The following is a 144,179-nucleotide window of genomic DNA, read 5'->3' as shown; positions in this document are numbered from 1 at the left end:
AACCACCAGAAATAAAATGGTCTTAAGTCAAATTCTTATGAGAGTGGCCTTTCACATTTCTGTGTCTCCATCAGTTAAAGAACAGGCATGAGAAAACAGTGATATAACTTAAAGACAAAGTAATTGAGGCCTAGATGTTTCCTCCCTTATCTGTTAAACGTAAAGCCATAGTTTTAGCTTAAATGACATAAGTCATTTGATTAAGGTTGCAGTTTTAACAATAAATTGCTGCATATCAAACTAGCTCCAAACATTGTGGCTTAAAACAACAATTATTTATTAATGATGGTACTTCTGCGGATTGAGAAAGGCTCAGCTACATAGCTCTGCCGCTCTTGCTTGGGGTTTCAGGGGGTTGCAGTCAGGTGTCTTCTGGAGGTGACATGCACATGGTTTCCCCGTATGACTGTATTTGGGCTTCTTTGCAGCTTGACTGGGTGTTCAAAGAGGACAAGTTCCAATGTTCAAGTGCTTATGAAGACTCTGTTTGTGTCACACTTCCTAATATCCCAGCGGCCAGCACAAGACCAGAGTAATATAATTAGGAACTACATAAAGATATGAATATCAGAATGCGTGTTCAATTGGGGACCTCAAGGAAACATTACACCACACTTATACAGAAAGTCACAGAAAGAGCTCAAGGTAATCTCAGGTCTGACTCTGTGGTTATCATGTCGCCACAGGCTGATGGCTTCTCAGTCACTATGTGGTGCTTTTTCCATTGTACTTGAAAATCTAGTAATAGTAAGAGGTAAGAGAAAAATGAAAACAAAAACAAAGTTCCCTAACTACCAGTTTCTTTGTTCCCTACAATTCTGCTTTCTTGACTAGTGTCTTGAATATACTATGTGTACCAAATCTGGCCACACCATCCACAGGGTCATTGTTCCTTGAAATTCCAGTGGTTGTACTCTCTTTTCCAGTGTTTTTCTTGCCTCTCTTTCTCTTACACTAAAGTTTGATGATAAAACAAATGAGGGGTAATATTTCTCTTGGGGCAAGCCCTTTCTCATTCACATCCCCTATGTAACAGAAACTTGTGCATACATACACACATGCAAACCCACACACGTTAAGGTGTTTGGTACCCAAAGAAGCATCTTACTTGATAATTTATATTTCCTGACTATACTACATTATTATAACATTTCCACTCTATAGAGACCTTAGAAATGTTAAACTTAATGCTTATACTATCACTACATACTACTTCTAGGACTAGACTTAGATTATAATAATTACATAGTTCATATTTGAATCTGTGACCCTTGCACATTAAAGATCATTCAATATCCTTCTTGAAATTATTACATAACATTGAAATCTAATACAATGCATTTAGATTGTATGATAGTTGTTGTTTCTAATAAAGTAATTAACGTTACAGTTCCTCCCTCACTATATAACACCGAGTTAACAAAGCAGTTTACCTAGTCTTCAGCATTGCAGATATAAAATTTAGATTTGTAAACAGAATCTCTGCTAGGCAAGGATAATATATTAGTTTCGCTATATGCTCAGCTCTGAACATGCTCCTGGCACTTGTTAGGAAGTTAACAAAATTAGCTGATCTATTTTTTCTTGTTGTTGAAGAGTTTAATATCCCTGGAAATAATCAGTTCAATACTAAGAAATAGGCGAAGGATCTACTTCACAGTCCAGTTACATTCTTTATGACAAAGAGAATGCCAATATTTAATCAGGAAATAACCTTCGTGGCCTTTCTTGATTATAAACAACTTAGTTTTGGAGAAGCTAGAAAATAAAACAAGCTTTTGTTTATCCTTGAAGGCATTTTGTGGCTATCGAGGTAGCTCATTTGACATAAGATTTATTGATTATAATGGCGCTGCCTAAGCTGGAATTTTGCTAGGGGTTTTTACCATCTTCCTTCTGCTTGGAACATGTGGCAAACATATATACCAACTACTTAAGTTCTCAAGAAAAAACAGACTTAACTGAGAAACTAATTATAGGCAGAAGGCTACAATTGCCTGTTTATAGAGACAATGGAATATTTTTCATTGAGACTAAAAAACTTCAGGTCAATTTTAAAGAATGTATACATGTTAGTAGCAGTCACAAGGGATCATAAATAAAGGCCAGTTGAACCTGTCTATCAGAGTTTACTTATGTTCACAGGAATCCATTAAAATGTCCTCTACCTGATGGACTAACAGTTACCAAAGGGAAAGGGACTGGGAAGGGTGGGTGGGAAGGGAGTGATAAGGGTATTAAGGGGCATTATGATTAGCACACATAATGTAGGGGGGCACGGGGAAGGAAGTATAGCACAGAGAAGACAAGTAGTGACTCTATGGCATCTTACTACGCTGATGGACAGTGATTGTAATGGGGTATGTGGTGGGGAATTGATAATGGGGGGAATCTAGTAACCACAATGTTGCTCATGTGATTGTATATCAATGATACCTTAATAAAAAAAAAATGTCCTCTACCTGGAACATACAGCATAAGAAAACTGAGAATTTCCCTGGACCTATATAAATGTCTGAGAATTTATAAAAATATTCAAAGGCTCCTATCTTTGAATAGAAAGATATTCTATTTTGATATTCAAAGATTTGTATTTTTACTTAAAGATTTTAAAATCACGTTCTGACCTAAACAGAAAAGAATTATTTTTTCCATTACTTTAGATTTTCCTACTAAGATTAGTTATAAGTGAACTGGTTTTACAAATTTCTAGTAAGCGTGTCCTTCTACTTTAAATCTGGTTATCTAGAAAAGTATTTCCTGAATGACTGCTTTACAGAAAAATCCCTAACCTCTTAAATCTCCCACAACAAACTAGATTTTAACATAGTTTTAAAGATACATTTCACTTTTACAAACTTCTTCATTTTTTTGATTTCTCACTTGGGTGAAGTTTTATAAAATGTATAATTTCTCCCTCTAAATTTATGCTGTACGGCTACTGTCACTAAAGACATGTTAGCATAGTATTTTACCATATTTCATTCAAGATCTGTTCACATGGCATTGAGACACACTGAGTTCAGAATCAACATGGGTGATGAGTACATGGATTTTTCCACAAACACATTTGTAAAGCTCAGTGCAGAGCCCTTTGCCTACCTCGTCTTCTGACTACATTCCCCCTTCCTTCTCTTTCACCTCCAGAAGTGATTATCTCTAGTTGTCCTCACCCTCCAATCTGTGCTTCTTTAGCAAACTTGGCCCCTCCTGTTTGGATTTCACCAGACCTATTTCAAGTCTGTATCTGCTGATTGACTATAGCTTCCACATAAGCAGGGAAAGTCACATATTTGTCAGCTGCTTGGGGAAGGGAATTTTTTTTTTTTCAATTTGTTTATTATCTGTGACCAACACTGGGGAGGATAGGATCAAAGAGCAGTTTTTCTTCAAGAAACTCATCTTCGGGTGCTCTCCTTCCTTCGCATCCCTCTTAGACTATGCAAAATGCAAATTAATAGGGCAGATGTGACATCATCCTGTTGTTTCTCTCTTCATTAGAAGTGCAGGTCTCCCGAAGGAAGATGGCTGATTAATGAATTTTGCCACTTGACAGGTTAAGATTAATTACACAAAATGCAAAGCTGTTTGTTACCAGGCAAACAGCCTTCCTCAGGCAACAATTTATTTCATATTAAGCTAGAAAAAACCTGGTTGTTTGGACTTTTTAAAATAGATGGTGAACAAAGGGATAATAATTTACTATACTAAGTCAAGGGGAAAACTTCCCTGAAAATACTTTCCTAATCATCTGTGTTCTATGAAGTAGCCTTTCTCTAATTAATATGCTGTTGTTTTTAAACTCTATGTTTATTATTTATTTTTTAATAATAGGTAATCATTTACCATCTCAATAGTAATATGATTACAATACTTTGAGGAAACCTCTGTACACTTCATTATTATTGCGATTTTTTAAAATATATTTTTTAAAGGGATAGTGGCTTAAATAACTTTACCCTTTACTTGGGAGTAATCAATCTAACAAGATGGGTCATTCTCTCAACATGCAAACGTGATTATCTGTTTATGCATTTACAGACTTCTTTTCAAATGACAGAATTGTTCTCTGAACCAATTAATTATTATATTTCAGTGTTAAGGGGATATTGTCTGTTTTTTATTCCCATCAGTACAAAGTTGTTGAACACAGTTGTGGAAAATAACGAGGTTTCTCATTTGCCATCTGAATGCACTGGAGAATGCACCAGAGTAAATATTAGGAAGAATATCATCTTCCCAGCCTCTTTCCATTTTACTCCCTTCTGGGAGAAAAGACTCGAGATAGACAGCCAGTGGACTTATGATCTGTCATTTGCTTTCAGAGCTCCCCAAAGATTCACAGGTTATTTTTGCCCAGTGGGAGAGACCTCAGCTTTCCCTTATTTCATTTTGGCCACTTAAAAAAACAAAAGAAATACATCTATATCAAAATAATTGATCATTGCTCTTCAAAACTGTCAAGGTCATTAAAAACATGGGGGCCCAAGGAACAACACAGATTGGAGGGGATTAAATGCAAGATGGGATCCTGGAACGGAAAGTAAGACTCTTGGTAGATATTTTTCACTAAAAAAACAAGTGTAATTGGACTAAATTCTGTAGGTAAGAGCATTATACAGATAATTTCATGTTTTGGTAATTGCATGATAGCTGTATAAGATCTTACAGGAATAACTGGGTGAGGGAATATATAACTGTGTATGATTTCATCACTTTGGTATAAGTCTAAATTTTAAAATTAAAATTAAAGTGCATAATTTCTTTTCCTCAAATGGGCATTTCTCAATCTCTAATGACATTCCAAAACAAAACTCTTTAAGCCAGTCTATATTATTTTCTAAAACACCAAAAATCACAATACATATTTTTATTTCACTCTACATAACAAATGCTTTATTTAAAAAATGCATTATTTCAGGGAGTTTGGTTTTCAACAATGCAACATAAAATGATTAGTGACACTATTCTGTTTTTATTTAAACAGTATTGAAAATATGGTCCCAAACATTTTAAAAAACATGGGATCACCACGTTGAAGTTAGTTTATTCAATATAGAATATACTAGAAACTGAGAAAGAAAAACAGTAACAGTGACTCCCAGGCCTCTGACTTGCTCTTCAAACTTGCCTTTGTAAGGCTGAGGAGAGTAGTAATAGGCCAATTGGCTGAGCAACACTTCCTCAAGGAAGAAAGCTGGAGGGCATTTCCTGCTGTTGGTAACTCTTGCTGGGGATGAGCTGATAAGAATTCTTTCTTCCTCAACATATAGCAGTAAGAAATTACCTAATGAATGCCCTAGACTCAAAAATCACCAATGATCTAAAGTCCTGCATTTGAGAACCACTAAAAACTTAGAAGTAAAATCCCCTATTCAGGGGTTGGCAACATTTTTTTGTAAAGGCACAGACAGTATATATTTTGGGTTTACAGGTTATAGGGACTCTGTCACAACTACTCATCTCCACCATTGTCTACTAAAGCAGCCATAGACAATAAGAAAGCAAATAGGCATGGTTGTATTCCAATGAAACTCTATTTAAACAAAAGTATGTAATAGAATGGATTTGGCCCATTGGCTATAGTTAGCTGATCCCTGCTCTATTTCACTTTCACACAGCTAACCCCCCTTTCATACTCTCATTCATAAAAAGAGTGACTCACTACCTTAAACTTCTAATCTGTAAACCCAACATACTTCTTGGGTCACCATAGCCATGGAGGTAGTCTAGAGAATCCTCTGAGACATACTTAGGCCAAAGGTCATGCAAATAGAATTTGAGCACTTGCTCATACATCTCCCATTATATTGTACCTCTGTTAAATCATAAATAAGGTTTAAGAAGAGTTTGGTGTAAGAATAAGAATTTTGATTTTTGAAACAGGCCAACTTGGACTCCAGTCCTGATTGTCACATATTAATTGGGCAGTATCTTAAAATACTTAATCTTTAGTTACCTCATCTATAAATAAATAATAAAAATTATTCATTAAAGGGTAAGAATGATAGCAATGTGTAAGTAGCTTATATGTCAACTAAGGCTCTATATTTTTCTAAAATCAACACAAAAAAACTTGAAGTTTATTCCAACATTTCAAAGGTGATACAATAATTGCAATTTATATTTGAATCTCAGAGAAAATTTAAGCCAATCAGATTTATAATATCCAGCAACACTTTTTAAAATCTTAACTCTATTTTTAAGCTCATCCAAACTAGTGTAGTTACTGTAAACATAGAAAGATGGTACAAATTATTGATTATATTCTCTATGCTGTACTTTCATCCCTCTAATATATATTATGATTGAGATTTTTCACCTCTTTATCCCCTTCACTATTTCACACACTCACCCCACCTCCTCTCCTGTTACTTCTCATTGGCTATGAATCTATTGCTGTTTCATTATTATTTCCAAAAAATAAGTGAAGTCACATGGTATTTGTATTTCTCCACATAGCTTATTTCACTTAGTATAATACCCTCTAAATTCATCCATGTTTTCACAAATGGCAAGATATATTTCTTTTTTTATGGCTGAATAATATTCCATTGTGTGTGTGTGTGTGTGTGTGTGTGTGTACATATATATATATATATTTCTCCCCTTCTATATCAGGTCATCTATTGATGGACACTTTGGCTGTTTCCATATCTTGGCTATTATAAATAATGCAGCAATAAACATAGGAGTGCATATATCTTTTTGAGTTATAGATTTTGTTTTCTTCAGGTAAATTCCTAGAATTGTATTACTAGGTTGTATGGTATTTCTACTTTTTTTTGAGGGACCTCCATATTGCTTTCCATAGTGGCTGTGCCAACTTACATTCCCACCAAAAGTGTAAGAGGGTTCCCTTTTCTCCACCTCCTTGACAACACTTCCAATTTCTTGTCTTTTGGATTGTGGCCATTCCAGCTGGTATGAGGTGATATCTTATTGTGGTTTTGATTTGCATTTCCCTGATGACTAGTGATGTGGAACATTTTTTCATGTGCCTGTTGGCCATCTGTATTCCTCCATTGGAATAATGTCTATTTGGGTCCTCTGCCCATTTTTTAATTGGGTTATTTGCTTTTTGGTGTTGAGTTGTATGAGTCCTTAATATATTTTGGATGTTAGCTCATTATTGGATACATAATTTGAGAATATATTTTCTGATACCATAGCTTTTTGTTTTGTTGATGGTGTCCTTTGCTGTACAGAAGCTTTTCAGTTTGATGTAGTCCCACTTGTTCATTTTTGTTTTTGTTTTCCTTGTCAAGAAGATGTGTCCAAAAAAAATTACTCAGCTTATGTTTAAGGTATTTTTGCCTGTTTTCTTCTAAGAGTTTTATGGCTTCATGTCTTATATTTAGGTCTTTAATCCATTTCAAGTCTACTTTTGTGTATAGTGTTAGAAAGTAATCCAGTTTCATTATCTTGCATGTAGCTGTTCCATTGATCTGTGGGTCTGTTTTCATGCCAGTACCACATGGTTTTGATTACTGTAGTTTTGCAGTAGAGCTTGAAGTCAGGGAGCATGATACCCCCAGCTTTGTTCTTCTTTCTCAAGATTACTTTGGCTATTCAGTGTCTTTTGTGGTTCCTTATAAGTTTTAGAATTATTTGCTCTAGTTCATTGAAAAATGCCATTGGTATTTTGATAAGGATTGCCTGAATATGTAAATTGCTTTGGGCTGGATGGCCATTATGACAATATTAATTCTTTCTATCCACAAATATGGGATAGATTTCCAATTATTTATGTCTACTTCAATTTCTTTCATCAGTGTCTTATAGTTTTCAGAGTATAGGTCTTCTACCTCCTTGGTTAGGTTTATTCCTAGGTAGTTTACTCTTTTTGATGTAATTATAAATGGAATTATTTTCCTGATTTCTCTTTCTGTTGTTAGTATATAGGAATGCAACAGATTTCTGAATATTGATTTGTATTCTGCAACTTTGCTGAATCTAGTTATTATTTCTAATAGTTTTCTGGTAGAGTCTTTAAGGTTTTCTACACATAATACCATTTCATCTACAAATAGTGACAGTTTTACTTTTTCCTTACCAATGTGGATGCCTTTTATCTCCTTCTCCTGTCTGAGTGTTGTAGCTAGGACTTACAGTACTATGCTGAATATAAGTGGTGATAGTGGTTATTTTTGTCTTGCTTTTGATCTTAGAAGAAAAGCTGAAAGCTTTTCACCCTTGAGTATGATGCAAGCTGTGGATTTGCCATATATAGACTTTATTATGTTGAGGTATGTTCCCTCTAAACCCAGTTTGTTGAGAGTTTTTATCACAAATGGATGCTGAATTTTGTCAAATGTTTTTTTCAGCATCTATTGAGATTATCATATGGTTTTTATCCTTGCTTTTGTTATTGTGGTGTATCACATTGATTGATTTATGAATATTATACCATGCTTGCATCTCTCGAATAAATTCCACTTGGTCATGATGGATGATCCATTTGATAAATTTTTAATATGGTTTGCTAACATTTTGTTGAGGATTTTGCATCTATGTTATCACTGATACAGGTCTTTTTTTTTTGTATTGTCTTTGTCTGGTTTCATTATTAATGTGATGCTGGCCTCATACAGTTTGGAAGGATTTCTTCCTCTTTTATTTTTTGGAATACTTTAGGAAGGATGGATATTAACTCTCTAAATGTTTGGGGTATTTGAGCTGTGAAGCCCTCTGGTCCTAGAATTTTGTTTGTTGGGAGTTTTTTGATGACCAATTAGATTTTGTTACTGGTAATCACTTGTTCAGATTTTCCATTTCTTCCTGGGTCAGTCTTAAAAGTTTTACAGTATTAGGAGTTTGTCAATTTATTCTAGGTTGTCCAAGGTATTGGAATGTAATTTTTCATATAATTCTCTTATAATTCTTTGTATTTCTGTAGTGTCAGTTGTAATTCCTCCTTTTTCATTTCTGATTTTGTTTATCTGTGCCCTCTTTTTTCTTGATAAATCTGGCTAGAAGTTTGTCTACTTTGTTTATATTCTTGAAGAATCAGCTCTTGGTTTTGTTGATTCATTCTATTGTCTTACTCTCTACTTTACTTATTTCTGCTCTGATCGTTATTATGCCCCTCCTTCTAACTTTGGGCTCTGTTTGTTCCTCTTTTTCTAGTTCCTTTTAATTATGAGGTTAGATCGTTTATTTGGGATTGCTCTTATTTCTTGAAGTAGGCCTTAATGTTATGTATTTCCCTCTTAGAACTGCTTTTGCTGCATCCTACATGTTTTGAACCATTGTGCTTCTGTTTTCATTTGTATTCATGTATTGTTTGATTGTCTCTTTGATTTGTTCATTGGTCCATTAGATGTTTAGAGGCATATTGTTTAGCTTCCAGTTATTTGTGTTTTTCTTTAGTTTTTTTTTTTTTTTTTCTTCATGTAATTAATTTCTAGTTTCATACCATTGTGGTCTGAACAGATGCTTGATTCAATTTCATTATTTTTTAATTTATTGAGGCTTTTCTGTGTCCGAATACATGATTTCTTCTGGAGAACATTCCAAGTGTACTTGAGTAGAATGTGTTTTCTGCTGCTTTTGGGTGAATTGTTCTGTATATATCTGTTAAGTCCATCTGATATAATATGTCATTCAATGCCATCATTTCCTTACTTATTTTCTGTCTGTGTGATCTACCCATTGATGTTAAGGAGGTGTTAAAATCACCTAATATTATTGTGGTGCTATCTATTTCAACTTTAAGTTCTGCTAATTTTTGCTTCATATATTTAGGTGCTTCTATATTGGATGCACAGATTTCCTTTTTTTAATTGAAGTATAATTGGCACACATTAGTTTCAGTATACAGCATAATTATTCGATAATTTCATATATTGCAAAATGATCACAATACATCAATCATCATATAGGACATAGAAATTTTTTGCAGTGAGAAATTTGAGGATTACTCATTTAGCAACTTTCAACTGTTCAACACAGTCATATTAAATATAGTTGCCATATTGTATATTACATCCCCATGACTTATTTATTTTATAACTGGAGGCTTATACTTTTCCTCTATGTTATCACGTTACCCACCCCACACACCCCACCTCTGGCAACTACCAATTAATTCTCTGTATCTATGATCTTGATTTTTTATTTTTATTTTTTTTAGTTTCTGGGATTTCTTCTTTAGATTCCATATATAATAAGTTAGATCATACGGTATTTGCCTTTTCTCTGTCTGACTTAGTTGACTTAATGTCCTCAAGGTCTATTCATGGTGCAAATAACAATAATTCACTCATTTTTCAGCTGAATAATATTCATCTGTGTGTGCATTTGTGATATATAATAACATTTTCTTTACCCATTCATCCATCAGTGGGTATTTAGGTTGTTTGTATATCTTGGCTATTGTAAGTAATGCTGCAATGATTATGGGGGTGCATCTATCTTTTCAAGTTAATTTAGTTTTCTTCAGATAAATACCCAGAATTAAAATTGCTGGTAGTTATATTTTAACTTATGAGACACCTACATCCTGTTTTCCACAGTGGCTGAACCAATTTACATTCCTACTAGAGTGTACAAGGGTTCCCTTTTCTCCACACCCTCCCCAAAATTTGTTATTTCTTGTCCTTTAAATAAGAAGCCATTCTAGCAGATCTGAAGCAATATCTCTTTGTAGTTTGTATTTTCATTTCATTGATGATTAATGATGTTGAACATCTTTTCATGTAACTGTTAGCCATCTATATATCTTCTTTGGAAAAATGTGTGTTCAGATATTTTGCCCATTTTTTAATCAGATTGCTTGGATTTTTGTTATTGAGCTGTAGTTAACTTCTCTGGCTTGTTTATTTTTTCTCTGATCTACATGTTTCCATCCACCATAATATACAATTTACTTATTTTCTATGTTAATTGTTAGTTTCCTTTTGTTGAATAAAACTTGACTGATGATAGGACTGTTTTCTCTTTTGTTCCACTTGATGTAGCTCATATGCCCAGAACAGTGCTTAGGAAAGAACAGGCACATTATAAATACTGGCTGATTAAATGAATTATTCTAATTTTATATTACAGAAATCCTGGAACCAGGCTGTCACAGACCAAATTCTTCCTTTGCTGTTGCGGAATAGGAAAGAAGAGAAACTGTGACAGAAAATTCAAATTTATTTTGAGGACAGAGGTCACCGAACAGCATGCATGTTAGGATATGCTGATCTCAGTATTAACATACATTACTTGACAGACAGAAGCTTCATAACAAATAGGGTTTTTTGTACATAGTGTATATTGTATTATACAGATTTATTTCATTTTTAATCTTTTCAAAAAATTTTTGTTTAGCTAACAAAAATTTCTGAATCTGGCTAAGATGAAATCAAGGATCTGATTTACCCATATATCAGAAACAACTATAAAGAAAAGACAAAATATATGAAACAATGGATTTTAAGATATTGGATACAAGTAAGAAAAGAGAATGATCCCTGAAAGACAGCAGACATGTAAGGTAAGCCCTACAATTGCCCTAACTTATTACCTAAAGATTCCGAGGAATGACACAGAAAAGGAGAACCCAGTTGGAGCCAATCAGTCAGTCTGCCTGAGCTTAGGAGACTGAGTCCCAGGAGACCAAACATGCTAGAGTTGAGGGCAGAGTAACAGAGACGAGACAGCAGTACAGAGCAAGAACTCTGGAGATCTGCAGAGGATCCCATTTGGGTCTTTATCTGAGGATTGGTCAGTGCATTCATGTGAGGAATCCACCCAAGAAAGAACCCCTTAAAAGGATTTCTAGCACTCACAGATGACTGGCAACACTGCCTGTTCACACTAGCTTTAGTGGAAAATCACATAATTGATGAGGCATTTCATATAGTACTCCAAAACTTGCTGTCTTAGTAGTGAGGCAAAATCAGCCCTAACTAGACATTCCCCTGGTTATCTCTAAAAATCTCAAAAGCAAAACCAAAGAAGGTCAAGTGGGTTCCAAGAAACTGAACTATATCCCCGAAAAAAGTTCAAAAATATTTATAGGAATACAAAACTATCTAGCACCCAAAAAATTAAAATTTACAGTATTTAGCATCAATTAAAAATTACTAGGTATGCAAGGAAGCATGAAAATACAACATATAATTAGGAGAAAAACCAGTCAATCAAAACCTACACACAAATGACAGAGATGATAGGATAAGTAGACAAGTGCATTAAGACAGTGATTGTGACTACATTCCATTTGTTCAAGAAGCTAAGTGAAAGATTGAAACACAGAAGATGCTAAAAAAAGATCCAAATTGAACTTGAAGAAATGTAAATTAAAATGTCTGAGATGAAAACTGCATTAAACAGGATTAACAGAAGATTAAATATCACAAAAGGAGAAGTTAGTGAACAAAAAGATACAGTGGTGGCAAAAATTATCTAAGATTTTTAAAAAATTTAAAAATGAACATGGCAGCAGTTAGCTATGGTATAACTTCAAGCCTCCTGTCATGTGTATGAGTAGAGTCTGATAGAGAGGAGCAGGAAAAAAAGGATGGAAAATATGAAAAGCAATAATAGCCGAAAAAAATTAATCACAGGCAGACTTACTTTACAATATAAATATTGAAGGAAGCTACCCATGCAGAAAGGAAGCTAAACCAGGTAGCAATCTGAATCTACACAAAAGAATCCGAGTGGCAGAAATGGTAACTACTGGGTAAATATAAAAGACTTTTCTAACTTAAACCTCTTCAAACAAAATCTTATGAATGCCTTGTTAACTTGAATTCTGTTTTCTAATGCTTCTTTATGCTCTTTTCTACCTATCTTTCGAACTCTGAGCTATTCAGAAAGAGTTCAATAGTAAGACTGTTCCATCCCATACAACTAAAAAGTGTCTGGAAAAATGCTTTGTGGATGCAACACGAAAGCAGTTTGATAACTTGGATGGAAGTGAGGCACAGCCCTACCCCTTAGTTCACCCTGGTAGTTATCCAGCTTGGCTGTCTTCTTTCCAATAAGCACACTTAGCCCATGTTTGCATTATTAGATCACTTAAATTTCATGAGTTTCTTCAGAAAACAGCTTCATCTCTACTGGTGCTGATTACAAATCCTAAATTATAGAAACTGTGGAGCTAATCAATACTCATCTCCCTCATCCTGTTGATAACTGGTGGTCAGCCTGAACCAGACAACACACTGACATCTGCAGTTCTTCCTCTGGACCCCAGCTGCACAGTCTCTCCATTGTTCATTGTCATTTTTTAAATTCTGACAGGTTATCTCTGACAGGTTCCATGGAAAGTCAGTTTACATTTTATTTTTTTAGCATTCTGTTTTGATAAATCAGAAAAAAAAGAAGTCTGGTATGGAAATAAAACCTAAAAGCATAGATGGGAGCTGATTTTTAATAGGGCAGCAAGATATTAAGGTCAAGGAAATATTTAGACTTCCAGCCTCTGAATGATATAGTGTCTTTTTTCATATTGCCTAAGGCTTTGAAATTCTGGGTACTATAAAATCTGCAGCAACTAGCAAAAATCATTGAGCAGAGCATTAGCCAAGACCCATGTAAAACATTCTTCTAGAGGTACTTTTATAGAAAATACTTTTGCATGATTTGTTATCACTCATTTAACAAAGCATTCTGAGCACCAACTATGTGTTGGTGTTTGTGCTAAGCACTATTGAATGAATGAGATACGAATTTTGCTCTAAAGGATCTCATAGTCTTTTGTGAAAAACATTTGAGTTGGATATTTAAAGCAAATTGAGTAAGTTGTGTTAAGTGTTACTCATTCATGCACTCACTGTTTGACAAATATCTATTAGGGTGTTACTGGTTTATTTGTATAAGACCAAATTTCGTATGTCAAGTCCCAGTCCCTGTACCTGCAAATGTGACCTTATTTGGAGGCAAGGTGATTACAGAAATCAAATTGAAGTGAGGTCTTTAGGGTTGATCTCATTCATCCAACATGACTGATGTCTTTATAAAATAGAGCTATCTGGACACAGAGATATGCTCAGAAGGAAGATGATGAGAAGATAAAGAAGAACACTATGTAAAAATAAAGATGGCCATTTATAAGCCAGTTAGATAGACTTGGAAGAGATCATTCCTCAGATTTCCTCAGAAGGAACCAAACCTGCCAAGTCCTTGATCTCAGATTTCTAGACTCCAGAACTGTTAGACAATAAAGTTATGTCATTTAAGTCAGTCAGTTTATGGTACGTTGTTATGATAGCCCTAGCAAATAATACATATTATTTAGGTGCTATGTGCTAGAGATACCAGAATCAGAAGTATGAGGATAAGACAGCTTATCTTTAGGAGCTTCAATCCTCATGGATGAACCGATAAAAGGCAATCAAAATACAGAATAATAACTGTTACAATAAATCAACAGGGAGGGCTATTGGAGCACAAGGTAAGCTAAATCATGCTAACGCCCAGGGTACCAAGAATTAATTGGAGTCAACAAGGAAAGGACAGAAAGCATGGTCTAAATAAGGATACTGTATGTTCAAAGGTACAGAGGCATGAGAAAGACGGATCTTCATTTTAACTGAAAAGCCCTAGATACCTCATCTGGCTGTTGGGTCTGTTCTCTTTCTTGCTACAGAAATTTTTTTAAACTTTGTGTAATATAAGTCATCTTAGAACTTGGTTGTCAATGAGTTACATGTGAATATTTGTGCAGTACCAACCTATCAGATTGTATTATTGATCTACATTATGGTATCTTATTTCTACTCAAAATCCAGTTGCAACCAGCTGTAATGTACTCACTCTCAATACTCTTTCAAAGAACTCCATTTCTATAGAACCACTTTGCTTTTCCTATACATCTCTATATATTTATAGCATTATTCCTCTCTGCTATTCTAGCTGAGTTAAATTCCTTCTTCAGTTGAATCTCATTTCTGACTTCTCCAACAACATATATCTACTGTTATTATCATAATGATAATTCCCTCCAATGGATCCCTGAAGAACTTAAAGTGATACAGAACTTACAATGAATCTGTACACTTCATTTGGTACTTAGTTGTTACCTTAGATATAGGGCAGTAGATAAAGCAATAGACATATCAATATAGACACAGAAATAGACATAGAAATAAAGGTACAGATATAGATATATCTATAGATATGTCATTTTGTCTAATTAGATTTCAAATTTCCTTTAAGTTATATCTGATTATCCTTCTCAAGCCAATTTACTTACAGCATCTTTTTTTGATGATAATTTTCTATTGCCTTAAGGTCAACATTAGGTTGACATTCTATACACACATACACACATATATATACACAACAAATTTATGTATTTTTAAATTTAAAAATAAATGAAATTAATTTTATTTAAACTGGTAAACATTTTGTTGGTCATTCACCCACATTTGTTACCAGAAGTAACACAAAGCTATTTGTTGATGATATTCAAAGCTATTTCATTTTTCTTTTAATGACTCATGAAACATCTGAATCATTTAATTGGCAAGTGATTTCTCATAGGCAAAGGTTATCTGCCCATCTCAGAAACAAAATACAAATAATATATATAACATCATGAGCTAAATTCAATCTGCATGAACTATAATAACTAAGAAGTAGACCTCTTATATTCTTGAGACCAGTCTTCTAGGAAAGAACTTCATGGATTTGATTTTATGACATAAGATGTTATGCCTAAAAACATAAAAAAGAATCCTAATATTACTGGATCAGTCTCCAGAAGAGATCTTTCTATATATATATGTATATATATATCAGACCTCTTCTGCAAATATTTTTTTGCAGATATGTTTTTTAATGATTTTTATTATTGATATTTGTTTACTGTAAAATAAATGTCAAAGCTACTTGAAGATAATCAAAAATTAATAAATGTAATCTTTATAAGATGTTTACTGAATATATTTGGCATCTATAACTGAGAAAAAAATAAAAAATCAGACTTCATTTAATAAAGAGACTGAAGTAAATTGACCTAACTGTAACTGAACAAGAAAATCACTATAAATAGTTGAAACGAACAAGGAAAATTTCAGTTTAGGCTTGATATATGTATATTATCATAACAATTTTCTACTTTTACTTTACTATTTCCAGTATGATGGATGACATAGAAAGCAGACCATTCTCTCACATATTTTCTTTGAATTTACTTGAGGGGAACAAAAAGAATTGTGGAACAAAGAAATGGACAGACATTTCTGTCAATCAGAACTTGTCTAGTCAGGATTAACACCAGGCATCATTCATAGTAGGGACTTTAGCATTCTTGCTTTAATTTAAACATTTCTACCTGATTTTCCTGGGCATTCTCTTCTGAAATTTAAGATGACTGCCCTCTGAGAGATGCAAACCTCTCTCTAACAAGGGTCTGTTAAGATGGCCCTGAACAGTCTATATTCATGCTAGGCAGATGCAAAACCAATTTCACTTCCTCAGAAGAATAGGCATATGCATTTCTTAGATAACAGAACCAAGTAAATTTCTATGTGACTTCCAGGAATTCTCAGATGGCCAAATAAACCTTCAGCAGGTACATTCTGTGTGAGCCACTGAGTTAGATTCTAGGGTTACTAAAGGTCAGTAAACATCCTTCTGGACTCATAGAGTCAATTATCTGGTAAGGAAACAAACAAACTAATATAAAACCATAATAGTGGGTTTTAAAGTCAATAGTGCTTTACTTCATCTGCTTTCTAGTTCTTACTTGTACTAGTGAGTAAGAAGAGCAAAATAAATTTAAGCCTGAGAGTAAGAAAAAAAAAATTAAGCAGGAACTATACAGAAGTTGAGAAATACATTGAAGAGTTTCCACTATTTGATTATCCAAAATATTCTCCAGAGAGCTCTGTTCATTTAGAGGGCTGAGAGTGGAAATGACTGAATCCCAAGCAGATGAACTAAGGGAGGTATAATTTAGTTTTGCCTTTCCCTTTCTCTCATATTCTTGTATGGATTTTCACACACGATTAGTCCTACTACTATAATTCATGTTAGAGAACTCATTATGATCCCTTTATCATTTTGTAAAAAAAAAACTGGGCCATGTAATTTAAATAGTATTGCTATCTAAGTCACCAAAAGGATTTTGACTTGAATTTTAGAACAATTATTGCATATCCTTCCACTGGTGAATCTACTGATCATTTTCACTGCAGTGATGAGAGTGCCCTACTGCCTCTTAATATTGAGAAAGAAGTGATGAGGCTTTCTGCAAACATAGCCAATGTAGTGACAGTTTGCATTTAAACAGAAGTCTGCTTGATTCGAAACCTGCATTTTCACTGACTGGCTATATCAGCTTGTACTGTGCTATACTGTCTCTAGCTCAATCATATCAAGAAAAATTATGAAAAACCCAAGTTTCTCATCCCATGTATACAGACATCATAGTGTATACTGTGCTATTATTACTATCAGGAGGCTTAATTTTTATAGTTGCAATCATTATGCATGCTTTCTTCCAAGTTCTATGTTTTTTCAATTTTATCATTCATCCTCAGTTCATGCAGTTTTTGTATTTGCCTTTCTGATGGTAGTATAATATTCCTTTAAAAACATAGCACTACCCACTTAGCAATTTTCTCATAATTGGTCATTTGGACATTTTCTCAACTTTCAGTTATATAATGTAGCTATAAGCATTTTTGCACATATAGAGTAGGGTTTTATCCATTCTTGTGTTATTCCCAGCAAATAGTGCTTGTTTAGTAGAATTGTTATGGGAATTACAGGAGATGGCTCATACAATGTACTCTGCATAGTGAGTATAAGAGTTCAGCAAGTGCTGGCGGCTCTCCTCGCTTTAGCACTGTCAGATATGACCCCAATGAAGTGCAATAAAGCATTACCTTTTTAATGTATTTTTAAAATATATTTCTATTATATTGTATATGTTTTAACACAATATGGAGTATTCCGTATGACTAATGTTGATTAATTTTTAAATTTCTTTTTCAATTTCATATGGACATTTCATATCACTATTTTTAAAAAATCATATTCATACCTTTGTAATAAATGATTATCTAGTTGCCCAATATTTTGTTTAAGTGCTACTCTGCTGTTGAACACTTAAGTTGTCCAATTTTTCACCTGTTAAGAGTAAATTTTTAGTGATAGTCCTTGAATATAGACTTTTGTCTGTATCTCGTAATATTCCCTTTGGATAAATTGCTGCAGGAGAGTTACTGAGTTAGATTTCCATACACATACTACAGTCTTTTCCAGAAAAATTGATCTTATTTGTGATCTTAATTATACTCTCGCTATAACCTTGCCAACATTAAGTATATTTTAAAAATCTTTGCCAGCATGACGATATAAAAATGTATCTCATTGATATTTTCATTTTAATTTGATTTCTAATATCAGCAGTTTTATATGCTTATTAGCCATTTAAGGTTCCTCTTTTGCAAAGAGTTCATGTAAGCAGCTAGGGGCTATTTGTGTATTTATCCATGTGGGGACATATGTTTTCTTTATTCTTTCATGATAGCTTTTTAAATATAAAAAAATTCTGATTTTACTTTCTGTTAATTTTATGTTCTTCATTAAGAAATGTAATATACTGAATATGTTTTCATATGTAATATACCGAATATATAAATATATTCTTGGGATTTTTCACCAATTCATTCATGAATTTAACATTCCCTTATATCAGGAGGTCTTTCAATTGAGTCTTCAGTTACTTGCTACATTCAATTCTCTACATTTAAAACTATTTTCAGAGGGCAATTTATTTTTGTGTATTATTTAACGTGAGGATTGACTTAAATTTTCCCTTTAGCCAACAAATTGCTCCACACATTATTAACTGAATGCTTCTTTTTCTATCTTGTTATTTATGATCCTTTCATAATTCAGGTTTACTTTTATAACTATTTCCTCAATAAAAATATAATATACATTAATCATAAAAATACTGGCAAACACAGGAAAAAAGAAAATCAAATTATCAGTAAATTTATAAAATCCAGAGACAATCTTACAATGTTGATATATATTTTCCTAAAGATATAAATTTAATCATAGGCCTATTTTGTTTAGAAGTACAATAAAATGCCAAACATTTTTAAGCCTTTATTTCTTATTGGATAAATACTTATTTTCTTCCTAATCTGTTTCAGGCATTGTTGCTAAGGGTTAGGCATACAATGGTGGAGCTAAAAGAAAGTACTCTCATGCAGCCTATTGGTAGAAGTTATTTAGTGAAAATGTAAAATCACCAGTTCCTTATTACATTTATTGTATGTGTGACCAAGGAGGAAAAGAGATTTCCTCAAGAGGATGGAACAGAAGGACCTTAGATTTTCCAGCTATTCAGGGAAGGTGTCTCCTGTGTTGAAGGCCTAAGGATGACCAGAGTTAGATAAACCCTTCTATGCTCTGGTGCCTTCTCCAAAGCTATCAGAACAAAACAAAACAAAACAAAAAAACCTCAATTTGAACTTCTGTCAGGCCCCTTGGTGGGGTGAGTTGATCCACTGATTGAGACTGAAGGTGCCAGTTGTAATTATTAGATTTATTTGGGGACGTTTTCAAAAAACCTGATTTCTAAACTATTACACTTTAACAAACTACTTGGAAAGATGTATACTGCAGTATTTAACTTAAAATGTGGAAAAAGACTACTTTACAAAAACATTTTAAGACAGATTTCCTAGAGAGTAGTTTTATAATCTCTTGAAACATTTAAAGTAGAATTTGATATACAAAAACATAGCTCATTTGCAGCTCCCTAAAGCCATATTTCTAATGTAAAATACAATAAATCAGTGTCAAAGAGTTGCAAAAATGTTTAATTTTTTCCACTGGTTTTATGACATTCCATTCTGTTTGACATTCTAAGTTTTGTTGATGTCTTAAGGAACACTAAGACCAGCAATGAAACCTATTGAGCTGGAACACTGACTTATCAGTAAAAATAAAAATATGCAACAATATGTGGCCATAATTTATGTACTAGTGGAAAAAGCCATTTTCTTGTAATTACAGGAACCAGGTTTGAATTTCTGTCATGCTACCTACTAGCTAAGTGACCATAAGGAAGTCATTTTACTATTCTGAATGGATTCATCGTCCATACATTAGGGTACTGACCTAATCCACAGCACACCACTGCGTGTCTTACATGAGATTTGTGAGAGCCTTTTGAAAAACATTCAGCTCTTTGAACACTTCTGCTTCTCATGGCTTATGAATAATTATAATAGCCATACAGTTTATAGCAAAATTTGCCTTTTGCCAATTATCAGGCAAGTTGATCATTGAGAGTTTTATCTTAAGTGAGTTAGACAGCTACAAACTGAAAACTCAAGGCTCATCTTTATGTCCTATAAGTAAAATCCAAGTCACCCTTGGTGAACTAAATGTCATTGGCAACTATGTACACAAGCTTGGTTCTACGTCAGTACAAAGTAGAAAAGACAACAGGCATTTCCCTGATGGTTCACATCTATACAAACACCTGAGCCAACAACAACAACAAAAAAAACAGCTTTCTGTTGATTCACTATGATAATTCATGAGACTCAAGGGCCCTCCACATATTTCAGTCCTTACCAGAAAGTAGGAAAACGGTGTTCAAGTGACTGCTGAGTGAAGCAAGAATGAGCTCACTCAAAAAATACCTCTTAGACTGATTGTTTAGCAAGAAACACTGCTAGTAGCAAACACCTGTACCACTTGACTTTATAATTTTATGTGCCCCATTAAAACAGTTTCTTTAGGAGGTGCAAGGTGGAGCTCTGGACATGCTAGGAAACTAAGGGCAGCTTCTGCTAGACTGATGTGTTTTTCTATGGTTCTAGGAAGTCATTTTCTTTATAAGGCTAAATATTTTTTTCCATATCACACATTGCAATAAAAGTCCATGCTGAGCTTTGTACACTGTTGTTATTTAAAATAATCTGATTACACAAGCAGATAATCAAAGTCTCATATGTTTAACAAAATCCCAAATATGTTAAACCCCATAAATAATGTGTCATTAATCTTTGCTTATGTATATTAAGTTACTGGACGGTAAGACTTCTTATCTTCATATAGTACCTTGAAGGACGTACACTCTTCAAGATGTAGAAAAGAATCCATTATTGTTAGCTATCTCTCTGTTTGGCATTCTTTAACATTGGGTAGAGAACCAACCTCTGAAGAACACTCTTTAGGTCCAATATTTCCAATTCTACTTAAATGTTAATTATAATTCTTCTTCTTATTTGTTTCAGTTTTAGTCTTTGTCAGACATTGTTCTGAATGCTTTCATTTATCATCTCAATCACTGTCACTACCAGGTGCCATTAAAATATTCCTTTCATAAATGAAGCATTAAGTTTTATAGAAGTGAAAGAACTTACTTAAACCATAAAAATAGGATTCATACCCAGACTTGACTCAGAGTCTAAGCTCTTCTGTCTAGATTTGAGGTTCCAGGAGAGAAATTGGAAGTAAGTAATTTTACTGGTAAGTAACTAGAGTTTCTCAAAAGGCAGAAGAATCCTTACAAGCCTGATTCGTTTTGTTGTGCTTCATAAGTACTATGTGCATGTGTGTGTTTTTAAAACTAATTGAAGGTCTGTGGTAACCTGGTGCCAAGCTAGTCTATCAGCATCTGTTTTCCAAGAGCATTTGCTCACTTTGTGTCTCTGTGTCACATTTTGGTAATTCTGGCAATATTTAATTTTTTTATTGTTATTACATTTATTATGGTGACCTGTGATCAGTGATCTTTGATATTACTATTGTCATTGTTTCAAGATGCTGCAAACTACACCCATTTAAGACAGTGAACCTAACTGATATAAGTGTGTGTGTTGTGACTGTTTCACCAACCAGCCATTCCCTCATCTCTCTCCCTCTCCTGGGTTCTCCGTCTTCCCAGAGACACAGCAATACTGAAATTTGGCCAATTAAAATCCTGACAAGGGTCTCTAAGTGCTCAAGTGAAAGAAAGAGTCACACATCTCTCACTTTAAATGGAAAGCTAGAGATGATTACGCTTAGTGAGGAAGGCACATGAAAAGCTGAGACAGGCTGGAAGCTGGGCCTCTTGTGCCCATCTGCCACGTTGTGAATGCAAAGGAGAAGTTCTTGCAGGAAATTGAAAGTGCTATGCCAGTAAACACACAAACAAACAACCTTTCTGCTTTTGTGGAAAGAGTGTTAGTGGTCTGGATAGATCAAACCAGCCACAACAGTCCCTTATCCAGAGCAAGTCCTAATCCAGAGCAAGGCCCTAAGTCTCTTCAGTTCTAGGAAGGTTGACAGAGGTGAGGGAGGTGAAGAAAAGATTGAAGGTAGCAGAGGTTGGTTCAGGAGGCTGAAGGAGAGAAGCTGTCTTCATAACGTAAAAGTGCAGGTAAAGGAGCAAATGCTGCTGTAGAAGCTGCAACAAGTTACCAAGAAGATCGAGCTGAGATCATTAATATGGGGGCTACACTAACTAATAGATTTTCAGTGTAGACAAAACAGCCTTCTGTTGGAAGAAGATGCATCTGTGACTTTCATAGCTGGAGAGAAGTCAATCTATCTTCAAAGTTTCAAAGGACAGACTGACTCTCTTGTTAGGGGCTAATGCTAGTTACTCTAAGTTGAAACCAATGCTCATGTGCCATTCTGAAAATCCTAGGGACCTTGAGAATTAAGCTAAATATATTCTACCTATGTTCTCTATTGAACAACAAAGCCTAGATAACAGTCCATCTCTTTATAAATGGTTTACTGAATATTTTAAGACCACTGTTGAGACTTGTTCTTCAGAAAAAAAAAAAAAAGATTCCTTTCAAAATATTACTTCTCACTAACAATGTACCTGGTCACCCAAGAGCAAATAATGGAGATTAGTATTGTTTCCACACCTTGCTAACACATCTTCCATTCTGTAGCACATGGATCAAGGAGTAATTTTGACTTTAAAGTCTTATTAAGAAATACATTTCATAGGCTCCAGCTGCCACAGATAGTGATTCCACGATGGACCTGGGAAAAATACATGGAAAACTTTCTAGAAAGGATTCACGATTCTACTTGCCATTCAGACTGGTTCATGGAAAAATGTCAAAATATCAACATGAACAAGAGCTTATAAGGGGTTGCTTCCACCTCTCAAGAGGAAGTCACCACAGATGTGGTGGAAATAGCAAGAGAACCAGCATTAGAAGTGGTGCCGGAAAATGAGGCTGAATTGCTATAATCTCATGATGAAAATTTAACAGATGAGGAGCTGCTTCTCACGGGTGAGCCAAAAGAGTGGTTTCTTGAGATGGAACCTACTCCTAGTTAAGTGAAGATGCTGTGAAGTTTGTTGAAATGAAACAAAGAATTTAGAATATTATATAAACTTAGTTGATAAAGCAATAGCAGGGTTTGAGAGGATTGACTCCAATTTTGAAAGAAGTCTGCTGTGGGTAGAATGCTATCAAACAGCTTCACATATTACAGAGAAATCATTCATGGAAGGAAGACAGTCCACATGGCAAACTTCATTGTTGTCTTAAGAAATTGCCACAGCCACCCCAATCTTAGCAACCACCACCCTGAACCTTCAGAAGCCATCAACACTGAGGCAAGACTCTCCAGCAGCTGAAAGGTTATAACTCACTGAAAGCTCAGGTGATGATCAGCTCTTTCTTTTGCAACGAAGTATATTTTAATTAAGGTATGCACATTGCATTTGTAGACATAATGTTATTTTGCATAATTCATAGACTAGAGTGCAGTGTAAACCTAACTTGTATATGCACTGGGAAACAAAAAAGTTCATTTGACTTGCTTTATTATGATATTCATTTTATTGCAGTGGTCTGGAATTGGTCCCACAATATCTCTGAAGTGTGCTTGTAATACTTTTTATTGATCTCTTCTTTCCCAAGTATAAATATGACCATGCCATGTTTATTTTTATCACATGAATTTGCATATATTTTTCCATCCTTTAAATTCCAGGTTTTTCTGTCTTTAAATTTAAAGTGTTTCTCTTATTGTAACATACACTGAGCCTTATTTTTGTCTGATAATATGTGCTCTTTAATTGGAATGTTTAATTGTCTGTAATTACTGATATAGTTGGATTTAAATCTACCAGCTTGTAAGCTGTTTTCTATTTTGTTGCTCAAAAATTATTTTCACTGTTTTACTCTAGGATCAAAGTATTGATTCTGAACCTAATAACATTTATTTGAAATCAGAACTTTACCATGTCACTTTACTGACTTCATGTCTCACACTTTATACATTCTACTTCTCACTTCACACCTGATACAATAGAGTTCTCAATCCAACTTCCGACTTCTAAAATATAATATACTTACAGGGTACATTTCCATTTTGGTGTCCCCCCCATCTGAAAGTAGAGTTTTCCTATGAAACCTTTTATAAATTGAAATGATGTGAAGCAAAAAAGCAATTACCATTCATTTGTATGAAATAAGTTCTGAGCATTCCCAGACTCAAAACATAACCTCTCATAGACTTTCTGAAACCTCAGCACACATTTTGCTAATGGAGGCACAGGATCTAGGACACACAGTTCAAAGCTATGGTGGCTTGATGCTGAAATGCTGTGCATAGCTCTTGGGGAAAGAGCTTGGAGTGCCACTTTCACCACTTGGGGTGTGTGCTGCCATTCTCTACAGCTCACTATAAAACAAACACTGAATGCTACTTTCTCTTTTTTCTTATGTGAAAATCCTCTTTGGATTTCTTTTGATTAGTGAACACAGGTATTAAAGTAAGTCTTTCTCAAAAGTGAAATGGTTCTATTGTGAACTCCTGAGAAACGGGGGATACCATCACCATCACCACCCATTGCTCACTAGTGTCCTGTTTCATATTCTACATATGTTAAAAACAGTAGTTTACAAAGATACTGTTTTTGTTTTAAATAGTGTGCTATCTTTTAAGAAAAAAAATGACAAGAAAAATAGTCTCCCAAAACTGCCTGATTTTCCTGTACACTGAGATTGAGTGCGAGTTCCATCCATTTTTGGTTTGCATTATTGTTGAGTTTTCACCCAGTTCATTTCACTCATTTTCCTCTACCTGACTGTACTCTTGGGCCATTGAATTTGGGTCATTGAATTTTTAAACCTTATCAAAATGCAAAGACTGCCTGTTTGGTAATCTCATTTTTGTGATTCCTATGTCAATAGATTTTTCCATTATATTATCTCTCCTCATCTGAGTCTTACCCCACATGAAGCCAGACAGCACCTCATGGTGCTTTTCCATTAGAAAGATATTGCTCCTAAGCAAACACTACCAGTATAATCTGCCAAACTACTTTTGTTTCAATTATACATAAATGTGCTACATTTTAAGCATTTTTGAGCTTTGGGCTGTTGTACCATGCTATATAAAATTCTGTTGCTTTTCTAATTCCGAGGTTAAAAAAGAAAATTGGTAGATGTGTTAAACAATGTGAAGAAAACCAGTAGACAATAAAGATTAGAAGATATTTTATTTCCTAGCTAAAAAATGAGGACAAATACATCTTACTATGCTACAACTCTGATAAGACCTAAATTAAAATAAGTATTTAATAATCTCACACTGAATATGTACAATTTTAGGGGTTTTGAAGGACTTACTGGATTGGTGATGACTCTTCTTTCACTTCTGATGCCAATCTTAAATTTTAACATAAAAAAGAGTGATATTCCTATGTATAAAATACTTAATCACTGAGTCTTGAATAATACATATATATATAGGGAATATATATAAATATATATACACAGAGAGAGAGAACAAGAGCACATGTGTGCCATGTTCCTCACTGTGGGAGAAATAAGGTACAAATAAGCAGAGAGAAAGATTAGAATGAATCCTGAGGTTATATTAGAGTTAGTTTTTAACATATAACCTATATTTAACATGAGTAAGAAATATATAATAATATTATATATATATATACTATCTATATCTATACTGTAGAAGTAATATAAATTGCATATAACATAAACAGAGTATCTAGAGTATATATACTCAATCTGTATACTCAAGATACTACATATGGAGAGATACTATAGATAGCATATATATATATGTGTGTGTGTGTACACATATATGTAGTATATAGTATATGTATGTGTATTATGTAGGTAGAAAAAAAGGGATATGTATGAAGATATGAGTTAGTGTACATAAATGAAATCCTATCTGAGTCAGCTGAGAATGCTCAGGAGCAGTGACACCCCATGGAGCAATAAGAACACCCACAGCTCAGATCTTGGTTTCTAAATATCATTCCCCTGTAAAAGTAGCTACAACTCCTTCAAAAAGAGGCTGGTTCTAGAGTTAGGGCAAGCAAAATACAATATTTTCCTGGAGAATCTTTTAATGCCAGAAAAATCATACCAAAAGGACAATGGAACAAATCTAAACAAGCTCACAATAGCCAAAGCTGAAGCAATTTCAGGGAGAAAAAAAAAGATTGATAGAATTATAATCCAGAGAATAAAATAAATTTATGAGTAAATGCTGATGTAAACAAATAAATTGAGTAAGTAATAAATAAGTGGGGAGGAAGGAACAAACCTTCCCAAAGAATATTTCCAAATAATACATGTAGATACTTCCTCTTCCCATGATGAGCTTAATTACTCTCCTCATTAGTATAGACTAGGCTTAGTTACTTATCTCCCAAAAATAGTCCTAGACTAGATCCTGTACTGGAGGGAAAAAAATGTCTTAAGGAACATTACTGGAATGTGAGTAGTGGACTTAATAAAAGTATTGTATCGATGTTAAATTTACAGCATCAGTGTTCTGTGATTTCATAAGACAATATTCCTCTTCTTAGGAAATACAGTCTGAAGTATTTAGAGGCATAAGGTCTTTGTGCAATCAATGTACTCCCACATGGTTCAAAAAAAGTATGTGTGAAAAAATATGAACAGTTGAATTTGCATAAAGAATATATAACTAATCTTTTCTTTATACAACTATTCTTTATATGATTCTACTCTTGCAAATTTTCCATAAATTATAATTATTCCAAAAAAATGATAAATATTTTGGCTCCTGATTAAGAGGACTGGAACATAACTGCCTTATTTTCAGTCTATATATTTTAAAGGGAAGTTGATGTTACTGAAATGGATCCAGGGGGATTAGGATTTAGTAAAGGAGATGTCAGACATAGAAGGAATGATCTAGAAAAGAAGTTACACACTTGCCCCACACAGAAGAGACTGAGGGGCTGACCTATAAAGGCATTGGTTATAAAGTGATGGATGAAGCTCAAGTAATTATGCTTAAAGATTTCTTATTGAGAAGGATAGATGAATAAAGTGTTTGAAATTCTACTGAAACCAGAATGCTTCCTTAGATTTCTATTTTGAATTCACAATAATGTCCATTATTCTTACTACTATACAACAAAACCAGAATTTACTAGTGCTCTCAATTCAAAACACCATTTCACTGGAAAACTAGAAATTATGCAGGGCAGGCTATGTAAACAGAAAATAATGTGAGCACTGTAATATAGAAAGGTGATATTAAACTGTATGAAATGTCTATAGAAAAACACACTGAAAGAAACATCACATATCTGAAGTATTGTCATCTGAAAACAGAAAGAAAGCAAAAGACATACCTCTTCCAGAGAGTACAATATTTCTGTTAATTATCACAACTCTTAAGATTTTAATACTATCCCTGGTTTACATAGGAGACAGACTAAGACCTAGAAAAAATAAGTCACGTGCATAGCAAATAATAGAATCCAAACTTACACATATATCAAAAAGTACAACTGAGATTTCAACATTGACTTTAAAATCTGTCTTATGAAATAAAACATTAATTGTATATTCAAAGGTTAGTAAGAAATAAGAGTTGCAAGAAGGTAAATTTCAAATCGGCTTCAACAAGACTTTCCTTTAAATTAGAGAGAACTAGTAATAGACTACATAATTCTGTGATCTGATTTCTGATGGTACGTAGAAGAGAGGCTCCACCCAGCGATGTTCATGCTATGGCTTCCTTTGCTTATAGGATCCCACGCATACCACATAGAACCTCATATCTGGTGTAGAAATACCTGCTACATGATTGACAGGTGTTCACTCAGCCTTCTTTGGGAACATCCAATGACAGGTCACTCTTTTCCAAAAAAAATCTTTTCCAGGGTTTTAGCATGTCAGTCTTAAACATATTATCAGTTTGGCATTTTTCAGTAGCTAGTTTCACACACACACACACACACACACACACACACACACACACACACACACATACACACACACACCATCTAAAAAGATTTAAGCAAAATGGAAAATTGATAGACTAAAAGAATAAATATTCTGAGGTAGGCCTCGCTTAATTTGGGCTCAAATAAAGTCACTGGCTTCATATTAAACTCTTCTTCCTCTGAGAGTATCTCTATTCAAGTTCCTCAGGGCAGCCCCAGCACCTTTTGCTTCCCATCATCACCACAGCTCCTCCATCAGAAAAGACACTGTTCTCATGTAAGTCAAAGAAAAGTCCAGAACTGAATGTCCAAGGCCTCGTTAACTGACTATAGTCATGTGTCCATTTATGAATCAAGGAGCTGATAGCATTCAGACAGCCTCCCTAGAGGCAGTTGGACTGAGCATTTCCTTTAACCCTAAACTTTTTCTCATATCCCTTTGTAATCCTTTTCTACCTGCACTCCTGCCTTGAGGCAACCACTGATCTTCTTGTGACTATAGATTTGTTTGAATTCTCTAGAATTTTTATAAATTCAATCATACATATGTGTTTTTCTGACATGTCACTCAGCATATGATTCATATTCATTTATAGTGTTACATACATTAATAGTCTATTACATTTAGTACTTAATATCATTCCAAAATATGTGGATATACTATCGTTTGTTTATCCACTCATTTGTTGATGGACACATGGATTGTCTCCAGTTTGGGACTGTTACAAATAAAATTCATGTGAAAGTCTGGGTATGGACATCTCTTCTCATTCCCCTGGGTAGATAAGCAGGGAATGGAATGATTGGGTCATTTGGAAAGTTTATGTTTAAATGTTTTAGGGATTGTCAAACTCTTTTTCAAAGAGGTTGTATCATTTCACATTCCTACCACCAAGTATATGAAAATTCCACATCTTTGCCAACAATTTCTATGGTCCACTCTAATAAGTAGCATAGTAGTACCCCAATGTGGTTTAATTTTCATGTACATGATTACTAATAATGTTAAGCATCTTTCCATGTACTACTGGTCAATACATCATCTTGTAAAGTGTCTATCCAAAGCTTTTACCAATTTCTTAATTGGGTTGCATTCTTATTATTGACCTATAAATGTCATAATTCTGACTCCAAATTTTTGGCCTCATACCTATATTGTGAATATTTCTTACAATCTCTGACATGTCTCTTCATTTCCTTAATGGAATCTTTTGAGGAATAAATGTTATCAATATATACATACATTTGTGTAAAAATTACACAAATTTATAAATTCATATATATTCAGATTTTTATTTTCTAAGAAAAATTTCTCATTTTTATGGTAGAAATTTTATAGTCTTAAAGTTTACTTTTCTGTCTGTGATTCAAGGTACTTTTGTCTGTATGGTATAAATTAGGATTGATGTCCAAATTTCTCTACACAGATATCCTTTTAATCCAGCACCATTTGTTGCAAAGATGTTCTTTTCTCCAATTAAATTATCTTGACATCTTCATTGAAAAATAATTGACTACATGTATGGCTCTATTTCTTGACAAGTTAAACTATTCCTTTGATGGTAATGTCTGTATTTCTACCCATACTAATAGGTCTTAATTTCTCTATATATTATCTTAAAGTTAGATAGAATTCCTCAAACTTTTATCTTCTTTTTAAAAATTGTTCTGAATAAAATATGTGTATTTTTATATAAATTTTAGAATAAACTTGTCAATGTGTACAAAAAGTCAATGCATACATATGATGGAATATTGATGGAAATTGCTTTGAATGTTTGATTCTACAGATTCAATTGGGATAGCTGTCATCTTAATAATAAATATATCTCTTCATTTATTTAGTATTGTTAACTGTTTTCAAGTTTCCAAAGTTTTACTGTTTTCAATATAGAAGCCTTGAACACATGCCTGATTAGAGTCCTAGGGTTTTGGGTATCATTTATGGACTGGACACTACTATAAATTAAATTTTTAAGTTTCATTTTTCAATTATTACATGCTAGTGTACAAGAATATAATCAATGTTTTTATTAACCTTTATCTTATGGCTTCAATTTTAGTTCCAATCATTTTAATATTCCCAGGAATTTCCTAAGTAAGGAATCATATCTTCAAATAGGGTATGTTTTACATTTTTCCCTCCAAATTTTATAACTTTATTCTTTTTCTTGCATTCATTGTAACACCTACATCCTCCAGCATAATGTTGAATAGAAATGGTGGAAGCAGTTATGCTTTCTTTGTTCCCAATCTTAGGGATAAACAATCTTCAGAATTAAATGAGATGTTGACTATAGATTTTTCATAGATAGCTCTGTTTTATGAATAAGTTTGTTATTACTCCTAGCTTACTGAGAATCTTCTCATGCATGAGCATGGAATTTCATCAACTGATTTATCTATATCTATTGAAATAGAAATCTATGGAAATCATGTGGATTTCCTCCTTTGCTCTATTAATAGGGGAATCACATTTTTTACGATCCATTGTTAAACCAATATTGAATTCCTGCAGTATACCCACTTACTCATTATTTATTATCCCTTATATATTTTTATTCAATTTACACTTTTGGGAATGGAAATGTTTATTTCAGACCATCTGTTATTATGCTGAGGATATTTGTGTCTGTATTCATGAGGAATATTGATCTTTTTTATATTTTAAATGTATTTCTGTAATATCTTTGTCAGGTTTTGGTGTTACTGCTCTGCTGGTGTTTTTAGACCAATGAGACAATGAACCCTCCTTTTTTTATGAAAACATCTGCACAGGATTGAATGGTATATCTTACATGATTGACAGAACTCATCAGGGAAAATACTCCAGGCTAGTTTTATATTGTGGAATGCTCCAGTTAAAAAATTCAATGTCTTAAAGACAAAGTATTAAAGGCAGCCAGAGAGAAAAAAAGGTCACCTACAAAGGAAAACCCATCAGGCTATCATCAGACTTCTCAACAGAAACCCTACAGGCCAGAAGAGAATGGCATGATATAATTAATGCAATGAAACAGAAGGGCATCAAACCCAGAATACTGTATCCAGCACGAATATCATTTAAATATGAAAGAGGGATTAAGCAATTCCCAGACAAGCTAAAGTTGAGGGAATTTGCCTCCCACAAACCACCTCTTCAGGGCATCCTACAGGGACTGCTCTAGATGGGAGCACTCCTAAAAAGAGCACAGAACAAAACACCCAACATATGAAGAAGGGAGGAGGAGGAATAAGAAGGGAGAGAAATAAAGAATCATCAGACCGTGTTTGTAATAGCTCAATAAGCGAGTTAAGTTAGACAGTAAGATAGTAAAGAAGCTAACCCTGAACCTTTGGTAACCACAAACTTAAAACCTGCAATGGCAATAAGTACATACCTTTCAATAATCACAATAAATGTAAATGGACTGAATGCACCAATCAAAAGACACAGAGTAATAGAATGGATAAAAAAGCAAGACCCATCTATATGCTGCCTACAAGAGACTAACCTCAAACCCAAAGACATGCACAGACTTAAAGTCAAGGGATGGAAAAAGATATTTCATGCAAACAACAGAGAGAAAAAAGCAGGTGTTGCAATACTAGTATCAGACAAAATAGACGTCAAAATAAAGAAAGTAACAAAAGACAAAGAAGGACATTACATAATGATAAAGGGCTCAGTCAAACAAGAGGATATAACCATTATAAATATATATGCACCCAATACAGGAGCACTAACATATGTGAAACAAATACTAACAGAATTGAAGGAGGAAATAGAATGCAATGCATTCATTCTGGGAGAATTCAACACACCACTCACTCCAAAGGATAGATCCACCAGACAGAAAATAAGTAAGGACACAGAGGCTCTGAACAACACACTAGAACAGATGGACCTAATAGACATCTACAGAACTCTACATCCAAAAGCAACAGGATACACATTCTTCTCAAGTGCACATGGAACATTCTCCAGAATAGACCACATACTAGGCCACAAAATGAGCCTCAGTAAATGCCAAAAGATTGAAATCCTACCAACCAACTTTTCAGACCACAAAGGCATAAAACTAGAAATAAATTGTACAAAGAAAGCAAAAAGGCTCACAAACACATGGATGCTTAACAACACACTCCTAAATAATCAATGGATCAATGACCAAATCAAAATGGAGATCCAGCAATATATGGAAACAAACGACAACAACAACACTAAGCCCCAACTTCTGTGGGACACAGCAAAAGCAGTCTTAAGAGGAAAGTATATAGCAATCCAGGCATATTTAAAGAAGGAAGAATAATCCCAAATGAATGGTCTAATGTCACAATTATCGAAATTGGAAAAAGAAGAACAAATGAGGCCTAGGGTCAGCAGAAGGAGGGACATAATAAAGATCAGAGAAGAAATAAATAAAATTGAGAAGAATAAAACAATAGCAAAAATCAATGAAACCAAGAGCTGGTTCTTCGAGAAAATAAACAAAATAGATAAGCCTCCAGCCAGACTTACTAAGAGGAAAAGAGAGTCAACACAAATCAAAAGAATCAGAAATAAGAAAGGAAAAATCACGTTGGTACCCACAGAAATACAAATAATTATTAGAGAGTACTATGAAAACCTATATGCTAACAAGCTGGGAAACCTAGGAGAAATGGACAACTTCCTAGACAAATACAACCTTCCAAGACTGACCCAGAAAGAAACAGAAAATCTAAACAGACCAATTACCAGCAACAAAATTGAAGCAGTAATCAAAAAACTACCCAAGAACAAAACCCCAGGGCCAGATGGATTTACCTCGGAATTTTGTCAGACATACAGAGAAGACATAATACCCATTCTCCTTAAAGTTTTCCAAAAAATAGAAGAGGAGGGAATACTCCCAAACTCATTCTATGAAGCCAACATCACCCTAATACCAAAACCAGGCAAAGACCCCACCAAAAAAAGAAAACTACAGACCAATATCCCTGATGAACGTAGATGCAAAAATACTCAACAAAATATTAGCAAACCGAATTCAAAAATACATCAAGAGGTTCATACACCATGACCAAGTGGGATTCATCCCAGGGATGCAAGGATGGTACATTTGAAAATCCATCAACATCTTCCACCACATCAAGAAAAAGAAAGACAAAAACCACATGATCATCTCCATAGATGCTGAAAAAGCATTCGATAAAATTCAACATCCATTCATGATAAAAACTCTCAACAAAATTGGTATAGAGGCAAGTACATCAACATAATAAAGGCCATATATGACAAACCCACAGCCAACATCATACTGAACAGCGAGAAGCTGAAAGCTTTTCCTCTGAGATCGGGAACAAGACAGGGATGTCTACTCTCCCCACTGTTATTCAACATAGTACTGGAGGTCCTAGCCATGGCAATTAGACAAAACAAAGAAATACAAGGAATCCAGATTGGTAAAGAAGAAGTTAAACTGTCACTATTTGCAGATGACATGATATTGTACATAAAAAACCCTAAAGACTCTGCTCCGAAACTACTAGAGCTAATATCGGAATTCAGCAAAGTTGCAGGATACAAAATCAACACACAGAAATCTGTGACTTTCCCATACACTAACAATAAATTAATAGAAAGTGAAGTCAGGAAGACAATTCCATTCACAATAGCATCAAAAAGAATAAAATACCTAGGAATAAACCTAACCAAGGAAGTGAAAGACCTATACCCTGAAAACTATAAGACACTCTTAAGAGAAATTAAAGAGGTCACTAACAAATGGAAACTCATCCCATGCTCATGGCTAGGAAGAATTAATATCGTCAAAATGGCCATCCTGCCCAAAGCAATATACAGATTCGATGCAATCCCCATCAAACTACCAACAGCATTCTTCAATCAACTGGAACAAATAGTTCAAAAATTCATATGGAAACACCAAAGACCCCAAATAGCTAAAGCAATCCTGAGAAGAAAGAATAAAGTGGGGGGGATCTCACTCCCCAACTTCAAGCTCTACTACAAAGCCACAGTAATCAAGAAAATTTGGTACTGGCACAAGAACAGAGCCACAGACCAATGGAACAGAATAGAGACTCCAAACATTAACCCAAACATATATGGTCAACTAATATTCGATAAAGGGGCTGTGGACATACAGTGGGGAAATGACAGTCTCTTCAACAGATGGTGCTGGCAAAACTGCACACCTACATGTAAGAGAATGAAACTGGATCACTGTCTAACCCCATACACAAAAGTAAATTCGAAATGGATCAAAGACCTGAATGTAAGTCATGAAACCATAAAACTCTTAGAAAAAAACATAGGCAAAAATCTCTTAGACACAAACATGAGTGACCTCTTCTTGAACATATCTCCCTGGGCAAGGGAAGCAAATGCAAAAATGAACAAATGGGGCTATATCAAGCTGAAAAGCTTCTGTACAGCAAAGGACACCATCAATAGAACAAAAAGGTATCCTACAGTATGGGAGAATATATTTGTAAATGACAGATCCAATAAAGGGTTGACATCCAAAATATATATAGAGCTCATACACCTCAACAAAACAAAAAGCAAATAATCCAATTAAAAAATGGGCAGAGGAGCTGAATAGACAGTTCTCTAAAGAAGAAATTCAGATGGCCAACAGACACATGAAAAGATGCTCCACATCGCTTGTCATCGGAGAAATGCAAATTAAAACCACAATGAGATATCACCTCACACCAGTAAGGATGGCCACTATCCAAAAGACAAACAACAAATTTTGGTGACGTTGTGGAGAAAGGGGAACCCTCCTACACTGCTGGTGGGAATGTAAATTAGTTCAACCATTGTGGAAAGCAGTATGGAGGTTCCTCAAAATGCTCAAAATAGAAATACCATTTGACCCAGGAATTCCACTACTAGGAATTTACCCCAAGAATGCAGCACTCCAGTTTGAAAAAGACAGATGCACCCCTATGTTTATCGCTGCACTATTTACAATAGCCAAGATATGGAAGCAACCTAAGTGTCCATCAGTGGATGAATGGATAAAGAAGATGTGGTACATATACACAACGGAATATTACTCAGCCATAAGAAAAAAACAAATCCTACCATTTGCAACAACATGGATGGAGCTAGAGGGTATTATGCTCAGTGAAACAAGCCAGGCGGAGAAAGACAAGTACCAAATGATTTCACTCATATATGGAGTATAAGAACAAAAGAAAACTGATGGAACAAAACAGCAGCAGAAGCACAGAACCCAAGAATGGACCAATAGTTACCAAAGGGAAAGGGACGGCGGAGGATGGGTGGGAAGGGAGGGGTAAGGGTTGGGAAAAAAAGAAAGGGGGCATTATGATTAGCATGTATAGTGTGTGGGGGGCACTGGGAAGGCTGTGCAACACAGAGAAGACAAGTAGTGATTTTATAGCATCTTACTATGTTGATGGACAATGTCTGTGAACGGGGGATGTGGGGGGGACTTGGTGAAGGGGAGAGCCTAGTAAACATAATGTCCTTCATGTAATTGTAGATTAATGATACCAAAATAAAATTATAAAAAAAAATTCAATGTCTTTAATCAATAAAAGAATATTCTGGTTTTCTATGTCTTCTTATGTCAGTTTTAGTATGCTGTATTTTCAAAAAAGATGTCTTTTTCACATAACTTACCAAATTTGTTAGTATTAAGTCTTTCACAGTAATTGCTAACCATTCTTTTAATATTGGTATGCTCTTTCCTGATATTGGTGATTTATGTTTTTTTTTTCTTGATCTGCCTGGAGGACTGTCAGTTTTGTTACTGACAAACATTTTATTATTTTTCCGTATTTTTTTTTTTTTGTATTTCACTGCTCTACTCTTATTTTTATTATTTCTTTCCCTTCTACCTACTTTGGGTATCCTTTTCTTATTCCAGCTTCTTAAATGGAACCATACACTATTGATTTCAGATATTCTTCTTTTCTAATATTAGCCTTAAAATATATCTTATTTGTAAGTGGTGCTTTATGGCATCACACAAATTTTGATGTGTTTAATCACTTGTCATTCAGTTCAAGATATTTTCTATTTTATGATTTTGAAAAATGTAATACTTCTAGATATTTGGAGTTTTCCTACATATCTAATAATTATTGGTTCCTAATTTTGATTCCTTTACTGGCATTTGACATACGGTTAGGATATGGTCTTTCTTAGTGAATATACTATATGTGCATATGAAAAGAGTGCATTCTGCAATTGTTGTATGTAGAGTTCTATAAATACCAATTCAAGAAATTTACTGTGCTGTTCACATATTTTGGTTTTACGAATTATTTTTGTCTCATTATATCAATCAATTGCTGTAAGAGGAATATTAAAAGCCTTTAAGATTTTGGAATTATATATTTCTGCCTTTAATCTATTTTTTTGCTTCATGTACTTTTAATCTCTATTAATGAGTTAATAAATTAAGTTAATAAATGAAGATAATTTTATCTTCCTGATGAAATTTCCCTTTTATCATTATGGAATGTCTCTATCTCTAGTAACATTCTGACATGAAATCAATTTTACCAGCTATTCAAATAACATCACCCTTGTCATGCTTACTGTTTACTTGCTACTGTCTCTCCATAGTAAGTTAAACTGTGTCTCCCTAAAAAATCCATGTTGAAATCCTAACTCCTCAGAACCTTAAAATGTGACCTTACTTAAGAAAATGATCATTGAAGATTTAATTAAATTGAGGTCATACTGGAGTCGTGTGTTCCCCTAATGCAATAAGACTGGTAACCTTATAAAGGGGAAAAATCTGGACACAGGCATGCATGCAGGGAGAATATGAACATGTGAACATCAAGATGGCCATCTACAAGCCACGGGAGGAGCAAGTGTAACCGGTATTTCCCTCATGGCTCTTGGAAGGAGGCAACACTGGCAACACCTTGATTTTGGATGTCTTGTCTCTAGAACTATGAGATAATAAATTTCTGTGTTTTTGACCTACCCAGTTACAGCAGCGCTAAGAACCTAATACATCTCTTTTCTCTCTCTCAAATTATCTGTGTTTTTATAGTTAAAGTAGGTCTCATTTATTTTTGTATCCACTCTCTTAATCTCCTCCCTTTTTTAAAATTTGTATATTTGAACATTTAAACATGCATTATTTCACTGTTGACATAGTTGGAGTAAGTCTAACAGATATTTTTTCTATTTGTCCTCTGAGTTCTGTTTCTCTTGTTCTCCAACCCATCTTATTTTATATTATTTGGAAACTTTGAATATTCCCTTTCATCTTTTGGTTTTTGGGTTACATTTATACTATTTAATTGATGGTTGCTCTATGGATTTCAATAGGTATTGCTAATCACCCACAGTCCAGACTTAATATTGTACCACTTCCTACAAAATTAAGAAATCTTGCAAACATATAGGTTCCTTTACACTGCCTGCTGAAATTACTGCCATTGTATGTGTCACATCTATATTCACTGACAACGCCACCAGAAAAATAATTTCATTTTTGCTCAAATAATCACACATATGCTAGCATTAAGAAGACAAATAGTCTTTTGTATTAACCCAGTTATTGTAATTTCTGCTGTTCTTTCTTAACTGAAGAAGAGCCAAGTCTTCTGCTATCACTTCCCTTCAGCCTGAATGACTTCTTGTAGTGTTTCTTATAGATCAGGTCTGCTAGCAACATTTTCTCTTGATTTCCCTTTATCTGAGAATGTCTTTATATTTATGTCAAGCCTGAAGAATACCTTCCCTTGTTTAGAATTTCAGATTGACAGTTATTTTCTTCTAGCATTTTAAAGATATCCTCTATAATTGCTCCCTTGTGTACAGATTGTTTTTCTGTAGGTCTTTTCAATATTGCTTCTTAATTGTGATTTTCAGTAGTTTGCTTATAATGTATCTAGGCATACTTTTCTTTACATTTATCCTGTCTGGTGTTTTCTGAGATGTTTGAACTGTGAATGTATGTTTTTCACTCAATTTGAGATTTTTTTTTCTCATTATTCTTTTAAATACTTTTTGGCCCAATTTACCCCCTTCTCTCATGACTCCCAATATCCATACTTAAAATATTTGATATTCCACAGGCTCAGGATGATTCCTTAATTTTCACAATCTTTTTTTACTCTGTATATCAGAATGAATAACTTCTGTTTTTCTATCTTTAAGTTCACTGATTTTTCCCTCTGTCATTTCCACCGTCTTATTGATTCCATTAATGGAGTTATTAATCTCATATGTAGTATATTTTTAGTTCTAACGCTTTAGTTTCTTTATGTAAATGATATGCAATATGGGTGCTGGGTACTGTCATGATTCTCTGAAGAATGTGGGGGTTACTGTTTTTACAGAAAATCAACTCAATTCAATTTAGACTGCAAGTTCTGTTTCAGTTCATAAATTAGTCTAATCAAGCTGCCATATAAATTCCATGGACTGGGAGGCTGGGAGGCTGGGAAGTCAAGATCAAGGTGCCAGCTCATTTGGTTTCCGAGGGCATCCGTTTCCTGGCTTGTAGATGGCTGCTCCTGCCATGTCCTCTTCGTGTGGCCTTCCCTCAGCGCAAGCACATGGACAGTGAGAATGAGAACAAGCTCTCTGATGTCTGCTGCTAATACAGCAAGGATTCCTCTGGGGGGCCCAACCTCCATAACCTCTTCTAACCCTAATTATCTCCCAATAATCCCATCTCTAAGTACTGTCACACTGAAGGTTAGGGCTTCAATATGCGAATTTAGGGGTACACATTCAGTCCATAAGATTCCACTCTTAGTCCCCCCAAATTCATGTGCTTCTCACATGTAACATACATTTATTATATCCCAACAACCCCAAAGGTCTTAACTCATTGCAACATTGACTCTAATGTCCAGGGTCTCATTGAAATACCATGTAAATCAGGTATGGGTGGAACTTGAGTTATGATTCATCGAGGCCCACAGTAAACAAGTGGAATATTTTCCCATTAATTCTTCGTAAGTATTGATTTCATCAAGAAAAAATGTAAATGTGTTAGATAAAACACTGCCCTATGGATTCCTTTCATTATTAAAAAAATATAATTCAAACTACTATTTGAATGAGATAACACAGGCACTCTTAATTTAATCATGATATATAACAGAACAAATGTTTTGTAAAACTTTTGAGTGCATAGCTAAATATATATTTGTAATGTGAGTATGTACATATGTGCATATGAATTTATCAATGGGTAGCTAAATACATATGTCAATAATATATAATAACTATATGTAGCAAATAGTATAAATTATATAGATGTATATAAATAATATGGAATAAAAAAGATCAGTAAAGCCCCGGCAAACAACTTGAACTGAAACTTCATGCAAATCCTTGACCAACAACCACCCAGTTAAGCTGATTCCAAATTTCTAAACCACAGAAACTGTGAGATTTTATATTTTTGTTGTTTTAAGACAAGAAGACTTCTGTTATTTGTTACACAGGACTAGGTAACTAGAATTTCATCTACCTAATAAAAGGCATCTATGGAAAGCATACAAGTAACAGAAGACTTACTGGTGAAATACTGAATGCTTTCTTCCTACATGGGGAATAAAGCAAGTTTGATTGCTGTAACGATTTCTATGCACTAGAGTTTATAATCAGTGCAATAAGATATGAATAAGAAAAAACATCCAGATTATAAAGGAATAAATGGGGTTAGAATTAGTGGACATTCATATGCAAAAAAGAAACCTAAATTCATACCTCACATGATATACAAAATTAACTCCAAATGTGTTAAAGACCTATGTATGTAAGTCCTAAAGCTGGAAAACTTCTAAAGAAAAACATAGGAGAAAAATTTTATGGCCATAATTGGGGAATGATTCCTTAGATAAGCCCCTATTACCATAATCTACATAAGAGAAATTACAAATTAAACTTCATCAAAATCATCAGGAACTTCTGCTCTTCAGCAGATACAGTTAAAAGAATAAAAAGACAAGGTACAAACAAGGAGGCAAATATTGAAAATCTTCTATTTGATAAAATTCTTGTATCTTGAATATTTACAGAACTGTTGAAACTTACAAGAAAATAAATAACCCTGTAAAAGATAGCCAAAGAAGATTTGGAACACCTTACTGAAGAAATTATACAGATGGTCAATATGCACATGAAAATATCCTCAATATCTTTAATCACTGGAGAAATTAAAAGTGAAAAACATAATGAAAGACTACTAAAAACCTATCAGAATATCTAAAATTAAAAAGACTGACTAGACAAAGTATTGGTGGAGAAATAGAGGACCTCAAAAAATCTTAGACACTCTTGATGGGAATAAAAATGGTACAGACACTTTGGAAAGCAGTTTAGCAGTTTCCCAAATATTGACGTATACACGTACTATATGATACACATGCTACCACTAACCAATGCCACTTGTATATATATGTGTACAATAGAAAAACATGCAAAGGCAATTGTAATGTTCATAGTAGCATGATTCATAGGAACCAAGAAACTGAGCCAACTCAAATGTCAAATTGCAGGACAAATGATATGTAAATGTTTATTAATATAATCAAATAAAATAGAACTAGGAGATTGGACAGATATAACACACAGATGACTCTCACCACCATGTTGAGCAGATTAATCATACAAAAATGTATATGTTGTATAATTCCATTTATATAAAGTTCACAAATAGACATAACTAATCTACAGAGTTAAAAATCCAGATATGGTTACCCTTGATAACATGGGGGAAGATGGTGGCTAGGAGGAGACATGAGGGAGACTTCTGTGGTATAGACAACATTCTGTTTCTTCATCTGGATGTGCATTATACATATCTTATACATTTTATAAGAAAATAACTTTATTGAAGTGTAGTTGGTACACAATGAATGCAAATATTTAAATTTTGCAATTAGATAAGTTTTGATCTGTGCAAGTTAGAGAACATACTCTTCCCTCCTGTCCTTCCCTTCTACTTACCAGATCATCTGGTAAGTAGAAATTAATTTGCATTTTCTCAAGTTTTATATAAATATAACCATTCAGTATCTCTCTTTTTTGTCTATCTTCTCATAGTCATTGTAAGTATTTAGAGATTCATTGATGTAGAGATTCAATGTTGCATGTATCAGTAGTCCATTGTTTTTATCTATGAGTAGTATTCCTTTATATGAATATATTACTTTGTTTATAATTTCACCTGTTGATTCTCTGGCTAGTTCCCAGTTTGTGGCTATTACAAATAAAGCCGCAATGAACCTTTGTGTGCATATGTTTTAATGGATATATGTTTCCTGTTCTCTTGGGTAATTCACATTTTGAAAAGTCACCTTGCATTGTGCTTATAATTGTGCTATCCTATGTATATTTTAACTAAAGTTGCAAAGAAAGAGACTTTATAAGAAAGAAATAAGAATATTTAGCACAAAAGCAGTAATGCAGATATCCTTTATGAACACTTCTAGATTTTGGAAGAAAATAAAACAAGAATATCTCAGTATAAAAATGGATGCTATCAATTTCAATAGAAGTATTACATGCAAAACAAAAATTACATTGTTTTTAAAAATGGCAAAATATATTAATTGCTTAGTAAAGAACATTTAAATCATGTGGTATTTGTCTTTCTCTTCCTGGATTATTTCACTTAGCATAATACCCTCGAGGTCCATCCATGTTGTCACAAATGCCAGGATTTCTTTTCTATGGCTGAATGATTTTCCATTGTGTATATATATGTCACACCTTCTTTATCCACTCATTTATTGTGGACACTTTGGTTGCTTCCATACTTGGCTACTATGAATAATATGGCAATAACCTTATGAATGCATATATATTTTTGAATCAGAGATTTTGTTTTCTTCAGGTGAATTCCCAGAAGTGCAGTTATTAGTTCGTATGGTATTTCTATTTTTAGTTTTTGAGGAACCTTAATACTGCTTTCCATAGTGGCTGTACCAATTTACATTCCCACCAACAGTGTAGGGGGTTCCCTTTGCTCCACATCATCACCAACACTTGTTATTTATTGTCTTTTATATAATGGCCATTCTGACTGGCGTGAGGTGATATATCATTGTAGTTTTAATTTGCATTTCCCTGATGATTAGTAATGTGGAGCATTTTTTCATGTGCCTGTTGGCCATCTGTATTTCTTCTTTGGAAAAATTTCTATTCAGGTCCTCCACCCATTTTTTAATTGGGTTATTTGGTTTTTTGGTGGTGAGGCATGTGAATTTTTTACATAGTTTGGATGGTAACCCCTTATCAGATACATTATTTATGAAAATACTTGATAATCAGAGACTATTATATCAGTTAAAACCAAAACTAATCTCTTAAAATGTTTCTGTTAAAAAACAAGGATTTCATAATAACTAATTAAAAGCAAAATACAAAGGAATACCCAGTGCCTATTTTCCCAGGCAAATAGAGATAATTAGAAACAAAGTCAGTATTGATTTTTAAAAATATAAAAAATTCAATAGCAAAAGGATTATTTATAAGAAATACAAGTAAAAAGATAACAGTGAAATTTGAAACAAAAAAAGCAGGCCTCATTTCAATTCTTCCAAGTCACACAGAAGTTTAGATCTAGGGAAAGCCACTGACAAGCGATAACAGTGAAATATAACAAAAAAATAAGAAGAAACTTGAATACATCTTTGATTTTGCCCTAATAGGTAGACAAATGCTAAATAAGAATGAAGAATTTGAATATTAGGGTTGGTAAGTTTAAATTAATAGATAATACATCAAATTTCATGTCCAGTTTGCCCTTATAAGCATCAAGCCAGATACAGTGAAGTCATCTTTGAAAGAACTTATACCCCACATCCTATCAACCACCCAGTACAGTGAATTAACCCCTCAAGCGTCTTTCACAGGTATCTGCTTCTATCCACTTCAGTTATGCATCACTGGTCCCCACCCCACAATCAGCTCTCAAGTGAACTACTTGCTGCCTTTGTCTTGTTTCTGAGCCCTCCACATTGTGACGTGCCCCTTGCTAAAATATTCTCCACATTGAAGCCAAAGTGTTTTAAAAACCCAAGTCCTATGCTATCACTTCACTGCTACTTTCCTGTGAGGCAGTAAGAGACAGAAACATGCTGATATATGAAATATTTTATCTGTGTTTTGCCTTCAAGTGAAAAAAACTGGCTAGATGGATTTTCACCCAATTTTCAAAAAAATATTTGTTGCTCTAACTTGAAAAACAGGCTCCAGGAGAAACACAAAAATCACTGTTTGGGAAGGCCCTGAGGGTATCTCAAAGAAACAGGCAGTCTTTTTCCACAGTGCTTGGAGCACCAACTTGGTACAGAGCCGAGACTGCAGTTTGTCTTGCGGTTACACAACCTAGGGTCTGAGGCAGCAGGCTAATGATTCTATCCAACAGCATTACGTGTCTGTAAAATATAAGTTATATGATTGGAATGGTATCTGCTATCAAAAAAGTGAATAAACACTGCTGTTTGAGCTTGAGTATTCATTCATATTAATGTACATATGCATATACACATAATAAATGCATTTAATGTTCCAAAGCCATGCTGAGGTGAACCAGGCAGATTTATTCTCGCCCTCATGGGATATGAAATCTAGGGTTGGAGGTTAATGATATATAAATAATTGTACATATGCTTAATTAAATTACAACTGCTAGGAAAGCTCTTCATTTAAATCTTGATTCTCAAGCTACCTCTTCTTCAAATGAAACTGCTTCATGAGACATCTTTGCTAGACTACTATTATAGTTGCTGATGATGGTTAGGTGGGGCCAAAGGATTCCAGACTTTCAGAGAAAGATGATATAATTGTTCCTTCCCCAGACTTATTATAATTGGCTATTTATCTACATTTGATCCCACAATCATGTGTCTCACCAGTATAATGAAAAGGATAGTTACGAGTAAAATTACAAAAAAAAAAAAAAAAAAGCAAGCCTTATATTGCAATTCTTCCAAGTCACACAGAAGTTTAGAACTAGACAAGGCATTGACAGATTATCACCGAAAAATGCCATGGGTATTGCACTGAATCTGTACATTGCTTTGGGCTGGATGGCCATTTCGACAGCATTAATTCTTCCTATCCAAGAGTATGGGATAGATTTATATTTATTTGTGTCTTAATTTCTCTCATGAGTGTCTTATAGTTGCATTCCTACGTACTAACATTGACAAATTATCTTTCTTCCTCTCATGAAGCAACTGAACTCCAAAGAAGTGAAACAGCACACCCAAGCTCACTCAGCTATCGGTAGCCATCTCGAGCCCTTTACATCAAAACTAAAATCATGGGACATTACTTTCAGAGGACATGAGTTTGGAAATCAAATAACTACTTCTGAGGATCTCTAAATTAATCTTAACTCTTTAATCTATTCATTTAATTAATAAATATTTACTGAGCACTTTCCAAGCGAGGTTCTATGAAAACTACAAGTTGAATGAGCCCTGTTCTGCACCTTTAAGGAAATTACAGTGTAGCTGGAAGGATAAATCAAATAAACAAAGCATTTTAACAAACTGGGGACTGAATGATAAACACACAGTATATTGCCACTATGATAAACACACAGTATATTGCCACTGTCAACTTATGCTGTCTTTTATATTCAGTGGGGTATAAGAATTAAAGAAGATAAAATACACAAAAGTGCCTGATATAGTAGGTGATTGTAGGTAATCATCAAATGCTTTTCTTCAGTCATTAATTGCCATAAAATCATTTAAAGATAAAAAACAACAACAAGAAAGTCTTGGGAAAAGATAGTATATCAATGAAGTAGGTACTTATATATTTTACATGAAAGGCAGAGATGAGTTTATTCTCCAGATACTTAAACAGGGCAACATATAAATCTGCGTGATCTGGTATTTCTCCTGGCCTTTGAGACTGCAGTTTCCTCTCAGAATAGAGTCTCAAGGCCCCTGCTTTCATTGTTTACTGATTCAGCTGATGGACAGGGTCTGAGTTCCCACAGTAATGCACTGATTGCTATTTGCTTCCAGAAATAAATGTGGCTAAACGGTGCTTTATTTATTGATTAGTTGGAATGAGCCCAGACTGTCAATGAAGTCTGTCGGAGGAAACGAAAGAGGTCTGTTTCAGAAAAGGAACATTTTTAAATGCCCTTCTAGCTGTTTTGGTGCTGAAACAAATATTCACATGCCAGGAATGCCCCTTTCATTTTTATTTAAACCAGTCTACAGGGCCGTGATGAGAAGACAGCTAATTGTACTTGATGCCACACAATGCATTCGGCCAACTCTCCCATAACTTTGGACGCAGGGTGGAGGGGATGATGTTGTGATGGTAAATTGCCTGGCATGTATACAGGCTGGCAGGGGTTCCAACCTCCAGTGATTAGACAGAATCATTTTCTCTTTAATGTAGGATTCCCACCCCAGAACTTCATTTTATACAATTATTTGCTATAGGGGTACTGTCAGCTTCAGGGTAGCACTGCTTCTAAGCCTGCAGTGAGCACTTAGCCACAGCTGCTTTCAAAACCAGAAGATAAGATAAGAGTGAGGAATAACTCCACTTGTTTGGGGAAGAGCTGTGGGTTAGCACAAGAGAATGACCAACCAATGGCAGGAAACATCAGAGCTGTCTCTCCATACTGAACTACTGTGTGTGAACAGCAGACAAAACAGTAACACAAGTCATGTTAGTATTTGCTGCATATTGAGTTTTCTAAGGTTGGAAAGCTTTCCTTCAATGTTTCTCATCTTTACTTAACTCTGTGAGATAGGTGGGATTATCCCCACTTCATATAGGAGGGAACTGAGGCTCAGAGAAGTTAAGCATTTCATCTCCTGCTAAAAAGTAGTTGGTCCTGGAAATAACCCAAACCTGCTTCATTCTAAAGCTAATGCTTCTTTTGAAACATCTTATTATCATAAACATTTATCCTGTCTCAGTGCATACCAAATTCAGGGGAGTGGTTACCTCTGGGTAAGAAGACAGAAGGATAGGTGAAACTTTAACTACAATCTAGAATGTTCCTTAAACTGTAATGATATAAAAAAGATAAATGGCATAATATTTTAAATGGACTGGAGTTGTATGGTTTTCTATAGTTTTCTGTGGGCTTGAAGTATTTCATTAAAAAAAGTGTTCCTACTCATAAGTGGCAAAGCTGCAGTCTCTACTTTGCTAATAGAATTATGTCAGGAATCCAAAACATTACTCATAAAATGAATGTAGAATGGCTCTGGTAAGAAATTAAACCCCTTCTATCCTCTTTCCACCCATAGAGATTAATGGTTGTCATGAATACAATCAGCCCCTTCACTAAGGATAAAAACTTTCCTTGATAACAATTATTTAATGTGAGGCAGTTCTCACATTGTACAGTAATGCAAGACCATAAAAATGACCATGTGAGCTGAAACCATGCAAAAGTCTTAATAATCAATGGGAAAAATCACCATTGTTCCCTGACCTTAAAATTTATCAAAACATCTAAAACTTTTCTGTTGTAGATTATAAGTATACAGAAAATTTTTAAATAAAATCTTATTTTATTTCAAAAATAAAACATTGAGAATTAATGTTCATTTCTCTGTTAAAAAAAAGTTTATCAAAAGTAGTTTGAATAGTGCTTGCCTTCTTCTCATTCTGTAACTTATGATTTGGGGTAAACATCTCTTCTATGCCTTTGTCAATTGTCATAATTCCTTCTAAGTTTGAATCAGTTTACAATATTTGACCTATTGCATTTTCAGTGTCATGAAATATTTCATATTTCCTTTAGTGTGAAGTTTTTGGCCCATGCATCTTTCCTGGGATTGCTCCATCTTTTTTCATCACTGTTTTATTTCTTTTCATTTCTGCTGATAAATTCACTTCACTCAGTTCCTCTTGCTGCATATAACAGAATGGTGGCAATGTGAACATTTCCATATTCAGCTGTCTCTTCTGTAACTCCATTGATATTGGACTTGAACTTCACACCCAGCAGTACCTTATTTTATTTCTTTGTTGCATTTTGTTGGCCAGGTTCAACTTTCAGTCATCCAGTTCTGTAAAGTTTCATATATGTTTATCACCGGGAGATGAGATGGCAGAACAGGTATATGCTTTGCTGTCTGTGCAAGAACCGAGTAACAGATGTGCTGTGACCAATCACGGACAGACCTTAAGTGTTGTGAACTGGTCACTGAGTAGGTGTGCATTTGTTATTTACATAGAGATTTGTGGGCCCAGGAGCTAGCAATTATGCAATCATTCACAGTTAATTTACTGTGGTAACTGAAATTTGAACCATGTTGTTAGGGGGCTGGTGTTTTTTTTAACTAATAGTGGTAACTGAAATGGGTATATTTTAGAACCATACAAAGTGAAACTTCCTTATATTCTTATTGGCTCCTGTTATAGAGAGTATTTCTTATGAAATAGAGCAGTGGCACATGTGATGTGGAAATGATACGATCATTCCACTTTGGCAGGGGGGGTATTTTACAGTGCCATTGCATAGAATTTCCAACAAGTGGTGATAGTAGAAATCAGAAGAGTTAAAAGTTGTTTTAAAATTATTTTAAGACAATATAATTCTTTTACCACATGTGAGTCACTTCCACTGCCCTCTACTTTGGTATGTCACCGAAACATGGTAGCCCAAAATGTCCTAACAGTGAAAGCCAAGGCTTGGAGCTGTTTGTGCTTGGCCAAGATTGTTACCTGAATGTGCATCAATTTCTTCAACCATAAAATGGAGAAATTAATATCTGTCCATTCTATTTCATAAGACTGCAGGAAGTATAAAATACAATAACGTACATGAAAGCACTTATTTTAGCACATTAAATGAAAGAATCTAGATGCAAGTCTCAAGCTCCAGCTTATTTACTATGCAACTTTGGAGAATCCACTCGACTTTTTTGAGCTCCAACTTACTGTTGTGAAAAGATGGTTATATTATTAGTATCTAATTCACATGAATATGTGTCAAAATATATACCCAATGTGAAAGTGCTTTGTAAAAAGCAAAGCACCAAAGGTGATTATCATCAGAGGCTCTCTATCATGAACTTTTGCTTTGCTGGTACTTTCTTTCGTGTTCTCTCATGGAGCAGTAGTACCACACTAGTACCAGGTTAAGATTCGTTGGGACCTATGTTCTAAAGCATGTTTCCCAGACCAGCAGCATTGGCAGCACCTGGGGACTTGTTAGAAATGAAAATAGTTAGATTTCACACACCTAGATTTCTACCAAGTCTGAAATTCTGGAATGGACTCAGCAATCTGTTTCACTGAGCCCTCCAGATGATTCCCACACATGCTGAAGTCTAAGAACCACTGCTTTAGAACAAATTTGGTTCTAAGACTTGGTTGCATATTGTTATTAACTCGAGTGCTTCAAGCAATACTGATGCCTGAGTCACACCCTCAGATTTTTAATTTGTCAAGTGCAGACTTGATGGAGGGCAACACTTAACACATAAATCAACAACACAGCACTAGACTTCGGTATTTGGCAAGATGTGTAATGATAAAAATATCAAGGGTGCAGAGATCATGGAAACCAGGAAAAGTTCTTCAGAGAAGTGAAGATTCGACATAACATAGAAAGGAGGGTAAATTCCCTAAGTGCAGAGGGATAACTTTGTATGAGCAAAGGAAACTCTGATGTCATGCTGATAATGAAATGACTTTAGAAAGAAAGCTACAAGGATGTAAAATATATAAAGATAAGCCCATTAACTCATCAGCAATACAATTATTAATTTTACTCTCTACTGATAAAGAAAGATATTTAAAAATTTTTTAATTGCTTATAAGGCAACATGCTAGAAAATATAGTAAAGTCCTTTTTTTTCCAACAGAGATCTTGGACCCTCTGGGATTATTTCAGGTATGTAAGCCTGCCTTAATATTTAAAAATCTATCGGTGTAATCCATATTAACAGGATAAAAGAAAAATCACATGAACAGAGGGAGGGGCGGAAGATGGCGGCGTGAGTAGAGCAGCGGAAATCTCCTCCCAAAACCACATATATCTATGAAAATATAACAAAGACAACCCTTCCTAGAATAAAGACCAGAGGACACAGGACAATATCCAGACCACATCCGCACCTGAGAGAACCCAGCGCCTCGCGAAGGGGGTAAGATACAAGACCCAGCCCCGCGGGAGCCGAACGCCCCTCCCCCCAGCTCCCGGCGGGAGAAGAGCAGGCAGAGCGGGAGGGAGACGGAGCCCAGGACTGCCAAACACCCAGCCCCAGCCATCCGGGCCAGAGTGCAGGGCGCTCGATACTAGGAAAACAGGGCAGCAAGAACAGTGAGCGGGCACTGGAGGCTGGGCGACAGAGGGCATAAAAAAAGCGCGCGACCATTTTTTTTTTGCTTTTTTGCTGTTTTGTTTTGGCGAGCGCTTTTTGGAAGTCTTAAAGGGATAGGGACCCCAATACTAGGGAAACAAGGCAGCAAGAACAGTGAGCAGTGGTGGTCGTTGTTTTGTTTTGGCGGGTGCTTTTTGGAAGTCTCAAAGGGGCAGGGCGGGTCACTTAATCCAGAGGTAGGGAATCCGGGATCTCTGGGCACCCTAACCCCTGGGCTGCAGGGAGCAGGCAGGCCCCTTACGGAGATAAATAGCCTCCCAGCAGCTCCTGCTCCAACGCGAATCCACCATTTTGGAGTAGCTGCCCGAGCCAGGCCACGCCCACAGCAACAGCGGAGATTAACTCCATAGCAGCCGGGCAGGAAGCAGAAACCCTGTCTGCACGCAGCTGCGCAGCACAAGCCACTAGAGGTCGCTGTTCTCCCAGGAGAGGAGGGCCACAAACCAACAAGAAAGGAAGTCCTTCCAGCCGTCACTCGTCCCAGTTCTGCAGACTATTCCTATCACCATGAAAAGGCAAAGCTACAGGCAGACAAAGATCACAGAGACAACACCAGAGAAGGAGACAGACCTAACCAGTCTTCCTGACAAAGAATTCAAAATAAGAATCATAAACATGCTGACAGAGATGCAGAGAAATACGCAAGAGAAATGGGATGAAGTCCGGAAGGAGATCACAGATGCCAGAAAGGAGATCGCAGAAATGAAACAAACTCTGGAAGGGTTTATAAGCAGAATGGATAGAATGCAAGAGGCCATTGATGGAATTGAAATCAGAGAACAGGAACGCATACAAGCTGACATAGAGAGAGACAAAAGGATCTCCAGGAATGAAACAATATTAAGAGAACTGTGTGACCAATCCAAAAGGAACAATATCCGTATTATAGGGGTCCCAGAAGAAGAAGAGAGAGGAAAAGAGATGGAAAGTATCTTAGAAGAAATAATTGCTGAAAACTTCCCCACACTGGGGGAGGAAGTAATCGAACAGACCACGGAAATACACAGAACCCCCAACAGAAAGGATCCAAGAAGGACAACACCAAAACACATAATAATTAAAATGGCAAAGATCAAGGACAAGGAAAGAGTGTTAAAGGCAGCTAGAGAGAAAAAGGTCACCTATAAAGGGAAACCCATCAGGCTAACGTCAGATTTCTCAACAGAAACCCTACAGGCCAGAAGAGAATGGCATGATATATTTAATACAATGAAACAGAAGGGCCTTGAACCAAGGATACTGTATCCAGCACGACTATCATTCAAATATGACGGTGGGATTAAACAATTCCCAGACAAACAAAAGCTGAGGGAATTTGCTTTCCACAAACCACCACTACAGAACATCTTACAGGGACTGCTCTAGATGGGAGTACTCCTAGAAAGAGCACAGCACAAAACACCCAACATATGAAGAATTGAGGAGGAGGAACAAGAAGGGAGAGAAGAAAAGAATCTCCAGACAGTGAATATAACAGCTCAATAAGCGAGCTAAGTTAGGCAGTAAGATACTAAAGAGGCTAACCTTGAACCTTTGGTAACCACGAATTTAAAGCCTGCAATGGCAATAAGTACATATCTTTCAATAGTCACCCTAAATGTTAATGGGTTGAATGCACCAATCAAAAGACACAGAGTAAAAGAATGGATAAAAAAGCAAGACCCATCTATATGCTGCTTACAAGAAACTCACCTCAAACCCAAAGACATGTACAGACTAAAAGTCAAGGGATGGAAAAACATATTTCAAGCAAACAACAGTGAGAAGAAAGCAGGGGTTGCAGTACTAATATCAGACAAAATAGACTTCAAAACAAAGAAAGTAACAAGAGATAAAGAAGGACACTACATAATGATAAAGGGCTCAGTCAAACAAGAGGATATAACCATTCTAAATATATATGCACCCAACACAGGAGCACCAGCATATGTGAAACAAATACTAACAGAACTAAAGGGGGATATAGACTGCAATGCATTCATTCTAGGAGACTTCAACACACCACTCACCCCAAAGGATAGATCCACTGGGCAGAAAATAAGTGAGGACACGGAAGCACTGAACAACACAGTAGAGCAGATGGACCTAATAGACATCTATAGAACTCTACATCCAAAAGCAGCGGGATATACATTCTTCTCAAGTGCACATGGAACATTCTCCAGAATAGACCACATACTAGGCCACAAAAAGAGCCTCAGAAAATTCCAAAAGATTGAAATCCTACCAACCAACTTTTCAGACCACAAAGGCATAAAACTAGAAATAAACTGTACAAAGAAAGCAAAGAGGCTCACAAACACATGGAGGCTTAACAACACGCTCCTAAATAATCAATGGATCAATGACCAAATCAAAATGGAGATCCAGCAATATATGGAAACAAATGACAACAACAACACTAAGCCCCAACTTCTGTGGGACGCAGCAAAAGCAGTCTTAAGAGGAAAGTATATAGCAATCCAAGCATATTTAAAAAAGGAAGAGCAATCCCAAATGAATGGTCTAATGTCACAATTATCGAAATTGGAAAAAGAAGAACAGATGAGGCCTAAGGTCAGCAGAAGGAGGGACATAATAAAGATCAGAGAAGAAATAAATAAAATTGAGAAGAATAAAACAATAGCAAAAATCAATGAAACCAAGAGCTGGTTCTTTGAGAAAATAAACAAAATAGATAAGCCTCTAGCCAGACTTATTAAGAAGAAAAGAGAGTCAACACAAATCAACAGTATCAGAAACGAGAAAGGAAAAATCACGACGGACCCCACAGAAATGCAAAGAATTATTGGAGAATACTATGAAAACCTATATGCTAACAAGCTGGGAAACCTAGGAGAAATGGACAACTTCCTAGAAAAATATAACCTTCCAAGATTGACCCAGGAAGAAACAGAAAATCTAAACAGACCAATTACCAGCAACGAAATTGAAGCGGTAATCAAAAAACTACCAAAGAACAAAACTCCCGGGCCAGATGGATTTACCTCGGAATTTTATCAGACATACAGGGAAGACATAATACCCATTCTCCTTAGAGTTTTCCAAAAAATAGAGGAGGAGAGGATACTCCCAAACTCATTCTATGAAGCTAACATCACCCTAATACCAAAACCAGGCAAAGACCCCACCAAAAAAGAAAACTACACACCAATATCCCTGATGAACGTAGATGCAAAAATACTCAACAAAATATTAGCAAACCGAATTCAAAAATACATCAAAAGGCTCATACACCATGAGCAAGTGGGATTCATCCCAGGGATGCAAGGATGGTACAACATTCGAAAGTCCATCAACATCATCCACCACATCAACAAAAAGAAAGACAAAAACCACATGATCATCTCCATAGATGCTGAAAAAGCATTTGACAAACTTCAACATCCATTCATGTTAAAAACTCTCAGCAAAATGGGAATAGAGGGCAAGTACCTCAACATAATAAAGGCCATCTATGATAAACCCACAGCCAACATTATATTGAACAGCGAGAAGCTGAAAGCATTTCCTCTGAGATCAGGAACTAGACAGGGATGCCCACTCTCTCCACTGTTATTTAACATAGTACTGGAGGTCCTAGCCACGGCAATCAGACAAAATAAGGAAATACAGGGAATCCAGATTGGTAAGGAAGAAGTTAGGCTGTCACTGTTTGCAGATGACATGATACTGTACATGGAAAACCCTAAAGACTCCACCCCAAAACTACTAGAACTGATATCGGAATACAGCAAAGTTGCAGGATACAAAATCAACACACAGAAATCTGTGGCTTTCCTGTATACTAACAATGAACCAACAGAAAGAGAAATCAGGAAAACAACTCCATTCACAATTGCATCAAAAAAAATAAAATACCTAGGAATAAACCTAACCAAAGAAGTGAAAGACTTATACTCTGAAAACTACAAGTCACTCTTAAGAGAAATTAAAGGGGACACTAACAGATGGAAACTCATCCCATGCTCGTGGCTAGGAAGAATTAATATCGTCAAAATGGCCATCCTGCCCAAAGCAATATACAGATTTGATGCAATCCCTATGAAACTACCAGCAACATTCTTCAATGAACTGGAACAAATAATTCAAAAATTCATATGGAAACACCAAAGACCCCAAATAGCCAAAGCAATCCTGAGAAAGAAGAATAAAGTAGGGGGGATCTCACTCCCCAACTTCAAGCTCTACTATAAAGCCATAGTAATCAAGACAATTTGGTACTGGCACAAGAGCAGAGTCACAGACCAATGTAACAGACTAGAGAATCCAGACATTAACCCAGACATATATGGTCAATTAATATTTGATAAAGGAGCCATGGACATACAATGGCGAAATGACAGTCTCTTCAACAGGTGGTGCTGGCAAAACTGGACAGCTACATGTAGGAGAATGAAACTGGACCATTGTCTAACCCCATATACAAAAGTAAACTCAAAATGGATCAAAGACCTGAATGTAAGCCATGAAACCATTAAACTCTTGGAAGAAAACATAGGCAAAAACCTCTTAGACATAAACATGAGTGACCTCTTCTTGAACATATCTCCCCGGGCAAGGAAAACAACAGCAAAAATGAGTAAGTGGGACTATATTAAGCTGAAAAGCTTCTGTACAGCAAAAGACACCATCAATAGAACAAAAAGGAACCCTACAGTATGGGAGAATATATTTGAAAATGACACATCCGATAAAGGCTTGACGTCCAGAATATATAAAGAGCTCACACGCCTCAACAAACAAAAAACAAATAACCCAATTAAAAAATGGGCAAAGGAACTGAACAGACGGTTCTCCAAAAAAGAAATACAGATGGCCAACAGACACATGAAAAGATGCTCCACATCGCTAATTATCAGAGAAATGCAAATTAAAACTACAATGAGGTATCACCTCACACCAGTAAGGATGGCTGCCATCCAAAAGACAAACAGCAAATGTTGGCGAGGCTGTGGAGAAAGGGGAACCCTCCTACACTGCTGGTGGGAATGTAAACTTGTTCAACCATTGTGGAAAGCAGTATGGAGGTACATCAAAATGCTCAAAACAGACTTACCATTTGACTCAGGAATTGCACTCCTAGGAATTTACCCTAAGAACGCAGCAATCAAGTATGAGAAAGACCAGTGTACCCCTATGTTTATCGCAGCACTACTTACAATAGCCAAGAATTGGAAGCAACCTAAATGTCCATCGATAGATGAATGGATAAAGAAGATGTGGTACATATACACAATGGAATACTACTCAGCCATAAGAAAAGGGCAAATCCAACCATTTGCAGCAACATGGATGGAGCTGGAGGGTATTATACTCAGTGAAACAAGCCAAGCGGAGAAAGAGAAATACCAAATGATTTCACTTATCTGTGGAATATAAGAACAAAGGAAAAACTGAAGGAACAAAACAGCAGCAGAATCACAGAACTCAAGAATGGACTAACAGGTACCAAAGGGAAAGGGACTGGGGAGGATGGGTGGGTAGGGAGGGATAAGGGGGGGAGAAGTAGGGGGGTAATTAAGATTAACATGCAAGGGGGGGTAGGAGAAAAGGGAGGGCTGTACAACACAGAGAAGGCAAGTAGTGATTCTACAACATTTTGCTATGCTGATGGACAATGACTGTAAAGGGGTTTATAGGGGAGACCTGGTATAGGGGAGAGCCTAGTAAGCATAATATTCGTCATGTAAGTGTAGATTAGTGATACCAAAAACAAAGAAAAAAAAAATAATAAGGGCAGTTCCTGTGTGGTAACCTCCAACGAGTTCTACACAAGGGTATAAAGGGCATATAAAAGTGTAGGCAAAGGGTCTGTTTGTGTTTATACAGAGGATCAAAGCCTAATTGGGCTACCCCAAAAATGAACTAAGATACGATATGAAAAAGAACTTCCAACATCAGCACTCTCTGGAAGACTCATGCCAGAAGATGATCATCAAAAAACCCCAACAAAGATCCACGCACTGCTACAGCTGTAGATGCACTCATCCCACCAGCTCCTGGACTTGCCATGGGAATGAAGGAGATATTTAAGCTGGCCTGTGCATACAGTAAAACAACAAATTTGACTGGATCTATACTGTTGGAACTCAACCAAAAATTAGAAGAAGTGCAAATTGTAGCCCTCCAAAATCTTACAACTACAGACTATTTACTGTTAAAAGAACATAAGGGATGTGAACAGTCCCCAGGAATGGGTTGTTTTAATTTGTCTGATTTCTCTCAGACTGTTCAAGTTCAGTTGGACAATATCCACCATATCATAGATAAGTTTTCACAAATGCCTAAGGTGCGTAACTGGTTTTCTTGGTTTCACTGGAGATGGCTGGTAATTACAGGTATGCTTTGGTTATGTAACTATACTCCTATTATGTTAATGTGTGTGCGCAATTTAAGTAGTAGCTTAAAACCTTTACATGCTGAAGTTACTCTACAAGAAGATATGTCAAAGAAATAATCAATCTTCCCATGTTTTCTTCCGCCTGCTACTTCTATAGCTTTTCTTCTTCCTTCCTAATTACAACTCTTAAATAGAATTCATGCCTCATATCAAATTTACCGAGTATCATAATTCTTCCAAGTGGTAGAGATACCTCAAGACAAATGCTGGGCATAGAAGCTACAGGGCATAAATATGCAAAGAAGTAAAAAGCTAACCATTTCAAACAATAAGGCTTCTCTCTCACTTACCAACTTTACATTTCCCTGTATGGCCCCGGAAGATGACTGGTTAGCCAGAGACGGGTAAGATTCCTCAAGGGAGGAACAACCTAAGACAGGCACAGTCGCAGGGGGCCATCAGGTGAGAAATTGGGGATCAGCAGAGGTGAGGCTTAGAACCTCACCCCCCCTGTTCTGAGAGAAATCTTCTGCATACGTGGACGTTTTATTGCCCTGGTCTAGCTTGGATTAACACATAGTCTACAGGCACACACCTCATCATCTACATTTGCTCTCTTACAACACTAAACTATGTTTTCTACCTTTATCTTGTATCTACCTACCACTTCAGCATTTTATTAAAAATAATAATAATAAAGAGAGAAATGTAGTATCCACACATAAATCAAGTATAAAAACCAAATGAGTATTCATATTTGAACTGACTGTTTAGAGTTCATAATGCATGAGCAAAACTGAAAGTTTCTGTGATGACTGCCCTTGTACTGTTCACCATGTAACTTATTCATTATGTAAGAATTTGTTCTCCATGTAAGAACTTGTTTGTTATGCCTCAGAAGATTGGAGACTGACGAAAATTAGGCTTGGGGTGGATTAATGATTGTGCATTGAGCATTGACTCCCCTATACAGAATTTTATTGTCGTTAACAATCATTTGATCAATAAATATGAGAGATGCCCTCACAAAAAAAAAAAAAAAAAAAAAAAAGGACAGACTTCCAATGGTAAAATAAATAAGTAACCGGGATGTAATGTATAGCATAAGGAATATAGTCAAGATAATGTAACAGCTTGGTAGGGTGATAGCTGGAACCTCGAATTATGTATATAAATGTTCTACCACTGTGTTGTACACTTGAAACTAATGTAATGTAATACTGTGCGTCAACTACCCTTCAATAAAAATATAATTATTAAAAAAAAAAAAAAATCACATGAACAAGTCACTTGATGCAAAAAAAGTATTTGATGAAATTCGATGCCCATTTATAATATAAAAACTCTAAGAAAACTGGGAATATAGGGAATTCCTCAGGTAGATAAAAAGCATTTTCAAAAATACTCAAGCTAGCATCATACACATTTGTGAAAGTCTGAATGCTTATTCCAAATATTAGGAATAAGGCAAAGATGTCTATTCAACAATATAATGTAGGTACTAGCCAGCATAATAAGGCAAAAAACTAAAATAAAAGGCATACAGAGCAGAAAGGGAGAAAGAAAGTAGAGTCCCTATCTGCAGGCAAATGGAAAACCCCAAGTAATCTACAATAAAATCATAAAATGTTACCAGAAATCCTAGCCAGAGCCAGAAGACAAAGAAAAACAAGAAATTTAATAATTGGAAATGTTTAAAGTGGTAACTACTTGTATAAAATATAATTTCTATGAAAAAAATGGCAAGATAAAAGAGTAAAATTTAGAGCATTCTCTAGTCCTTTGGGTAAAAGTTCCTTCTTAAATAATGATAACATTCTTATTAGTAATAGTCAATGCAATAATAATAATAATTCCTATTTATCAAGTAACATGACTATGAGATGCCTTGTATATACCTATCAAAATACATGAGGATTTTATTCAAGACCATAAAAAGAGGTGAATAAAATGGATATACTTACCATGTTCATAGAAGAGAGGATTTAATGTCACAAATATGTAAATGCACCAAATCAACCTAGAAAATACAATTTTAATTAATGGTTCAGTGGTTTTTCTAGTTTGGGTATAACCCCAATCATAAATTCTTATGAAAAATGGAAAGAAAACATGTAATTTTGTAGAAGAATTAGGTAGTAGGATTAACCTTACTAAATATCTGATTTAGGACAGTAGCAGTACTAGAAGTCAGTATAATTTGGTTTACTGACTTTGATTTATAGAAGTTTACTATATACATTTCAAATAATTTGAAAAATCATAGTGGCTTTCCTTGTGGAAAAATAATCATACATTTAAAATAAAGTATTCCAGATGGTTTTAAATATTTGACATTCAAATGTTCATACTTAAGAATTTACCAAGTAAATAAAGATAGCATTTTTATGACCTTAGATGGCATAATATTTCTTAAACCTTTATGAATAGCAGGTCATATAAAGGAAGATACCAATAAATTAAAATTTCTGTGAATGAAAGAAGACAGTAAAAAGTTTAAAAGTCAAGTGATAAAAGAAAATTACTAATGAAGGGCATTAGTCATTTTTAAATACTTTACAAATTTTAATGAAAAGGACAGATAATTCAGTGGAAAATTGGCAAGAACTATAAAAAGGCAATTTATAGAAAAGGAGACCAAAATAGCTAATAAAGCCATAAAAATATTTTAATTCCACTGATATTCAAGAAATGCAAATTAGGTAAGGTGAAATATTTTTTAATATCCAGCATATTAACAAAATGTAAAAGTCTGAACTTTTCAATTAATGAAGATATGAAGAAGTAGGATATCATATGAATTACTGGTGGGGTTGTATGTTAATACAATTTCTTTGGGAAGCACTTGACAGTAAAAGGTAAAATGGAAGAGTATGCATCCTTAGACCAGCCTCTGTACCTGCAGAGATAGAGGAAAACCCCAGCATACCTCTCCATGGAGGTACAAACAAGAATATTCATGTGGTTATTAATATAAAATAGAAACAATTTAAATGCTCATTAAAAAGAATGAATAAATGGTGGCATATTCACAATGGAATAAGACAAAGCTAATATGTATCTGTACAGATAATTCCCATAGACTTTATTGAAGATGAAAAACTGGTATCAGTTATATAAATTTTGCATTCATTCAAAAAACTTATGAATATACAACATGAAATATCATATTGTATATTTTTATGAATATACATTTAGAAGTTAAATGTGGCCATAAACATTGTCTTTCCCTTTGATGATGAACAAAATAAACTCAATATATTTAAGATCTTAAATTTCTGCAAGAAAAACTGAAAATAGGATCAAGGAGGGTATCTTGGGGGTTTGACTGCAATCAGAGGTACTTTGAAGAGACAAATGAATCTGAAGTACACGTGGTAAATATTGTTTCAGAAAACTAGATGACAGATGTCTTGCCGATGGGTTTCAGCCCCGGGCAAGTTCCCTATGGATTCGATGTCACCAAAGAAATTGACAACAAAATGTTCTTGGGGTGGAAGGGATACACTCAACTTTATTTCCAGGTGGCAGGTCAATCACTAGAATCCTGTTCACTCAGAGCGAATCTGCAAGCAGCAAGCCGGTCTCTGCCTCTCGGGCCCTCTGTCCGCACAGCCATCCTCTGGGCCTCTGTCCTCGGCGCTGCCACCACTCCAGCCTCTGCTCTCCTGCAGCCTTGCAGCCCTACCACCGTGTCGCACCCAGAGCACTGGGTGGAGCTCTTTTTATAGAGTCAACAGCCATGTATTGCCCACAGGTGTGCAGTGAGCTAGTCAACCAGGGCCAGGTGAGAATCCTGGCCACAGGAACTCTCATTTTATCCACAATAGAAATGTGGCTTTTGGGTGTATTACTATTTTGAATGTTTAATATATTTTATAATAAAAATCTATTCATATAGAAAACAATAATTTAAATCTCTACTATAAACAAGTATTTCTTTAAAATAGAAGTTTTGCCATGTTCACCATCCCCTTTCTTCCTCCTGTAAAAGTCCACCATGGTTGGAAAGGGTGAGACTAATGCTGAAAAGCAAAATTTTTTTTTCTAAGGGCAATTACATTTAACACCTGGCTGTCTGTTAATCAAAGCAGTGAGCTTATTCTTCTGGCAGATTTTCCTTATTCTCCAGGTTTCCCATTTCAGCCAGCAGGGAATCAGGGTTGCTGGAATCCACAACTAATTTCCAGAGGATAACAGAGCTGCTTTATCAAAAATAACACATAACCACTTTTTTTTAACCCATAAATTTTTTTAAAAAAAACAACCTAACTTTTCACTCCACTTCACTGCAAAGATAACATAAATGACATATATATGAAAACTATGATAAACAATTACCTTTCTTAAACAAACCAGACATGTATCTCAGCTCAACGCTTAAAATTTTTAGTACTGCCCTTACCCCAACACAACCTAGTTTTTTATATAAAAAGCTTATGTTCTAAATTCATAAAATTAGGCTAGAAACATTGGTGTGAGTTCTGATTGCTCTGTCTCCTTTACTCTTACTCATTCTGCCACAAAGAATGATAGTAAGGACTTCCTTCGACATGTATCACTGACTTTACAAGTCTCAAGCTAAATGGAAGCAGAAAATATTGTAATACTGACAGGTGAGTATGAAACCTCGGGATTTCCCAAAATGAAACCTGAAAATGGCCCTATACAGGGAGGGAAAGGACAGACCAAGAAAGAGGCGAGCCACTCCTGACTGACAGTAGCCGGTTGCATAAAACTTACTTGCAAGGCTTGTCCTGGGCAGCCTGACAAGTCGACGTCTGCGCCCACCCCACAGAATCTTAAGGGTTCATAAAGAAGCCTTAACTGGCTTCAGTCACATGTACCATCCAGGTGGTCTCAATGCCACATGCTCTCTCAACGTTGCTGTGGGAACAGTGGGCAGACCCACACTCCAAGGGCAGGTGAGGGCTGAGAAGCCTCTGATTGCCAGGATCTGGTTTGAGGGTCAACTGGTGGTCACGTCCTTTTGATGACCTCCTCCAGCAAGACATAACTTGGAAGATGAGCCAGAGAAAAGAAATGGTTTGCTCTAGGACACACAACCAGAGCTGAGCAGAGCCAGGGCTAGATCCCAAATAAATCTTCTGCTCCCATGATTTATTCATTTTATAATATCTTATACACTCAAGTTTTTTCCGTACTCACAGCTATCACCTTAAACCAAAATGAATGCTTTAATCTCACTTTAAAATTTCCAGATGGTCTGCCTAATTGCTGGCTATCCTTCCCTTATATTTATTTTTCCCTTTTTATTCTAATACTTCCTCACTATAGAATAGGCTACTCTATGAATACTACCCTAATCTTATTTTCCTGAATTCCCTAGTATGTTCCAACTTGTACTAAATGATCTCTTCAGAAAGGATGATATCATGCGGGACTTTATATTGAATCTCCTTTCTCCTAAATTCTGGAAGTCTTACCCATCATTGTAGGCACATATTAATTCCTAGCCACTCTATGAAATCTCAGTCTATTTTCACCCATAATTCTATTATTTAACTATCATACTTACATCTATGCTGCAGAAATGAGTAGTTTATTTATTGATCATCTCAAATGCATTTCTGGTTTCGTGCCCAACTATTCTAAACTCTGTTATCCTGGTAATGTATCTTTTGATTATTTGTAATCTCTCCAGAGTCCAAGACAGTGGTGATCCATAACAAGTGCTCAAAACTACTTGTCAAGTGATTCACTAAATTTAATTTAGAAAGTAAAATTACAGAAGATGATTGCTAAATGAAGTGAACAGTAGATGCCTACATCATTCAGATTAGCTATCTATATAACATACCACAACATGAGAGTCGATTTGCTTACCCCACACAGCTCCAGAGAGCAGCGCAAGTGAGCACCCATCTCCATGCAGCAGTTGGTAATACCTACATTGCTCCAAGGCTAGACAATCCACTGGAACAGGGAATCTTCTGACTAGAAGTCAGAGAGGTCATCTGCATGGCAGCGTGTTGCTCATAGATCAAAATTCATGTCGTATTGAAGCCAAAATTTACCACAAGATAAATCATAGCCATATTCAAGCTATTGCTATGTGGAAAATGACACAGAGTCAACAGAAATGCTGGTTTCCAGAGAGGAGAATGCAAAAAATAAGCTGATGCTGAAGGAAAGAGGGAAAGAAGGAATGAATGGAGGGAGGGAGGAAGGGAGGAAGGGAGGAAGGGAGGAAGGAAGGAAGGAAGGGAGGGAAGGAGGGAAGAATTTCCTATATGTCACAAAAGGAATGGAAACAATGGTGCATTTGTGTGTGTGTGTGTGTGTGTGTGTGTGTGTGTGTGTGTGTGATGTAAGAAACAGTGATTAATTCCTGACAATCTAATTCCACTCCTATGATGCCCAGCAGTACTCTGTTCCTTGTTATTAATGTCAATGAAATTGTTTGTCATGTTTATATAATCAAAATCTATGCCCATCCATATTTGAGTAAATTTTACTGGATTTATTTTCCTTATATTAATTTCCAAATTCCCTCATCTGTATGCCTCTCTATGCAATGAAAACAAAGTCTGAGACCTAAGATTATCTGTCTTATTTTCCTAGCTAATTCTGATATTAAGGTAGATGTCCAGTCCAATGATCCACAGAAAAGAAAAAAGTTATGCAGCTTGCTATCCACTTAAATTTCTGAGGAAAATATTTGATATTAGCCCAAATAATTTAAATTCCACTCATTGAAATCATTTTATTACAACGATTGAGGGGCATTATTTCTAATTTGGGTCCTTTGTCAAAGCATCCAAAATGGCAGGTTTAATTAGTGTGGACTCATGCATTTAGAAGCAGCATCTACTACATTAGATGTTAGTCATCTGTGATGTTTTATTTATGAACAGTGTCAGTAATGGAATGGAATCAGTTTCCAGAGTGATGCTAATACACCTTGGCTCAAATAAATATGTCTGTGTCATTTGAAAAGAAAAAAAATCACAGAATGGAAGATTGTATGAGAAACCCTTGCAAATAACACAAGTCTGTGTGTGTGTGTGTTGATAGATGCATATATATTTGCATATGTCTGTGTGTGTAAGAATGCATATATGTGCATTCACACTTGTACACACACTTACATGCATTCACACAACATCATTGGCTTTTATAACTCCTCTTTCCTATTATTTCAAAAAGGCCATTCTCCATTCACAACTAAGGACACAGAAGAATCTCAAAATATACCATCTTTTTTTGTGGTATTTTCTATTGAAGTATAGTTGATATACAATATTACATTGGTTTCAAGTATACAACATAGAGATTCAGCAGTTATATACATTATTAAAACATCACCCCACTGGTGTACTTACTCTCTATCAACACAGAAGGATGTTACAGAATCATTGGCTATTTTCTCCTTGCTGTACTTTATCCCCATGATGAATTTATATTATTGGAATTGTGTGCCTTTTTATCCCCTTCACCTATTTCACCCATCCTCCCCCTCCCACAAGGTGACCACCAGTCACTTCTCAGGGCCTGTGAGTCCACTGCTGTTCTGTTCATCTTTTGATTTGTTTTGCTGGAAGAAATGGAGTTATTAGTGAAACAGTCCCTCTTCTTCTAGCTCTCAGATACCAATAGAAGTCATCTATCTGCTTTTCAGTTCACATTGATATGTCAAGACCATATCAAATCATTTTCTTTTGACAGCTGCTCTGTTCAGGACTTTAGCTCAGAGAGAAGCAGACTTTAGCTACCAATAAAACAATCACATGCAAGAGGATTTTCTTCTGTCATGAGCCCAAGCAAATATTCTTTATTTCCTTCATCATGAACATCATCATCACTTTATCACCATCATCATCCTTGTCATAATTACATGCATGCATATAGGTCTTTATTCTCTATGAAGTGTTTTCCCTACTTTTTTTGGAGAAGCAATATAACAATGCACTTACATGAAGCAAAAATAACTAAGTCATTTTTTCTCATAATATCCTGGACCACAATTCAAATTTTGGTATGGACAGACCTACAACTGTACTTTGAACTATTCTGGGACTTTGAGATCCATCACATTTCCAAGAAAAGGAAGACATGCAAAGGAAGCATAAGATAAATATTGATAGTCAACAATGTAAGCCTCATAAAAAAAGGAATTTAATAGAGATCTTGCTTTCTCCATGCCCTTGCCATTGAGTATGCTATTTCTTGCTCCTTGTTAGTCTGGAAACTTTGTTTAGTCACAATCATCATTTACTCTAGAAAGCCTTCACTGAGTCCCTCCATTCACTGATCACAGTACATGGTGAAGATGCATTTTCTATAGTACATATGACATTGTCTTCTATCCATTTATTTATTTAATTGTCTCACATGTTAGTCAACAGGCTTCCTGACGGAAGGGAACATATCTTCTTAATCCCTGAATCTTCAGGTATGAAACCTTGAACATGGCACATGGTAAGCATGTATTAATGTTAATTTTCCTTCTTATTATTTTACTGTTTAATTCTTAAAGGATACACCAATGATCCTGAAACCATTCTATCCACTGGAAGCCTCTAGGAAGCCCAACTAGGGGATGTTACCTGGATGTAGAAGCAAAAATTGTGATGTAACACTACTCTCAGCTGGTACATAGCATCCATCTACCTTAGCAGTGCTCCTCCGTCTCTTGTGATCAGACATCCTAACCTGGTAAATCTCACAGGATAGGAACAGTGCAAGAGTAGATATGCATGCACATCTATGTCATGAGTCCCTAGGGCTTTTGGACCTGCCTGTTGATTATTCCAACTTGCTGTTGAAGTATTCTTATTTGGTTACAAGGACAGCCCACTAACCAAGACATATAAAGTGAATGTAGCCCTGAAGTGGGTATCAGTTCTGGGGCCACTATTAACTAGCTTCATGACCCAATCAGTCTCTCTGAGGCATCATTTTCCTTGTCAGAATTATAAAGTCATAACCAAGTCATCTCTGAAGATAGTTTCAGCTCTAACATTCTTCAAAGATCTACAAAGCCAGTGAGGATGGTCAGACTAAAAGAAGTCTGAGCAAGAGCTTGTACTGATATAAATAATAGAAAAACAAGAGCCCTCAGGTAGATAGATGCACTCTAGACATAGTTCAGGACTTAATCTGGCTTCTACAACTGCAAGCTTTGCAAAACTTCACAGTGGTAATCCTGTTACTAGTACTTGTAAGCTTTATAAAACTTTGGTGTTTGGATTGAAGATATCTTCACCCTAGTCTTAATTTTTTTTTTTCACTGTGTTAAGCCCAGTCTTCCTGACCAAGATTTTGCCTCTTGCTTTTAGGTTTTAACTCTTCTTTACTCGGATCTTTAAGGTTGTTTGAGATTGTTACATACATACAAATATATAATATGAAACAAACCATTTTATTTCTCACTTGCAACTACTGTCATAATTATGCAAATCAGACTAGGAAAAAATATTTAACCTTGCTTTCTCTTCATTATTTTATGTTTGTATGTCTGTATGTATAGGTAATATATGCACATAATGCAAAACTTGAAAGTGAGTGAGTCTACTTCCCATTGAGCCTTTCAAACTACCCATCATGTCCTCCTCCCCAAAACAACATTGTTATCCATTTTTTATATGTCATTCCAAAGATCTTTTATATATATAGTGTTGCTCAAATTATAGCATACTCCATATTGTTATGTATTTTGCATTGTTTTACTGGACAATATATTTTGGAAACCAGTAAATACAGATCTACCTTTGCAACAGCTGCATTGTATTGCTCCAAGCAGCACTGCGGATTAGGTTGTTTCTAACCTTTGCCACTAAAAACATGTAACGATTACTCTTCATCATACATCAGTTTGGATATGAGCAAGTCTATCTGTCGAATGCTACTAGAGTAAGATTTGCTGGATAAAGTATATGGGAATATTAAATTTTGATACAGTTAGTAAAGTGGCCCATAAAAGTCATATTAATCTACACTTCCACAAAAAATACGTAAGTGCAGCCCATCTCATACCAATGCAGTGTGCTAGCAAACTCTTCAATCTATGTGATTTAATCTGAAGTTCCCATATTATTAATAAAGCTGAATGTTTTTTACATGTTCAAGAAATCCATTTGTATTCCATTTGGGGGAATTATTTTTATGTATCATTTGTTAATTTTTAAATTGAGCAATTCATTTTTCTATACTGATATGGAGAAGTTCTTCACAGATTTAGAGGAAATTAATGTGATAAAAATGTAATGCTATATTTTCTTAACTGTTTTCTTAAGCTGTAAATCCATGTGCTAGTAACACACTGTTTTAATTATTATGGTTTTATGGTCTGTTTAAATTTCTAGAAAGGTCAGTCTCTCTTATAACTATGCTTTTATGGAATAATCACCTTGTTTATCCTTAATTACTTATTAATATGAATTAGAGAATTAAATTGTTTTGTTCCAAAATATATTTCTGCTTATAGAATTAATAGTCATATTAAATATATATTATATACCTACATATATTATATATAAATAGCATATTATATGCATATTACCTATGTATATTCTATATCTATTTATATATGTACATACATTTTTGTGGAAAAGCAGCCTTAATGATGTGAGTATTCTTATGTAAGAACATAAGATTCTCCATTTATTTAAGTCTTCTTTAATTTCACTCAGGAGTATCCAACTGTAGGTAAATTGTACACTGTATTTCTTCTTGAAATATTTTTTTTGGAATAAAATGATTCTTACAAGAATATATCAAAGCATATCTGTACTTTTTTATAAACTTGCTGTTGATACATGACTATTACCTAAAGTCTGCACTTTATTCAGATTTTCTTAATTCCAACCTGTGTTTTTGCAGAGCCCATGCAGGATTCCATACACATTACCTGTCATGTCTCCCTGTGCTCCTCTGGCTGTAACAGTTCCTCAGCCTTCCCTTGTTTTTATGACCTTGATATTTCCAGGACTACTGACCAAGTTTGCTGTAAGATTTTGGAAATTGCTTCATTTTTTTTTTCTCATGATTAGAACAGGGTTATGGGTTTTGGGAGGAAGATCACAGAACTAAATTGACATTTCCAACACATTATATCAAGTGCACATAATATCAACACGATTTATCATCTTGGCATTGACCTTAATCACCTGGTTGAAGTACTGTTTGTCAGATTTCTCTGATATCAAGTTACTCTTTGTTTTAAAAAAAATCACTTTCTGTATTATCTTCTATGGAAGAGAGGCACTATGGCCAGGTCACACGATGTGAGAAATTATGCTCCACCTCCTTGAGGTTGGAATGTTGAAATAAATTGTTTGGAGTCTCCAGCATGGAGATTTGTCTCCTCTTCGTTATTTATTTATTCAATAATCTATTTATGGAGGTTATGAACCCACTGGTCTTTCATACTTTGAGTTATATTACTCTTTATTCTATTGCTAAATTGTTCAGGGCTCTTTCAGTTGGCTCCTCTGTCCCTCTGACGTATCTCCATCGTTGTTTCTTGCCCCCAGTACTCTTGTTTTCATCCATGACTTTTCATGTCTTGAGAGTTCATTTAATTCTATCCCTGAATACTGTTTCATTGCATGGATATACCACACTTCGTTTATCTATTCTCTTTCTGAAGGACAACTTGGCTGCTTCCAGTTTTTGGTGATTATGAATAAAATGCTATAAGCAGTTATTTGCATATAGATTTAAGTTTTCAAATCAGTTGGGTAAATAACTTGCAACATTATTCCTGGACCATACAACTCTTTCATTTTAATTTTTAATGTTATTTCAAAAGTAAGATTATTATAAAATTCACAAGAATAGAAAAATTGCTTAAAGACGTAGGAAGCTGTACTTCTACCTTCCCAAACCATAATACCCACGATGAAACTGCTGCTATCAATTTGTTTGCATTTTCATACAAAATGTGGTTCATCATACATATTATTCTGCAACTTGCTTTTTGTTTTTTCACTTATCAACAAGCCATAGATTTCTCTCCAAGTCAGTTTACATAGCTTCATTTCTTTCTTTCCAAAGGCTGGAAAGTATTCAATTAATAGCTGACTCACAAATTGCCAAGTTTCTCCCACGATGAATCCTGTTTAGGTTTGGCCCTTCATATTTTCTATTTTAAACAATTCTGCAATTTTAAACATACGGCTCTATGCTTATAGGAGTCCATATATGCTAAATTCTTCAAATTAGAAACCCTGGGTAATGAAATACACATTCACAAAGTTGATATACATTGTTCAATTAATTCTCCCTCAAAAGTGTATATCTACATTGAGAATTTTAAGGACAAAAAGTTAATATTTTTTTAAAAAACTGTATATTCTAAAGCATACCCTGGATCTTAAGAGGGTAACAATAATAATAATAAATTGAGATTATATTTTACTTATATATAGATCTTAAGATGGAACTTTTGTTTAGAGAAACATTTATAAGAAAAAGCAAATTTTGCTGTCTGTGACTATGAAGCTGTTTAAAACTTGACAGAATTTGTTGTTCTGGATGTGGGTACCCCTGGGAGAGATGTGGGAAGTCATTAGACAGGGGAGAGGGGGCTTCTGGGATGCTGGCAAAGCTGTTTCTTCACTTGGTGAAATGGATTTGGTTATTTTGTGAAAATTTATGGAACTGTACTCTGATGATTTATGATATTTTTTCTTTATGTGTTATACCAATAGTTTGCTTGATGACTTAAGTGAATTTTGAATAATGGTAACAAACTTGTTGCAGAGAACCCAGAGAAAAAGTACAGTCAGGTAAGACCATGGAAGAAAAGGCTATAATGATATATCAGGTAGATTTTATAATATAAAAGTTTTCACATGTGTCCACTGTAGTAGATGCAAGTCAGAGTGTTCAGGCAAAATGAAACATGGCCATTAGCTACAGCAATCGGGTTTCTGCAGGACACTGCAACAATCTGCCTAAGAACTTAAAAAAATATTGACACATCATCAGCACTCCGAGAAGGCTCAAACCTGTGCTGGGAACACTGCGTCCAGACTGCCTCAAGCAGGCTTAGTCCCCTCTAGTCTTTGACACTGAACAGAGCTGGTCTGGTAGTACTTGGATGAGACACTTAAATCAGAGGAATGAAGCAGTTAACTTTTCAAGATCCCTTCGAGCCTGAGATGTCCACTTCTGTGGTAGGGGATTCCCTGCATAATCAGAAAAGGGTAGCTACCTTCTCTCAAATTGAGTTCTAAATCATACAATTAAAGTAAAAGAAAGTGACTGATAAAACTTTGCAAATTATACAGATTAATAAAGCTGTAAAATAAATAAGAAAACTGAACTGGACCATGTGTAGTGGTCTGTATCTCTCAGAATGTGGGTCTGCTGCCTCTGGGAAAACCTGGAGCCTCAAACTATTTGCACTCATTGCATACATTTCCAGACCTTTGATAGGAAAATAGATAATCCCTGAAAAAATTCAGCATTGTAGCAAAGAGGCCCACAATTTCATTTTAATTTACCCTTCAAGGATGCTTCTTTCTCTTGATTCCTCCAGACCTCTGTAATTTCAGGAAGCAGTACAAGATGAGAAAATAAATATTGGTGAGGTATACTTCTCAAAGGGCAAGGGATGGAAAATTTGCTATGTGCCTGGGCTGTACTCAGAAGCATATTATTTAATCCTCAAACTAAATAATTTAATGTGGAGGTGGAGTGGGAGTGAGAGAGTCTTTGTGACTTCACCAAAGTCACACCAACAAAATGAGGAACAATGTTAAGAGTCTTGTTCCCAGAATTGTAAAAAATAAAACAAAAAAGGCCCTCCTATTTTCATTACTCCACACTGTGGGCCACAGGAAGTTCCATCATGGTATGGCACTGACTCATGTTCCCAGGAAAACAAAATGAAATTAGAACCCACCTAAAACAGCCGAGAGGAGAGCAATAAATCTTCCACTTAGTTAAAAGGCACTTGAGCCTCTTAATCAAAAAGAAACAGATACTTACGATGGAATATCAATACTCACAAAATATGTACCTGTCATTTTCTGATTCAGAAATTCATTTGAATATGAGCTATGTCAATGTGCCATAGCATTCTTCTGAATGATTAAATCTATCTTTCATGAGATCAAATTCTTTGTTCTTTATAATGATTTGACTTAAAGGATGCATATACGAGTTTCACTCCTATGTATTTTTGGAAGATAAATGGGTTCTCTTCTGCAAACCAGGCTAAACAGAGCTCTATTAATACCTCAATTTTAGGAAGTCACTCCCAAGTCGCTGGATGCAGTAGGTGCCCAAGTGGAGGCTGAGGTCTCACCTCTGACACAACTGTCATTTAACGATCCTGTATGATTCAGCCTCCAGAATTTAGATCAGCACTGCTATTCTCTAGCGTTCTCCTACAGCTTGACCTATATAGTATTGAAAACAGGTCTGTCTTTTTACGTAGACCTAAAAAGAGTAAGTATGTGGCAAAAAATCAGGGTCTGAGAAGAAAAGTGATACAAAATCATTGTATCATCAAGAATACAAGAAAGCATGGGTATGAAGAATATGTCATCCATAGCCTTTTTTCAGATATGTTGCCAAGATAACATGAAATAATGTTTGTAAATGCTTATCAGGTTTGGCACATGATAGGCCCTTAATAAATGGGTGAACTTTTGTCCTTCTGTTGAGAAGGCTGCATGATCATCTCCACATAGGTGTCTTTACTTATACTCTCCGTGTGAAATTAACACCATTCCCTCTTTTTAAAGTAGACCTTATTCCAACCTTTCAAAGAGGCTTTGTGATAAGCTGCCTTTTTTTTTCGTCTAAAATCCGTGCCACTTTTCTTCAGTGTATGGGGCTGAGGCATATCCATGGCCAAATCCAAACCTTTCTGTCTGTGACTTGGGACAAGTTTCTCTGTCTCCCTGTACCATAATCAGGTCCCGTTTGCCTTCCAAGAGAATCTAAAATTGTACAAGTCTTATGGTGCTTGTGTTATTCATCACTGTTTCATACATGTTAATTTTGTTTCTTGATTATCTGCTTCTCAAATGCCAGTCTCTGGGTCATATTTACTTGGATGTGTCCTTCACAATGCCAAGCTCATTGATATTTAAAAAGTACTTGCTGACTGATTCAAATGGGAAAAAAGAGAAGATGTAACAAATTTGGCTTTATGGGGGAATGCCACACCCCCGCTGGTGGCCTTGTCATCAGAGATGTCGGTTCTAACATTGGAAAAACAAAGAAACAAAAGCCATCAGAATGGGGACTGCAGAGTCAAAATGGAAGCTCAGGTATGGAGAGTGGAGGGTAGCCCTCCTCTGTGGCTTCCGGAGAAAACAGAAATGTAAGAAGTCTTCCAAAGCCCCTGCAAACTGGACTCCAAGGACAAGCTTTGGCCTCTGCATTTCACTAGCTTCATGACCTTGATCAAGTCATCATTTCCCTGAAGCCCAGTTTCCACACACATAAAATGGCATAATTATATGTGTTTTTGTCTGGCAATAAGCAAAAAGAAAATGCACAGAAAACAAATCCTAGTAATATAAATCACAATATAAATGTAAGGTGTTATAGGATTTCTCAGCCAAAGTTTAGCACCTATATAGAATGTAGGTACTGAAAATACCACTAGGTTAAAAAATTGTAACTTCAGTAATAACGTAGATGTTAATGTTCCAAGATAAAAAAAAAAATTAGCTTTGCAGCAAAAGCACTTAATAAAACATGTATATTATATCATAAATATTTTAGGGTGAAAATAATTTACCACACTATTTTAAAGCAAAAACACAGTAACATGCTTAATAGTTTGCAGCTGACATTGTCAAATTGGAATTCAGGGTTAGCTAGTGGTAATTATGGGAAAAACAACCACATTAATTGTGTTATACATTTCCATGCTTGAGAGAAAGTCACAAGGACATTATTTATTAGGAAAAGTAAAGGTTTCCTGGGACCAAAATGATCACACTCCTATGCCTATGCACACACACACACACACACACACACACACACAGAAAACTAAAGCAGACAACTTCAGGAACTAGTGGTGTTCTAATTTTATAATACGAATGCAGTCAAAGTTGAAAGCCCAGGTTTTGAACAAAATCATTGTAATTAAAGAGGAACATCGGCATGAAGTGGGGTCTGCATTAGCAATTCACTGAAGGGTGGAGATGTGGGCCAGGATGAAGTGGAAATCTGAATAAAATTTAGCAACCAGAAACTAACTTGTTGGGCATCACTTCCTGAGTGACAAACCCAAGCAGAGTGCTAGGTACTGTCACTCTTGGGGGCAGGAAGTGCAATCCAGTAAACAGAAGTAGCAGAATCTTCTAGGCCCAAATCCAGCCAGAATGACAGTTCCAGGTGGTCAATCTGTTTGCAGTTATTCCATTCAGCAAATGTTTATCAACTGCCTACATTGGGTAAAATGGTTTGGACCCAAAAGCATAATAGCCTGATGTTCATGGAGACTACAGTCCAGTAGGAAAAATGAGCATCAATCACATAATCACACAAATAAGTGTATAAGCACAAAATGGAATAATTATTATGAAAGGGAGTTAAACGTTTCCATGACAATGGTGGCCAGTGGGTGGGGTGGGGGGTGGTCAGGTAAGATTTATTTTAGGAAGGGATTGTTAAGCTAAGTTCCTCAATTAGTGAAGGGTGAGGAAAGGACCAGTGTTATTCCAAATGACCTCAGATATCAGTGGCTAAACTTACACAACGTCAGTATGGATATTCCTGGTTGAGAAAACTTATTCCCATGGATCAGTCCTGCAAACAACAGCGCAGGCACCCAGGTTTCTTGTATATAACAGTTATGCTGCCTTCAACATGTGACGCCCATGACAAGGAAATAGACTGACAACAGCACACACACTCTGACTTGCCTCAGCCTGGAGTAACACTAACTTCACACATATTCTCTCTGGGAGAATGAATTACATGGTCCCACCCTAAATGTAGAGTGAAGGGGGAATGAGTTTTAGCTATGTGACCTGGAAGAAGAAATGGATTTAATGGGCACCTTTCCAATTCTGTGCCACCTATTTGAAGAAGTGGGAGTTTGTTCATTAATCGGTTGTTTGGGGGAAGGGAGGCTGAGGAAAGTGGTCAGAATACAGGACACAGCATATGCAAAGGTCCTATGGCCAAAGAGAATAGGTAATGTTTAAGTAAAAGAAAAAAGGTTACTGTGGCTAAAACACAAAGGGTATTAGTTGTAAGACTTGAATTAAGCCTAGAGAGGGAGATAGTGTCCAAATCATTCAAAGCCTCTTTGATACTCTGATTTATGACAAATGTATGTTTGACCTTCATCTCCATTTCTGGTGCAGAGCTCCTAAAATCCTTGGAATGTCCCACATGATGAGAGTTATAAAGGGTTTCTTTATGCTAATGAAGTGACAATTGGAAAGCACCTGAGGATGAGGGCTGTCACTCTTGGGACCAACTTGGGAACCAGAGGGGCTGGAGGTTAAATCAATGGCCAGTGATTTACTCAAACATGACTATGTAATGAAGCCCTCACAAAACTAGAAAGAATGGGGTTCTGAGCCCCCAGGTTGGTGAACACGTGGGCATTTGGAGAGAGTGGTACACTTGGAGAGGTCATTGAAGTCCCATGCCCTTTCCTTATACCTTGCCCTATACATCTCTTCCAGCTGGCTGTTCTTGAGTTATATCCTCTTATAAAAAACTGGTGAATGAGTCCTGAGTTCTGTGAGCTACTTTAGCAAATTAATCAAACCCAGGAAAGGGTTGTGGGAACCTCTAATCTGTAGCCAGTTGGTCAGAGCACAGTCAGTGACCCAGGAATGCCACTGGCATCTGAAGTGGTAGAGGGAAGTCTGGGAGGACTGAACCCTTAGCCTGTGGAATCTGACACTATATCTGGGTAGATAGTGTCAGAATTGAGTTGAGCTACAGGATGCCTGGTTGTTTCAGAGAACTGCTTATTGGTGTGGAACCAGCCCCCACACACTGGAATTAAGTATAGAACTTTGAGCCTCAGAGGCCATGATAAGGGTTTTGTATATTACTCTAACTGAAAGATCTTAAGTAAGAGAATGAGAGATGTATTGACAGATTTGTGTTCATTATTCAGGATGCACTGTAGAAACTGACTGGAGGGGTATAAGATCTGAAGTGGGAAGTCCAACGGATAGACGACTGCATTGGTGTGGGAGAGAGGGTGGTGCAGTGAAGTTGGAGAGAAGTGGTTAGAGTCAATAGGAATTCATACTTGGCCACCAGTAAATGGTTATTGCCTATGAAGAAGAGGCTCTAGTTCCCAGTGAGGGAACATGCAAAGGGGTAAGTGAAGATCATGGTCCAAGTCCATCAAATCGAAGCTCCAGGATTAACAGCCATCCTACAGGAAAAGTTAAGTTAAGACAGAGAAACCTAAACAGAAGCCAGTAGAGTAGGCCAACCTGCTGAAGAGAAAGAATAGGTCTGCAAAAACTGTGAGGTTACAAGGAGTCACAAGGGACATGTCTGGCTCACATGATATCTTAATTTTTGGCAGGAAGACCTACCTAATTGCTATCTTTTTAAAACTACATACAGGCTGTCAATAAACAATGTATGAGCTCTTCCAGGGCATCATTTCATCTTCAGACACTACTACACTTCCTAACATGTAATATACTCTCGTTACAGGTCTACAAAATGACACGCTCCATATTCTTATCCTTATTCAATAAAAGCTATGCAAGGACATTGGAGAATTCAGATATAACTCTGATCATGTTCAAGTGTGTTTTAATCATATTACATTGGGTAAGTTATGGTGAGGCCAGACTCAGATCAAGAGAGGGAAATAAGAAAGAGTTTACAGTTTTGTTACTCACAGCTCTTTGGGGAGAAACAGCACAGGATTCAGGCTACCCAAGGGAGAAGCAGGATGGTTGGCCACCTGCAGAGAAAGTGGAAATGTGAGCAAGCTCCTTTATTGCGCTTTCCACGGGAAGGAATGGGCACAGTAGGCTGCGTGAACTTAGGACTGGCTACCTGTGTTTGTGAGTGGTGCCCCACAAAGTTCAGGTTCATTATTACATGTGGTTATATGTTAGCACATGTGGTTTGGGGTTATCAGAAGTCTCCAGATATTTCTGGGTGGGCTGTGCTAAAGTATCACAGAAACTAAAAGTATGTTTAATTATAACATGATAACTCTGAGAGTCATATGTCCAACACTAAATGCTTCATTTAGCTTCAGATTCATGTACACACATTTTTTCTTAGACACATAATTAGCATTGAAAAAATTTAAATGTCCAAAATAACTCTTAGTTCCTATCCACTTAGCCCTGTCTATTTTTTTCCTGTTCTATCCCACTGCAGTGTATGGTATATATGCTGTCCTCATACAACTCTTGTTAAAACCTAAAACCTAAGTATCATGATTTCTCTCTTTTTATCACCCACCATAGGAAATTCATCAGCAAGTGGTATCAATTCTACTCCAAATATATCTTGAGCCCATGTACCCCTTTCTATGCCCAGTTTCTTCAGAGCTACCACTCTAGTTCATACCCCTGGAACAAGCCACATCACCCCTTTGCTGCAGACTACACCTGAAACTGAATTCAGACTCCTTACTGGGGTGTGTAAAGGCCTACACACGCTGGCCCTTGCCTATTTCTCCTGAATGCATTCAGGAGATGCATCTCACTCATTCAGGATGCGCCAGCCTCTCTAGCCTTTTTGGTTTTTCTTGTCTCCTCCTGTGCTTTAAACATTCCAATTCTCTCCCGCTTCAGGGCTCTTGACTTCGCTGTGCTCTTTGACAGGAATGCTCCTTTCCTGCTCACCCTATGATCTGATATTCCCATTGTTTGGGCACAACTTGTGTGTAACTCCCTCAGAGAGGCTCCCTGTCATTAACCAGCCATCATCACTATATAGCCTCTCTGTCCTAGTTTGAGTGCCCCCTAAGGAGAGTCCAAGACAGTGATTAACATGCAGGTAGTTTATTAGGGAGTTATACATATTTTAAAAATGGAGTAAGGGAACAGAAGAAGGAGACAGGGAAGAAGAAAAGCGAATAATAGGCATTTTGCTGAGCTGCTAACATCTGGGGACATGGAGCTCAATCCCTTTGGAGACCATCAGAGAAACAATGTCCAAAGAGCCTTAGAATTTTCCCCCAAAGGAAAGAGGCTTGGAATTTATCACAAATGCTCACCCACCCCAATGGTTGAGGGCTTTCCTACGGGTGTTATTTCCCTGTTTTTCCTGGCTCCTAGGAAGAGATCTCCGAGATTTTAAATAAAACCCTGAGAAAGGAAGGCAAAGAGACAAGGAGGGGATGATAGATGACAACGGCCCATTAAACCTGAGGTAGAATTCAGAAGTAAGCAGACGGAATATGATGCAAAGCACCGAAAACCTTGGATACAATACCAGAAACTATGTTTAGTTTTTTTTCTTTTTTTAGGAAGTCCAGAAAATTTAAAGGAGATGAGTGACATCATCTGATTTTTTTAAGTGATAATTGGACCTCGAAGACATTGATTTGGCTTAATCATATTTTTAGTTTGTAACATGCCCTCATACTCTCATTTCTAACTTCCTTACATTTATCTGTTGGGTGGGAGACTATTCCTTTATATTCTCTCATAAAGTGTCTTCAAAAATCTAAATCAATATCTATGTTATTTAATTTTAATAAGCTCAGGGGATAGAACTGGAGGGTCATTAGTGAGTTTTGGAGAGTAGAGACCCAGAGACCAGAAAACCACAGTCAAATCAACCACTTTTCACCTCTTAAAACACTTCCTTAGGTCAAACTGTCACTCTTTCCCCTCTAGTAAGAAATAATAAGAAGAGGTGCTATTTGAACTGCAATTCTCCAGGTTTGAAAATTTGGAAAGGTAGAATTAGAGAAGAAATTGCCCAGATCCATTATTTGCCAGGAGTTTTCTCAACTCCTCACAAAGACAGCAGGCCGAGCTTCCCAAATTTTACTCGTGGGGACAGTTGGACAAGAGGCCTGAATCAGCAGGTGTGGAGGCAGGCGTTGTTTATTATGAGGGAAAACAGTGAGCGGGGGAAGTATATGGAGAAGCAAAAGCGGAATTCCAACATTACCCCTTCCAAAGCTCGCTGATGACCCTCCAGGTATTGTCGCCCCATCACCTCTCCCACCACAGACACACACCAGGTCAGAATAGCATCTCTCCTCATCTCACAAATTTTTTTTTTCATTGAAACAGTGTTTTCTATTTTCTGTTTCCAGTTCTTCTAGAGTTGATGTGAACTCAGCATCTGATTATACCCAGAATCAAGTGATCTGATTTGATATTTTAAATGCCTACCCTGGCTCCTATGTGGAGAATTTACTGTGGCCTGGCAACTGAGAGTAGATGGCAACTGGGGCTAGGATGGTAGCAATGGAGATAGAAGTGGGTGATACGTTTTGGAAGTTATTCTATTAATCCAAGCAAAAGTAACAATGAGAAACAGTAAACTAAATACTGTACATTATATGTTCGCAAATGCTAGGTTAGGGTGGTTTTTCAAAAAGGATGACAAGGAATGCATTTCTGAAGAAGTGACACATGAGCTGAGACCTCGCTGAGGAGGTATCAGCCACACAGTTTTGTGGAGAAAGCAAATTCCAAGAAGAGCGAAATAGCAAATGCAAATAACCTGGAGGTAGAAAGAGCTTGAGGGTATCTTTAATTAGGGTAATCATTATGAAGTTGTAGAACTATGTATATTCAAGATGTATTTAGAAAAGAGCACCAATATGACTTAGTAATGGACCTAAACTGGGGAAAACGGGAAAAGGGAGAATCATGGACAACTATAGATTTTTATTATAAGTAACACTTATATATTTGAAATTATCTATTTCATTTATTTACTTATACATTTATGATCTATTTTTTATTTACTCATTTTTTTTTAAAGAATGAAAACCCTTCAAGAACAAGGTCATTGATGTGATTTTCACTATTACACTCTCAGCACCTAAATAAAGTACTGAAACACAGAAAGAGCTTAACCAAATTTTTTGAATGAATGAATGAGTGAAGCAACCACCCCTTGGAAGTCATCCCAGATAACACCAATCAGTCTATATCAGTCCTCACAGCATACTTTCTATTTAATTATCTAACATGTTATTTGCTAAATTATATTATCTGTTGCTGTCAATTGTAAGTTTATTGATGATAGGGTCAAGTTTTAGTCACCCTTACTCCATTCAATCATTCATTCATTCATTTAATAAATATTTCATAGTCATCTATTGTATGCCAGGCAATTATCGTGGCCATGGGATGCAACTGAAAAGAAGCCTAATCATAACCCATTTCCCTATTGGGGAAGACAGACAAAAAGCAGGAATTTAAGCGTTACAATAAGGATGCATGTCTCACCTAATCCATGCTACTAACAGACCACTGACAAGTTTGTCAAACTGTTTAATCTTGAAGGAAGTGAGCAATTGATGGAAATAGGAAGAATATTAAATGAAACTTGCTCCACTATTTATGAAAGTCACCAACTGACCAGTTAAAGACAAAGGGAGGTGAGATAGTTAAGGACTAAGCATGAAATTTTCTAAAAAGCTAAAGAAAAAAATAAAAGACAAATGAAAAGCTGAACAAAAATGCATATCAGAATGCTATCCTTTCAAGACACCTGGCAAAGATCAGAGTGTAAAGTTAGGTTAGGAAAACAACCTGGCTTTAAAGCAGAGGCTCAGCCATTAAAATTAGATCAAGGAGTAAGTCAAATAATAAAGTCTAGACAGAAGACAAGGTTGGATGCCCTGAACCTAGGGGAGAGAACTCTAGGAGACAGGGTAAATAAATATTTAGAACATAAAGGCTGATAAAACAAAATATATGGAAGGCTAGGCACAGTGTTAGTAGGCAACATAAATCTATCATTTTGAGAATTCTGGTGGGGACTGAAGCGAAGGATAAATGTGGTTTCAGTGTCTTTTCTGAGGATGGCCTGTTGGAAATATTGCCACAGGACAAGGAGAAAGCAAGTAATACATGGTTAACTGGCATAAAACAACATTGCAGGGTAAATTTCCAATCTGTCACTGATTTTTTCACAGGAGTATGATAATCAAGATCTTGCCAACTCAGAAATCTTACCACCAAAATCCAACAATCATTATTACCATTATACATTGGAAGACATGTAGTTCCATCTGTAAATCTTTTTTGTCACTTCTGAACATTCCAGAATGGTTGTTAATGTACTGGAAATTATTTCTGTACCATCACTGTCCATTTCCAAAACTGTATCATGGTTTTATATTAAATGTAATTTATAACACAATCAAATACTTTTAAAAAAACAACTCAAAATGAAGTAATCAGAGGGAATAAAAGGGAAAAATATTAGATCAGAAATCCTAGATTAAGGGAAAGATTGTGGAATTGGGGACATCCATATTAATGTTGCCACTACCATTGGCCACTGCACATGAACTGACCATGTCCCTCCCTATCTGAGCTCTCCACCTCTTGCATCTCTTAGACATCCTCTCTCTTTCACCTTTTATCAGACAGACAATTCACAAAATTGACAAGCTGCACAAATTTCATCAGACGCAAAAATGGGAAGGGAAGGTAGAGATATAATGAAGCAGCATTTAAATTAAGGAAACAGTAGGAAAATGCACAGGAGCATGAGGTCTATGGCACATTAAGGAAATTATTGGCACAGTGATATTAGTGGCCACATCAGCTCCTTTATGCAGACATTCACTTCTCTAATTCTATTGCAAGTTAATGTTAAATCACAGATTCTTATCCTGTAAGACAGACTTTAGAACTTATTATAATGAGTGAACCTCATCTTTACACAATACCAGGAGAGCAATTAAAATATGTGCCAACCCAACAATGCATCCTATTAAATGACAAAATGTCTGCCTGGCCCTTAATACATCCTTATGATTCAAGGAAAAGAGAATCATGAAAAGAAGGAGTTGGAGAATAATATGAGTGATAAAAATTATTACTGTGAATTCCTCAACTATCATTCACCTACAGTGCTATTCAGTTCTTTTCAGATCAAATCATAAATTGGCAAAATCAAAGTTCTGTTTAATTAGGTTTTTTTCCCCCCTCTGGCTTTAATTTTAGCTAGGAATTGAACATTTCATTACTTATTATACGCAGCCACTGAATTCTCAGTGAATCACCAAAGCTAGTGTAGAAGTATGAAAACATAGCCCAAAGAACTATGAATAGCTTGGTGCTTCTCCGTCTCGGAGATGAATTTGGAATCTACAAACCAGAAATTGACTCACAAATTGATTACATTTTAAGTGTGCTCTGCTAGCACTACTCAAGAAAGACTGTAACTCTTTCCACAGTTACTTAAACATCATTCACCGGGAAAGTAAACCAACTCATTTCTTCCATAAAGATCCTTTTGGTAAAGACAAAACAGTAAACTACAAGCTGTTCATCTTCCTAATTAATTATGATCTATTCTTGCATTTTCTCCTTAAGTCATGTGCTTGCTATCACTTGCCAGTATCTTTGCCAGTGAAACATTCCTACCAGCTCCCACCTTTATTTCAGAAATCCCTCCTCCTAATCTGCATCATAGTGACTGCTTTCTTGGGGCTCTATTCTCTGGATCTTCTGATTTTCTAGCTCACTTTTTGGTGGATGGCTACCTCTAACAGCTGTCTTTTCATCGATCATGTTTAAACCACATGCTCTCATTTTTATTCAGGTGCCATTCTTTTAAATCCTTATGTTTTAGGTTTCAACTGTTACAAATTCCTAATAGAAGTAAATTAAAACAACCGAAAAGGAACATAATCAACCTTCTGTACTACTCCTTCCCCCAATACAGCTAATACAGGATTTTGATGGTCCTTAAAGAAATGTTCCTGAATTTAAAATTCAACAGCAACAACAAAATTTCAAATGATTTAAAATTCTATGAGAATGGGTACACATATATTTTTTAAACGAGTGTAGCTTTCTTGATATGGATAACCAAAATCTTAGTAAGTTGATTCAAATTATTTTGGAGTCATACTGGTCACTTTTTAGATGGAATACAGAATTTTACTAACAGAATATATCAGAGTGAACTTAAACTGCAAATAGTCTATGTTGTCAATGCCAACGTACTTTGTACAATCTTAACATTGTCTTTTGGCCTGATGAAATGTATAAGTTCTCTCTGCTTTCTATATATGTGTCACCTAGAGACATATTTTGTTGGATCAGCTTAGTGTTTTGCTTGAGTAAGTGACAAGCAATTCTCTATCAAGACATTTTGCAAAGATATCTGGGTTTTAAGTATCTTTTGAAAAATAGAAAATTTGACCACCTGGGTTCTGCATTTCTATGTGGCAATAATGTCAGGCTCTGAGGGGCAGGTGCTCCCTTTAGAAGCATCAGAGGAATGTCCAGAACCATCCGCCCACATACCTGACACATTCACTTACTCGACGTGGCACCATAGGCATTTGCCTGGTGACCCTGTAATAAGACTTTTAGTCCATAGACACTTGCTGCTTTTCTTTCTGTCTTCAGGATGGCAGTGAGATGATTTTGGGGGTAACTGCCTGCCTTAGAGAGAACTGAGATGGGTGGATTAGGTATAACTTCTAATAGATCCTACGGATATTGTATCAGTCTCTCTCTCTCTCTCTCCATACATTTCAAACATTTTATGGGATTTGCCTTTAGTTGTCACTAGAATCAGAAACAGTAGACTCAGGAGAAAAGAAGTCTAGGTACAAGGTGTCTTCAATCTGGTTTAGTGTAACTTATAATAGGTTTTGGGGAAAAATCTTCAAGTTATAGGAAGTGTGCTTTTTTCTGGCCTTGATCTCCATATACGTATATCTTACAGGATGGTACATAGATGGTGGCAGAACAAGATTCAGATTCTGTCCAAGTCAAATAGCATCCCTCCAATGCAATCTAAAGGGGTCAATTTATATAAACATATGCATGTAATAATTATACATGTGGTCTATGATGATACTTAAGAATTGTTCATTATTCATATCCACTATTTCCTCAGAATTATGAATCCCTGTATTTAGAACACTGAAGAAGAGACCCTGTTCTAGCAACCTTTTTGAAAAGTATAGCAAGTTGGTGTGCAAATATTCTAGTGCTGAGTAGAGTGGAGCAGCATTTTCATCTGAGACAATGAATAAGTAACCAAGATTTATACTAAAAAGAAAGAAAGAATAAGAAATTCCTGGGGCAGAAAATATGAGAAAGAGATGATGAGAGAAAGAGCTAACTTCAAAAGAGGAAGAGAACTGGCATAGTATGTGCTAAACACCCTACATGGGTCATTATCATTAACCACTTCATCACCCCTAAGAGGAAAGTATGGTCACCACTGTAGAGGGGCATAGAAAGATTAAGTGATTGATCCATAGTCATACAGCCAGGAAGCGGAAAAATAGAATGCAAACATGACTACCTGACTCCTGACTGTGTTCGTTCCCCATTATACTATGATAGAGTATTTCACAAGCATTATCAAGAGACAGATTTCCTGTGAAATTACTGACCTTAGGACTTGCTGCAGGTGAATGACTTACTTTGTTGGCCCAGTTTTTCTCTAATTTATGTGACAATGGACATTATTTTTAGTTAAATTCGGTTAAAAATTCACTGAATAAACTTGATAAAATGCTTATATACTCTAATATCCCTCGATTTACAGATGAGGTCATTGGTTCCTCCCTGCTTACCAGACATTCAGAAAAAAGACCAGTACACTGTTAGGATTAGAACAGAAATGGGAATTTAAGTTCTCAGATTTGCTTGAAAAGTACTTTCCATTAAACTGTTATCTTCAAAATCATGGGCACATTTCATAACTTGATCAGAAATTATTTATTATTAATATACTGTGGCATTAATCCTGGACATCAGTCCTCTCATCTGTCAGGTGGGAATTCCTAAGACTGAAGTGAGAATTAAATGGAATAACTCATGGAAAGGGCATGGAAGTCCCTGGTATGATTTGAGAACTCAATTCAGGCCGGCTGTCACTAGCATCGCCCTAGAATGAGCCCAAGGGAGGTGAGAAAAGAAACTACCAGAATGACTAGACAAGATACAGTTAAAATTAAAGATTGTCCAGAAAAAATGATTTTTACAAAGACTCAAAACTTAATATATAAATATTATTACTTAACAACATATAACTATTATAACAACTTATTAATTTGCTTAGTTTCATATTAGAAGTCTGAAGACCCTTACCCCTGAAGAGGAACTTGTTTGAAATTCAGATTTTTGTTTACAGAAGAAAAAAAGTGTAATTTTGTTTGTGGCAAAAAATGATTAACCGAGACCTCTATTATTGATCTATGTTGTAGGTGGACTTCACTAGAATCAAACAAAATATTTTTAAGATGGGAAAGAAAAATATTAAATAATGGAATAAATGTGTATGTAGGGAAGGGCAGGATGGGAAGGATTATGGAGAGGCTCACGGATATTGTCTCCAGGCTCTAGAAGACAAAGGGAAGATAAATTTAACTCATCAGTATACCTTAGTCCTTTACTTTTTTACTCACAGAATTTACCCACAGCATCTTTTAATGTCTGTCCCTCCTTTAATTTGTATCCTTCTTTCTATGTCAGGGACAATTATGAGTGTGAATGGGAAAATGTGGCCTTATATGTTCCAGTGTTAAACTAAAGGAAGTAGGTTTTGCAATGTCACCTCAAATTGGGAAGGGGGTCAGAATTATGCTATCACAGAGGATATTACTATTATGATGTAGGCAAGAGGGAAACAAATGGCCAAAAGGTAAATTCCATAATGTCAAATCTGTCTTATTTTTTAAAAGATACAGTAGAAATCAAAGAAGAAAGTTGCCACCCAAAAGTAAAAGCCCCTCGATGTTTTTCCTCTTTCTATTGTTAAGACAATGAGTTTTCTCTTTTCTCAAAGCAGCAATGAAAACAGTTGGAGGCTAGTATAGCTATGCCATTTAAAAAATCATCCAAAACTTGGAAATAGGGCAAAACATTAAGTGCCCTTCCAATGTCATACTGGAACATTGTCTAAAAAAAATCTACCTAAGAAAAAAAGTAACTTTACTTGACTTACTATTTACTAATTATTAAGGCCCAGATTCTATAGAATAAGATGTTCATAGGAGGTTAATAAAATTGCAGGTAATTTTTATCTGATATAGACATAAGTGATTTACATCCAGCATATAACAAGATAACCCCCAATTTTTAATTTATTGCCCTGAGAGATATTGACAAGACTTAGATTTAATGCTCTCATATTGGGAGTATCCTCAACTTTCTCAGGTCCTGTCTTCTGGATACTATGTGAAAAGAATTCAAAACCCTAACTTATTTCAGCCAAAGTGCTTTGAATTGGATCATTATTCAGAAACCCAATCTCCAACTTATAGAGTAAGCATGTATTGGATTCGTACAGATGTTGGACTCGGTGCAAGATGATAGGATTATGACGACAAGCTGAGCTTTCACATGTCGAGAATTTCTCAATCAAATGAAGAAGACAGACAAAGAAGAGAAACTATGAAGCAAGCACCGAAAAGGGCAGATAAGTGTATATCAAGGTAGCATTTCCCAAAGTGGTGAAATTTAACATACCTATTGAAGTAGGGGGTAGGACTTACCTAAGCAATGAGAATCCCAGAGCTGTGGAAAGTGTGTGAAGACATATAGTACCAGAACTATTTATCTGTTGAGAGAACTGAAGGTAGATGAGAACGTCATGAAAGTATGTGGAGTAGCTAAGGTCAGAAAGACAACCCAGAATCAGGTCCTAAAGGCTTTATGTTAAGGACTTTGAACTATGAGAACTTACAAAGGATTTTATGCAGTAACATGCTGTGAACAGATCTTTATTTCAGAATGTTCACTCCGACAGGCCAGATGTAAGGATAAAGTATTAAGAGTAAAGTAAGCCTGGAGGTAGGGAGACCAAGTAGGAGATGACCATAGTAATTCAAGAGACAAAAAGCATCCAATCTGGAAGATTGTACATAGTTAGTTGCTTTACAGATAGTTAGGAATTAAAAATAACAGTTCTCACTGTTAGAAAAATAAATAAAGGGAACCAAGAGCTGACCCACGGTCTTATGTGGATAGATGAACCTTATCAAGTTAGAGCAGAGGGTGGAGAATGTTTGGTGTACTAGTTGTCTATTGCTATGTAACAAATTAGCACCATTTAGCACCTTAACACCCATGTATCATCTTACTTTTTTGATGAGACATGAGTCTGGCCTGTTTCAGCCAGGTCCTCTGCTCAGGATGTCACAATGCTGAAATTAAAATGCCTGTTTGTTAGCTGTATCCTTGTCATGAGGCTTGACTAGGTAAAATCCACTTACAAGATCCCTCAGGTTGTTGGCAGAATTCGTTTTCTTGTGGTCATACGACTGAGGGCTCCATCTTCCTGCTCTCAGTCAGCCGGAAGGCGCTCTCAGCTCTATAGTTCATTCCTCCGAAGCCAGCAGGAGGGCGTCAGCTGCAGCTTCAAATCTCCCTTCTTTTAACATACAATTATGTCAGGCTCATCCAGAATAAGAGCCTTTTGATTAACGCAGCTGATTAGGGAATTTAATCATATCAGCAAAACCCCTTCTGCTATACTAGTTAACATGAGTAAAGGCTTAATATTCCATAATATTCGCATGTCATTCTCACCCTAAAAGGGGTGAAGTCGTACAGGGTGCACCAGACACAGGAAGCTAGGAGGACATCTCAGAATTACACCTGTCACATTACGCAGATTCTCTAGTGGGAATCAAAGCCTTATTAGGAGCTGTGATTGCCCAGAAAGAAAGAAAATGAGAAAAGAGTCAAAGACAGGATTGAACACAGAGATAGGAAAAAAAGACACATTTTAATCAATCCTAAGGTACTCCAGGTTTGAGTATTTGTTGTCTAAAATTGACATCCATAGGAACTTCTAAATTTTAAATTCTATACAAGTTAAAAAAAAACTGTAAGTAGCAAGGAAGATGTCTAACAAAGGCAATATAAGAAAATCAAGTGATTTGTTCCTTTCAAATTGCATTGCTCCCTTTCTTTTCACTTTTAAAACTCTTTGCGAACACTCTCATCATTGTTTCTGCATTCTGCTGGAGCTGCTCCAAGCTTCCCACGGTTAGCGGAAGCTGTGAGACCCTCAACTGTCATAACAGTACAAGAAAAGCTTGATGGCTGCTAAGTATAGAGAATTGTCTCACAGTCTCTACAGACAATTCTCCTATTTATACAGCCTGGAATCTCAACCTCATTTTCAACAACAGTACCAAACTGCATTTGTTAACCTGCGCCCATTTGCTTTTATAAACCTTCCTTCACTGTTATTTGTATATTAATGTCGTCTTTACTTCCATCAGCATTTCCATCACTGAAAGCATACTGAAGCAGTGGTTCTCCGACGCTACACATCATTCAGTATGGGATCACCGGACTAAAAGAGATCTCAGAGAAGTCATTTGGATCATCCTCTTTTTTCCAAGCAATATAAAAAAAGGTAACCTTGCTATTCCAGAAATCTCTCCCAAAAAGGAAATTCCATGGTCATTCCTTCATCTGCTTAATCCTGTGCCTAATTATGCTGGCAGGTAGGGACTTGTGTTTTACTCTCTCTGGGTATGTAAAACAGCTGGTGATCACACTCCTTATAATGGCTGTTCCTAAATCTTCAAACTTCATCTAAGTTATCTTCACTACCTCTTCCAGACCACCTTCATTCTACATTTAACAATCAGCTTCATTTATTTTTAGCATTCAAGGACCACGCTTTAGGCAAATTCATAAATGATGCCAAATTTCTGAACCTCTTGAACATTTAAAAGAAAGAAATACAAATTTGAGACAAAGATGGCGCTAGTACCATGCAAACCAATTGTTTGCCTAATCATCTGTCTTTCTATGAGCTCAAGTACACAAGGTCATATTCACAAACAAAATGAAAGGAAAACAATAATGATATTATTACTGTTCCCATCATCTCCTCATCCTAGAGTATAGCTATATTCATTTCTTTTTTAGAGTCATCCCCTTCTTCTGCAAAGGATTGAGTTGCAGACAAATATGGTCAAACCTGGATTTAGTCATCCTCCTCTGCTCCCTCCAGTCCTCTGATTGAAGTAAAAAAAAAAAAAAGTAACCAAAAAGTTGAAAAGTAGTTCCTTCATTCCAATATTATCTCAAGCTGGACTTGAAAATGTATGTAAGAACCATTCTACTTTCATATCACTTTTCTGTATGTCAATTTCTATAATTGGTTTTGCTATTTCTTTCAAATTTACAACTTCTTCCACACAATATCCATTATATAATCTATTACACCTGGTCTCCATAGGGACTGTTGAATTGACAGCCACATCTAAGTCTGAACTTCTTAAATGCTATTTTCGGGTTTGGTATCAACACTATCCAATTGATTTTTTTTCTATTAATTCTGAACAAGATAGGGAACTACCCAAACTCAATTTTCTTATTTATGTAATCAGAGAGTGACTATTCTCATCAATATGGAGAGAGGAAATAAACTTACTGAAATAATACTGTGTTTGGATACAGGTAATGGATTGAGTTCATGATTCTAAATTTCAAATCCTCTTTTAAAAATAGAAAGTTGCATATTTTGAAAAAATCCATATATAGTACATAAATATTATTTTTAGCTGTCCTTTTATTTTTTGCATTAATTTGCATGTTTCTAAATAAATATTAGTGCATGTGAACAGTAAATATATACATATATGTACATATAATATATGTATAATTTTACTCTCTAATTTTAGTCTTCTTGAGAATCTATTAAAATCTTCATCCATTCTCTTGTGTTTATCTTACTAGTCTGTTAGTTTTATTTATGTGCCATCTATGTTCCACATATGTTTTCCAAACTCTCTCAGTTGTCTAATGGTTTTCTTTATAGTATGTTTTTCATGCAAACTTTTAATTTTATACTATCAAATTATCAAATTATATCCCTTATTACAGATTTTCTCTATAGTATGTCTTGCCATGCAAACTTCTAATTTTATACTATCAAATTATCAAATTATATCCCTTATTACAGATTTTGAATGTCTTAGCTGGCCAAGAAAGTCATTTTCTTTATAGATGACATGTGTGAAATCGCTTAGATTTTCTTCTAACACAGTCATTCCATAGATGATCACTGGGTTCCTGACTATGACTATGCTGGAAGGAAATGCATCATCCACTTAGAACTTACGTTTGTGCATGGCATGAAGTATGGAAAATCAATTCTTAAATGAGCCACCATTTTCCCATTGAGTTGAACTATCTCAGTCATACACTAAACACTTAGATATATCACACATATTTCTGGAGGCTCTATTGTGTTGCACTATTTTGTATTTTTTTGTCATTGTTTTGTTGCTTTGTTGCTTGGCTGATTCTCATGCCAAGATATTGTTAATTTGACTATAGTGTGTTTATAAAATTTTCCTGTGTTGGGTGAAACAAATCCCCTCCCTTTTCTGTTTTTTGCTTTTTTGTAGTTTACTTGGTTGTTCTTGAGCATTTATTCCTCCACATGAATTTTTAATCTTTTCATCCATTTCAGTGGAAATGCATCTCCCCCACCAAACTACTGTTACTAACTGGCAGATAACTAAATTCATATATTAATTTTTGAGATAATTGGCTTTTAAACATTCCCATTCAAAATCATAAGGCATTGCTTTGTTTTTTTAATGAAATTATTTCATTTCCTTTCTGTATCTTTCTCATTGTATTTATTTTTAAATTGTAGTTTTATTACTATTGTGAATACATTTTTTTTCTATGGCTGTTCTTGGCTTTGCTTAATTGAAAAACAGCTTTGATTTTTATATATTCTTCTTGTGCCCAGTCACACTGGAACTGTCTTTATTAACTTAAGTAACTTAAAAATCCCTTGAATTTTCTAGGTAAAATATATCACTGAAGATAATTCACTTTGCTTTGTCTCAGTGTTTTCATCCTTAAGATGGTCACAATTATGGTATTCATTTTATAAGGTTTCCATGAGGAATAACTGAATTAAAATACAAAGAAACAGTATGAAAGGTGCTTATAGTCCTTAATAAATGTTGGCAATTAATGTCAATACTAGGTATTTCTTCCTGGTTCATCATTTTACTTAAACTGGCTTAAGTGTATATGCATATTGAAGGATATTCCTAAGCCTCGCTGTTTTTCTCTTTCTTGGACAAATGCAGAAAACCTACACTCTTTGTTTCTAAGTTTGTTTTGAATGCCAGTGTCCTAAAACAAAAAGAAAAGAGGTTGCAGAGTCAACTAGACATAGCTTGAAATCATAATTTAATACCCATTCAGTATTGGACAAGTTACTGAAGCTTCAAACTTAAAGCTTTTATATATACAAACAGGGGCTAACTGCACCTCCTAGTCCTGAATCTTGTGAAGAGTAATTAAAAGAGATCATGATCACAAAACGCTAAGTATCATTCCTGGTAGAAAGCAGTTGTTCAGTGAGTGTCAATACTTCCTTTCTCCCTCATTTCCATATTCCTACCAACTCAAGAGGCCTTTTATATATGACCTTCAAATGATCAAGTGAAATACCATATTGTCTTTTATTAGCAGCATTTAACTATCAGTCTTTACCTGACTGATTAAAAAAAAAAACAGGGCCCTTGTGTTTTATTTCCTAAAAGCATCCCTATAGATACTGTCAGCAATAAAGTAATTAGATCCACTATTTTTAATAAGACCCTGTGCTTAATGGCAGGCCACAGAAATAGTAACAGGGCTTTTGACAGGTCACTTAGAATGAACAATATCCACTGAAAAATATATTACAGTCTACCATTGATGGTGGTACCAATTTCTTAGTAATCAAACAATTCTAGCATTAAATAATTTGATTTCCTAGAATTCCATGTTTGCACATATAGGATGAATGCTTCCATAACTTATTATTTAAAAATTATGGATATACACACAAAAGTGTTTACTAACCACATACAGAAAAACAACTCAAAACCAGAGTGCAAGAGTTAGCATTTTTTTAAAAGCACCTCTACCCTATATACAAAGACTACAAAGACTAGGATTACAATCACTAAATCATTCTGTCTCTGGGAACACATATGAACTACAAACTAATGAGGTAAGCAGTTTTGGTTAACTAGAATCAATAGTATCATCCTTTAATTAAACAATATTGATTGTGTTACAGAGGGCAGCCTTTTGAAATAATATGCTCTTATGCAATAAGTCTTTGCCTTGCAAGAGTGTGTCGGGGGCAATTATACTTTGACATGGGTTACCCTCCTTTCTACTCCTGTCAATAGAATAGCATTTTACATTTAGCAAGGCATAAATGGAGAAATATCCAAGCACTAATTATGACTTTGATACAACAATGTATGTGGTTGTAGTTCCTTTTGAACTGACACTAGAGCCTTATGGAAATGTATTATTTCCACGTGAAAGTGCTGTTATTCTATTGTAAACTTCATGAGGGCAGGAACTGTGTCTATCTCACTCACCATGGTTTGCCTTTTCCTGAAGATATGCTTTATGCAAAGTAGGCATGCAACAAATATTAGTGAGTTATCAAGTTATTTTCTTCCGTATCCCATCTGACAATGTCCCATCTCCCAAGGGAGCCAAGAACCATGAGGCCAACACAAATGCTTAATATCATGTTGCCCATGCCCACACTTTACTTAACTGTTGGGACCTTTTGCCTCTTTTAGGCCTGAGACTGCCGCAGACTGGAGGTTTCCATCCTTCCTCGTTACTTCGCGTTCGTGGCCTAACTAGCTTCCCGCGCGCGCTCTTGGCCCTAACTCCGCCTCCCCACCTAACCAGAAACCTGCCTAAAGACCCTAGTGACAGATGAGATAATCAATTCCCATTGGTTTCTGTTACTTCCTTATCTTCCCCTATATAACTAAGCCTCTGATGGAATAAAGCTGAGTTTTGCTGCGCCGTTGAGTCTGACACATCTCCCGGCTTGGTGTGGTTTTGTTTTTCCCCGGATCTCAGGGGAGGGTGTCCAAGCCGCCGACACTTGCCCTCTCGCTCAGCCCCGGGGATAACAGGCTGGGCCTGCTTGTCCCCCCCCCGCCCCCACCCCCACCCGCCTTCTTGTTGCTGAAGAGCAACACTTGACCACATGGAATTTATAAGGATCATCAAGTCATTAAATACCTACAGCATTGCCACCCTCAGTCTAACCACTCTACTTTTTCACCATTCTTATTTTCAGGAAATGTCATACGCAATCTAAATGTCTCCAAGTATAGTCTAAGTCTATTTGCTTTTGTTCTGTTAGCAAAGGAAATGGAGTTTAGCTGAGCATTTCCTTTGCTAACAGAACAAAAGCAAATTTAACCTGTATCTATTTGAAGACCATTAACAAAAAATCATCTAGGGAAAGGAAGAGGATACTAAAATGTCTTAATATGTCATAGTTCTTTGAAGTAAATGAGAAATTATGGGCGTACAAAAAGAACACAACAAATCTGAGAACATTTTAAGAGCATGCATTCTTTTCAGTCTTTTCAGTGGATGAAATTATTCCAGATCCTTTATCATTTCCCCATAAGCTTTATGTTTGCAATTGCTTGAAATGAGTCTATGATAAATGCAATTCAATTTATTGTAATTGGATGCCAAATCTAAATTTTCTGTGGGTCATGTACTATGAAAAAATTCAAAGAAATAGAATATGGAGGGAAGTCCAGCAGTTACAGGCAAAGGGATTGCAGAGTCAGGGACCAAGACTATAGCCCTACCAAGTTTTGCTACTTGCAAAGCATATGACTTTAGTCAAGATACTAGACTTCACTAAGGTTCATATTGTTTGTTTATAAAATGAGGGTAATAACAGCATATACCTTATTAGTCTATTGTAAGGATTAATGGGAAAACTACTAAAAGTGCTTAGCCCAATGCCTGGTATGTTATAAATCCTAGCTACCTTTTATTAGTCATGCTTCTTCTTGAAAAGTTTATTTGAAAACAAAAGCCTGTCTCCTCAGATCATTGATATTTCTATGACACCACTCAGGGTGTCATGTAGCCACCCATCCCATTCCATGATGGCAGCAATTCTTTTGGATGACAGCTTACTATGCATTATCAAGGACACATCTGAACACAATTTGTGTCACAGTAAGATAAAGTGAGCAGTTCACTACCAAAGTAACATGTAACAGGGCATTTCGGATCATCAAGGCCTGGAGCTCTGATATTGTAGGTAAGTGACTGGTTAATGGCTGCAGCAAAGCAAAACTCTTACCTAGGTGATTTAGACCCCCAGCTGGGTTCAGAGGGCAAGGGGTACAGGTGGCAATAGCATGAGATCTCCTTTAGTCTCAAATTTCACAAAGGATGCAACAATGCTTATCAATAATCCTTTGACACTGAGGTGATCTGATAAGAAAGCATGACAAGGTATGGAAAGTACAAGTGTTATTTCTACTTCCAATTTATTACCAGGTACTCTGCTAGGATCTTTGCTGGAACTGGGCCTATTAGCAAAGTATTTCACTTGAGCCACGGACCCAAGTCCCCAAATTCCCAGACCTAACAGTTCCATTAATCCCATCTGCATTCAGGATGAAAGAGATTGTTCTGGTTACTCTCCAGATAGGGGTTACTCCAGATGTTGCTCAGCATCATCAGGAGCTGAGAAGAAATATTCAAAAAGCCAGAAGGTACAGGTCATGTTACCACGCCCCTGCCACAGAGAAGACAAGGGATGAGGTAGGATTTGATATAGAAATTGCAACTGAAACCAGGGCTCCTTGAGATCACTCCTGGGAAACTGAATTTTTTATCAAAGAGAGACAGGCCTGCCATTTTATGTGGAAGAAGAAAAGATGAAATCTCACCCTCCGTCACAATTTCAAGCTTATTATGAAATCATGTTTTTCTTGCCCAAAAAGAAAATCATATCTAACACTGCAATATGCAAAAGCCAATTCACACCTCAGCTTAATAAACTGAGATTTCAGGATCCTGGATTTCATCTCTGAGAGCTTCCCACTAGTAAGGTTCTGTATCTCCTCTCAAGTCCCTAAATAACAATTGTTCTAGTAAGCCAAACTTTACAGTTACAAACAGCAAATTAAAATCCTAATGACAAAAATTCTGATTTTGATAGGTGTTGATATATCCTTTGAAAATACATTCTTCAGAAAGTATTGAATGACCTGCAGCATCAGATGTTTATTGGGACCTGTCCTAGGATAGGCAAAGCTCTTAGTGAGTTCGAGCTCATGTAACACTGATCTCACATAATACGTCGACAGCAAACTCCACTTTTCACACAACCCATGAAAGCGAGTCAGTGTAAGCGGTCAGAAAGCAGCCTTCCCCCCACCACGGGCGGTTCTGGCTTCATACCTACCAGCGGCAGGTTCTCACAGTTACAGAGAACACAGCAGGAGCAAAACATCTGTGTCCAAAAGTTCATACCCCTCTCAACACGGAAAGACTTATACTATTTCAGATGTGAAAAGAGAAAAATCTCTGAATTCCTGTTATTATGGAAGAGAACAAGGGAGCTACTGGAAAATAATATTCAGTTAAACTGTTTTCTGAAATTTTTAAGGATCACAAGTCTTTCTAAAGAGCAGATCTATAGAGCAATCAACAGTAAGTATCCTAGGAAAAATAAAGAGAAAACATGATTAGCAGTAACCTCTACTTTGATGACAATGGCCCATTCTGCATCTGGTTGAAGGCCTAGTACCCTGGAGATCAAGGTTTTTGCTTTCATTTTCTAGGGAAGTGAGATATTATTCCAGAAATGTTTCCTGTCTACTGCTCTATGTAAAACAGCTTCCAGGTGCTGTGGGGGCTATGGAGGAGGCCTTCTAAATACAATCTCTGAATAATTAGACTGAGGCTGTTACAAATTAGAGGTCAATTTAGATAGAAAGCATTTCTTGAACTGGGCTCAGTATATTCACATATGTGATCAACAGATAAATATTAAAGATAACACTTTAGCACAGTGAGTTGACAGAGGTCCTGGGAATATTTCCATTTCATGGAACCAGAGACTTGTAAACAAACACCTCTTTCTAATGGTAATTTCTTCCTTTGGTCAACAATTACCCAAAATTTCTTAATATGTTGCATTTCTTCAGAAGTAAATGGGAAATTATGGATATACAATGAGGACAAATGATATGAAAATATTTTAAGAGCAAGACTTCTTTTAGTAGACTAAATTTTCCCAAGTACTGTATTATTTTCTGATAGGCCTTGTTTGGCAGCTGTGTGAAGAGAGTCTTCAATAAATACAGTTCAACTAATAGTAACTGGCTACAGCTTCCAATTGTTTGCAGGTCAGGCACTGTCAGGACATCCAAAGATATGGAAGGAAAGCATCAAAGCCCAGCAGTTTCGGGCAAAGGGATTCGTCCCCTGGTTAGATGAACCCTATTAGACCTTTGTGAATGATCAAGATTATTAACCTTAATTAATACAGTACCTTTGTTACTGTGCAGTCATTGGAATGTAGGTGCAACTTCTATATTTTAAATTTGGGGGCAGTGATTGGCTCTAAGGAACATCTCTTTGAAAGACTGATGGGTTACATGTGCCTAGGGAAGAGGAGCAATCCAAAACTGACGTTTCTGAGGAGTTACGACTACATTAAAAATTTGTTTTCTTTGGTCCCTTGGACGTTTTGAAATTACCAGTCATGCTCTTTGGTTTTTGCTGCTATTATGCTAGAAACTCTGAAAAAGTCTTCTCTTTCCATTGAATAGACAATGTGGCAGATCTCACCGCAGGATCATGGCAAACCCCTCTCCGGGCACCTCACTTCACCAAGAACAGTAACATCTGTAACTTAAACTCTGCCTGGCGTAGGTGCTATCCTCCTCACTGTCTGGCAGGAGGTATAGATTTTTTTCATTTTTACTTATATCTACTCATGGGAGTAGAGATGGGGCTGTTTTCTTCCAAATTTAATTCTAGAACCCTAGTGATCATTTTGTTATTTGGGTGAATTAAATGATCAATTAATAGTAAACTATTTAGAATAGGAAATGAAAAAAAAGAAAGAGTGATTCTATAAGGCTGTTTTAGCTCTCAAGTGAAAAAAACCACCGTAAGTGCACTTCTGTAAGTGTGGTACATTGTCTTTTCTAATTCACTGCAATAGCTGCAATGTCAGATGTGGATAAAGGAATGATGAAATAAGTACATTATTTCTATGGTTAGATTGTAAGTATTCTGGAAATGTACGGATACTTGTATATGTGCAGTGATAGGAAGCCTAACTATGTAATTTGCATAGTTTACACACACACCATAGTTGGCACACTTTACACACCATTGAACACCCATTTGCTTTTGTATCGTATAATTTTTCTAGAGAGACCTCAAACCAGGAGAACAGAAGGAAGGTAGGTATCAGAGAGCCAGCCCTTATGGGAAGGCTGGCCCTTGAATAAAACACACCATTTGTTCACTGGCCATCTTCTCTGAGCTCCATTCCTTTTCTCTTTATAGCTCACTAGAGGATCTCTGCAAAAATGCTACTTATCTCTCTGAATTCAAACCAGTTTGACTCACACTACAAATTGATCTTAATAGAAAATTGAATTTCAATATCATTCATTGTTTTTTGAGCATCAACAAACATTAGCAACAACGTAGGCTGACCACAATATGCATATCATTCAATCTTTAAGGTTTTGAAAATTGCATAATAATATTAAGAACACATACAAAAGAAGCAGGAGGTTTAATGAGGATTTCACACTCATTTTTTTTTATGATTATACTGCAATTTTCACATTGTTTTGTTGTTCCCATATTCCAAACTACAAGGCTTTTCAAAGCAGGGATTCCTTCTTGTGGACTGTGAAAGGCCCAGCATATAGTGTACAGCATGTCATATATAGAAGGTGCTTTGACATGGATCTGATAAAGAATTGTTTATTCTTTGGAGAGTGTTGATGTTAGTTTTAGATAATAAGAACTTAGATTTCAAATTAATTAATACTAAAATAAATATCATAAAGACAGATATGAACCCTTCATATTATGTATGTATTTAAATTGTGAGTCAATTCTAAAGTCTAATATTCTGGGCAAGTAAGAACCATTCACAATTCTGTTCCCATTAATTGCATAGGTATCTTTATTTTCATTAAGAGTTCATGCACTGATTAAATCTGCTGGTATCCAACAGCAAATTAAATTAAAATGTTTGGATTACTACAAGTTTATTTGAATTTCATTTGGCACAAACCCAACCATGTAGCCTACTCTTTTTTTTTTTTCTTTTGTCCGGTCATATAGCTGAAGCACAAGATGCTTCATGATAAGTATATAATCAGAATCATGCTTAAACTATTAATTATCCTTTCCTGAAACAAACAACAAGAATTCAGTATTCATCTGGACTAGACTCATTTACATGTGTAATTATTGAGAGCCCATGGTGGGCAAATCACTGTTACAGAGTTGTGGGAGATTGAAGTTAGTGAGACCTATGTTGTCTCAAAGTTTTATTGTCCTGCCCCATTCTGCCAACCTGTTTTCTCTAGCTTCCTAAAGCAAAGTCACTGAAAGCTCCCACCTTCAAGGTCAAGGCCACCATACTGCTACTTCAATGCTGACAAATGCAAGAGGTACATTAAGAACCTCTCCTTTGCCATTCAGATGATCTCGGAATTGTTACCTCTAAGCCCAGAAAACAGATGCAACTATTCCCAGTCCTTCTCTTACACTGTGCCCTATTCTTTGGCAATAGCACTGAACTGATGCTATTTCTTCTTATACCTTTGCACATGTTATATCCTCTACTTGGAATTCTTTGCTATTGTCCATTCTTTGCTATTAATTCTCTCTTTTACCCATTTGAAAATCTTAATAATTCTTTATGTTAGCTTTGCCCACATCCCTAGGCCAGTGGTCAGATTCTATCCCAAACGAATAGGTCTTTGCTCATATACTTCTCAAATACTATACCATCATACACTGTATTTTATAGACAGAGTAATATTTCAAAGTCATGTCATATTACTGCTCAAAACCTTTCAATAATGTCCCATTACCATTAAGGAAAAATCTAAAATGCTTTGTACAATTTACAGTGCTCTTCATGATCCAATCCATGACGACTTCACCAATGTAAAGTTTTGCTACCCTCCCCTTTGTCATCTCTACTCTAGCTATACTTGGCTTCTTTTTGTTCTTTCAACATCCAAATGTACACTCACTTCCTGATCGTTGAACATGTACTTACTTATGTCGGGAATGTTCTCCCAAACCAACCTGAGCCCATTGAAGTCATTTCCTTCTGAAATCTTCCCATGGCCACTCCAGCCTCCTCCTCCCACATTATAACAGACCATGCGTCATACCTTCCCACAATACCCTGTGCTTCCACTTCGACCACACACCTTAATTTTGTCAATAGTTATTAAGTATGGTCCCTGAATCTCTGAGCCTCATTAAGTTATGCTAGTAATATCCTTATTAATAAAGTAATGTCATGATTATAACGAAATAATATATGTTAAAAATGACCTGTAATCTGTAAAAGTTGTTCTATGAATGGTAAGAATATTCTCTATTGGTAGCTGCATCGAGTTTTCAAGATAAAGAATATCTCATGCCTTCATTTTATTCCTCTCAGTGCTTAACCATAGTAGATACTAAGAAATTGTCTATGGACCGACTGATTTTTTCAGATGGCAATTTTAAAAGACTGAACTGTCTGGAAAGTCTCAAAGTGGAGTAAACATCCTCCATTCTATTCCATACTATCCGTGAAAAGGAAGGAAGAAGAGAAAGAAGAAGGAAGAAAAGAAACACTGAGACTACAGACTGCTAGGGTTTTCAGGTACATGTTGCAGATAACACAGGAGCCAGGTAAAAACAGAAAACAACATTCTGAAAAAGTATGCTCTCTGTTTTCTAGTTAACAACCATTAAAATAGATGGCCTGGTCTTAATACACCTGCGCCTCTACCGACACTCAGGAAATCAGGGTATTTCAGCGAGACATGAGAGAGAGCTTGGCTCTCACCCAGTCCAGAAAGGAGAGTCTCCAGGCCAGAACTTACATAGGCAGGAACGTGGCTCTTTTTTCAGATTTGAAAGCAGATTCTCCATCACCATGTAACTACCTTTCCCTTCAGTTTTATCTAAATACGAATCACAATAAACAATCTTACTGAAATGTGACATTCAGGAAGCCATTTCTTGCATATGATCTCTGAGCACCGCAATAACCAGGGAGGAGGTAAAGTGTTATTATCTCCATCTTACAAGGACAGAGACCCAAGAAAGTTGTTAAACAGCCCAGAACACGTAGCTAATAGATGACAAGATAATCTTGACTGATTTTAAATCCACTCTTTGCTGCACAAAATCATGATCATAATTTTGGGCTTCTACTGTTGTAACTATCCACTTATTTGTCATTAATATTGGTCAATTCTTTCTACAAAAGCATGAAAACTAGTCTTAAATTCAACGGATTATACCAAAAGCTTAGAAAATAAGTTCAAACAAGTGGGATTACATCAAATTAAAAAACTTCTCCTGTACAGCAAAGGAACCATCAGCAGACCAAAAAGGCAACTTACAGCATGGGAGAATATATGCATAAATGATTTATCTGATGAGATATTAATATTCAAAATATATAAATAACTCATATGACTCAACACCAGAAAACAAATAACCCAATTAAAAAATGGGCAGAGGACCTGAATAGACATTTTTCCAAGGGAGAAAAGACGGTCGCATGAAAAGATGCCCCACATTGCTAATCCATTAGGGAAATGCAAATCAAAGCCACAGTGAGACATCACCTCGTACCAGTTAGAATGGCAACTATCCAAAAGACAAGAAATTTAACAAGTGCTGGTGAGGATGTGGAGGAAAGGTAACCCTCCTACACTGTTGGTAGGAATGGAAATTGGTGCAGGCACAATGCAAAGCAGTATGAATGTTCCTCAAAAAACTAAAAATAGAACTACAATATGACCCAGTAATTCCAGTTCTAGGAATTTACCCAAAGAAAACAAAATCCCTGGTTCAAAAAGAGACATGCACCCCTATGTTTACTGCCTCATTATTTACAGTAGCCAAGTTATGGAAACAACCTAAGTATCCATCAATAGATGAATGGATAAAGAAAATGCAAAATATACATATAAACATAGAATGGAATATTATTCAGCCATAAAGAAAAAAGAAATCCTGCCACTTGCAACAACATGGATGGACCTAGAGGGTATTAAGCTAAGCAAAATAATCCAGTTGGAGAAGGACAAATACCATATGATTTCACTTATTTGTGGAATCTGAAAACAAGGCAGAATAAACAAAATAGCAGTAGACTCATAGACTGAGAAGTGACTGGTGGTTACCACAGAGGTGGGAGTGGGAGGGGGTTAAAGGGGCACAAAAATTCTCAATCATAATATAAGTTGGTCACAAAGATGGTAGTACAGCATGGAGAACATAGCCAATGATTCTGTAACATCTTCCTATGTTGACAAATAGTAACTGCACTAGTGGAGGTGAAGATTTAATAATATGGTCAACTGTTGAACCACTGCATTATATACTTGAAACTATAATGAGACCCTATATCAACAATAGTTCAATAAAAAAAATTGCAAGGAATACATTTAAAAAAGAAATAAGTAAGTATTTTCCAAGCTCTCAGAAGGAAGCAAAGCTTGGTAATAATATAGCTAATGCTTAAGGGTTATCTAGTTAATGTTCTAAGTACCTGAGATGCATTATCTCTTGCAATCTTCTTAACCCTGTAACAGGTATTATTTACAAACCCCACTTGGCAGACGAGGAAACTCAGGGACAAAGATTCAACATGTTCACCCAAGTCACGTGGTGCATAAGTAATGGAGCCAGAATAGAGGCCCAGGCCAGAGTACTAACGTCTTGCCCTGGGATGCCCACTACAATGGAGACAGAACTCTCATCTGGCTCCAGACATATGACCAGCACAGAGTTCACAGTCATGGGGAGGCATTTCAAGAGACTTCGTAAGTCGTGACATTTCCAAGGCCTGCAAGACTTTGCCTCATAGAGTTTCAGCCTGAAGTCAGCCCTTTGTCAGTGTGACTTTATCAGAATTATTATCCATGATTCTTTTTTCTCCCAAGCTCACAGTATCTCCTAATAAGATAGACAAGAAAATCAAAAAATCAAATTCTTCATACCAGAAGCAAAAATGTTTTGGAATAAGTAAGTTTTAAGAGGTCTCTTTGGTTCATTTTAGCCCCTACAAAAGCACATCAGGGCCAATAATACCTACACCCTAGGGTAATGAGGATTTATGTTCAGCCCTCAAAATAAAGTAAGACATGTAGACCACTAGCAGCAGACAACAACACAGAGGGCTGGAACACGCACTGGGCATTGATGAAAATGGCCCCAGTTAGAGTCATCTCAAGTCCCCATGGTGAAGAATGGAGAGAAAGTCTAAACTATTTGCCTTCCCCAGCTGTTGTGAGGATCAAGTTCACTGAAGTACTATATAAAGTAGAGAGTAGTAGTAATCCAAGGATCAAAACTATAGGCAAATGAAAATGGAACTCAGGTTCATCTGAAACAAATATGGACCAAAATAAGATCATAATTTATTTAGATTGTTAATGTAAACTAAGCCAACTGACTGACAGCTCATCTCAGCTCTCATAGGTGTTTCCAATAGCTGTGTTGAGTGGGACCAGATGTACCTCTGATTTCAACCAGCCTCTCTCTCTCTCTCTCTCTTTCAATTCATTTATTTCTCCTTAGCAGTTAGGGCTGAACAGGACCAGAAATGGAGATAAAGACAGCTGCCAACAGAAGTCAGGCATTAACACTGCAGAAGTAAAAATTAAATGTGTCCTGGAAGAGGAACAAGAAAGATGCTAGAAACCAGAAGATTTCATTCCAAATGAATTGCGAACTGATCTGTGTGCATGGGGTCACCCTTCCCACAAAGGCTGACTCTCTGATATCTACTTTTCCTCTATTCTCCTGCTTTGAGGTCTCTCTGGAAAATCAAGCTGCCCCAGGGGCAATGTTCAGGTTCCAGCGGGTCAGGACGATGGTGGTGGTAATGGTGGCAGCCGCAGCCCAAGAATATAACTCACACTGGATCCAGGAGGGAGAGCGTCCCAAACCCATGTTTTAATCCCCGTAGTCTGCTGGCTCCCAATTAATTTCCTTGCCTAAGGAAACATTAGCTAAAGTGAGAGCTGGAAATTATTCTCACCATCCCAAGGATGCAGATGCTGCCACGGTCTTCATGCCATCTTCAGAAGGGCCCAGAGTTCCAGAACTCACCCAAGATAAGTCAAACCTTCTTTGTGGAACCCAGGCTGCTGGAGTTTTAGCAAAAAAACATCATTTTCATGAAATTAACTCTATTCCTGACTAATAAAGTCTCATTATAAAGGGAAAAATATTTTTCTTCCCAGTTGCCATGTCCCTTGTATTTGTGAATCTGGTTCGCTCTGTGGTCTTCCTCATTACTTCTTGCTTTTACCTGCCTTTTTAGCCTTAAAGAGAGCTAGGTCTTGATTATTTGGGATGACAACATCTCTGTAGGTACCACACACATGCAGGCTGAGATGGCCCCTTCCCTGTAGAGCAAAGCCAAGCCATTAAATACATCGCATTCAATACCAAAGTGTGATGCCTACTGCCTTTCTACCTCTAGTTATAACTAGAAAATTGTGAATGCTTCCCGGTGGGTAAGAATATCTACAGAAATACAGAAATTCAAGGACAGGACATCAAGCAACTTCAGGTACCATCAAAGGAAAACCCAGAAGAGAGTAGAACCAGAAGTTGGGTGCAAAGAAAATGATCAGAGTTAGAGCACTATTTGTTATTTTAATCATTCTTCCTTTTCTATCAACATTTATTTTCTGTCCTAATTATTACACTGGCTAGAACTTACAGCACAATGTTGAATAACAATGATAAAAGTAAGAATCCTTGTCTTGCTCCAAAATGTGCTTAGGCAAGCACATTTCGTTTTTCACCTCTAAGCATAGTGTCAGCCAGACTTTTTGAAAGTTCATTATCAGGTTGAGAAACTTATTACTCTGTTACTATTTTTCTAAGAGTTCTTATCATTATGGGTGGTGAATTTTGTAAAATACTCTCTCTCTGCATTGATTGATATGATTACATGATTTTTTGTACTTCATCCTGTTAATATGATGAGTTACACTGATTGGCTTTTGAATATTGAACCAGCTTTGCATCAATGCAATAAACTCCATTTGGTCACTTTGTACAATCCTTTTTATATATTTCTAAATTGCATTTGCTAATATTTTATTCAAGAATTCTATAACTATATTCATGAGAAATACTGCTCTGTAGTATTTTGTCTGGTTTTTGTATCAGGATAATGCTAGTTTCATCAAACCAGTTTGGAACTGTCTCTTCTTCTATTTCTGCAAGAAAATGTGTAAAATTTCTGCTCATTCTTCCTTAAAAGCAAGATAAATTTCTCCAGGGAATCTACTTTGCCCTGGAGGTTTATTTTTTAGAAATATTATAATTATGAATTCAATTTTCTTAATAGGTATAAAGCAATTCAAATTATCTATTAATTGAGTTCTGTTAGTTTCTGTTTTTGAAGAACTGTACCATTTTCCATAAAGCATCAAATTTATTTGTATAGGTTTTTCTAGTATTCCTTTATTCTTTTGAAGTCTACAGCATCCATAGTGATATCTCATGTTTTCTTCTTGATATTGGTAATTTCTGTCTTCTCTCTTTTATAGTTGTGTCATGTTTTTCAACCCACTCTTCTATTCTGTGTCTTGTAACTGGTTCATTTACAAAATTTTATATTTAATATACTATTGCTATAAATGGCCTTAAGCCTGGCATTTTGTTTTTTGCTTTGTTTCTTCTCTCTGTTTCTCATTTCTGTTTTCATTTTCCTGCCTTCCTCTAGGAACCTGAATATATTTTACAGTTTAATTTTGATTTATCAATAGTGTTTTGAGAATAACTCATTGTATAGTGTCTTTAGTGGTTGTTCCAGGTATTATAGTTTCATAACCAGTCTACTGGTGTCTTTGTATTGCCCACTCAATGAAATATGGAAACTTTACCTCCCTTTAGTCTCTCCTATTTAAATTACAATTTTATTAGATACGTCCTCAACATATATTTAGAACTACATCAGACTGTGTAACAAGTTTGCTTTAACTGTCTAACATAATTTTAAAAACTCAAGAGGAGATGTATTTACCCATATTTTTGAGTATCACTTTCTCTTTTCCTGATGTTCCGAAGTTCATATTTCTTTCACTTCCTTTCACTTCCTTTCTGTTCAGAGAACTGCCTCTAGCCATTCCTTTACAGTAGACCTTCCAGCTACAAATTCTTAGTTTTCCTTCATTTGAAATCGTCTTGATTTCCCTTCATTTCTGAAGGATAATTTCACTGTGTATGAGACCTAGGCTGGTGGTTCAAGGGTTTTTAGCTCTTAAACAATGCTGAGATCACTTCCTTCAGCTCCACTTTCTGAGGAGATATCCACTGCCACTCAAATTGTTTTCCCTTAAAAGTAAGACAATATTTTTCTTTGGCCAAACTGAAGATTTTTTTCTCTTTTCAGTTTTTACCCGTTTAATTATGATGTGTCATGTCATGGATATCTTTGGTCTTGTATTGTTTGGAGTTCACTCAGTTTCTTTATTTTTTAATGTATTTGTTTTTTAAGTTATACAACATGATAATTGAATATATGTATACATTGTACAATGATTACCAAAATCAAATTAATTAACATTCATCACTTCAAATAGTTACATTTTTGATGAGAGAACTTACAATCTATTTTCTTAGAAAATTTCAAATATACAGTGCAGGATTATTAACTAGAATTACCATGCTGTACATTAGATTCCCAGAATTTATTCCTCTTATAACTGAATGTTATCTTTGACCACATCTGTCCATTTCTTCCTATTCCCAAAGCCCTGGGAATCACCATTCTACTTTCTTGGTTCTATGAATTTGACTTATTTAGATTCCATATTTAAGTGAAATCATACAATATTTATCTTTTGCTTATTTCATTCAGCTTCTTGAGTCTGTTGGTTTATATGTATTCACAAATTTGGCAAGTTTTCAGCTATTTTCTTTTTCAACCCTACTCCCTTCTCTTCTTCTGGGGTTCTGATGACATGGATATTAGGTTTTTTGTTACCATCCCAAAGGTCCCAGCAACATTGTTCATTTTTCCCCTTCAATTTTCTCTTTGCTGTTCAGATAGTACCATCTCCTAGCTCACTGATTCTCTCCTCTGGCTTCTCTATTATGTTGTGAGCCCAACCACTGAGGTTTTTTTCATTCTAGTTATTGTATTTCTTGGTTCTAAAATTACCACTTGTCCTTTTTTATATCTTTTATTCCTTTGCTGAGATTTTTCAATTTCTTTCCTAAGGCTTTCCAGTCTTTCATTTGTTTCAAGTTTATTCATTATTGCTTGTTGAAGCTTTTTTGTTGTAGATGACTTAAGTTTTTTGCCAGGTAATTCTAACTTCTCTGTCATTTCAGTGTTGGCATTTGTGTCTTTTATCATTTAGTTTGAGATCTTCCTGTTCTTGATGTAAACAAGTGATTTTTTATTTAAACCTGAACATTTTCAGATTGTACTAGGGAACTATAGATCTCATTTAAACCTTTTGTTCTAACCGGATTTCTCTGATTCTGCTCAGTCAGGAGAAAGGTGAGTGCTATCTTGTTGCTGCCGGATGGAAATAAAAATGCAGGATTCCCAGTAAGCCTCCACGGAGGCTTGGGGCCGGGGGATTGTAACTTCTGGGCTGGGTGAGAGCTCGGGGCCCCCATGTGGTCTCCACGAACATTGCAGGCGGGTGGCCTCATCTCTGGGCAATGTTGAAAATTCTGACTGCCTGTGAACCATCTAGCAGGGAGGGGGAGAGATGCCTCATTACTGCAAGGCAGAAGCAAACTTAGGCTGTCCACATGAACTTCACCAGCATTTTAGGGAAAAGGGGGCTTATTACTGGTTGGTAGGGATGGAAGTCCTGTGTCTCTGTTTGGTTTTCTCTGTCATCTGGCAACATCCGTTAGCACCTTGCCACAGCCTTACCTGGTTAGATGGCTGGGTTCCTCTGCCTTGGCGCTCATAGCAATGGTGGGACCACAGTTTTTCTGTGGTGTTTGGCTAGAAAAGGGCAGTTGTTATTTAAATGTTTCCCATCTTGCTATGTTGCTCCTTTCCTGCTCATTTGACTAAACAGAATAGGTTTTTGTTGTGGGACTTTTCAAGATTTGTACCTGTTGGTGCTTTCAGGTTGCTGTCTTCTTGAACTCCCAGGATGGGAGATAGGAGGCACGAGTCACCCCCTGGGTCACAAGATTCTTAGGTGGTCTTCTCCTCCCTTCCAGACTCTTCTTAGGTTTGTTTTATGTCAAAGTCCACGGTTTTAGTTGTGCTTAGCAGGAGAAATAGGAAAATGTGCATCTACTCCATCTTTCCAGAAACAGAATTCCTCTTTTATCTTGAGATTAGCATTTTATAGTTAAATTTATTAGTATTTGGATTTCCTTATTCCCCTTTACTTCCATTTGTAGTTTAATAGTATTTTTAATGATATAGTTTAACATAGTTAATATAGTTGAACAATACTGCTTTATCTTCATTATATTTCCCTGTATTTCTCCATATGGTTACTATCTCTCTCTGGAAAAAATACTGGTTTCTAATGAAAGAGAATGTTGTATTGGGAGTTGTTAATTTAACAATAAAAAGGAAGAGATTATTTTAGGAAAAAATATTAGATATATAAGTACTATAGAGGATATAGCACAAATTATGAAGCTATAACTCGAATTACTAATTTAAAAAACACAGACTCATTGAAAGTTCTTCACTCTCCCTGGACAAACCAGGTGTGGTGTAATTGTCAGGTGTCAGTAGGTATATAGCGTGAGTTGAACAGTGTTCCCCCCATTTCAGGCCTCAGCCTATTAAGTCTTCACTCTGCCACTTCAGGCTCAACATGCTCAGATCAAATACGGCAGAATCCCTTTGGTTGCTGGATATCCCAAGATCACCAGAGAAATGCTCTTCATTTCATTGTCAGACACGCCGGGACATGCTGCCTCCCCTGATAATATTTTGTGCACAGGTTCTGATTTTCACTCTCTGGGGGTGTCTGCAGTTCTGAAACAATTAAGTTCAACCTGGCCCATAAACTGAAACATGTCTTGCAAACATGAGGCCCATGTGGTGATTGCAGTAAAACTACACATTGGTTTTTGACCTAAGGCTCTCCAAGGAATGTCCCTAATCTCCCAAGGGTGAAGTTTTGTGAGGGAATCTTTGATTAAACTGTAAGATTAAAGAAAAGTCAAATGGCTGGACAGCTCCCTATTCACAGCCTGTTTGAGACATCTTGAGAACATGTGTTATTCGTTTTAAAGTTGGTTGTAAATCAAACTCTCCAAATTGCTTCCAGATCAGTCTTTTCAGGCAAAGCACTAAAATGATGGCTCTATCACCCAAAAAGCTAATTTTTGCTCCAATCAAACACACTATTATAAATTCCCCTTACCTAATATAGAAAGAGGAGATGCCAATTCAACCAGTCTCCTTTCTCCAGGTCAGCAGATGAGTATTTGGATTAGAAGCTGCTGTCAGCAATTTGGTCACACAATTTAGCACAGAATTTTAAAGAGATCAGTTGTGTGTGTTTGTGAAGAAATGTTGGTATAAATTTCAAAAACAATTATTTTTCAAAATCAAATGTAATTTGTTATTATATTGACACTAGGATATTCAAGTTGAACATTTCTTACAATATGTTCTAGGTTTTCAGATTTTAAAAAATTAAGTATTTGATTATCTTATTTCAAATATATACAATATTCATTCTTGAGTCTTCTTCAGCTCTTCCTAGTCAAACTTCAATTTTAACGAGACTTTAATGACTGACTACTTAAGAGTGATGAGTATGTTGCTCATAACAGAGATTCTTACCTGATTTCCACAGATGAACTCTAATTTACCTGTGAAGCCCCTAAATTTTGTGGGTTTTTTTCTGAAAAAAGGGTCTCTAGCTTACATTAGCTCTTCAAAGATGTAGTTTGATTCAAATTTTACCATTAAATATTTTCTCTTTTTAGTAGGCCCAGTGCTTTAAAATATCTAAAAAATAATAAACATAAAATGTGGACCAACATTTACTGAATATATATATATAAATTCTCAAATTAAAGAGAGAAAAATAACTAATAATTTATAACTAAAATTGTAACTACAGTCATATTGCTAAATACACTAAGCCAAACTTAAGTATTAATTCAGTTTTGAAGCCTTGATTATTTGCACCATTCAGGAACTACTTAAGACAATACAAAATGCATTTTGTAACTTCCAAAATAGCAAGAGGTACCTTTCACTTTGCTGAGGTTAGGCATCACTTGGTGGCCTTTGAAAGAGTCTTATACTCACAGGTGACACCCTTCATTCTACATAAATAGGCCTCACAGACATGCACATTTCTCTATAACTCCCCAAAGATGCATAGACCTGGCAAATGACAAGTATGTAAAATATAGTGTGTTTTCAATCTTGGGTAAAATGGAGTAAGCACACATCACTCAGTTTCTTATGCTGAATGCAGCTATAAAACCTGAATATAATCATGGAGCAGATCTTTGAGGGCTCTGGAAAGTAAGTAATGGCAAGCAACTTGTGGATGGAGACCAGAATTCAAAATACCACCACACCAATGGTGAGATTACCATTTTTTATCAGAATATCTTTCAAATATCCTAGACCTAGATGCAGTACAGCCTGAAACCTGGAAGTAGGCACAGGGTGCAGCCAGAGAGAGTTCTAGAAGACCCTTCATTTCTAACAAAGGTGCAGGATAAGAAATGGTAATATTCAGATAAACGGTGGAAACCATTTTGTGTCTTCCCTTTTTTTCTACATTCCTTTGCACTCCAGCTCCCAAACAATACTTCAGAATGGACAATAGGAGTTGTAACAGGAACCTGTAGGAGGCAAAATCTGAAGGAGATTAACCTTCAGCCTGTCAGTACAGCTGTGGTCCCAAGAAGGTAATGTGATACTTTGTGACTTTTTTCTCCCTGCCCTAGCTTTGCATTGTTCCAGGTAGGCATATTTGTGAAGGGGCACAGCAGAGAGAACTAAAGTCACAGATTTTTAGCCACATGACCCAAAAGGGGAGTCCTGGGGAACCAGAATCTTCCAGAGAGATTGTAAAGAGGGAGGAGCTTGGGAAAGCAATACCAGAGAATAATTTATGAACTTCTGAGCCCACTCTTGAATTGTAAGTGTGGGGATCTGATGGTAATAAAGATACCAAACAACCTGAGAATTGAACTAACAGACAGACCACCCTCCAAGTGGAAGACAGATCCAAGCACTACTACAAAGGCTTTAAAAACTGAGCTAATGATGGAACCACAACTAATAAGAGATGGGCTAGACAATGCTGTCTGAACCTAGGTTCTGAAACTAATTACTAAAACAAAAAACAATTTTCTATACCAGTTAAATTAGACACACATAAACACACACACACAACATAATATTCAAAATATCCATGATACAATTCAAAGTTACTCAGCATACAAAGAATCTGAGTTCTCATGGGAAAAGCCTATCAACAGACATCAATATCAAGGTGATGCAGATATCGGAGTGATCTGAGAAAGACTTTAGAGTAGCTACTAAAAAAGAATCCTAAACTTTACTGAAGTGAGTAGAAAAGTTAAAGTCAGGGTAGAAAGGAGAAAACAGGAATTTTATAACTGAAAATAAAATAATTGTAATTTTGAAATCATGGAATAGAGAAAGAAATAAAAAAAACATGAAGGTGGATCAATAGAAATCATCCAATCTGAAAAACACAGAGAAATAAATGAATATAAATCAACAAAACCTCAGCAACGTATGGGCCAACAAAAAGCCTGATATTTTTCAAAACAGTCCTAGAATAACAGAAGAAAGTGTGGTGCTGAGAAAACGTTTGAAGAAACAATGGCTAAAAATATGGCAAAAGACATAGCCTATATATTTAAGAAGCTCAAGAAACATTAAACAGAATCCAAAAATCTATGTCCAAACATTTCAAAGTGCTGGAAAATAAAGACAATAAAAATAATTTGAAAGCAGCTAGAAGAAGTAAATGTCTCTTTTATGCAGGAAATAAAACTTGAATTACCACAGACTTCTCATCAGAAACTACGGATGCCACAAAAAAAGTAGCCCAACAATGTTCAAATGCTGAAAGAAAAACTTGTCAACCCAGTATTCTATGTCCAGGGAAATATCTTTCAGGAATGAAGTTTAAAGAAAAAAAAAAATTCTTAGGTGTGATAATAAAAGCCCAGTCCATAAAGGGGAAAAAAATGACAAGTTGAACTTCATTAAAATTAAACGCAAAATAAGATTAAAATGAAACACCACTACCCACCCAACCTATTATAATAGTTAACATTCAAAAATAAAAACTGGAATGCCAAGTGTTAGCAAGGATGTGAAGCAACTAACTGAAACACTCATATATTTCCATGGGGATTCAAAATGATACACACACTCTGGAAAACCATTTGTCAGTAGCTTAAAATGTTTAACATATACTTATATGACTCACTGACCCTTCTCTTTAAAGTATTATCTTAGAGAAATAAAAACTTATGTTCACCCAAAAAGCTGTACATAAATATTTATATCAGTTGTCATCTTCATCTCTAAAACTGAAAACAGTCCAAGTGTCTTTCAACAGGTGAGTGGATAAGGAAACTTGGTCCATCCATACAAAAGAATCCTACTCTACAATAAAAGAAGGAATAAACTATTGACATGCACAAGAATTTGAATGACTCTCACATACATTATACTGAAAGAAGGAGCCAGTCTCAAAAGTTTGCAAACTTGGTGATTCAATTTAGATGATGTATTCAAAAACAGAAAATTGTGTTGATGGAGAACAGATCAGTGGTTGCCCATAGTTGAGGGTGTGACTGTAGCATGAAGTAGTTTGAGGGTGGTGGGATTTTTCTGCATAGTCACTATGCTGGTAGTTACACTCAACTATATATATGCTAAAATTTGATGAACTGTAAACCAAAAAAGTCAATATTACTGTGTGATGTTTTAAAAACTATTTTGTTAGTTGTGCATGATTATTTGATGCAGGAGAAAATTAATAAAGTGTATTTGTTTAGTGTATAATTTTTGTCCAGTACCATATATTTGGTGCTTCCAGGAGAGATTGTTTAATCTGGGATTTCACCAAGATTAATTTTCATTCCTTACTGGTTATGCCATGTCTGCTTGATGATGTACTAAGCTGTTGCGGCAGCAAACTCATTGGTTCCTCCTTGAAGCTTCCCATAAATCTTTCAGGTAAGTTTGCGCAACCCCTCCTTTAAGTCACCTCTTTGCCCTAAATGCATAGTTTTATCACAGCATCCATAGTAATAGTTCCTCATTAAACATAAAATCCCATGAAGACAGGGACAATCCACTTTTCAGCATCATTTCCTAACAATAAGTTTGGCATATACTAGACACATAATAAATGCTTGTGGAATGAATGAAGTGTCTAAAGCTACACGTAAAGTTGGAATCCACAAGGACTGTTTCATTTCTTCTACTTTAAGGCTGCAATCTATATTAATTTTTTCAGACCAAAAAAAAATAGCCTTGATGAAATATCAAACGACTGGTTCTGGTTTATTACCTGTTAGTATAAATCAACTCCTCCATATTTTGTTATACATGTGTGAAATCCATTTTTTTATGCCCCACACACTAATACCACACTAATGTAACATCCTTTCTTTAAATATCTTGGATGCCAGTTAGCATACAAGAGAACTTCAGACAAGTTAGTATGATGTAAGAATCACCATATCCCATTGTTCTGAGATGGAGAATATGGAAACATTTACTTTGTGGGAATGTAGAATATATGTTTACTACAATGGACTCATTGTGCTGAAGTTTGAAATAGTATTACTATGTAATACCTGAGGGCAAAGTGTAATCTGGGCATAAACAGATATTAGGGCAGTCACAGTGGTGATAGGAATTTATACCGATGTGTAGCTGACATCAGTTGCTGATAAATGTCTTTTTTTCTAATGAGAATAAAAGATACAGAACAAGTAAATGGTGTTAGGCTTTGGAATCAATAATCTGTGATTTAATATAGAAGTTAATTACTACCTTAAAACAAGAGCTCATCAGCCATTCAGAGAAGCCCATCCATTACACGGAAGGGGCGAGTATGTATAAATATTCTAAATGTGACAGACCCCTCTGACCTCGAACATCATCAAGTCCATAAAGGTAGAAATGCATGTTTGTGGTATGATGTCATTGACCTACGTGAACCACTACAAGGGTCTTATCTCTCACAGAATGAGGGAAAGCATTGCCTGTTTCCTAAACAATAAGAACACTTAAGCTTTTACCTGTGAAAGAGAAAACTATGATGGATGAGGAAAGAAAGAAGCAGTTGAAAGAGGGATCAAAACAGAACTAAAGATTAGAGTCTCTGATCCTCTTCTGAAGACCTGAGTGAAAGAAGGCTCTGGGGAAATAAATTTAACTTAAGCAAGTAAATTAACAAGAAAGTTATAGTGCATTACAACAGAGCTGAACCTCGCTTATTTCTGACATTAAGATAATATGCAGAGCAGGGACACCAAGGTTGTGATCATTCAAGAGTACCTGGAGATCATGGTTGTCCTGCCCCTGTTCATGACCTGAGTGTAAAACTGACAAGATAAGATAATGCTTATTGAGAGCTCTGTCCTGCTCACTGAGGAAGGGGCAGAGCTGGGTGGCTTCCCGAAGGTTAACCAGACCATTTCTAATGATGTCCCCATACAGATATTTCAGAGACCCAAATGTGATTTCTAGTCCTTGTCCATTCTTAGAACTGCAAAGAGGACAGATGATCCCCTGGGTAATTAAGCAAACCCTGTTCCTGCAAAGATTAAAGTGACTTTGACAGTGAAGTTTGGGAATTCTTTCCCCTCTATCTCCACTAATGTCCATTTTGTAAAATCTCTCTCATTAGGATCTGATTTATTTATCCCGCTCTGCTACAGAGTCCTTTATATGTTTTTTTAAAGGTATAATAGGACATGCCTTACATATTATAAGTGATCAAATATTTGAGCGAATGAATAGATTTGGTCTTACGGTCATGTGCCATGGCAGACAGACCAAGCAGGGCTACGTCAGAGAGAGTACACAGATCTGTGAGAGATCCGTGAAGGGGGTCATTTACAATAATTTTCTCATTATACAGATAGCTTCCTGCATGAAAGCTCAGATAAGATTAGTTTTCTGTCCAGCATCCCCAAACTAGTGAATGACAAACCTACAGCTACACTTTCACAGTTTTAAGATCTTCCCAATGTTTTGCAGTTTTGCTGCTCTTCTGGCAGTGGAGAACTCCAATAATTAAAACTAAAACTACTTCCTCGCCATGTCAGCCCACAGCCATAAGGTGACTGCTTAAAACGAAGGGACTCTTGTTCTCCAGAGAGAAGCTGATACACACCGCACTAAGTATACTCTTTCTAAGAAAGAAAAAGCAGACAGAAAAAAAGGCCAGATCTCCTACACTTGCCTTTCTGTTCTGAAGGAGCCCTCAGATACTTCCTAGGGGCATCTGAGGATGGGAGTGTAGATCCTAACATTGAAATGCCAGCACACCTTCTGGTAAATACGCGCATCCTAACCTCAAGCGCACTTTCCCTATATTGTCTATGCATTTCTTCCTTCCATAACCCAAAGCCTGGGCTTTGCCCGAATGTTATCCTACTTTACACTTCTTGAAGCCACTTGTCATAACAACTTTAAGAATTCTGAAAGTTCAAAGAGAGCTCCCAGCTAGAAAAACCAGAGCAAGAAAATATTTTTGCCTTACTTAAGTTTATCTCACAAATTATCATTTCGGTAAGAAGTGACACCCTTGGCCGATGTCCCCTTCGTTCAGATGCTAGAAATTTCATTACAGGCTGAAAAAACACATGGAGAAATAAAAATCTGGACCTAACAGGCAATTTGAAAGGCGTGTGATTCGTGACCATGTCTGATGAGGCAGACCCAATAGCGAGAGGGGAATGAGACACACTTGACTGTCATGCCAGCTCTGCATTGGGGAGGAGAAAGCATCGCATAGATAAGCAAATGGAATATCCTGTGAAGGAGCAGACGCCAACAGGACACAGAGAACACTACTTCACATTCCAGGGAAACTTTAAGGGTCAAACAGTGTGTACATGATAAAGCACCGCTTGGTATTATTTCAAACTTAAACTCCGTTCCAACGACTCCATTAGAGTTTCATCTGTTACCACGAAAAAGACAAACGTGGTCACTGAATACTTGAAATATCCTCAAATTAAGGCACTTTTCAACTTCCTACATAAAAACAGGGAAAAAAATTAACGGATTCATTTTATTGAAAACTATGTTTATCGGCAGCGTTAATTAAGCACCTATTAAATACAAGGCACTTGCCCCCTTGGTACCTGAAAATTGAGTGCTTTATAGAAATGTCCATAGAATTCATATGGATTGGTGAAACATAATTCATAATTTGTTTTTCCAGTAGACTACAATTTAGTATGTATCCACAGCTAATATTTCAGCCCTGTGGGTTTAGTCACTCTTGGTAAGGATGGAGTATCATATAACTGACAGGCTGTGATGGCGCTGGGAAGCTCCAAGGAACATGATTTATCCTTGAAGACTTACTATAAAATCATAAATCATCTATATCGTCTGGAGGAAGAGCTAGCCTCTTTCTTTTTGGTTACAAGAAATAGTAACTTAAACATATAAGACTTCTACTTGAGTGCCTACTATGTGCTAGAATACTTTTAGTCACCTAACGTTTTTTAAAAGCACAATAATTTATTAAATAGTTTAAAAGAATACATGTTTTCTTTTCTGCATGCAACCCATTAATGGAGCTGGGATGTAGGCATTCTAAGTCAATGGAGTAGGGGTATTTAGTAGAGAGTAGGTTGGTCCTCAATGAGAATTCTAGCATGCTAGAGTTTGGCTGGCTGGCTAGCAGGGACCCTCCAGGAACTGCTTTCTAAATGTGCCGGCAAAAAACTAAAAAGAAGAGATAAGGTTGCAAAGACAGCATGACAGTGATCTGGGATAGGGGATCTGAACTGCTCCCGATTCCTGCTGTTAGTAATCCTTGGGAATGGAGCTACGAGCAGAAAAGGGCAGTCCTGCAGCAGCAATTTCTATGGAGACATCAAGAATACTGTGATTAAATTTTCACTACTAATTAAGTGTATTATCTTAAGAGGTCATCTTAGATGTGTTCTATTAAAAGATGAAGCTTATGAATAGGTACAGAATTGTCTACCAGAGATTAAGAACTTGAGCTCTAATGAGCTGAATTTATCTATAGATACTTACTCTGTGTTTAACTCTCTACCACAGAGAGACAGAAAAAAAAAAGGATTTGAATACTTTAGAAAGAATTCACATGTCCTTTCTAGTTTGCTTGAGTTCCAACCTCTTCCTACCACCTGACACTTAGTCTACTGTCTTCATTCATATTACCTGTTAGTCCCTGAATGCCTATCTTTTAGGAGTCTGCTACCTCTGGTTTAGACAAATTAATGAAAGACACAGTTTCGATGGATAAAACCAGAGATGAGAGGAAATCTTCCATCACAAGCCCCCCAACCTTGCCCTCTTACTTTCCCTGTTTATCTGCCTTAACTGCTTTCACTCCCACCACCCCCGCACCTGCCTACATCCGTTTCTCTAGCTGCAGCCACAGTGTCATCTGTTTGGGTGTCACCAACCCAACAGCAACCCAGTCCAGTGCTTTTACAACAGTGGCTTTCCTGAGTGGGGAGGGAATAAATAGTTTTTTTTCCCTTAGACCAGATAGAAACAGGCAGAAATGTTTCAATAAAATTTACTAAGAATTTAAGTCATAAAACAAAGCAGAAGACATGAAACAGTAGAAATGGCAGCAACATATTCTCTAACCTAAAATGTTTCCTTATTAAATAATTTGTTCATCTATATCCTTTGTGGAACAATAGTTCTCAGTCAGCATTATGTGGTATCCTGGGAGTTTTCAGAACAGCTGAGGAAGAAGCTATGTAAATAATCTTTCTAGATTGTATGTGCAAGAGGAGATCACCATGGTCTAGAGAGAGTTTGTCTTGACTGGCCTGGTTTAGCCCTTATGCAGTCACAATGTCTACCTTACCTCAGCTCTGCCTGAAGAATGAAAAACCCTCTAACCTCCCTCCCTACTTCCTGGACTATAAGTCATAGTCAAAACCAGGTCATACACTAGGGACATATGTTATATTATAGCCAGGACATACGTTATGTCATAACGTAACCCTGTAAAATGAACTACAGGTAATGGATGGGGAAAGAGAAGAGGCAATCAACTTCTCAAGAGTTTAGGAGCATAGAAAAGTACACACGGAAGGTATCTGGTTTGCTATCCTCTCAATCACACCAATGCCTTTCCAAGGACAGAGTGTTCTATCTCATGGTAGTTTTCAGGAAAAGTTGGGGGAGACCAAAATGCATTCTAAATTTCTGAACGTTTATATTCTTTCATTTATTTGGCAGTGTGCCCCTACTATATGCCTAGCACTTTCCCAGGTGCTGGAAATACAACATAAAAGACAATTCCCAGCTCCTGAAATTCTTGTAATTCAGTGTCCAAGACCGGTGAGCCAAAAAGTATTATTATAAAAATAACCATTAGTTGCTATAAGAATTTAGAAGGGGGGGTTCCTGACCTAGACTGCAGGAAAATAAATGGGTTACTGATGGAATAGTACCTGATCTGGATGTTAGAGGATGAGAGAGACTAACGAGGTGCATATGAGCGTTCTAGCAAACTTTCCCACAAAACATTCCATGGCACCCATGTCAGAAACAGAATGTTAGGCTGATGGTCAGAGCTACAGTGTGGCCCCTGTAACTTTTTAAGTATGCCAAGTCATTGGTGATAAAAGCAGCTTAATATGCCACTAGATCTGTGTATATCAAACAACCAACTCCCACGTGTCAACACTCTTACGATAAACGGCACATCTAAATTCTGAACTTTGGTGCATTTCAGCTGGTTAAGATTCATCCAAGAAACTCTGTCTGGTAAAATAAATAAAAAACAAAACTTTTAACCTTGTTTTGGGCTTGGAGCACCATCACGGACACACTTACCCCTCAGACACACATGATAGAACTGTTAACAAAAGGTATACAAGATAAATGTTTAAATACACATGTTTAGGGTTGTTTAGAATTAGAGAGATTTTAATGGGCTGTTCCTAAAGCTTAAGAACATTGATGTGAGACTCTCCATGGACAGGAGAGCATGGCTGAATGAAAAACCTTTCCTCTCTGATTCTGTGTATGATTTCTTCTCAGAATCTTTAGGGAAAAAAAAAACCTATGTACCTATGTATCTGACAGAATTCAGCTAACCAGACAGCTAGTTCTGCCAGGGATGCTGGTGACAGGTAATCTGACAATGCAAAGTATCAATCTAATAAAAATACCCCTGTGGCCAAAATGAATTGAAGCAAACATTAATAACAATGACGATAAATTTTGATGGTGATTCTCATAAAGTCTCCAGGGGAGAACTTCAGTGAGATGGTTAAGTCTGTCCATCATTTAGCAGATGATTTTGAATGACTGTCATTTTCTAGGCACTTTTGTGGATAAAAAGATGTTGCAGTCATAGATCCTGCCTCAAGGAGCTTGCAGGCTAATATGGGAAACATGACACATATATAAACAGTTGAAATACATAATAGATGGTGGTAAGCGCTACAGGGCAGTACATATAAACTACTATGCGTGTTATGAGGGATAAAAGATTGTTCCTAGCTGACAAATCTAGAAAGATTCCTGTATGGAAGTGATTCTGCTATGTTCCAGATATGTACATCCAACTGGCTTTTGATCATTTCTACTTACAAGCCCTGGTATATTCAAAGCAAAATCTAACATCTTTTCCCCAAAATGACTCCAGGACACTACATTGGTTGCATGGATGGGTGCTATCATTCAGTGACCTGTGGAGCTGAAAGGAAGAACACAGTCATATGATTGTTTTCTGCTTTTCAAATTCCTAACACATTCTAAAAATACAGACCAAAACTCTTCAGCCTAATGTTAAATTTTTATTGACATTCTATTTGTTTTTTCATGAAAAATCATTACAGATAAATAAAACTTTTTTAAAAATCTTATCTCACATTTGTATACAAAGATACAATGAAAAATGACCTTTAAAATAATCTAAGAATATCCTGGATTCATATACTTGCATGTTTATAATCTGGTAAAGGAGGGGAAAAAAAGCTAGCATTTTTATTTGGATAATCTGTGGGTTCTTTTTTTAATTATTTATTTTGTTTGTCTTTTAGATGGGTCAAATACTATACTATATGTTTTATATATAGATCGGAACCTCTAAAATTTCTAGAAAGGAAGTTGAAAGTTAGGAGTAATTCTTTAAGTTAGTAGTCAATTTTACACTTTGCTATTTGAAGTCAAGCAACGGTGGAATGGGGAACTAATTCAAAAGGATGCCACATCTATCAGCTACCAATCTCAGCTCCTGGCCTAGAAGAGCTGCAGTCTTGATCATTTTGCATATTGAGACTGTGCAAAATATTTCACCTCTAGAAAAAATTCAAGGCACAAACCAAAAAAAGCACTCTAAATAACTGGTAAACAAATCAATTTCTCTTCTATCTTCTTCCTCTTTTCTCAAAGGTTCAAGGTGGGAGAAGGGATAATTGTAATAATAACATATGTATAATAGCAAACTATGTTAAAATATGCCTTATTCATAGAACCATTAAATAGACATTGTCAGATAATTAATGTAGTTTATTGGCCTCCCCAAATAATGATTAGCTATCAATACTTTTTAGCTGTGATTTGAGCCGTTGCATTTCCATCATTTTTAGAGTAGAGAAGATTTTGGGAACTGTTGTTTATCCTAGACATACTCTTACAGCCTTTCAATTACTTTCCTGGTGGTGATCAGAAAAACAGAGCTTTCCCCAAAAGACCATTCATCTTCCAATAAATATGTACATTAAAATTACAAAGATGTCCTTTTCACCAGGGAAACTGACTTACTTACCTAATGTAATGTGTCAACAGAAACTAAAGAAAGATGACATGTTTTGTGGTTAAGTTTGAGTATACTAATATTATGGTTGTAATTGACATTGTTGCCTTTTTAACATTTACCACTTCTATTCTTGTTAAAATAATAATTTTTCATGTTAATACAATCAAGTTGTCCTAAGAGGCTCATAATGAAAAACATCAGTCCTCTGATATGACCTCTGCCTCCCTTCAAGCAGGAGTCTAGCTCACCAGTGAAGATGACAAAATTATTAGTAACCCCTTTATAAATATGAGACTTTAATTCCTTTACATGACATATGCCCAATATGGTTAGATGACTATTTTTAGAGATATCAAAAGTCAATGTTTATGAATGTTTATATACTTTATAATGTATTATTACTCTGTATTTACTGTTTTTAATGCTATAAATATTATTCACAGAAATTTCAAGTGAGAAGACATGTCTATATAAATAACTTTCATTTTGTCCTGTGTATCCACCAGATCGAGCATCTGCCCTGACTTCCTGTGATTGAAATCTGTTGATACCAAGTTGTTTGTGTTGCCTTTTCCTCTTGAAAAACTGTTCCCAGAACTTTTTATCCACCTGCTCCCTAGGCCTTCCATGAGCTGCCTTCCAGATATTCCTCTCTACCTTCCTCCTGAAATGGTTTCCCTGTTTCTCAGACACCATATTTATTTTCTTTACTCCTTATTTTACTTGCTAGTTTTACCAGAGCATTTCTAAGAAGGGGGTAGTTGAAAACTAAACTTTTTGTGTCGCAAATGAATATTACATCATTTTATGCTTCTTCCTGGTCAATGGTTTTTTTGAGTATGGAATCTTAGGTTGAATAGATTGTTTTCTTCAAAAAGTTTGAAGATAATCTGTCTCTACCTTCTTTTCTCTTTTGTAAATCTCATATTAATAAATGATTGAACTTTCTGGATAGATCTAGGCCTATCGCCTTTGTCTTATATTTTCTTCAACATCGTTCCAGGGGTCTATGTTCAAGTGATTTCTTTGTTTGCATCTACCAATGCCGGTTCACTGATTTTTTTTTTTTTACAATTGTGTTATTAATTTCCAGGAGTTTTTTAATTTATTTTTCCTTTGCATGTTCTTTTCTGTGTGAGTATGTGTTTTCTAATGCCTGTAATAGTTTCTCCTGTCTCACTCAAGACACCCATTATAGTGGGGATTTTAGCTGGTAAATTTGAGGGGTTCCTGAATAGGAGTAGGCTATTTTCTAAGGAAATCCTAAATAGGTATATGTGGAGATAATTTCCCCAGCACTACTTAGTTTCTCCAGAGAAGTCAATCCCATGTTTGCCCATGGGGTCATGACTTGTTGCCTGTGTTTTATGCACAAACTGGGAAGGCAGACTTTCCAGCTAACATCCCTGTCTAGCTCCCTGGCTCCTACCTGGCAGGGGTGGGACAAGACCCCTGACTCCTGGTGGTATGGGCATGTCACTGTTCAACATTGTGACTTTTGACCAGTGCCCATGTTTGCTTCATCAGCATCCTGTTCTCAACCTTCTCCTTGTTTCCACTTGTCTACATACTTTACTGTGCAGTTTAGGTTCCAGCTTCACTTTGCTGCCTTCTATCCTCCTTCTATTTTGTATCTTCCAAAAAATTGTGAATATCTGTTTTTTCCCCCATTTCCTATCTTCTCTTTATTCTTATGGAGAGATAGAGATACAGCTATAGATGATATAATATAGATATAATTATTTTAGCTTCCCTTTAGAAAAAAGAAGACATTAATGTATATAATCTCCTTATAATCTAAAGTTACTTGGCTATGTTTCAAGTTTATGAAAAACATATTTTTAAAATTCTTAATCGACTATCTCTTATGACTCAATTTCATACCTGTTCTAACTCAATAAAACACCTGAGGAAAATTTTTCTGAGAGATATTTACCTTTATTTCTACCAAGAACCAAATTGATATTTGTTGCCAATTTTGGTATTATTGAACACTATTTCATTACAATATTGGTTAATAAAACTTCCCCTTTCAATACACATGGCAAATAGGTCACCTTAAATGGGGGAAGGGTTTAGTAATTCACAAACATAAACCAGATACCATCTGTCATGCTGGATACCCCTAGAGCAATTTTAACTGGGGACTTGATGACCCCGTTAGGTAGAAAAATAGACATGAGCAGGTGGGAAAGGGGAAGATATGGTTCAAGGAAAAAAAGTGTCCAACTCTGCCCAGGTAGGGGTCCCATGTAAAGACATCAAAGCCTTTGAAGGGAGATGACTCCGTGCCTATGGGGACCAGGCCAAATCTGTCCCAACCAGGTCCCAATGGAGGCATAGTCAAACAAAACTAAGACCCGTCCAAACCACACCTTATCACAATCTTATTAAAATAAAATTGTAATTTTGCTCCACCCCAATCTTTCTCCCATGTGCTTTCCTGTGTGCATTTTGGGAAAAGACATGTGCATAAAGAGGAATGGGTGTCTCACTAGAGTTGTCAATAAAATGGCCTCACCCTGTTAATTAAAGAAGTGGCTCCCAGCTTGGTCATGATAAATAGACCCTCTGAGGAAGTAAGACAGACATGAGTGGGATGGAAAGAAAGTAGAACCCACCAAGAATGACTCAGGGAGTTAATCAGATGAAGCCAGAAAGCCAGAAATGACTCAGAGAGTCAGGTGAAGCCACAAGGGCCAGGAGTGACTCAGGGAAAGTCTAGAGAACCCCCAGATCGAGATATATTAGAGCACAGGCACAGCAGCCATCAGAGCACAGGTGCAGCCCCAGATAAAGAAACGTCAGAGAGCAGGCAGACATCAGAGCACAGGAGAAGCGGAGCCCAGGTCCTCATCTCCCCAACCAGATCAGGCCTTGAGGACCAAGATCTGCCAGTCAAGGACTTCCCTGCCCTGCCAAAAACGCCATGAAAGGAGTCTCACATTAGGCATCAGGGGCCCGTCAGACATTAGGTCGGGGCCCGTCTGTTACAGGGCGTGATAAATGTGCTCACTTGCTTTCTTGGCTTTGGTTTCACTCTGCCTGGTGTCCCTGTGACTCTGCACCAGACTCCTCATCATCATTTCTCTGAACGTTTGAGGGCTTTACTGTACCTTGAGTCTGGTCCACTCCTCCTTGGAGTGTATTCAAATAAAACCTTCATTCTGCTTTGCTATTGTGTCTCTGCCTTTCAATTCTTTGTTGAGGAGGCGACAAGAACTGAGAACAAACTCAACCCATAACATTCCACTTTATATGAGACTTTCTTTGTACATCAAAATGTTCCCTAAATCAGAAAAGCTTATAATCTGATTGGTGCAATGAGGTCCCAGTGCAGCAATTTGATTTTAGAATCTATTGCTGTGTTTGAAATGTACAAGTGTGACAGGCTTCAAACTACTATTTGTACCTGAATATCCAAGTCCTTATATGTATCCAGCTGTCTGAAAAGACCTAATAGTCATCTTTGGGGGACAGTCTGAAGTGGTGTGGGGTCAGTCTTGTGGGACTGAGCCCTTAACCTGTAGGATCTGATGTCCTCTCCAGGTAGATACTGTCAGAGTTGAGTTGAATTGTAGAACACCCAGCTGGTATCACAGAGAATTTAGTGGGAGAAAATCCCACACTTTCAGTGACTAGAAGCGTCAGAAGTAAACTGTTTCATGTTAAAGTAAAGAAGACACACAGGAGAAAAGTTTTCCCAATTTAGTTACACATACTCTACTCATGGCCCCCTGTGGGGACAAACATTGCCCACTTGTAACCCTCTGTCCCAGAATAACTGTGTGTCCACATGGCCCCTCCTTCAGGCAGTATTCTAAGTACATGGCATGCTGATGGCCAAATCCAGGCCTGCCTTATCTGTGGAAACATCTTATTGGGAAGCAGACCCCTCTGACCAAGGTTTTGTTCCTTGCACCCTGATTGCACAAGAATTCTTTTCTAGCAAGGCATGTAGTTTTTGTCCGCTCACCCCAGCACACACATAGTCTTTGTCTCTTCACCCCATAAAAGCGATTCCCTCCTAACTCTCCTGAGGGTTTCAGCCCTGGCAAGTTCATTTTGGATTTGGTGAGACTGAATAATGACAATAGAACACTGTGAGTAAAAAGGGGTTAATACCAAGACTTATTTTCACAGCAGCAGGTCAAGCACTAGAATCCCTTCTGTCCCTGCTTCTGCCTCTGGTCCAGGCTCTGCCCTCACTCCCAGCCTCTGCTCTCCTCTCCCCTGCTCTCTTGCTCTCTTCTTGAGGCTCTCTCTTAGCACTGGGGGAGCTCTTTTTATAGTAATACTGGCAGCAATGGCTTATTGCCAACGGGTATACAAGATGAACCTGAGCAGTAGGCTAAGTATTACACCATTGCATGTATACAAAGGGTAGATTAGATTAGGGTCAGGTGAGGTTCGTGGCCATGGAACTTTGATTTTCCCCACACCTCCCTCTCCATGATAGCCATGCACAACTTCTCCAACAGGCCACTCCAGGACTCCTTCCCAGTAACCCTCATGTCTCACATGGTGTCTCCAGGCCTATCCTTGGGTCTTTACAGTGCTCCCCCATGCACCTCACCCACTTGGGAGTGTGGTCACACTCAGGAAACTCAAGGCCTTCTCCTTACCTCATTAATTAAACAAACATCCAGGATAATGCTATCAGTGATGTCAATGCCTCTGTTATCAGGCTTATTAGTTATGGAATATGATTATGGTCTTCTCCACCCTTTTTCAAGTTAGCAGAGTCAGAGTTTTAATTCTTTGAGCTTTACTCAATTGCTATAGATTTGCTATAGGGGAGGAAAAATGATTTTCCCTCTACCCATCTAGGTTCTTGGTTGAGATCACCCATCCCTGTAATAAAAGAAAGGCATGGTAAACTAGGAAGGCTATGTTTGTTATGCAGATTTAAACTGCTCCCTTCTCCATTGATAAAGAGTTTCTAGAAATTTGCGCATCTTCCTCTTCCTGGTATAGAGATGGAATGTAACTCCAGGGGCAAAATCCTGGGGCAAATACCTTTGAAACCAAAATTAGTCAAAGGGAGAAATTAAGTGGTAGAAATCCATTCACTGCTTACAAGCAGTCACTCATTTCTGCTGTCCTGTGTCTCTCACGAACTGGCTGCAGAAAAAGGGACTGCACCCAACCTCTCTGGTCCAGATAGGCCCTGCCCCCCCTTGTAATTACCTTCTGATATGGAGATGGACTATTTCTCTCCACCCCTTGGAAACACCTATTGATATAGAGATGCACCAAGGCCAGGCAAGAGATTCTGGAAATGTTGCCATTTTACCCACAGGGAGATACCCTTGCAAATAGAGATTTCCCTTTTAAATGTAAATGTCTCTTACAAAAGAATAACTTTTCCTTAGTTTTCAGAGCTTCTCCTTGTCTGCAGTTTCTTAAAAATAATCAGCCTAAAACAATCCTCATGCCAAAGAAGCGAATTTCAGGGTGCCAAATTCTCCTCACCTTCACTGCTAACTTAATTCCATTCTCTCTGGACCAAGTTTCCTCCAACACAGCTGCTCTGAAAGCATTACTTGAGATATTCAAAGAAAGAAAACTTCAGTTTCTCTTAGAGAGCTCAAAGCAAAACCACTTTATTTTATGCTACCTTGGCTCAAGTCTTTTCTTCCTACTTATGAAGGACTTTGCCATTTTCCTACCATTACCTATTTTGCCCTTCTGTCTTCCTAACAGAATCCCAATTTTGTCCAGGATGGTGATATGCCCAGGTGAAAAATTACATTTCTTAGCCTTTTTTGCAACTAGAGATAGGTGAGGGTTGAAGAAATTCAAAATATACCACCCTAAAATATACCTCTTTGACATAAGGACATATTTTAGGTTAATTATTTTTAAGAAAAAGCAGGAATAGGAAGAGCTATGAAAACAGAGTTTACTCTTTTGTAAGAAACATTTACATTTACATTTATAAAGGAAATCTCCATTTGTATGTGTATCTTCCTCTTTCTACCAGGAAGAGAAGGATGACTGTAAGTCTCTAGAAACTATTGTCAATCTAGTAGGTGATGACTTAAATCTGCATAACAAATATACCCTTGTTTACTGTGTCTTCCCTGATAACCCCCTATAAATGGCCACCCCACTTCCTTAAAAAACATTTTCTTTTGTCTTTAGCTGGAGATGTTACCTAAGATGGTGGCTTGAGCCATTTTGGGGAGTTACTCAGGTTTCCAGGCTATCATCCATGTAAACAGGAGGTATACATATCATTAAACTTCTGTTTGTTTTTATCCTGCGAATATTCTACTACAGAGGAGTCTCAGCCAAGAACTTAGAAGGGAGTGGGGGACTATTTTTCCTCCCAAACAGTGTCATAGTTCAAGCCAGTGAGCTAAAAGCAGAAATCTGCTTTCCTGTGTTTTTCCAAGAAAGGTTTTCTTACTTTCCTTGTTAGGTTGCTTCCTGGAGAATGACTGGGAGACTGAAGACCAGTGTGGGTAAAATTGTAATATTTCCAGAATATCTCACCTGGCTTTAGTGCATCTGCATATCAACAGGCATTCCTCAGAGGTGGAAAGTGGAATGTTTGTGCTCATATCAATGGGTAATTACCTGGGCGACTGAGGGCTTATCTGAACCTGAGAGGTTAGGGGGAGATCTTGCTTGCTTCTGCCTGAGCAGGAAAGAGAAGGCCCCAGACTGCAGTTTGTAAGCAATAAATGGGTTTTAAACTTTGACTGATTTAGGTTTTAAAGGTATTTTGCCCCGGAATTTCCTCACCCCAGAGTTACAAGCAGTCTTGTTATAATCGTGAGATGATCAGGAAGAAGAAAATGGCACAGAAAGAATAACAAAGCAGTAAAACAGAGGAGCATCTCTGCCCTGGACTGTCCATGCGAGATGCCTTGCTGTGAGAAAAAAGTTAGTTTCCCTACTTCTGTCATAGGACACTTAAACTTGCATAACTGATATACCATTAAAAGTAGTGCTGCAAAATTATTCTATTTTTAACTCAGCCATTGTAATTCCTTTATAGAGAGCACTAACCTGATCAGTGTAAGAGATAATAATTGAAAAACATATGCTGATCTTAAGGATCATATAATATGGTGGAAGAGACAGACATATAAACACTTGATTATGATAAAAGGTCTTTCAGTAGCATTTATTGTTAGAAATGGAATAATACTAAATGTGATATGAGATGGCAGTGTAAGAGGTGAGAGACTTCCTCAGAAACCCACATATAATATGAAAATATAATTAATACAACTAATTCTGAAAGAGCAACAGGAGAGAAGGCAGCACCATAATATTTACAACTGGAGGAAAGAACATACCTCACGGAACAGGGTACTGTACAAAAGCCATGACCCAGCAGGACCCAAGCCCTTCCTCACCCCAGCTCACTGGCTGGAGGAAGAGAAATGGAGCGAGGAGGGAGTGGAGTCCTAGGATTGTTGAACACCTAGCCATGGAAATCTGCTCTAGGAGTACGAACCTACATTGCATGATGATCTGGTGTTTAGTGGGGTTTGAAAGCTCAGACAGGAGGAATACTTGGAGAGACTGAGATTCCAGCTGCTTGTGGAAAACAGGGATCCATATCTGGCTGATCTGGGTGGGAAGTCTGAGAGACTTCCCAAAAGCGAGAGGGCTGCTAAAGAGGCAATGATTGCACAGAGCTTACTGCTCAGAAGAAAAGACAGGTAGACAAAATTGTCTGGATGCACTCTACCCAGCAGGTTGCAACCTTTCACGATCTTCAGGCAATCAATCCCCCTGGCTGTCTATGCAGCTCCAAGGCCCCCCACCATGATACGCAGCCTGCTGCACTTTCCTCCATGCCACCCCGCACCCACCTTGCAAACTGACAAACACAGCCCAGGCGTCAGGCCAGACAGAGGAAGGCCCTGCCCACAGCAGCTACAAATGCAAAGCATAGAGGCTTACACATTGTGTTCAGCCCACTGGTTCAGGTACTGGAGATAGGCATAGCAGCCTAGAAGCAGAAAACAGCTCTTTCATCCCCCCAGGCACCAGCACCATGCCCCTGTAACCCACAACATTGATCCAGGGTCTGAGCAGCTCCGAGAGTAGAATTTCTGGGCACTAGAGGGTGCCACATACAAATATGAAATGTCAAAGGAACCAGGTTTAAAGCAAAATCTCAACAACACCAGAAAAAGGAAAGATTGACACTGAACTAATAAATCTTCCTGAAAGACATTTCAAAATAAAAATCATAAACATGCTCCTGGAGGTACAGAAAAATATTCAAGAACTCAGGAATGAACTTAGGACTGAGATCCAATTGTTGAGGAACACAATGGAGGGTATTAAAAGCAGATTAGATATGGTGGAGGAGATGAAAATGAAATAGAAATTAGAGAAGAGGAATAAAAAGAGGCTGAGGCACAGAAGAAGAAAGGATCTCTAAGAATGAAAGAACATTGAGAGAACTGTGTGACCAATCCAAATGGAACAGTATTCGCATTATAGGGGTACCAGAAGAAGAAGAGAGAGAAAAATGGATAGAAAGTGTCTTTGAGGAGGTCATTGCTGAAAACTTCCCCAATCTGGGGAAGGAGATAGTCTCTCAGGCCATGGAGATCCACAGATCCCCCTACACAAGGGACCTAAGGAAGACAACACCAAGATATATAATAATTAAAATGGCAAAGACCAAGGATAAGGACAGACTATTAAAAACAACCAGAGAGAGAAATAAGATCAGAAACAAAGGAAAGCCCATCAGGCTATCATCAGACTTCTCAGCAGAAATCTTACAGGCCAGAAGGGAGTGGCATGACATATTTAATGCGATGAAGCAGAAGGGTCTTGAAACAAGAATACTTTATCTGACAAGATTATCACTTAAATTTGAAGGAGGGATTAAATAATTTCCAGATAAGCAAAAGCTGAGAGAATTTACCTTGAATAAACTATCATATCACTACTGTATATTTCGGAGGAACTTCTATAGATGGAAGTGTTCCTAAGGTTAAAAAGCTGTCACCAGAGATAATAAAAAGGGACAGGCAAAGAATACAGAATATGATACCTAATATATAAAGAATGGAGGAGGAAGAAAAGGAGGGGGAAAAAAAGACCCTTTAGATTGTGCTTGTAATAGCATACTAAGGGAGTTAAGTCAGACTCTTGGATAGTAAGGAAGATACCCTTGAACCTTTGGTAACCAAGAATCTAAAGCCTGCAATGGCAATAAGTACATACCTATCAATAATCATCCTAAATGTAAATGGTCTGAATGAACCAATCAAAAGACATAGAGTCACTGAATGGATATAAAAACAAGACCCATCTATATGCTGCCTACAAGAGACTCACTTCAAACACAAAGACATACACAGACTAAAAGTGAAGGTGTGGAAACAGATATTTCATGCAACTAATAGAAAAAAATAGGTGTTGCAGTACTTGTATCAGACAAAATAGACATTAAAACAAAGAAAGTCACAAGAGACAAAGAAGGACATTACATGATGGTAAAGGGATCAATGCAACAAGAGGATATAATCATTATAAATATCTATGCACCCAATACAGGTGCACCTACATATGTGAAACAAATACTAACAGAATTAAAAGGGGAAATAGAATGCAATGCATTCATTCCAGGAGACGTCAACACTCCACTCACTCCAAATGACAGATTAACCAGACAGAAAACAAGTAAGGAGACAGAGGCACTGAACAACACATTAGAATAGATGGGCCTAACAGACATCTACAACACTCTCCACCCAAAGGAGCAGGATACACATTCCTCTCAAGTGCACTTGGAACATTTTTAAGACTAGATCATATACTAGGCCACAAAAAGTGCCTCAGTATATTAAAAAAGATTGAAATTGTATCAACCAGCTTCTCAGACCACAAAGGTGTGAAACTAGAAATAAATTACATAAAGAAAATGTAAAATCCCACAAACACATGGAGGCTTAATAACATACTCCTAAATAACTAATGTATCAATGACCAAATAAAAACAGAGATCAAGCAATATGTGGAGACAGATGACAACAATAATTCAACCCCACAAAATCTGTGGAACACAGCAAAGGCCATGCTAAGAGGGAAGTATATTGCAATATAGTCCTACCTCAGGAAAGAAGAACAATCCTACATGAACAGTCTAAACTCACAATTAACGAAACTAGAAAAGAAGAACAAATAAGGCCCAAAGTCAGTACAGGAAGGGACATAATAAAGATTAGAGCAGAAATAAATAAAATCAAGAAGAATAAAACAATATAAATATCAATGAAAGCAGGAGCTGGTTCTTTGACAAAATAAACAAAATAGATAAACCCCTAGCTAGACTTATCAAGAAAAAACAGTCTACACAAAAAAACAGAATCAGAAATGAGAAAGGAAAAATCACCATGGACACCACAGAAATACAAAGAATTATTACAAAATACTATGAGAAACTATATCCTAACAAACTGGATAACCTAGAAGAAATGGACAGCTTTCTAGAAAAATACAACCTTCCAAGGTTGACACAGAAAGAAACAGAAAATCTGAACAGATCAATTACTAGCAACGAAATTGAATTGGTAATCAAAAACCTACCTAAGAACAAAACCCCTGAGCCAGATGGCTTCACCACTGAATTTTATCAAACATTTAGTGAAGACCTAATATCCATTCTCTTTAAAGTTTTCCAAACAGTAAAAGAGGAGGGAACATTTCCAAACTCATTCTATGAGGCCAGTATTACCCTAATTCCAAAACCAGGCAAAAACACCACAAAAAAGAAAATTACAGAACAATATCCTTGATGAACATAGATGCCAAAACACTCAACAAAATATTAGAAAGCCAAATTCAAAAATACATCAAAAAGATAATCCATCATGATCATTTTGTAGGAGTTATTCCAAGGCTGCAAGGATGATACAATATTAGAAAATCCATCAACATCATTTATCACATCAACAAAAAGGACAAAACCACATGATCATGTCCATCAATGCTGAAAAAGCATCTGACAAAATTCAACATCCATTCATGATAAAAACTCTCAACAAAATGGGTATAGACGGCAAGTATTTCAACATAATAAAGGCCATATATGACAAACCCACAGCCAACATCATACTTAACAAAGAGAAGCTGAAAGCTTTTCCTTTAAGATTGGGAACAAGACAAGGATGCCTGCTCTCCCCACTTTTATTCAACATAGTTCTGGAGATCCTAGCCATGGCAATCAGACAACACAAAGAAATGAAAAGCATCCAGATTGGTAAAGAAGAAGTTAAACTGTCACTATTTGCAGATGACATGATATTGTACATAAAAAACCCTAAAGAATCCATTTCAAAACTACTAGATCTAATACCTGAATTCAGCAAAGTTGCAGGATACGAAATTAATAAACAGAAATCTGTTGCATTCCTACACACTAATGATGAACTAGCAGAAAGAGAAATCAGGAAAACAATTCCATTCACAATTGCATCAAAAAGATTAAAATACCTAGGAATAAATTTAATGAAGGAAGTGAAAAACCTATACACTGAAAACTACAAGACACTAGAGAGAAATTAAAGATTATACCAATAAATGGAAACATATCCCATGCTCATGGACAGGAAGAATTAATATTGTTAAAATGACCCTCCTGCCTAAAGCAATGTACAGATTCAATGCAATCTCTATCAAAAAACAACAGCGTTCTTCACTGAACTAGAGCAAATAGTTCTAAAATTCATATGGAACCACAAAAGAACCTGAATAGCCAAATCAATCCTGAGAAGGAAAAATAAAGCTGGGGGGATTACACTATCCAAGTTCAAGCTCTACTACAAAGTCACCGTAATCAAGACAATTTGGTACTGGCACAAATACAGACCCATAGACCAATGGAACAGACTAGAGAGCCCAGATATAAACCCAAGCATATATGGTCAATTAATATATGATAAAGGAACCATGGATATACAATGGGGAAATGACAGCCTCTTCAACAGCTGGTGTTAGCAAAACTGGACAGCTACTTGCAAGACAATAAAAATGGATTATTATCTATCCCCATACACAAAAGTAAACTCAAAATGGATCAAAGACCTGAATGTAAGTCATGAAACCATAAAACTCTTAAAAGAAAACACAGGCAAAAATCTCTTGAATATAAACAGAAGCAACTTTTTTCTGAATGCATCTCAAGCAAGAGAAACAAAAGCAAAAATGAACACATGGAACTACATCAAACTAAAAAGCTTCTGTAAAGCAAAGGACACCATCAACAGAACAAAAAGGCATCCTACAGTATGGGAGAATATATTTGTAAATGACATATCCGACAAGGGGTTAACATCCAAAATATATAAAGAACTCACATGCCCCAACACACAAAAAGCAAATAACCCAATTAAAAATGGGCAGAGGATATGAACAGACAATTCTCCAAAGAAGAAATTCAGATGGCTAACAGACACATGAAAAGATGCTCCACATCACTAATTATCAGGGAAATGCAAATTAAAACCACAATGAGATATTACCTCACACCAGTTAGGATGACCAACATAGAAAAGAATAGGAACAACAAATGCTGGCGAGAATGCGGAGAAAGGGGAACCCTCCTACACTTCTGGGGGGGAATGTAAGCTAGTTCAACCATTGTGGAAAGCAATATGGAGGTTCCTCAAAAAACTGAAAACAGAAACACCATTTGACCTGGGAATTTCATTCCCAGGAATTTACCCAAAGAATGTAATTTCTCAGATTCAAAAAGACATATGCACCCCTATGTTTATCGCAGCACTATTTACAATAGCCAAGATATGGAAGAACCTAAGGGTCCATCAGTAGATGAATGGATAAAGAAGAGGTGGTACATATACACAATGGAATACTATTCAGCCATAAGAAAGAAACAAATCCTACCATTTGTAACAACATAGATGGAGCTGGAGAATATTATGCTCAGTGAAATAAGCCAGGTGGAGAAAGACAAGTACCAAATGATTTCCCTTATTTGTGGAGTGTAATAATGAAGATAAACTGAAGGAACAAAACAGCAACAGACTCACAGACTCCAAGGGACTAACAGTTACCAAAGGGGAGGGGTGGGGAACAGGTGGGGGAGGGCGGGTGGGAAGAGAGGGAGAAGGGGACTGAGGGGTATTATTATTGGCATACATGGTGTTGGGGGGATCATGGGGAAGACAGTGTAGCACAGAGAAGGCAAATAGTAACTCTGTGGCATCTTACTATACTGTTGGGCAGCGACTGCAATGGGGTATGGGAGGACACGATAACATGGGTGAATGTGAATGTACTAACCACATTGTCTTTTCATGTAAAACCCTCATAAGAGTGTATATCAATAATATCTTAATAAAATAAATAAATGTGATATATTCCTAGAGGAATTAATGATTAAACAAAAGGGTATTGATGATGAGAAGCCTACATGTCAGAATATGTACCAGGCAGTCACTCTGGCTGGGAGTGGTAGGGAGATTAAGAAAGAGGGGGCTGTGCGTCACTTCAGAAAAATGCAGAAAAAGTTTTGAACCAGCCAGTCAAATTAAGACAAATGTAAGGAGATCCTAATATGGATATAACTTTCTCAGGCGACATCCTAGAAGGAATGTGAACCCTGTAGTAGTCAGCCAGTGAGGAACCAGGGGAGGGACTCGTGTGCTAAGGTATAAATTGCTTGTTGTAATCGCCCTAGTGTGTCTGCTAGCCAGACACCCGATCTTGCAAGACCGCCATTAAAGCCTCGCTCTGCTGTTCTCTTTATCTCCATGTCCACTTACTGAATTCAAACCAGTGAGAGTATTCCTCACATTTATTAACAAAACACCAACATCCTTTTTGTAGCCTTGGCCCCTAGAAATTCTGAGCAATCGCAGACAATTCTAGGTTCCAGATTCCTAGGAGATTTTAATGATGTCATGCTGCCTGCCACACCTGCTTAAGGGCACAGATTTCTCTTGGGGCCAACCCTAACCCAGAAATATTCCAGAAAGGAAATACTTAAAGTGTCATTCCAACTTGCTTAAATTGCCACAGCACAAAACAGCATACCTAATTAATAAGTAATAGATTTGGGATTCAGGCCCAGAAAGGCTGTCTCCAGATTTGTACTTCTACCTACACCACTATTTTGCTTCTCACATAAACATTATAAAAATGGTCTCTTGCCCTAATTTGTTAAGATGAGATCTTATTTTTCATGTGAACTCTCAGTATTTCATGTTCATCTATTCATGAACATGGCAACATTTGCAAATGGAAAATCATTTACTCTCTGTTTTTCCTCCTAGTGATGCTGAGGTTCTTGGTGTCTAGGTGTCTAGGGTTTTATGCCTGTTGCAGTGGGAGCTGTTAGTTTCCTATAGGTTCAGCCAGAACGCTAGTTGTGTTTGAAGCTATCTCAGTAACCTGTGTGAACTAATGTGCCCACGTGACTATGGTCAGCAAGCTCTTCCGTATCACTGGGTCCCAGTAGGGGGTACATTGTTACATTGTTTCAACCACAAGCTCCCTGTTATTCCTCAACATTCCTGAGCCTCAGTAAGACTTTGTCCTTTTCCAGGGCCCACACAGTGCCCTAAGTGGGCAGGGGGCACTCCCTGCTGCTTCCCTATCTCACTAGGATGTAACTTAGGTTTGTTAAAAAAAAAAAAAAAATCAGCAAAGTAAATGTGCGGATCTAATTGGTTTAATAGAGGATTCATAAATCAGGCCGCATTTCCCCTAGCAAGCAGAGATGCTTCACGGAGTTACACAAAACGGAGGGTTTTTATAAACACCAGGGTGGGGCAAAAAGTTATTGCAAAAGAAAACAAGGGACTGTTTCCGGCAGGGTCACTTTCCCTGAGGTGAAAGAGCAGGTGGTCTTATGCAGGTTAAGTCACTAGTAATCAGAAAATTCCAGACTGATTGGTTTATAATTCCACTCTTGGAAGAGGTCAAAACTGCAATTAGGTTAGGTATTAACCCCAGTCGGGTGGTCGGCCTAGCACAAGTGTCAGTGTACCGTGCTGGACCTGTGTCTTTCTTTTTAACAGGTTCTCTCCCATGTTCAACATGAGCAGAACAATAGCAAAGTTACAAAAACTCTGACATATTGATGGAGGAAAGGTAAGGCAACATGTTTTAAGATAAAAGGGAGCACAGATTATCGACTTGATAAATAGAAAATGAAATACAGAATTAGAGAGAACTGATACAAAGCTTAATTCTAGAGACTAAAATATTAAACAAACTCTGACTTGCTAATTCAGTAGTTCCTCAAATTCTCGTTTTGAAGGCTATTCAACACAAATGGAAATTAAATGCTTGTTATAATTAAGGTATAAACTGTGGGGCATGGAAGAGAGAGTAACTTATCCCAAATGGGAGATCAGCTTCAAGGAGAGAAGGCATCTAGGTCCAGCCTTTGACAACTAGTAAGATTTAAATAGATTGAAAGTACACATGCAGCAAGGCAGTAAAAAGATGCAATGATTAGAAGGCATTCAGTAAATTACTTATACTTTCCTGTGCCATGCACTGTGCTAGGAATGAGATTAATATTGTAGGAAAGGAAAAACAGATTCACCAAACAAATGATACTTTGATGTATGCGGAATGTAGGGTGGCTAGTGTGAAATAGAAGCAGATGAGTTTGGAAAGGTAGAATGAGAAGATTACCGTTAATGGAATTTCTATTCAAAGTAAACATTTTCCCTTTTATGGATGGAATTCAAAAGATGCAGTGTGTAAAGATTTTTGAAAGTTCACAATAAGCAAAGTAACACTGTATAAGGGAAGAAAATTGCCATAGCCCAGCTCTTTCACTCTTTAGAAATGCATTTGAATGCAGGAATGCATTTATAATACAAAATGTTTCTATTTCCTTTGAGATGATGAGGAAAGAGACACCTTTTATGAAATTTATGAAGTTTACAATTCAATAAGCACAATGTTTACAATGTTACACATTCTTTCTTAGCCAAAAAGCAATGCCATTCAAAGTGCTCTCTGCAAGATTGACTTATATTTTATTTATAGAAAAACACATTGACTTCTTCCATTCCCAAACTTGTCTTTAACCTTTCTGGAGCCTTTTCTGTTTTCTTTTCCTGTGCATTTTATTCACTAATGGAATTTAACTTTTATAAAATTACAGTAAAGATTTTCTGTTGGCTGCATTCTGTACTTGCAGGGCTGCATTTCAGGGGTCCATGTGTCATGGTCTTTATAGTCCATGGCTTACTAATTGTGTTTTGTAAGCCCTGGACTGAAGTATGGCTCACAAAAGGAAATAAGCAACAGTGTGTGACCAAAGCAGTCAAGAGAAACACTTATCAATTTCAACTGCTGACTTGACTTGCCTGGTCTCATTGATACAGAGGGAACTTCATGGTTTCAGAAAGAAATACTGGCTAATATTCTCATTTTATTTTGATCTTGAACCTTCTTGGCCCAAAATTAAGAGGAGAAAGATGGGGAAAGTGTGCAGGTGTAAGGGGGAATGTGTCATAAATCTTGCATGCTTTTCCCACATGCCACAACATATATGGTTCTTTAAATTGGTGATGTCATGTCAGTGGGAAGTTTCATCTTTAGAGCTATTCCTGTGAGCAAAAATAATATGCATACTAAACAAATATGTTATATTGTAGGGTAATGATTGTATTTGTTATATTAATACATATTCCTTTGTTCAACTTAATGACAGTGTGGGGACAAATATCAGTGAGAAGTTCTGATTGGTGCATGGGAGATGGTAAACACAATTGGTTCAGAACATGGGGTCCCATGGAAAAAGCCCAAAGTTGAGATCCTGGGTAAACTGGATTTGTGGAAATTTTTGGAACCTCAGCCAAGTCAGAAAATTAAATGTGGTGCTAACGTTTCCCTATTTTTCTATACTCTCATGGTGTAATTGTAGCTAACACATTTCTGGAGTCCGCTATAGATCAGGTACAGTCTCTAGAATCTACTTACTAGCTTTGTGACCAGTGGACAGACCCAATGATCTCTACTTCCTGGTATCCATGCCTTGTGTAAATCCCCTCTGTTGCAGTGTGGGAGGGCATGGTGGCCTGCTTCTAATCAATATAATATTATAAAGGTAATAGGACATCACTTCTGTGATGGCATTTCATTAGATATAGGCCATCTTGCCAGGAAAATACTTCTTCCTTCGAATTTTTGAGGAGGCATGTGGTCATATTCAGAAGACCCATATGAGGAACTGAGGGTGGCCTCTGGCAAACAGCAAGAGAGAGTGCCTCAGCCTGCCTACCCACAAGGAACGAAATGCCATCAATAAGTGGATCCTCCCCCAGCCGAGCATCTGATGAGACTATAGCACCAGCGGACACCCTGATTCCAACCTTGTGGGACCCTAAAGCAGAGGCTCCACTAAGCGATGCCCTAACTTTTGACTCACAGAAATTGTGAGATAGTAAATGCATTTTTAGCTGCTAAGTATGTGGTAATGTTAGACGCAGTGATAGAAAATGAATCCACTGCTCTTGGGGAATGTTACTTAGACTCTCTAAACCTAAAGATTTTTTAAAAATTGTTTACTTATATTGTCCCTCATTGTAGGCTAACCCTCTATAATGAAAGTAAGGCCCATTAAAAATAATTCTATAGAGCACCAACACCCTGAAGTCCAAGGATGCAGCTCTCTGAAAGTTTCACAAAGAAAATTGTGTATTGCAACCAGAGATTAATTTCTCCTGGAGTTTCTCATAATAGTAATCTCACTGGGTGTTAGTAAGTCCACAAGAAAAGTGTGTCCAGTGAAATACAAGTGTGGGACAAGAGAATAAACTAAAGTTAATCAGATTGTTCTAGCTCAGCTTTTCAAATGCTCTAATGGACATTGTGAATCTCTGAAAAGGTATGAAAATGAAGAAGTTTAACCAGGAGTGATCTGAGGAAGCACCTGAGGAAAAGATGAGAATTTACTGAGAAAACCATTTGGAATCTGCTTCAAAAGAAAGAAAAATGGATGACCAAGTCCCTGAGGTTTACAACACAGAACATGCTACAGAAATTTCAGCCAGGAATTTTTTTTTTTAATGATTGTTACCAAATATCCATTTCAGCAGTTAAAAACATTAATAGCCTGCCAAACTTCATCAGATTTTAACCTTCCCAGCATCCTGTGGTCATTCTCCTCCACAATTTGGGGCATTTGGGTAGAACAGTTTGAGGAGTCTAAGGTCAGGGTGCTTTCAGCTCCTACCTTAGCTGAATCTGTCTACCGTGTGTGATGGCTGACTCAGAAGGGAGCTGGGAGCCCAGGACAGAAGGCTGGGCTGTGGCACTGGGGTCGGGGCAGGGCACTAAAGCATCATGAAGAAGGCCAACAGGGATTTCTGTGATTCACAATCTGACCAGCTGTCAAAGGGGCATCAAATAAGATCACAGTTAGCTCCCACTGTGCTAGCAGAGTGCTAAAAGCCTGAGGGCTGCTTCCTGAAAATAGCCTTTAGAAAGAACTGCTAGTTTTGAAGAAAGCATGGAAAGGAGAACTCTGGCTTTCAGCCACAACAGACCACTTTCCAGGCGAGAAATAGCTGCTGGGTGGAATGCTGTCCATCCTGAATGTTGCATCTAGAGTGTAACATCTATGTAAAAGACATTGAACCTTTGCATCTCCAAAATAAACACAGTCTGGACATTGAAATGCTCTTTTTGTTTATTTTTCCCTTTTGGCTGTGTATACGTACCAAGTAAAAAAGGTTCCAGTAATTATCCTGGCCTGACGAAATCACCTTTGCCAGAACAATCTAGATGATTGGAAGTCAAACAGGTTCTTTGGTTTTGTTTTGCTTTAGTTATCAGCTAATCACTTTTATTCCAAGCTTTACTGTCGAGAATAGAATCACTAAGTTTAAAATTTCTCTGTAAATCTGACAGGACACATTTAAGGAAACTCTTTATAGAAATATTAATATCTCCTATGCTTGCTTTTTTAAAGGAGGTTTCATGATGATTTCACAAGCATGATACAGAAGACATGAGTTCTCCTCTATACCTCATCAGCGCTTTAATGGCAAATTGATTTGCCTCCAGCTAATAGCCATAAAGTTTATTATGTGCCTCTGCTGACTTCTCAAGTACACAGGACATTAAAAATGGGGCACAGGTCTTCTGAACTAGAGGAGTCCTAAATAGATACTAACAGAATCTAACTAAATAGACACTAATAAAGAGGGACCAAATGTTTTTTAATTATTTTATTTTTTCCTCAAAAGAGAACTTAATATTTTAAAGCATGTCTCAAAACATTTCTTATTTAACCAAGCTATTGTGATGTGTGTGTGTGTGTGTGTGTGTGCGTGTGTATTCATAGAGACCTTGTTGAATAAAGCTCAGATGTGGAAAAAAACTCCATATAAAGGTATTGGCACATTTGTAACCTGAAGCATAAGGAGGAGCAAGCAACTTGACCAATGCCGCCTAGTTTTCAAGGTGCAAAAATGTCATTCAAATCCAGATCTGTCCCACTCCCTAGTTTATACTTTTAAATACTACCTTTTGAAGTTATAAACAAGGGGGCAAGCATGAAACATTTTCCCTCTTCTCATCCACTGTCCTTCCACATGTCCTCAATAGGCTTGTTTTGTCTTACCCATGGGTGAAATCTCAGACTAATTCTACAATTTTCCAGTCAGGGCAAGTGCAGAATCAGAGAAATCAGAGGAGACCTCTACACTAACACAGGTGAGAGACGACAGTGACATGTCTTAAGGAGGCTGTGGGGATGGGGAGAAATGATCATTTTACTGGGTATATTTTGAATGCATTGACATCAAAATTTCCTGATGGACTGCGTGTGGGACATGCCAAGAAAACTGAGTCAAATTTGATGCCAAGGTCTTTTTGGCTTGAGCAATTGGAAGGATATTATTCGTGGGTTTTCTCAAAGTGCCTCTCGGTTCATCCGCGGTAAGGAGACTGCAGCCTTCCTCACCTCCATCACCCTCCTAGAGGGCGAGGGGCAGAAAGGGATGGGCAAGTGCACCACACTCTAGCAGCTTTCTCCAAATAAATATTCTATCTCAGTCTCTAACTCTCAACCATTTTTGAAACTGAAGAAGATATTAGGTTGGGAATCATAATATTGCCCCTTTCAAAGTCCTACAGGGATGGGTTGTACTTTTCTTTGAAATACAAGAGTATGTATCCCTTCTTATTTGATTATTGTCCTTTTTAATGATTAAGCTAAATGGGGATGGAAATAATATCATTTTCACATCTCATTTATACAGACAAGGAAAGGTACACACACATACACATAACAAAATCAGGATCCACGTCATAAGCTCTAAAATTTCTAATATTTTTAAATGTATACCACCTCTCTCACTAAAGATCTTTTGAAGGCTTGGGCTTTCCCTCTGTTTCATTATTGCATCATATGGCTGAAATATTTATTTAATCATTCTCCTTTCATTAGACATTTAGAATTTCAATGAATTTCCATCATTCTATATTTTGCTGTGATAAACTTCCCTATATATTAACTTCTGTATGTATTTCTGAATATTCTTCTAAGATACTTCCTAGACATAATATTAATCGATCAATACTAAACAACATTATTAAAAGATTTGATAGAGTTTATACAATGTCCAGAAAAATTGTGTCAATTTATATTTTCATCACTAATATATTAATAGTTTATTTTAGTGCAGTCTTGGCATCACTAAGTACTATCTTTCTTTGTAAGCTGAATTTGCCTGTAATTATTTTTCAAATTTGTAATGGTTCATTGATGTACAGCAGTAAAAACCTATGGCTATTTGGCATGTTAATCCCAAGCTAAAATACATATTAAGTAGAGCCAATATGTACATAAAGCTTCAAACATGTATAGATGGCACAATATAAAAAGATAAGTACAATATATAAATCATTTTTAATGTCTTTCCAGGCTTAAAAACCCCATGATCTATTAAGGAAGAAGAATAAACTGTTTATGTGTGGTAAATACCTAGGCAACATTAATTCCTGACAAAGCCCAAGATTTAAGTGTAGCTAGGCACGGTCAGATTGTTCGTTTTAAAGAAAGATGAACTCCCATGAAGAAGGGTAATTCCTGAGCAGTCCTTAATGGATTTACTTTCCTCGGAGGAGAACATAGCACTTGAAATATTGGCAGGACCAGATGAAGTGAGGAAATAGCCACATGCATCCATGAAGGGATAGTGAGAGGCAGCCAAAGGATTTGGGGCTTTATCCATCCATGTTAGAAAAATAAGAGCATTGAAGAGAGAGAACATATTTGTTGGAGAATTCATTTTTTAAAAGTGCCAATATCATACTATCATTATTATCACTATTATTGCTAAGTCTCAAAACCTCACCAATTCTCATTTTTTCCAGTCTTCAGAGGTTTCACAACCTGATGACTCTGATAAACTAGCATTCACTGAAAGTACTTCTATGTGCTCATGAGAGGAATCTTATCTTTTCTTGCTTTCAGATGACTTATTTACAAATATCAACATACATCCACATCAGAACAGCACCCAGTATTGTTCTAAAGCCCACATTTTCCCTGTTTCTCACAGCTTATTTTTAATAAACAATTGTTTTCAAAAGGCTATCACTTAAGGAGAGCTTATTATGTGATGAATGTATAAAAAAGGTTCAATAAATGCATAACCAGAAACAGTTTGGGGTACTTATTATTATTCCCATTTTATACACAAGTCGTCTCAGATGTAAATACAGGCATTATGTATGAGTTTTAATAAATTGAGAAGGTAGGATGGGTCATAACCTAGAAGTCACATTACGCGACCTTGGTCACACAGCTAACAACATTATATAGTCAATCCCAGTTCTGATTTTCCCACACTTAGTATTTAACTCTGCAAGTATACCAAAGGCTCTCAGAAGCTGAGACTGCCTGATAATTCTTTCTTCCCCCACTCTGCCTAGTACTAATACATGTTAAGTATATAAACCACATCTATTACAGGGCTGCAGGTATAACTCCACATTGCAAATAATCTCCCACTGAATTATCTGCTTTGTGAGTGCTAACACTTACGGAATTTCAAATTTGGCATTTCCAATCAGGAAATTTACAAACTCTTTCAGGGTAAGATGCAGGAAGGACAACTTTTAGGAGGAAACCTGTGTCTGCACTTACCTACATCAAAGAGCTGATTTGCAGTGGAGTAAGGGTGCACCTCAATGGAATTTAGATACTGCCAAGTTGTATATTTGTTTATTTTTGTGTTTTGAATTTGAACAAGAGGCCTGGTTATCTGAAAATTATGGGAGTTCAAGAGTTATTAAATCAGGCACATCATTCATTCACAGGCCTATCCAAGAATATTTATTAAACAACCTGTAAATGCTAGTATATGCAAAAACAATGAGCCTGGTGCCACAGTCATTACAAAGATAAAAAATATAAACCCTGATCTAAAGGAATTTGAAATCTACTGGTAGAGATAAAGCCTACAGAAAATTATAAGATCTGAAATGGAATATGTATCTATAAGTGAAAATTGATAGTTCAGAAGAGTCATGGTTTTCAATGAACACACTGGGAGGAGAATGTGGAAGGCATAGCAACTGAATTGAGAAGGAAGGGAAGAAAAACTTTTCTCACCATCTGAAAATCCACCAGCAATTAGGCTTAGTGATTGCACTTTTTTAAAATGTAATCCTCTAGAAATTCTTTCAAGTGTATAATAGCAGGCTCATCATTCAGGGGAAGAAGGGGAGGGGCCAGAACCCAGAGGGCCTTGGTGCTGTGTAGAGAGATGCTCTGGGTGCTTAGCACCACCCCAGGCACCATCATTTCTGACTATCCTGATGACTCCCAATTGCTGGCATATGCATCTCTGTTCCAGGGGGGTTTCTCTGAAACTGCTGATGCTCCTCTGCCCCAGCCTGGGACAGGGTGGAAAAACTAGGAAACTAGCACCTCTGAGCAGCAGCCTTCGCCCAGCAGCTGACAAGCATTGGTGGGTAACTCATCCTGCTCACCCTTTGCCTGGGATAAGACTTTCCTGGTGAAGCTGATCTCCAGCACCCAAAGCGGTAGCTGATTTTAAAACATACTTGTCCTAGGGATGCGCTTGTCATTCCCCTAAGAGGGTTTCCTGTACTTCCCAAATAAAATCTTGCACTAGAATCCCTATTTCAGGGGAACAGAAACTAAGGTACAACAAAGAGCTTAATTATATAATGTACTCCAGGGGCATGGGGGGGTGTCTTTTTATTTTTATTTTTAAGGAGTATACTTGATCAAAGTTATACTTTAGAAAATTTAGAAAAATCAATCACAATTAAGTGATTTGCATTCTCTTTCAAGAAAATCGAATATTCTACATACTAAAGTAGTTTAATAAAACATCTTATGTAGCTCCTATTATAACAGAAGGGAACTCCTGAGATCTGGTATCATATATTATTTTAGAACAATAGGCTTACTTATTCATTTCACTAATATTTTGAAGTCCATCAAAAAGTGAGACATGGTAGTAATTTGAACATCACATTCATGTGCTCTGTGGTCTTCCTTTTGGCCACACAGGACATAATTATAACCATCTTTCCAATAGCATCTTATGTTATTATTGAGAATAAATGAAGCTTAGAATATGGCAAGTTACAATAGCATCATACAGAACTGATGTTTCCATTACTATTAGTGGTCACCCACAAAAAAAACACTAACATGATACAGGTTTCTTGAGGGGCTATGGCTCACAGAAGTGTTTGGTACTGGCTGATATACATAGTATATGGAATAACCCTTGCCCTTGGGAGTTTACAATTTTAATAGGCTGACAACTAACACAAATAAAATAATCAGAGAGCATAAAACATTTTGAAAAGTAAAGAATGTAATAAATATGACTGCTAGTTCTGACATAAAGTTGGTATTTTATTGCAATGCCTAGATTTTGTTTTACCGGTCACCTTACCTTTCCATGAGGGATGCATGGGAGATAAACACACAAGAAACAATGTCACTGAAAGCAGAATAGCATCCATTCTGGAAGCTAGACTGGAAGCGCAAAGTATTTCCTTCCACTCTCAAACCTAAACTCGTTTTGTATCACTTCAAGTTAGCACATGGGAGAAAAGATATTAGAGAAAGGAGACAGCCAGGAAGATAACCAGGAGTGGGAGCGGGCAGCTCGCCAACTCCGCCCCTGGGGCCATGTGCACAACTCAGTTAGAGCTCCAGCCCAGTCGGGAGACTGTACTACACCCAGTCCCTAACAGGTCCCCACCTAAACAGAGTGGTGGGAGAGGAGGAGATGGCAGCCTAGGGAGAAGGGGAAAACTTGAGAGCTTCACCAGTAGGCCCTGCAAGCAATTTGTGTGTGGCAATTTTGTCAGGCAGCATGAAAGATGTTTGTGTAAAAACATGTTCCGATACTTCTCTTGCAGGATGGGTAAGAATGTAGACTTAATCAAGCAGACAAACAAAATGACATCAAATAGGAGAAAACACACACACAATATGTCTTAGGCTGCTCAGGCTGCTATAACAAATGCCATACGCTGGGTGGCTTCAATAACCGAACATTATTTCTCAGTGTTTGGAGGCTGGGAAATAGTAGATCAAGGCACCAGCCAATTCTCGTCCTGGTGAGGGCTCTCTTCCTGGATTGCAGACAGCCACCTTCTCACTGGTCCTCAAATGACACAGGGACAGAGCAATCTGTCTCTCTTCCACTTCTTACAAAGAGGCCCTACCTCACGATCTCATCAAACCCCACATATCTCACAAAGGCCCCTTCTCCAAATACCATCACTATGGTGGTTAGGACTTCAACATATGCATTTAGACACAATTCAGTCCATAGCACAGTGACCTTTTATAGGAATGAACCAATCAAATCTTCAAATTTTCTTGGCTACTTTGTTATCCCAGCCAGCAAACCAGAGCCTCATTATCTTACCTCACTCATCATCTGAGTCAGTACCAATCAGTTCCTAGATCCTATGGGTTCTGCATCCTACAAACGATCCAGTCCAGTCCTTCCTCTCCCTGTCCTCATCCTTAACTCAGGTCCTTATCTTGTCTCACTGGAATAATCTCAATATTCCATTTGCCCTTACCAGAGATTCTGACATATAGTTGATGTTTCAGCAATACTTTTAAAGTAAAATTCAATTTTTCCAATTAATATTAATATAAATCTTATTCCTAAAAGCATTTTCCAGCAATAATATCTTTCAGAACACTTAAAATTATGGATAAAACATGACACATATCCCATTTTGTTTTTTTTTTACATTTTTTAAATTAAGGTATCATTGATATACACTCTTATAAAGGTTTCACATGAAAAACATTGTGGTTACTACATTCACCCATATTATCGTGTCCCCCCCATACCCCATTGCAATCATTGTCCATCAGTGTAGTAAGATGCCGCAGAGTCGCTACTTGCCTTCTCTGTGTTACACTGTCTTCCCCATGACCCCCTGACACCATGTTTACTAATCATAATACTCCTCAATCCCCTTCTCCCTTCCTCTCCACCCACCTTCCCCCACTCCTCCCCTTTGGTAACCACTAGTCCCTTCTTGGTGTCTGTGAGTCTGTTGCTGTTTTGTTCCTTCAGTTTTACTTCATTGTTATACTCCAAAAATGAGGGAAATCATTTGGCATTTGTCTTTCTCTGTCTGACTTATTCCATTGAGCATAATACCCTCTAACTCCATCCATGTTGTTGCAAATGGTAGGATTTGGTTCTTTCTTATGGCTGAATAGTATTCCATTGTGTATATGTACCACAACTTCTTCATCCATTCATCTACTGATGGACACTTGGGTTGCTTCCATATCTTGACTATCGTAAATTGTGCTGCAGTAAACATAAGGGTGCATATGTCTTTTTGAATCTGAGACCTTGTTTTGTTTGGGTAAATTCCTAGAAGTGGAATTCCTGGGTCAAATGGTATTTCTATTTTTAATTTTTTTTTGAGGAACCTCCATATTGCTTTCCACAATGACTGAACTAGTTTACATTCCCACCAGCAGTGTAGGAGGGTTCCCCCTGACACATATCCTTTTAAGTAAGCCATTGTTTTGAAAGAAAAGAAGCTCTCAGAGACCAAAGATGAATCAGGGGCTTGTATGTAGAGTAGTAAAAAAGTAGTGAAAA

The sequence above is a fragment of the Manis pentadactyla genome, chromosome 9 (assembly GCF_030020395.1).
Source record: "Manis pentadactyla isolate mManPen7 chromosome 9, mManPen7.hap1, whole genome shotgun sequence".
Taxonomy (NCBI): Eukaryota; Metazoa; Chordata; class Mammalia; order Pholidota; family Manidae; genus Manis; species Manis pentadactyla.
The sequence above is the reverse complement of the archived record's forward strand: the minus strand, read 5'-3'. Positions refer to the sequence as shown.